This window comes from Trachypithecus francoisi, unplaced genomic scaffold (genome assembly GCF_009764315.1).
Source record: "Trachypithecus francoisi isolate TF-2019V2 unplaced genomic scaffold, Tfra_2.0 Lachesis_group10, whole genome shotgun sequence".
Classification (NCBI taxonomy): Eukaryota; Metazoa; Chordata; class Mammalia; order Primates; family Cercopithecidae; genus Trachypithecus; species Trachypithecus francoisi.
In genome coordinates this window covers 129336079-129443467 of record NW_022681455.1, presented here as the reverse complement: position 1 = coordinate 129443467, position 107389 = coordinate 129336079, and the positions used below count along the sequence as shown (strand labels likewise).

Here is a 107389-nt window from a genome sequence, read left to right as displayed (position 1 = left end):
CCGGCTCTCCAACCACAACCCGGGCCCGCCCCCAGCAGACCACGTCCCCGGACCCTGGTGGGAAACAAGGACCCTGGTGGGGAACGAGGACCCTGGCGCGGAACCAGGGGTCTCAGACAAACGCAGAGCCGGGCGGGTCAGAGGCAGCGCGGGGTCGTCCCCCAGACGCAAGGACGGACAGACCCACAGCCAGGACCCCTTTGGCGCCCTGAGCGGGCCTGCGGGAGGAGGGGTGAGGCAGGGAGGGCACTGGGCAGGGTGGAAGGAGACCCTCTCTGCAGGGTCTCCCCCACATCAAGGCGCAGGTGCACAGCGGGTCACGCGCAGCCAGCCGCCCACAACACAGGTGTGTCCAGCCGGGTGGGCAGGGCGGGGGCACTGCTGCCGGGGTGCAGAATCGTCATGAGACGTTGGCTGGGACAGCAGAGGGCCCCTCCCTGAGGTGCCACCACCCCACAGCCCCCATGGGTTTTCCCCGGCAGGAGTGGTCTCGTGTGTCTCGGCCTTTTCCCCTTCTGTGGATCCCTCTAGGGCCACCGCCTCCAAGCAGGGTCTACATCCGCCTGCCCACCCAAAGCCCAGTCAAACGGGTGGGTAGGAGCGTGGCTGTGGGGGAGGGGCTGCAGGCCGAGGGCAGAGGCCCTGGGAGGGGCTGGCAGGCGGGTGCCACTGCCAGAACCCCACACAGGCTTTCTAGTCACTGCACGGGGAGCAAGGAGGACGTGCGCGCTAACCGCCCGGAGCAGGACGTCCCTGGAGGGCGTGGACACCCGTGGATGCCCGTCACACAGCAAGGCCACCCTTCCCAGCTGCCTAACATCCTCTCCCCTCGACCACATGGGGGCAGTCACCCTCCTCGGACAGGCCCCTCTGCACCGATGTCTGAGAGCCACAGGGATGGGTAGCCACACCTGGAGTCCACTGCCACCTGGTGTGAGTTCAAACCCAGCTCCAGACTGCGGTGCTCAGGGCTGTGGCTGGGGGCTGATCAGCTGCAGAGGGGGCCACGCCTGGTCCCAGTCCACATGTGAGCTGCGGTGGGCTCACCTGCCCGCTCCTGGCCGGAAAGAGACAGTCACTGCAGGCGCCAGTTTGAGGTGCCCCACACTGGAGGCACAGAGCACCATTTCCCGGCCTCCAGCCTCATGGTACAGCCCACAAATGACAGGCTGCAGGCTGGCACCCAGAGTGGCCTGGACTCCAGCTCTGTGGCATTGAAGGCCACCCTTTCCAGAGAATGGGAATTTCCTTTGCACTTGGCTTTGACCTGATGGCAAATCTGATAAGCCTCAAAAAATGGTGGCCGGGCCCCGCGGCTGACGCCTGTCATCCCAGCACTTTGCGAGGCTGAGGTGGGCGGATCACGAGGTCAGGAGATCGAGACCATCCTGGCTAACACAATGAAACCCCGTCTCGACTCAAAATACAAAAAACTAGCCGGGTGCGGTGGCGGCGCCTGTAGTCCCAGCTACTCAGGAGGCTGAGGCAGGAGAATGGCGTAAACCCGGGAGGCAGAGGTTGCAGTGAGCCGAGGTCGTGCCATTGCACTCCAGTCTGGGCGACAGAGTGAGACTCTCTCAAAAAAAAAAAAACCGGCCGGGCGCGGTAGCTCAAGCCTGTAATCCCAGCACTTTGGGAGGCCGAGACGGGCGGATCACGAGGTCAGGAGATCAAGACCATCCTGGCTAACACGGTGAAACCCCGTCTCTACTAAAAAATACAAAAAACTAGCCGGGCAAGGTGGTGGGCGCCTGTAGTCCCAGCCACTTGGGAGGCTGAGGCAGGAGAATGGCATGAACCCGGGAGGCAGAGCTTGCAGTGAGCGGAGATCCGGCCACGGCACTCCAGCCTGGGCGACAGAGCCAGACTCTGTCTCAAAAAAAAACAACAAAAAAAAAACCCATTGCTGAGACACATGATCCAGCCACTGCGACACAACATGAACTGTGTGGCCTGCGCTATGGGAGGGACGTGGACATAAAATGGGAAACAGTTCCCTCAGCAGTGCACAGGTGGTCCAGCTGCAGTGCTCACTCACGTCCAGCTCCTCTGCCCACACTCTAAGTGTCATTTAATCCAGAAGAGTGGCACGGACGCAGGTCATGCTGGGAGCAGAAGTGCGGGTTGCTGCCTCCCTGGGGCTCCGCTCGCAGCCCTGGGGGAGGGAGCTCTCTCTTGGGGGTCTCATCCCAAACCTCGTGTCAGGCAGCAGATGAGGGACACGGGTGGGCCACAGGCGTGGGCACCACACTGCGGCTACTTGCATCTGATTAAAGGAGGCACTGGAGGCCCTGGAGCGTGTACCTGGGAGGCCTCTGCCCAGGTGCAGGCCTGTGGCTTTCAAGGTGGAGAGCAGGGAGCAGCAGTGGGGGCTCCTGGGGGGCTCTGCCGGTGGCCCCTGCTGTGGAACGTGGCATCACACACGGGGCCTGGCTCAGCAGGTCTGGGGCCTGCACATGGAGCCGGTGGTGGTCACTGCAGAGGTGGCAGCTGGGCTCAGGGCTGGGAGTCAGCCCTGGACCTCTTCCCCTCCAGCAGCTCCATGGCCCCTGCAGGGAAGGTACCTCCACCTCATGAACCAAGGAACGCCCAACCCAGCCCCACAAATGGAGAAACTGAGGTGCAGTGCTTCCCTGGGCTGGGGTCTGAAGGCAGGAGCTGCTCCATGGCCGGTCCTCCCAAGGGGAGTGAGGGGTGGCCACACCCTCGCCCCCCAGCAGCTCCCGAGTGCTGGGCCAAGTGCAGTGCACGACACAGAGGCAGACCCGGCCGCACGTGGGCAGAGGGCGCACACACCACAAGGGCAAGAACAGCTGCTTATCAAAATATTTTATTTTAGGAGACCCCTCAAAAAAGACCCTCCACATTAGACAGACGCCCCAACAATACTCTTGGCCTTTTTTTGGTCTTTTCTGTATTTTTTCCTGTTTAAATCAACTAAAACAATTTGATGCTTAAAATAAAAGACAGGAAATATTTCCTGATGAGACTTTAGTCGAGAATATAGATATATTTCTGATCCGGGGGCGGGGGAGGAGAAGGAGGTGCCACCAGTGGTTCGCGAGGTTTCATTTCTCAGCTCAGGAGGGAGCCTGGCTGCCTGGACCTGGGCTAAGGACGAAGAGCTGGGGCTCCACAGGCCCAGGCCTGACCAGGGCCAGGGAAGAAGACGGTGGAGGAGGAAGAGAAGGCGGGGCTGGCGGCTGGGGCTTGTAATTTACATGAGAACTGTGCTGGTCACTAGCGCTGTCTGTGTCTGTCCTGCGGGACTTCTGCTCTGGGGAGGGAGGCTGGGACTCAGCGTCGTCGTCATCTCCTGTGTGGCTTCTTTTCCAGCAGAGAAACTTTTTTTTCTTTTTTACTTTTTAAAAAGAATCACAGCCAAAATAAGACATTAACTGCAAAATCCAAAATGGCTGCGCTTACCCTATGTATAAAAATGCGTCCAGTCCGGTCAGGGGCACGGCCTATGCTTTCCCAGGGATCTTGGCCCGCTTGCGCGCAATAGCGTCCTCCACAGCCTTCAGCTGTTTCAGCAGCTCCTCCCGCCGCGACAGCGTGCTGGCCTTCCCTGATTTGGTGCTGGCGGCGCCGGGATCCGAGGCTTTGCCGGGCACGCTCGTGACCTTGCTGGAGCTCTTGGACTGTGGTGACAGCTGGCGCTTCCTACAAGGGGGTGGGGAAGACCTTGAGCCCCCAGAAGCCACGTCTGAGGTGTAAGCAGCAGCGCGGGTGCCCTCCCTGGAGGGGAACTTCCACAGAGTGCTCAGCGGCCACCAGCACAGGCAAGGGGCTCCCGGGATGGCCAGGCTCCCATTGCCACAAGCAGGCCTGGTCCTAGCCACTGGCTCCCGGGCTTTGTGGAGCAGAGACTGGGAGGGTCCTGGGCTGGCCCCGCACAACCTCCTGCTCTTCTTCCCACCTCCGTGCCCAGAGCTCTTTGCCCAAGGACATGGGCAGCAGAGGGCAGCCTCCAGCCTCGACCACGGCAGGAGTGTGTGTGCGGGGGTGGGGTTGCCCTTCCTTGTCCCTGTCCCTCACCACATCAGCCCAGCAGGAGCTGCAGGAGCTGGAGCACCTCCAACCTGGCCCAGTGCTAGCCCTGCTGCTGCTGGCCTCCCTGGGAAAGAGGCTCAGGCTAGCCACCCTCGGTGTGCCCAGGGCACATGCTGGGTCCACTCACCTGTCAGCCGGGGCTGCAGGGGCTTTGGAGTTCTGGCCTCTCTGTCGCTCTGGCTTCGGGGAGCCCAGTCTCCCACCTGACTTCCGGTCCCGAGAACCTGGGTGATAGGTACAGAGTGAGACCACCCTCCTGGTTTATAGGGGATGGCAGTGTGGGTGGCCTCACCAATGCCAGGGACTCACTTCTAAAGTCTGAGGCTGCTTAGTTCACCTCCTTCATTTTTATAAAGAAATAAAAAGGGAAGAGCCAAGGAGAAGAGAAGAGAGATGTGGACACCAAGGCATCCAGAAATGAGGCTGAGGCCAAACCTGGGCTCCAGGTTCCACCAAGCAGCCAGTATCTTGTGCAGAAAGACAAAACTCCTTCCTAGCTTTGAAGACATTTATCACATGGGGCTTCAAATATGGAACAACAAAAAAGACATGGCAGTAAAGACATACAAGCAAAGCCGAGAGACCAGGAATGTTTCACTCTGGCAATGTTAGGAAGGAGGCGAGGCAGCCTAGACAGGGTCCACTGCCCAGCGCAGGCCCAAGGCTCATGTGTGAACAAAGGTCTGTGGGACCCCAGTGGCCCTGGCTCCAACCCCAGGCAAGGACAACAAGGCTGTTCCAGACCAGCCACACAGGACACAGCCCTGGGCTTAGGGACAAAGGTGAGCAGCTTCCTCTTCCTGTGCCCGACAAACGCAGAGAACTACTTGGGAAGGGGTCTGAAGCCCCCTGCCTGTTCTCTGTGTCTGGGAGTGGCTGTGCGGGTGGCCAGGCCCCCTTGTCCTCTGTTTGGTTTAAGCTCCACCCATCAAAGCCAGCCAGGACAACCTCCCTGTCTTTCCATCCGGGCCCCAGCTCTTGGGGTGTGGTCAGGACGGCTGGGGGTCCCCGAGGCCCTTTCAGGTCTATGTGGCTCAGCAGTAACACAGACACTGTCTGCCCTGTCACTCAGTTCACAGGAGCCCAGGAGGGTCTCCAGAGAGCACGAGGCATGTGGGTCCAGCTGTCTTCTGTCAGTCAGACTGAAGAGATTTGCAAAAACGGAAAAACCAATGCCATTCCTGCTCATTTGTTTTGGAAAATATAATTATATTTTGCAAAAATGACACGTGTAAGAAAAATACAGTTGCTCTTGTTGCCCAAGCTGGAGCGCAATGGCGCAATCTCAGCTCACTACAACCTCCACCTCCCGGGTTCAAGCGATTCTCCTGCCTCAGCCTCCTGAGTAGCTGGGACTACGGATGCGTGCCACTATGCCCAACTAATTTTTTGTAGTTTTAGTAGAAACGGGGTTTCACCATGTTAGCCAGGCTGGTCTCGAACTCCTGACCTCAGATGATCTGCCCACCTTGGCCTTCTAAAGTGCTGAGATTACAGGTGTGAGCCACCATGCCCGGCCTATTAATGTTATTTTTATTTATTTATTTTTGAGACAGAGTCTTGCTCTGTGGCCAGACTTGAGTGCAGTGGTGTGATCTTAGCTCACTGCAACCTCCGCCTTCCAGTTCAAGTGATTCTCCTGCCTCAGCCTCCTGAGTAGCTGGGATAACAGGTGCCCGCCACCATGCTTGGCTATTTTTTTTTTTTTTTTTTGAGATGGAGTCTTGCTCTGTAGCCCAAACTGGAGTGCAGTGGCTGGATCTCAGCTCACTGCAAGCTCCGCCTCCCGGGTTTACACCATTCTCCTGCCTCAGCCTCCCGAGTAGCTGGGACTATAGGCGCCCGCCACCTCCCCAGCTAGTTTTTTGTATTTTTTAGTAGAGACGGGGTTTCACCGGGTTAGCCAGGATGGTCTCGATCTCCTGACCTCGTGATCCGCCGTCTCGGCCTCCCAAAGTGCTGGGATCACAGGCTTTAGCCACCGCGCCCGGCTTTTTTTTTTTTTTTTTTTTGGGATGACAGTCTCCCTCACCCAGACTGGAGTGCAGTGGCGCGATTTCGGCTCACTGCAAGCTCCGCCTCCCGGGTTTACGCCATTCTCCTGCCTCAGCCTCCCGAGTAGCTGGGACTACAGGCCTCCGCTACCACACCCGGCTAACTTTTTATATTTTTAGTAGAGATGGGGTTTCACCTTGTTAGCCAGGATGGTCTCAATCTCCTGACCTCGTGAGCCGCCCGCCCCGGCCTCCCAAAGTGCTGGGATTACAGGCGTGAGCCACCGCGCCTGGTCCTGTTATTTTTAAACAAACATTTAGAAACTTTTCTTAGTTTTAGTTTTCAATACTGTAATACTGACGGGCATAATCTGCAAGTCAGATGTTTTCTGGGCCCTCCTGCTTGTTAAGAGCGATGGGGTCTGAGTCCAGCTGCTCCGCACCCCCAGGCTCCCACCCCCTGCCCTGCCCCCGGTTGGGAGGCTCACCTCGGTCTGGGGATGTGTTGGCCCGCTTGGCTGGAGGAGGGCTCTGCCTGTCCTTGTCTGATGGTTCATAGCGCTTCCTGCTTCCTTTATCAGCCGCCTGGGACAACCGAGAGGCTGGTGAGGATGGCAGGGCCAGGAGACAGCAGCTGTGTCCTCACCCCAGACAACATGGGTTCCTCGCCAGAGGAAAGTGCTCCCAAAGGTCCCACCACATGCCCATGAAACCCTGTAGCCCCAAGTGAGGCCTCCATGACCCGGACCAAGAGCACCTCCACTGTGCACTTGGGGCCCTTCATGTTCCATGGGAAGCAACCCTGAAGGCCTTCCTGCTCCCCATGGGGGCCACTCTAGGAGGACCTGGGACCCCTGAAACCAGGCCTCTTAACCTTCCAGCAGAGGACAGGGCCCGAGGCTTCCTGTATTGTGTTGAGACTGACTGGCAGGGAATGGCGGCCACAGGCACAGAGAGAACACCCTCTCTGTTCAGAGAGACGCTGGCAGCACCCGAACCTCCCCAGATGCTCACACTTCCTGGCCCAGGCCGGGAAGATGGAGTCTCGCTCTGTCGCCCAGGCTCTGCCGACACCTGCAAGGCCCCACTGGCCCTCACTCAGGTTCTGTCCCCCAGGAGGAAGCTGTCTCAGGAAGCAAATGGACCCAGGCCCAGACGCTGGGGTAGCCACCAGCAGGGCCCTTGCCCTCACCTTATTCAACAGTGTCAACTTGATCTCCTTGTGGGCCACAAACGTGCCCTGCTGGGGCTGCCCGGGGGGTGCTTGCTGGGGGGTTGAGGGCTGCTGGGAGGACTTCCCCCCTGCTGGAGGTTTTGCAGATTTGGGTGGTTGCGTGGACGAATCCCTTTTCCGCTTTTCCTCTTTAACACCATCTTCTTTCTTAGATTTTCCTACCAATGATAAATCTGCAGTCATGGGGGTGCTGGTGATTTTCCCGTGGCCACACCAACAGCCAGGCAAAGTCTGTGCTGATGCCACCCTCCTCCCCCTGGAGCTACTCCTTAAAGGTACCAGGGCTCCCAAGTACCTTTCTCCTTCCTGGTCTGGGCTGGGGCTGGGGACCGAGAGCTGGCTGAGGACACGGGGCTAGCCAGGTCTGCGTACATGTCCTCCGAGTCCACGCTGTGTGCAGAGCTGCTGCTCGACGTAGCACTGGACACCGAGGAGACACTGCTCACGCTCAGGGACCTGGACACATGAGAACATCTCACCACAGTCCAACCACAGACTGGAGGGAGGGGCCGGCGGGGGGTGCTCCATGGTCCATGTTTATCCAGTGTCCATTTATGGATCATGTACCCATGGAATGTGTAATTTTGGGGGGACACTGGGCAGTTCCAGGGTTACACAGTAAGGGACATCTCCATGGCTGGGCCAAGGCCCCATTTCACTAACGAATGTCAGGTTGCAGCTGGGCGCGGTGGCTCGCACCTGTCATCCCAGCACTCTGGGAGACTGAGATGGGCAGATCACCTAAGGTCAGGAGTTCGGGACCAGCCTGGCCAACATGGTGAAACCCCGTTTCTACTAAAAATGCAGAAATTAGCCGGGCATGGTCACGGGCGCCAGTAATCCCAGCTACTGGAGAGGCTGAGGCAAAATAATTGCTTGAACCCGGGAGGTGGAGGTTGCAGTGAGCCAAGACAGTGCCACTGCACTCTAGCCTGGGCAACAAGAGTGAAACTCCGTCTCAAAACAAACACAAATGAAACGAATGTCAGGTTGCTTGTTGGGAAGGGAAACAGGACTGAGCCGGAGCCAACAGTGGCAAGGACGGAATTTAAGCAGAGTCCCTGGCTTAGATACCCGTGACAAAAGGGCGATAGCCTCAGCCCACAGGGAAATTAAAAACACAACGAGCTGTTCCACACAGTCTCGGGGAATGCCTGAGGAACACGCAGCAGACAGACTGGAAACAGCAGGTCTGCAGCTCCACTGGCTTGCACTCAACACGGACACAGAGCACAGGACTGGCATCTGAGTCCGCCTCGCCCATATCCTGCTCGGGAGAACACCAATCACATCCCTCAGGCACGTTGGGTACCGGAGCAGGGAACGGGGACAGGTAAGAGAACCATTTTTTTTTTCAGAAGTCAGGTCTTCTAAAACATTTTAGACCTATCAAGAAACATTTTAGGCCAGGTGCGGTGGCTCACGCCTATAATCCCAGGAGTTTGGGAGACCATGGTGGGAGGATCACTTGAGCCCAGGAGTTTTGAGACCAGCCTGGGCAACATAGCAAGACCATGTCTCTCCAGAAACAAAACAAACAACAGAAAAAAAAGTTTGACAAACATATAAACCACCTGCTGCCTGTAAATCAAAGGGTTCTGTGTGAGGAATCTAAGGACTGATTTAATACTTTCTTTCAAAACAACTAAACAGCAGAAATCTTTTTTTTGAGACAGGATCTCTGTTGTCCAGGCTGGAATGCAGTGGCGTGATCACAGCTCATTCAACCTTGACCTCCCAAGTAGCTGGGACCACAGGCACACACCACTATACCCAGCTAATTAAAACAAATTTCTGGGCTGGGCATGGTGGCTCATACGTGTAATCCTAGCACTTTGGGAGGCCAAGATGGATGGATCACCTGAGGTCAGTTCAAGATCAGCCTAACATGGTGAAACCCAGTCTCTACTAAAAATACAAAATTAGGCTGGGTGCAGTGGCTCACGCCTGTAATCCCAGCACTTTGGGAGGCTGAGGCGGGTGGATGGCCTGAGCTCAGGAGTTTTGAGACCACCTGGGCAACATGGTGAAACCCTGTCTCTACTAAAATACAGAAAATTAGCTGGGTGTGACAGCATGTGCCTGTAGTCCCAGCTACCTGGGAGGCGGGGGTTGCGAGACTGCGCCATTGCACTCCAACCTGGGCAACAAGAACAAAACTGTCTCAAAAAAAATATATATATATATATATTACTTTTTCTGTGGAGACGGGGTCTATGTTGCTCAGGCTGGTCTCAAGTCCTGGGTTCAAGCAATCCTCCTGCCTTGGCCTCCCACAGTGCTGGGATCACAGGTGTGAGCCCCCGCGCCTGGCCCACAAAGCTTTTCCATGTATTCTCTTCTGAGGTGTTTTTATCGGCTTCCCCACCCCTCCGGCTGGCTCCCTTGATAGCTGTGACAGGCCGTGCAGGCCCGGCCCTGTGGCTCCTCCCCAGGTGCAGGTGCTCTCCCAGGTGCTGCGGCATCAGGTCAGCAGGGCAGAGGCACCTCCTCCTGGCCCGAGTGCCCTCGAGTTGGTGAAGCTGTTTTTGTGGGGGAAGGGAGGGGTCTCCCTATCACAGGAGTCCTGGCCCATTTTCTCAAAGTTTTCAAAGTTTCGACCACAGCCTTCCATGGCCCCAAGGTGACTCAGACACAGAAGGACCCCAAGCCTGCATGTGGGAGACAGCCCAACCCACAAGCTGGCTTCTTCGGGGGACTTCCTGGCCCCAAAGGGGAGGGAGAAACAGAGGCACAGGGTGATGGGGACGACCTGGATCGGGAGCTGGAACCACTATAGCTGCTGCCACTGCCGCTGCCGCTGCCGCTGAGCGTCCGCCTGTAATACAAGCAACAGCTCGGCTCAGGGGGTGTGGCCTCCGCAGCGCCTCACGGCCTCCCCTCCCCACCAGCAGCCCAGCAGCCCTGTGAGGTGAGGCTCCAGACTGGCCTTGCCACTGCCTTGGAACAGGGCCTGGGCCTGTCTTCCTTTAGGCACAGTGTTTTGTCAGGATAAAAAGTGCAGTCTCTCAGGGGAAGCACCTCCCAGTGTAGACAGGGGCGGTGAGGGGAAGGCCTGTGCTCCCTGCCAAGCTGTCCTTTCCCCTTCATGCTCCAGAAACACAGACTCAGGGAGGGGACAGGACAGGTTCCTGGGTAAGGGCTCACTGGGTGCTGCTGCTCGGCTGGAGGGTGCCTCCCACCACCTGGCTCTCGACGTGGCACTCTGGATTTCCAGCAGTGCCAGCATCACAGGGCACCAAGAACATGGAAAGCCCGAAGGCCCATGGACACTGAAACGCTCACCTCCTTGGGGGGGTCCTGGCTGGCCGCTCCTTCCTCCTGGCTTCCCGAGGGTCTCCTGGCTTGGTGGGCTCGGGGACAGGAGCAGTAGTTTTGGTGGCCTGTGGTGGGGCTTGAGGCAGGGCCGGCTTCTTCACTGACTTCTCTCTGTGAGACAGGGAGGCTCGAGCAGGGCAGGGCTGGTGGATGAGGCCCCGCTGGCCTACGTCCTCTTTAAATGTACCCACACCTTGGGGAGCGACACTGCATGCTTGTGACGCTAAGTGAGCACGCTCATGCCTGGACACGGTTCCCACCTGTCAGCGTCAGAGCGCCTGGGAATGGCTTCGAAGGCCCCAGCGGCCCTTCCGGGCTCCCCTCTAACAGGCAAGAGCTACAGACACCGCCAGACAGTAGGGAGAGCAGGCTAATACGAAGACCCCTTGAGAACAGCCGGCTGCTGCCATGTCCCCAGGGCTGTGCTCCGTCCCCAGGGCTCCCGGGGGAGCGCTGCAGTATAAGGGCGGCCCGGGAGAACAGGGGCTGTGCCCAGTGCCCCCCAGCCCAGTCACCCTCTGGGAACAGGCCCCCCCCCCCCCCGAGACATCCTCACCTCTTTGGTCCCAAACACAAATGAGAGATAGAGACCGAGGGAGGAGGCTGCAGCCTCTGGAGGCCTGGCCGGCCAGGACTTGCCCACAGGCTGGGCACTCACCCTGCTTTCCCGGGCGGCGGGGCCGGCTCCCCCTTGGTTCTGATGGAAGGTCGATGCGGGGAAGGTGTTGGGGACGGGGACGGGGACGAAGAGAAGGACCGGGACCTGGGGGAGTGAACAAAGCTGTGAGAAGGGGTCTGGGGGTTTCTTCACCAGCCCAAGCCCACTGAGGACTGACCCACCCAGACCCACGGAGAAGGCCACGAATTTCCATTTATGTGCCCCAGGTTTAACTTCAGTTCTGGACTGTTCTGGCATCTGCTAAACACACAGGCCCAGAGTAGACCGTGGAGCGTGGAAGGTGTCAGCAGCCCCTGGTGGGCCCTCCGGGAGGCAGGTGCCACGTTCACGTGTGTGCAGGACGGGAGGGGACAGGTTCCTTGGCAGTGGGGCAGCAGAACAGCTCCCACAGAAACACCGCAGGACAGGGCTGGGTCTGGCCCCTTCCCGGAGGACTGGAGTGCCTCAACTCGAGGATCTCAGGCTGTGGCCCTCAGTGACAGCACACATCTACACAAGGACGAGGGCCCGCAAGGCTGGTGTTTGGCGGGGGACACAGGACATGACCCCCTGGCCATCCTAGTTCAGCTGCCAGCAGGGACTTTCAATACCCCAAGGGGCTACTGGTACCACAACTAAAGCCACATTCACAGGTGCCCATGCTCCCTGCACCTGCCGAGGGCCCTGCATGGGTCCCGGGGACGTACCTGGACCGGCTTCCTGAGAACGAGCTGTGTCTGGAAGAGCGGCTGGAGTAGGAGCTGTAGGATGAAGACCGCGATCGTGACCGGGAGGAGCCGGAGCCGGAGTAGGACGATGACCGCGAAGATGACCTGGGGTGGGCGGGAGGGAGAGTGGCGAGAAGTGAGAAGGGCCCTCCCTGCCCCGCACACCCTCTGCTGACCTGCTGTTCTTTGGCACAGACCTGAACGCACAGCTACACACACGTGCACAGATGCACACATGCGCACAGATGTACACATGCGCAGCTACACACCCACAGATGCACAGCTACATATGCACACAGACGCACACATGCACACAGACGTATACATGCACAGCTACACACCCACAGATGCACACATGCACAGACGCACAGCTATACATGTGCAAGTTGCACACGTGCACACACAGCTACACAGGCGCAGATGCACAGCTACACACATGTGCACAGCTGCACACGCGCAGACACACAGACGCACAGCTACACACGTGCACAGACGCACAGCCATACACGTGCAGACACACAGCTACCCACATGCGCACAGACGCATACAGCCTCCCCCAGACACTCCCACCCCTCCTCAGTGGAGAACAGCATTTAGAAATCAAGACGTGGGCCTGGGGTGTGCCTGCTGTTGCTGGGCGTCGCTGCCTGAGTGGACAGAGCCAGGATGTGTGCGCTGACCCAGCTCACGTGCGTCTGTGTGTGTCTATCTGTCCCTCTGCACCCACTGTGAAGCCTGGCCTCACACCCACACCTCCTGTTCCTGCCGAGCCCCGTGGGGTCCACCCCAGCCCCTGCTTCCTGTCATCCCTGCCTCAGGAGCCAGGCTCCTTCCTGTGTGCTGAGACCAGCACTGTACGCGGAGGGGCACAGCTTCCAGTCCAGGCTGGAGGAACAGATGGACTCACTGGGCCCCAGGTCTGTGCATCCTCCCGCATCCAGATGCCCCTCCCTCCAGTGTGGCCTGGGACTCCCTGGGAGCAGTCGGGCTCAGTTGCCGGTGTCTGTGCCCCATTTGGGGTCACTGCATCAGTCCTGCTTGGCACTGATGCTCTTTGCTGAATGTATAAACGCTGGGTTAGTCCCACTGACTGGCCTTCAGGCAATGATCCCACAGCAAACAGTGGGCTGTGGTGTTCCCCACCTGACCCAGTGAGGTACATGGTGTTCAGCTGACGGCTCTGAGGTGCTGACACCCCAGCCATCCCAGAAGCCCTCCTTACCTGGAGGAATTAGAGGCAGAGGCCGACGAGGCTGATGTTTTCCGACGCCTTCGAGCCCGGCTCGGGGAGACCGACACTCCGAGTTTCTTCTTGGGAGACTTGGATCGGCGCCAAGGGTCCTTCCACTCATCTGCTCGCTTCACCTGCGGCCCCGCAGTGGCGGCCTCCTTCTTTGGTGGCTCAGCTTGGCGGCTGAAATCACAGAGAGATTAGCAACTCTCGGGCCACCTTCCGCTTCACAGCAATGCCGTGTGGGTGACAGCAGTGGGGGAGATACTGATCTCGTACCTGGCTCAGGATCACCCGAGAAACAAAGGGTCCTACAGGGAAACCGGATCACTCACAAAACCCATATCACAGGGACAAGACGAGCAGCGCTCTCTCCACAAACAGTCTTGGCGCCAGTGTCTGTTACTCAGGGACACCCAGGTTTCTCCTGAGCCAGAATGGCAGTTACTTTTTGTGGGTGTCATTACTTACTTAATTTCCATCTTCCCAACTACGCTGTCAGCTCTGGGAGGGACAGGGATGGTGTCTAATACTATCTGTAGTGCTGACATACTAGTAGGTTCATAATAAATATTTATGAAATAAGCCCGGGCACGGTGGCTTACGCCTGCAATCCCAGCACTTTGTGAGGCCGAGGCAGGCGGAGAAGTTGAGGTCGGGAGTTCCAGACCAGCCTGGCCAACAAGGTGAAACCCCGTCTCTATTAAAAACACAAAAATTAGACTGGGCACAATGGCTCATGCCTATAATCTCAGCACTTTGGGAGGCTGAGGTGGGCGGATCATGAGGTCAGGGGTTCGAGACCAGCCTGGCCAACACGGTGAAACTCCATGTCTACTAAAAATACAAAAATTAGGCTGGTATGGTGGCTTACGCCTGTAATCCCAGCACTGTGGGAGGCCGAATCATGAGGTCAAGAGATCCAGACTATTCTGGCTAACATAGTGAAACCCCATCTCTACTAAAAATATAAAAAGTTAGCCAGGTGTGGTGGCAGGTGCTTGTAGTCAAAGCTACTTGGGAGGCTGAGGCAGGAGAATGGTGTGAACCCGGGAGGTGGAGCTTGAGTGAGCCGAGATCACGTCACTGCACTCCAGCCTGGGCCACAGAGTGAGACTCCATCTCAAAAAAAAAAAAAAAATTAGTTGGGCGTGGTGGCGGGCACCCATAATCCCAGCTACTTGGGAAGCTGAGGCAGGAGAATTGCTTGAACCTGGGAGGCAGAGGTTGTTGTGAGCTGAGATTGTGCCACTGCACTCCAATCTGGGTGACAGAGCCAGACTCCGTCTCAAAAAAACAAAACAAAACAAAACAAAAATTAACTGGGCGTGGAATACGTGCCTACAATCCCAGCTACTCGGGAGCCTGAAGCAGGAAAATTGTTTGAACCCAGGAGGCACAGGTTGCAGTGAGCTGAGACTGCACTACTGCACTCCAGTCTGGGCAACAGAGTGAGACTCCATCTCAGAAAACAAATAAAAAACCCAACACAAATGATATTAAAGTGACCCCTTATATATAAATCTTTATCTGACTTCTTAAAGGGCAAACTCCTGAGAAATGGAATTAATGGGTCAAAGGAGATATATATTTTATAGGTTCTTGGTAGGTTATCAAATATTTTTTCCTCATTTAGCCAGCAGTGTGCGGTGCCAAACCTGAGCTTGCTGTCACCACTAACAACCACAACCACCACCTAGACACAAACCAACCCAAAATCCTGGCAATTGTATAAGCAGAACATGGTTTTTTTTTTTTTTTTAAGAGACAGGGTCTTGCTCTGTTGCCCACACTGGAATGTGGTGGCATGATCACGGCAGCCTTGAGCTTCCAGGCTGAAGGGATCCTCCCACCTCAGCCTCTTTGAGTAGCCAGGACTGCTGGTGTGCACCACCACACCCAAGTCATCAAACACTGCTTTAAGGTCTCCCTATGTTGCCCAGGCTGGTCTCGAATTCCAGGCCTCAAGTGATCCTCCCACCCTGGCCTCCGCAAGTGCTGGGGTTATAAGCTTGAGCCGTCATGCCTGGCCTGCAAACACATTTTAAAAGGCTGTTTTAGCTCCTGTGTTACTGTGAGTGGATTCTCTGCCCTATGTCCTGCTCACCTCCGGCTCTGCTGTGGTAGCATCTGCTTACGTCACATGACGACACATGAAACCATCAAAACCATCAGTGTTTATGTTTTCAGAGCTTGTTTAATCAACCAACTGGCCGGCAAACATGCCTGCTATCTGCTGAGAACGCAGGATGGGGGCAGCTCCCCACTTAACACTGACCTAAGGACACGGACACACGACATCACAGCTTCAGCTCCTGTGTATCAGCCCAAAACCCCAAGAGCTATTGCCACATCTGGGAGTCTCCTGGAAAAGTAATCCAGGAAGAAGTCAACGCCTGTCTGATGATCCTCCTTGTCACAAGCTACTGGAGAGCTACTTTCACCTTTATACTTCCTGTATACTCTCATCCCAAAAACCCAAGAGGAAACGGAGCACTGGTGAGCCACAGGGACGGTGGCCCTTCCAACACAGGGAGAGGGAACGGCAGAAGTCAAGGCATGGTCGAGACCACCTCCTCTTTGGGTGAAGCTGTAACAGCATGTGGAGTCCTTGCTGTGGTGAGGGGGAAGGAAAACAGCACCTGCTTGTCCCCTGCCATGGCATGGAAACAAAACCAGCTGAGGTCCAGAGAGGCGGGCGGTGCAGACTCCACAATCTCAGGGCAGCTGGTGCCTGCCCCCCAGGAAGAACTGCTCATTCCCTCCGGGGACAATGACACCGAATTTCCAAATGAGGATGGCCAGAGGCAGGCCCTGCAGGGGTCAGTGAGGTCTCTCCTTCTCTGGGCCAGGGCTGTGGGTGGGCCTGCACCGTCTCATCACTGCACAGTGTGCCCTCCGCTGCCACTGGCCGCACCACCTTCCTTCTGAAGTAGCTGCTTCCAGGCCCATGAAACAAGGAGATCCTATCCAGCAAGTCCATGTTCCCGTGTGTGGGGCATGGTGGTACTGATTTTAACCAGGATGCAGATAACCAGCTTTTTTCTTTCTTCTCTCTGTGTTTTTTTTTTTAGATGGAGTCTTGCTCTGTTGCCCAGGCTGGAGTGCAGTGGCGTGATCTCGGCTCACTACAAGCTCCGCCTCCCAGGTTCACGCCATTCTCCTGCCTCAGCCTCTCGAGTAGCTAGGACTACCGGTACCCACCACCACACCTGGCTAATTTTTGTATTTTTAGTAGAGACTGGGTTTCACTGTGTTAGCCAGCATGATCTCGAACTCCTGACCTCGTGATCTGCCCGCCTTGGCCTCCCAAAGTGCTGGGATTACAGGTATGAGCCACCGTGCCTGGCCCATTTTTGTTTTTGTTTTTGAGACAGTCTTGCTCTGTCACCCAGGCTAGAGTGCAGTGGCGCAATCTCAGCTCACTGCAACCTCCGCCTCCCAGGTTCAAGTGATTCTTCCACCTCAGCCTCCTGAGTAGCTGAGAGTACAGGCACCCGCCACCATGATCAGCTAGTTTTTGTATTTTTCATAGAGAGGAGGTTTTACCAAGTTGGCCAGGCTGGTCTCAAACTCCTGACCTCAAGTGATCCACCCACCTCAGCCCAGATAACCATTTTTACTTTTGACTTTATTACTACAGTAATAATGACATGATTTGGGATCAGCTTTACAGTAACGATGCAAAATTTCCTTTTAAGAGGTGTTTTAGTTTAAAAAGTGGACCACATGCACTGGCTCATGCCTGTAATCCCAGCACTGTGACAGGCTGAGGTGGGAGGGTCGCTTGAGGCCAGGTTTTTGAGACCAGCCTGGGCAACACGGCAAAACCCTGTCTCTACGAAAAATACAAGAATTATCCAGGCACAGCGTTGTGCACCCGTGGTCAGTCGGGGCTGAGGCAGGAGAATCACTTCACCCTGGGAGGTCAAGACTGTAGTGAGCCGTGATTGTGCCCCTGTACTCCAGCCTAGGCGAAAGGGCAAGAAGACCCTGTCTCCAAAAGAAAAAAAAAAAACAGTAAAAGTATTTAAAATATGCAAATACATAACAAGCAGTATCTGGATACAGAAAATTATGTAAGTGGGGGGGGCTGGGCACGGTGGCTCATGCCCGTGATCCCAACACTTTGGGAGGCCGAGGCAGGCAGATCACTCGAGGCCAGGAGTTTGAGACCAACCTGGACAACATGGTGAAACCCTGTCTCTACTAAAAATACAAAAATTAGCCAGGCCTGGTGCTGCGTGCCTGTAATTCCAGCTGCTCGAGAGGCTGAGGCATAAGAACTGCTTCAACTTTGAGGCCAGGTGCGGTGGCTCACCCCTATAATCCCAGCACTTTGGGAGGCCGAGGCAGACGGATCACGAGGTCAGGAGATCAAGACCATCCTGGCTTACACGGTGAAATCCTGTCTCTACTAAGTATATTAAAAAAAAAAACTAGCCGGGTGAGGTGGCAGGTGCCTGTAGTCCCAGCCACTCGGGAGGCTGAGGCAGGAGAATGGCGTGAACCTGGGAGGTGGAGCTTGCAGTGAGCCCAAGATCGCACCATTGCACTCCAGCCTGGGCAACAGAGAGAGACTCCGTCTCAAAAAAAAAAAAAAAAAAAAAAAGAAAGAAAAGAAAAGAACAAGTATGCAAGTGGCACAAGAATTGGGTGAGTCTGGGAATTGATCTGTGTTGTGAAGTCACATCCATGGATTCCGAGAACCAAATATAAATGAACTGTGCTCCAGCTAGTGTCTTTCCTCAGACCTGGGGTGGGGCCCAAACCATGAAGATGGCTTCGGGCGGGTGTGCACAGCTCCGGTGGTCAGCTCCAGCGGCAGGTGTCTTGGGAGGCTGAGCCACTGCTCATCAAGAAAGCACCACGTGCGAAATGGTCCCGTGACGCTGCGGGGGAGGCAGGGCCAGGCCTGGCCAGTCCCAGGCACAGAGCCAGTGCCAGGAAGCTGCTCCAGCCGGGCCATCTTCCTCATGCTCCCTCCACTGCTTACAGTTTCCCAAACTTGACAAAATCATTGTGTCTCACATTTATTTATTACAGAAAACATCTCAAATGTTATTTAAGGATTTTTCTATTTCTGTAAAGAAAACCATTTAATGTTGTTAACTCCTACATGCTCTCAGGAATCTTCTAACAGTTTTTTTTTGTTTTTCTTTGAGACAGAGTCTTGCTGTCACCCAGGCTGGAGCACAGTGTCAGCTCCCTGCAACCTCCGCCTCCTAGGTTCAAATGATTCTCCTGCTTCAGCCTCCTGAGTAGCTGGGACGACAGGCACATGCCACCACGCTCAGCTAAGTTTTGTATTTTAAGTAGAGACTAGGTTTCACTGTGTCGGCCAGGCTGGTCTTGAACTCCCAACCTCAGGTGATCCACCCACCTCAGCCTACCAAAGTGCTGGGATGACAGGCATGAGCTACAGCGCCCAGTCTTGTAATTGTTTTTATGGTACATTCTCATCTCCTAGGAAAGGCCTGGCTGATCCCAGGTTGGAGGGAAGAGCTTGTGGTGTCAAGACCCAGCTGGGAGGTGCAAGGAACAGCCCTGTGTGCACCAGGAAGCCACAGGACACGGCTGGGATGGTGGGCTGGGATGGGAACCAGGACGAGAGAGCTGGGCTCAGGCCATGGTGCCCTGGAGTCCTACTGCAGGCCAGTGCCTCTGACCACTGTGCTTGTAACCTTGGTCCTATGGTGGCTAACAGGTTGTACCTGGGGCAATGGGGCTGGGACCACTGGGCATTGTCTCCACTGTGCTTTGATTGTGAGTCTCCAGGCCCCAAGGCTGCGGCAGAAAGCAAGGCTGAGCACTGGGACCGAGGCATGTGCCCTTCTCTCAGCAAAGGATGTCACTCCAGGGGACATCCTGATTAGACTTGGAAAAACCAAGCAGATACAAAACAAACAAAAGCAAAACACACAACATGGGTGCCCCAGGAGAGCCCACCACGAGCGGCTCAGCTCCTTCACAAGTAGGGGCCTGCTGGGAGGGAGCCAGTGTCGGCTGAGAACGCTTGCAAGGGATGGCCCAGTCAGGAAGGTCCGCCTCCAAGCTGGGCCAGGACAGATCTGGAATTTGCATGAACACTTCCCACCGGAGGGAAAAACCCTCCAGACGACCTCTGACTGAGGAAGCGGCCATTCCCGCAGCACAGGGCCTGTGCTGTCATCTGGCCCCCACTCCCCGTTCAAGGCCACAGAAGACTCTCTAAGGGGCAACGGTCAGCTCTACCACCAATGCAAACATGCCAGAGACAAAACCAAGGGCCCGAGGCTGGCACACTCACAGCTCATGCCTCACCGACACCAGCGGGAACGTGAGGCAACATCGACGCAAGGCTGCTACAGGCCCCATGTGTCCAGAAACTCCAACCCAAGCAGCTGCCAAGTTTGGGGTCAAAGGTAAAAAAGGATAAAAACGCATGAAGGTTCTTTCCTCAATCAAAAGAGCTAAGCATCTGAATCAACACGGGAAAAGGGAGATGGGAGCCTACAGGCCTCCCCCAGCTGAGCCAGCTCAGAGGCAGCTCCGGGAGCACCTCCACAGTGAAGCTTCTCTCCCGGCTCGTTCCTGTGTCTGCTCTGTGGAGCATTCAGCTACAGGCCACATGCTCTGCCCACTTCCCTTAAAACGTAACAGAAAAAGCCCAAAGCAGATCTGCAGTGCCAGCCCCATGTCTTTACTTTTTGCAAACAACAACAACAACAACAAAAAAAAGTGGAGTCCAACGGACAGGCCAGAACAGGCCTGAGTGGCTGTCACCTTCTCTGTAACTTGCGTAGAAGGCCACGCGGCCTCATGCACACCTGCGAGAGCCAGTCTCAGAACAGGCCTGAGTGGCTGTCACCTTCTCTGTAACTTGCGTAGAAGGCCACGCGGCCTCATGCACACCTGCGAGAGCCAGTCTCAGCGCAGAGCAGATACAAACACCAGCAACTGCGCCTTCTGTGCGTTAAACTGCACATGAAAATCCCTGACCCCACCAGTCCCTTACCCAGAAGGTTGGTCTAAAACAGGGTTTCTTAACCTTTTTGGGGAAGTCACAAATCCCTCTGAAGAAGACTGTGTAGACTGGTCCACTCCCAGCAGAGATCTTGAGACTCCTGGGGTGCCTTAAACTGGCAGATGAGAGGGCTCAGCCCAAATAACTCAGGATGAAGCGGCGGCCCGGGAAGTAGGCGCTCACCGGATGGGCCACAAAAGGAGTGCGGACACTGTGGTGTCCGGAACTTACCAGGGAAGTGTGAGAATGAAGAGCCCCGGGTGAGTAGGTGCTGGGGGGCAAGTGCTTCCCATCTCAGGGGTCCACCCCACAATCCCACTGCAGGAGCCTGCCTAGCTCAAGCCCTGAAGGGGCACCAAAAGCCACAAAGGTAAACCTGGAAGTTGAACAGCTTGGAGACAGCAGCAGCCCAGACAGCTCCCGCTGGAAGGTCCCCAATCAGTGTTTACATTTCTTTTTTTTTTTTTTTTGAGGCGGAGTCTCGCTCTGTCTCCCGGACTGGAGTGCAGTGGCCGGATCTCAGCTCACTGCAAGCTCCGCCTCCTGGGTTTACGCCATTCTCCTGCCTCAGCCTCCCGAGTAGCTGGGACTACAGGCGCCCGCCACCTCGCCCAGCTAGTTTTTGTATTTTTAGTAGAGACGGGGTTTCACCGTGTTAGCCAGGATGGTCTCGATCTCCTGACCTCGTGATCCGCCCGTCTCGGCCTCCCAAAGTGCTGGGATTACAGGCTTGAGCCACCGCGCCCGGCCAGTGTTTACATTTCTAATGACAATGACTGGTCAAAGAGCATCCTAATGACATAACGACCTAATGAGGTGCCTCGGCTGTGAGCACACCCACTGGCCTAGCTATAAAGATTAGAAGTAGGTGTCACAAAAGGGATCGCCCCCCCTTCCCCACCCCCCCACCCCCGCTAGCTCTACAGATGCATTTGATAGAATTGATCTAAAGGTTCTGCTCTAATCATTTTAAAATAGCCCAGATGGAGGAGCGGGTAAGCCTCAAAAGGCAAACCAGGTGGAAGACAACGGCACAACTCCGCCTCCAGCCGCAGGTCCAGGGGGAGCTGGTCAGGAACTCCTGCCAGAGATCCCAATGGGGATGAGATCCCGATGGGGACAAGCTAGCCAGTCCCAGAGTCAAACAGCTTAGGCAGTAAGAGAGAACCTCAGGAAAGAGGAGTATTAGGCTAGAGATAAGGAAAAGAGCTCCCCCATGGACAGCCTCAGACGGCTCAGGGCAGCGTTTCCTATCGGGGCTCAGCATTCTCCTTCCTGGGGGAGGCCCTCAACTCTACTCAGGACACCCACGGCACCCGACGGTGGCCAACTCTTGTTCCTCCTGCTGCACGCCCGCGCCCCTTGTGAAGCTTGGGGTGGTGAAGTGTCTGCTATAATGAGCTTGGGCTGCGCTGGAGACGAAACAAAAAGTGACTGCGCTTCATTAGGATGTAGCCCCCTGAAGGCCTATTCCCAGGGCAGACGTGCCGCACACTGCAGAGCCCCTCATTCGTGTTCTGCTTGGCAGCTGAAGGCAGAATCTTCCCAAATGGATTTCCCTGGGCAAAATCGTGTCATTTTCCTCCAGTTTAGGTAAGAAAAATTCTTTCTATTCATCTGATGATTAAAAATTCCCAACCTGCCAAAGGCCCACCCATTCAATATGTGTCTCACTGCAAGGGGAATTCGGCTGCTCCTGAAAAGGCAGCCAGGCTAGTTCTGGCTGATAAGTGAGAAGGAAGCAGGAGCACTGGCTGGAAATTCTGCGCTGGGGAAACCCTTGTCCTCCAGGCAGGTAGCGGGCCTGGCAGGGTTCCCGCGAAGGTGAGTGAAGCCAAGACTGGGGACTCCCCAGCACCCGGAAGCTGGCTGAATCCAGACAAGCGACGCAGAGAACGTCAGCCCTGCTGCTGGCAGCTTGGGGAAGGGGCTGAGGGCAGCCCCAGGAGCACAAGCAAGTGATTCAGGAAGGAAAGAAACGGACGTGAGCCTCACAGAAGGGAAATAAACCAGCTCAGAAACAGGTGGGAAAAGCGGCTCGGCCCAGTTTGGTGAGAGAAGCCGTTTCCGATTTTAAGAAAAACTCATTTAGTACAGAATTTCCTGAACCCTAGCTGTGAGCCCAGATCAGGCTAGAGAACGTCTGAGCACCTCCCAGTCCCTTCCCAAACGTGAGACTCCGTGAAGCTGAGGGCTCGGGGGCTGGCAATGGCAACCTGCTGCCTGGTGGCCATGCTGGCAGTTACCCTCTCCAAGCTTCCTGGGATCCGCCACCTGCTTTCCTCTGGGGAGGCTGAGCACACTGGACAGAGGGGCTCAGCAGGTGGGAATCTACCCTCCCATCCCACGAGTCACTAACTTGCGAGGGCCACAGCAGAGGAACACTGAGACCTTAGGCACGACCGCCCTCTAACACATACCCCAAAAGTACACTCTTGTACACAGAAAACATCCTGAGTTGGAAGCACAGACTCCTGACTGGGAAGAGCCCCCGGCCTCTCGGAAACAGGCAGAATCCATGACTAGGGGCTGGGGAAGGGTCTGTACAGGCCAGGAATGTGTGCCCACAAGCCACCGAAGTGGACACGCTGACGGACTCACAAACCCAGAACCACACAGCACAGTGACCTTCCACGTGGATATCATTGCCTTTCTATGTCTCTGCTTCTAAAACCAAGGATCTGGGCTGCGTGAAAACCCCCATTTTATGAATCTAGAAAGCAGACTGAGCTGGTTCTGTTTGTAGAAATCAATCTGCAATTTTGTCAACTTGTAACAATCAATTATGACATGCAGGTAAAAATGCAGGCTGCTACCAAATCTAAAACTCATTGACAGCACCCCCAAATATGAGTGAGTACCCCCAAATGTGGATGAACACCAACCTGTGTGGGACTCTGGGAGACGCAAGGAGGCTGCAGCGGGGAGCAGGGCAGACGGTGATGCCCCAGGACCACCTGCTGCGAGGGCTCCAGATGGGCACTGAGGGCCATGAGGAACAAGAAAGCAGGCTGGCAAGCAAGAGAGGATGGGGAGAACTCCCTGTGCAGGGGAATCTGAGCAAAACCCTGGAGGAGGTGGAGGCAGCCCGTCCATCCAGGCAGAGGGAACAGAGGAAGTGGGGGCAGCCCCTCCAGGCAGAGGGAACGGAGGAGGTGGGGGCAGTCCGTCAAAGGCAAGAGTGAGCGGCTGGGGGTGGGTGCATGGGGTGCTGGATCTCACCTTTGCAGTGGGGTTCCAGTGGAGAACGCAGCCTTAGGCTGAGTCCACACTGAAAATGCTGTGTGCTGTAGGGAAAGGGCTTCTATCCAAAAAGGACTTGAAAGGCTGAAGAAGACAGCACAATATCAAGGTCAATGCTAGTTTCCCCGTTTGGATGACCATATAAACTTCAAAATAACTATAACATAAAAGGATTAAAAACAGCTGAAGTATGTCACTTATTCTGAATGTTCTTTTTTTTTTTTTTGAGACGGAGTCTTGCTCTGTCGCCCAGGCTGGAGTGCAGTGGCCAGATCTCAGCTCACTGCAAGCTCCGTCTCCCGGGTTCAAGCGATTCTCCTGCCTCAGCCTCCCGAGTAGCTGGGACTATAAGCGCCCGCCACCTCGCCTGGCTAATTTTTTGTATTTTTAGTAGAGACGGGGTTTCACCGTGTTAACCAGGATGGTCTCAATCTCCTGACCTTGTGATCTGCCCGCGTCGGCCTCCCAAAGTGCTGGGATTAAAGGCGTGAGCCACTGCGCCCGGCCCTCAATGTTCTTTAAAAAGATGACTTTGCCTAATGTTAGGAGAGTATGATAAAATACAGCACATTTAGGGAAGTCCACTCATTGTGAGCTGGAGAATGAAAACAGTCAAAACTAGGCCACCCGCTAAGCAGCAGCAACAGCCATGAGTGACCCTGAAACAAAGGCCTGCGAAGTCCTGCCTGAAAGCTGACTTTCAGAAAAGAGTAGACGACTTGTGTTCCACTGTACACAAGAACGGGTGTCGTCCAGCCACACGGACAAGATGATGTGGACGAGGGGCTTGTTTCTGTCCCGTGGGGGAATGCAAATGCTTCCAGAGCCACAGTCACAGGTCCTGATGGCTGCCAGGTCTCTGAGGGGAGCGTGAGAACTGTAGCCCCTCCAAGTGCGGCCACTGTGTGGCTCCAGCCATGAAGCTGCCCACGCCTGCAGGTCTGGCAGAGTCCTGCGTTATTGGAAGGTGTAGGTTAGGTCCAAATGTGGATTTTATGAGACCAAGTCAAACAACATCCCGAGTTGGAAGCACAGACTCCTGACTGGGAAGTCTTGCAGCCCATGACCCTGGAAGAGTCTTGGGCTGTTTCCCAACAAGGAAATGCCTCGATCCCTCCTTGCATTTCACTGCCACGGAGACGCTGACACAAACCACCCCTGAGGCGGAGCAATGTTCATGGTCTCACACAAACCACCCCTGAGACGGAGCAATGTTCATGGTCTCACCGAACCCCCTTTTTGAGACAGGGTCTCTCTCTGTCACCCAGGCTGGATCAAACAGACCTATGTGTAAGAGCGAAAACCATGGAACTCTTAGAAGAGAACATGGCAGTAAATCTTTATGACCCTGTATTAGACAACAGTATCCTACATGACACCAAAACCATAAGCAACAAAAAGAAAACATTAATTGGAATTGCACATCCTATACCTGATAAGGGACTTGTATCTGGAATACATAAAGGACTATTACCACTCAACAATAAAAACAAACGAAAAAACGAGCAAAGGAGCGGAATAAGCATTTCTCCAAAGAAGATCCACAAACGGTCGACGAGCACAGAAAAAGACGCTCTCGTTATCATCTGCCATCAGAGAAATACAAATCTCAACAGCAGGGAGACGTCACACCCACCAAGACAGCTGTCATCAACAAGACGGACAACAGCAAGTGCAGACAAGGATGTGGAGAGATGGCGCCCTCCTACGCGGCCAGCGGGAATGTAAAAGGTGCAGCTGCTGTGCACAACAGTCTGGGGGTTTCTCAAATAGCTAAACATAGAGTGACCACGTGATCTAGCAATTCCACACTGAGGTATATGCCCAAGAAAAATGAAAACCTAGGTCCACACAAAAACCTGCACACAAATTCATGTTCACAACAGCCAAGACGTGGAAACAACCCAATGTCCATCAACAGACGAAGGGAGGGACGCGACGCGGCGTATCCATGGAGGAGTAAAGCACTGACCCACGCTACAGCGCGGACACATGTGAAAAACGCTCGAAGTGAAAGAGGCCAGTTACAAAAGGCCATGTATATCGCACACTTGTTTCTACAAAATGTTCTGAACGGGCAGATCCCTAGAGACACAAAGCTGCTAAGAGACTGGGAAGTGGCCGGGTGCGGTGGCTCAAGCCTGTAATCTCAGCACTTTGGGAGGCCGAGACGGGTGGATCACGAGGTCAGGAGATCGAGACCATCCTGGCTAACACGGTGAAACCCCGTCTCTACTAAAAATACAAAAAACTAGCCGGGCGAGGTGGCGGGCGCCTGTAGTCCCAGCTACTTGGGAGGCTGAGGCAGGAGAATGGCATGAACCCGGGAGGCGGAGCTTGCTGTGAGCTGAGATCCGGCCACTGCACTCCAGCCCGGGCAACAGAGCAAGACTCCGTCTCAAAAAAAAAAAAAAAAAAAAAGAGACTGGGAAGTGTGGGCAAAGTGGAGAGTGACTGCTAATGGGTACAAGGTTTCTTCTTTTTTTTTTTTTGACAGTCTTACTCTGTCACCCAGGCTAGAGTGCCATGGCACAATCTTGGCTCACTGCAACCTCAACTCAACCTTCTGGGCTTAAGCAATCCTCCTGTATTAGCCTCCTGAGTAGCTGGGACCACAGTGGTGCACTACCACGCCCTAATGTTTTGTATTTTTTTGTAGAGACGGGATTTTGCCATGTTGCCCAGGCTGATCTCCAACTCCTGAGCTCAAGCAATCTGTCCACCTTGGCTGCCCAAAGTGTTGGGATTACAAACGTGAGCCACCGTGCCCAGCCTAGATTTTTTTAAAACAAATTTTTTTTTTTTTTTTTTTAAGACACAGGGTCTCGCTCTGTCACCCAGGCTGGAGTACAGCCATGCGAGGGTAGCTCATGGCAGCCTCCAACACCTGGGTGATCCTGTAATCCTCCTGCCTTGGCCTCCTGAGTAGCTGGGACCACAGGCTCATGCCACCTCGCCCGGCTAATTTTAATTTTTTTTTTTTTTAATAGAGATGGGGTCTTGCTTTGCTACCCAGGCTGATCTCAAACTCCCGGCTTCAAGCAATCCACTTGCCTCAACCTCCTAAAGTGCAGGGATACAAGTGTGAGCCACCGCAAGGTTTCACTTTGGGAGATAAAAGTGTTCTCATATTGATTGTGATGATGGCTGCACAACTCTGAGTATTCTAGAAACCAATGAATTGTACACTTTAAATGGGTATGTTGCATGGTACATGAATTATATTTCAATAAAGTTGTAAGAAACACCCACAAAAAACATCATCCAGTACTCTAATATCCACTGAGGCCCATCCATTCTGCTCTAATAGTCAAGTATACTTGAAGGAAAAAAACGGCTGTCCTGAGCCCCAGCGCCTGCCTGTCTCATGGGTCTTGGCTGTTCCCCCAGCAGCTGGCAGTAAGGATCATTCTGCACCCAAGGCACCCACTCCACAAAGGAAGTGGCAAGCAGGAAACGGCAGCCCCCCAGCCCTCCCCTGCATGCCGGCTGCTGGAGTGCCTCACCCTGGCCAGCAACACGGACAGCCCACAGCACCTGAGCCCAGTCCCAAGGCTCTGGGGCCAGGCGTGCTTTGGAATTCAGAACTCTCCTGAGAACAGTAACATGGTGCCCAGGGTGTGAGTTACACACCATGTGTGGTACACAAGGGCAGTGTCTGTTAAAGCACACTGATGTTTGCATTTGGACTGTAAGCACTTTCACATCAGTGAGATCCCCTAGAACAAGAACAGCCTCCCAGGAGCTCAGGGCAGATGTCACCACCTTGGGAGTTTTACAGAAAGGCCCAGCGTCGGAGAGCTTTGGGTTTGGAACTATGGGTTCCGGCCGTGGGCCTGCACTCGTTCCGTGGGCTCCAGAGCTGTGGGCAGCAGAGTGGAAGCGGAGGTCGAGGGGCCAGGGACAGAGCTGCATGCCGGACCTCCCCCACACCCCTGGGCTTCAGGAACCAGGGTCTACCTTGGTGGCTGCGGGGAGCGGGGCTTGGGTTTCCCCTTCTCCTTCTCCCGCTCCTTCTCCCGGTCGCGGTCACGGTGCTGCCGGTCCTTCTCGTCCCGCTTGGCTCGCTCACGCTCCCACTCCTCCTTCCTCCGCTGCCGCTCCTTGTCGCGCTCACGCTCCCGCTCTCGCTCACGCTCCCTCTGCCGGCGCTCCCGCTCTCGGTCCCGCTCCCGCTCCCGCTCGCGCTCGCGCTGTCTGTTCTCTCTCTCTCGCTCCCGCTCCCTTTCCTTTGTTAAAAAGCCAAACACATGGGGATACAGTGCGTTATTTGGGTGACTGAGGCACTGAAAGCCCTGGCTCCAACACCACGCAATCTGTGTCACAAAATCACACCTAAACCCCACAAACCTACACACAAAACGCCAAGTGCACACGACTATGACTGAACTCTGCGGTGGAGTAACAGAGGAGATGGCAAGAGAGAGGCAGGATCAGGGAGCACCCTCCAGGGGAGATCTAATTCCCAACTCTCTCAGTAAAACACAACGTTTAAAAACCGGGTCAGATGCCAAATTAGAGCGAACACGAACTAGGAGTGAAATCAGCCCAACCGCCAATTCTAGACTAACTCAAGGCAGCAGTTCTGCAGTCACAGCCCAATGCTGCTGGGACAGATGGCCTTCTGCCGTGTGGCCTGGGCAAATCCATTCGTCCATCCAGAGACGGGAGTTCCAGGCTTGTCCCAGGTGGGTGCAGCCACGGCAGTGCACATGCCCTGCCTCTGGAGCAGAGTGGGCATCCAAAAGGCTGCTCCTGTTCTTCTACTATAATCCTCAGATGCCCTTTCCAACTGTCTCTCTGCTCTTACTCATTCATTTGCTCTCATATTCAATGTTAAAACTGAATAAAGTCCAATTACAGTGCACCTGACGGGTTTCAGGCTGGAGGCCTCTGCTGGGGAGATGTGGGGTGTACCCCCAGCCTCCCTGCTGCCCCTCCCTCGGACACAGCAGAGAGGAACGCAGTGGAAAGGGATTCCTGGGGCTTTCTCCCACGTTCCAGGGTACCCCGCCCAGGGGTAGGGAGCAGGACCCTGCAGCCCCCCTGCAATGAGGAAGCTGCTCTATGGAGAGACGGGGCACGACAGGATGGAGCAGGGGGACTTCTCCGGCACAACAGGGCCCTTTCCTCTCGGTGAGCTCACCCTGATGGGCTCCTGAGGAGACAGCTGCACCTGGTCCTCAAAGCTCATGACTGTCCCCGCAGTCACAGAGCAGGAACTACACGGCAGCTTCTAACTGACCCTTCCCTAGAGCACTTCGTCCAATCACCCTAACAGCTAAGATGAGGAACTCACAGTCTGAAGCACTTAATTCATCAATACGCTAAACTGAGGCTCAGACCAGGGAGATTTCCAGGGAGGAAATCTCAGTATAGACCAGTCTTCCATGAGAGCAGTGAGGTGCAGCAGGCCCGCAGGAACACACTTAACAAGCTGGCTGAAGTAGATGAGAACAGGCGCCACATCCTAAACGGGATCACTGAGGGGCAGGGAAGAGTGACACACCCGATCAGGGGGACACAGGCACCCCTGGACACAAGCATCATTAAGTATACTGGCAAATCTCATTTTCAAAACCAGGCCGAGCTGGGTTCCGGGGCTCACACCTGTAATCCCAGCACTTTGGGAGGCCAAGGCAGGCAGATCACCTGAGGTAGGGAGTTTGAGACCAGCCTGACCAACATGGCAAAACCCCATCTCTATTAAAAATACAAAAAATTAGCCAGGTGTGATGGTGGGCACCTGTAATCCCAGCAACTCAGGAGGCTGAGGCAGGAGAATCACTTGAACCTGGGAGGCGGAGGTTGCAGTGAGCTGAGATCATGCCACTGGACTCCAGCCTGGGCAACAGAGTTAACTCCATCTCCAAAAAAAAAAAAAAAAAAAAGAAAGAAAAAGAAAAAACCAGGACAGGCACAGTGGCTCATATCTGTAATCCCAGCACTCTGGGAGGTCGAGACAAGTGGATTGCTTGAGCTCAGGAGTTCAAAACCATCCTGGGAAACATGGTAAAACCCCGTCTTTACAAAAAAATACAACAAATTAGCTGGGCATGGTGGTGCATGCGTGTGGTTCCAGCTACTCGGGAGGCTGAGGCAGGAGAATCGCTTGAACCCAGAAGGTAGAGGCTGCAGTGAGCCACGACTGCGTCAGTGCACTCCAGCCTGGGTGACAGAGTGAGATCCCATCTCAAAAAACAAAAAACAAAAACCAAAAAAAAAACCCCAAAACTATAGCAAGAACCAGTTTTCAGGCAAGTCCTTGTTCAAATGACCATTGATTTAATCGCTGGCTCTGAATTAGTTCTCCATAACAATCAATTTGGTTTTGAAACTGGTACACTGTGCTGACTCTATAAGCTCATATAAAGCCCTACATTTTTTACTATAAATAAAAAGGGATGACTTTAATGAACAGATCATGAAGTTCATATCTGGATATTTAAGTCATACTTACTCGGTAATTATGGTACGGCTCTGTTTCTGTATACTGCACCCTGAAATTCTCATACTGTCCGCCACGCCAAAACCGCTCAATTTCATAGTCATAATAAGGGTCCGCATAAGGCTCGAGTCTGAAAAGGGCCAATGAAAAAGAACTCTCATCACTTAGGAACACTGGTATCAAAAGACCACATTAACATTAGGGACAGAAAGGAACAGGCCGTGGCGCAGCGGGGTTTACTCCAGGAGTGCTGGGTTAGCTCAAGGTCAGGAAATCCATCCACAAACCACACGGAAGAGCAGGCCAAAAGCCAAAGGGTTCTTTTCGCAGATGACAAAACGTCTGACAAAATTCAATAGCCTTTGTGACAAAAATACTCAAGAAAACAGGAAGTGAGGGCCGGGCGCGGTGGCTCATGCCTGTCATCCCAGCACTTTGGGAGGCCAAGGCGGGCGGATCACCCGAGGTCGGGAGTTTGAGACCAGCCCGACCAGCACGGAGAAACCCCGTTTCTACTGAAAATACAAAATTAGCCGGGTGTGGTGGCTCATGCCTGTCATCCCAGCTACTCACGGGGCTGAGGCTGGAGAATCACTGGAACCCGGGAGGCGGAGGTTGCTGTGAGCTGAGATCGTGCCATTGCACTCCGGCCTGGGCATCAAGAGTGAAATTCCATCTCAAAAATTAAACAAACAAACGAACAAACAAGGAAGTGATACTTTAGCATGATAAAAATATACTGACACACTTTGGAACTAAAGCCAGCACCTTACTCACTGGAGAACAGGAGGAGCTCCCCCAGGAGTCTCCGCAACCACCTGTCCCTGTGTGGAGGCACCACCTGACTGGACAAGGGGAGCCCACTAGAGGCACAAGAACACAAAAACAAGGAGCAAAACGAGCTCAGATTTGCAAAATGATATGATACTACACATGAAAACCCAGAGACTTGATGGCCAATTCAAATAAACAAAAAAGAAACTTGGAAAGGCAGAGGATTAAAAAAATTAACATAGAAATCAGTGTCTTCATAGACACAGATTATAACCAGTTAGCAGGCAGAGTGGAGAAAATCACATTTACAATAGCAACAAAGAAAAAAAAATACTGAGGAATAAAATATTAACATATTTCACCAGAAATGTGCAGAGCTCATTCCTGAGAGATACGACGCGTGCGTGAATAAATGGGGAGACACCTGAGAGACACGAAGAGTGTGTGAATAAGTGGAGAGACACCTTTGTGAATAAATGGAGACACCTGACATGAAGTATGTGTGAATAAATGGGGAGACACCTCTGACACGAAGTGTGTGTGAATAAATGGGGAGACGCCTCTTGCACTGGGACAGGACAGCTCGGAATCGCCCACAAGTCAGTCCTTCCTATGCTGACTTATAAATGTGACACAATCCCAGCAAAAACACCAATGAGCTTCTTTCCGGAGCCAGACAAGCTGACACCCAAGTTCACGTGAAACATCAGACCCCAAGACCAGCCAAGAAAACCCTGGAAATGAAGACATGCCAGACACGACCTCTGAGACATTAAACATCCTAAAAAGCCTGTATAATTAAGCCAGTCCCATTGCAGCACATGAAAACCGGCGGCCAGAAGCAGCAGGCAGGAGGTCCAGACACAGACCCAGGCACGCCCAGAGAGGTGGCGTCTCAGGGACAGAGGGGATTCTTCCTCGAACAGGGAGGGTCAACTGTCCAGTTGCTGGGAAGGTCAGGCTGTCTTCCCCACTGCGCACAGGGTGGTGGGGTCTGCTCTAAACTCCTGGCGGGGCCCACAACTCTGCACCTCCTTTCCTGCAGAGCAGAGGAAACAAAGTGTACACTAGCAACAGGAGGTCTCTGGACACCCCTCCAGGGTATGCCTCAGCCCCAGGTCAACCCTCTGCTTTGGGTAGACTGGGTGGGAACCTGAGGCATCATGGCTTGCGGTGGCTCCAGCTATGGGTGGCCACTAACACCCTCGAGGTCATCTCCTCAACTCTCCACATGGCCTAGGACTGGCTCTCCCAAAGGACACAGCTTCAGTTCGTTCCAATCAGTCCGACATCATTCAATCGAATGTGCAACTACTCAAATCACACTGAATTACGATACTCAGTAAACATCTGTAGAGACCTGTGGTGACATGACATCATGCTACACAAAAAAGAAGAGGAAGCCTGGACAGCATGCGAGGTACAGCATGGAGAGACAGCTCGTCTCTACAAAAATACACAATTAGCTAGGTCTGGAGACGCACGGCTGTGGCCCCCAACTACTTGGCGGGCTGAGGCAGGAGGACCGCACGAGCCCAGGAGGGCAGAAAAGACTTTCCCAAAATGAGTGTGAGGGTGTGTGTTCTCTGACAAGAGGGCTGTGCTGGCAAATCTGTTTTTGGGAAACTGCACTTAAGCAAAACGAAAAGGCCTCTTTCCTGCAGGCTTTCTGGAAGTCGTGGGTGAGTGGATAGGAATGAGGCACACAGCATTTCCTCAGCGGGGCTGCCTCAGAACCATCTGCTCCGCAGCACGCGCTCCAGAGAACGCGTGAACACAAACACCACCAAGAACCACAACCGCGTTCTAGACAGTGTGCCACCACAGCACGCCGCCGGGAACCGCAACCGCGTTCTAGAGAGCGTGCCACCACAGCACGCCGCCGGGAAGCGCAACCGCGTTCTAGAGAGCGTGCCACCACAGCACGCCGCCGGGAACCGCAACCGCGTTCTAGAGAGCGTGCCACCACAGCACGCCACCGGGAACCACAACCGCGTTCTAGAGAGCGTGCCACCACAGCACGCCACCGGGAACCACAACCGCGTTCTAGAGAGCGTGCCACCACAGCACGCCACCGGGAACCACAACCGCGTTCTAGAGAGCGTGCCACCACAGCACGCCACCGGGAAGTGCAACCGCGTTCTAGAGAGCGTGCCACCACAGCACGCCACCGGGAAGTGCAACCGCGTTCTAGAGAGCGTGCCACCACAGCACGCCACCGGGAACCGCAACCGTGTTCTAGAGAGCGTGCCACCACAGCACGCCACCGGGAATTGCAACCATGCCAACAACGGACTCCTCAGTACCATCGTGAAAAATTCTGAAACACTCTTGAAATGAATTTGGAAGGGTATTTAATTCAACTTAAAAATAAATGCTACTGGGCAGTATCATGGTCTGCACAAACACTTCCCAGACTGTTTTAGGGAATCCAAAATGTGAATGGGCCTTTTGAGAAAAGGGTTCTGTGATCAAGCAAGGTTGGGCAAAGCTGGCTCGCAGCAAATGGGAGGCTCGCGCCTCATTCTGCAGTCAGCACTTAACCAGCCAGCACCAACAGTGTCCTGTGCACACACATGCATTCTGCACTCCAGAGACCCCGCGTCCCCAGAGGTCTGGGCAGTGTCAGACTCAGCACTGGCACGTGGAGTGGACTACTCCTCGCTGGAGGGGAGAACCCGAGGTCCTGGTCAAGAGGAACCACTGGACACGCCCACCAGAGGCAGGTGGTTTCTGCCCACAGCCCTGCCCAGGGAGAGGCATGGCAGGTGAAAAGTTGAGCGATTAGAGAACGTGTAACCATCAGACGTTTGGAGCTTGGAGATCACTTTGTTTAACCGTTTCATTTCAATGACAAGGAAACTGGAGCTCAAAAAGTACTAGAAAAAGTTCCACAATGTCGAACATGACCCACTGTTAATCTAAGGGTTATGCAATATTACACAATGAAACACAGCTTGCATTTGCACAATTCAGGTTGAAATTGTGATGACCTCAACCCAGGTGGAGGGAGGCTGTGCTCTGCAAAGGGTGGGAGTCAGGTGCTCACATGCCCCTGCCTGCTGCAGAGACCCAAGGTGAAAAGGAGGGTCCCAGGCAGTTCACAAAGGGAGCAGTGATGCAGCCCCCTGCTGCCTCTTGTCCCTCACCCCACCCAGCACGGTCTGGGTGGTGCCCACCTGCCTGTTGCCCACCTTCCTGTTACAATGCTGGCTACTGAAAGCGAAGGCAGGGGATGAGGTCCCCAAAGGCATGAAGAGGCCACAGGCAATGCCTGGGCACCCATACACCCATCTGCCCTCAGAGTCTGTGGGCCTGTGGGCTTGCCCATGTGGAGCAAGCCTGTCTCACTCTCCAGGTAGCCCAACCCTCCCTCCCTGCTCACTCAGGGGCTTCCCTACAGAGCACCAGCAAATCCCAGGTAAATCCACTTGTACTCTCTCAGGTAAGCATCTGGGACAAAGGAGGTGCTCGACCAGCATCTGGTAGACCTGTTACCTGAGGAAAGGGAGTGTGCTTTTTGAAAATTACTGTTCTGGTTTCTCTGTATCCCACCAGCCTGACATCCTACTCCAAAGAACAGCAGCCTGCACTCCCATCTCTAATACACTGGCACCGCACCACTTCCTGTGCTGGGGGCGTATGGGAAGTTGGCAGGGCCCAGTCCGTAGCCCTGGCCATGGCCTGACAGCCTGACGCTGATTTAACCAGAAACTCTGTTCACGGTGGGGCTACTACTGATGACCGCATTTCTCACAGGTGACATCCTGTGCACACTAGAGGCCCCTCATGTCTTTGGGTGACATGTCCCTATTGGACTTGTAGAACATTCTGGGTACAGCATCCCCAGCAGCCCTATGAAAAGATGACATTTCTCCTTTTTTTTTTAAGACAGAGTCTCACTCAGTTGCCCAGACTGGAGTGCAGTGGCACGATCTTGGCTCACTGCAAGTTCTGCCTCCCGGGTTCACGCCATTCTCATGCCTCAGTCTCTCGAGTAGCTGGGACTACAGGCGCCTGCCACCATGCCCGGCTAATTTTTTTGTATTTTTTTTTAGTAGAGATGGGGTTTCACGGTGTTAGCCAGGATGGTCTCAATCTCCTGACCTTGTGATCTGCCCGCCTCAGCCTCCCAAAGTGCTGGGATTACAGATGTGAGCCACTGCGCCTGGCTGTCATTTCTTAGTCTTACATATGTGAGAGTTTTTTGCTTTGTTTTTTGAGTCTCACTCTGTCGCCCAGGCTGGAGTGCAGTGGCACCATCTCAGTTGCTGCAACCTCCACCTCTCGGGTTCAAGAGATTCTCCCACCTCAGCCTCTTGAGTAGCTGGGATTACAGGCGCACATTGCCACGTCTCAAAAAAAATAAATAAATAAAAAAAATAAAAAAGACACAGAGTCTCACTCTGTTGCCCAGGCTGGAGTGCAGCGGCACAATCTTGGCTCACTGCAACCTCTGCCTCCCAGGTTCAAGCAATTCTCCTGCCTCAGCCTCCCGAGTAACTGGGATTACAGGAGCATACTACCATGCCCTGCTAATTTCTTCTGTATTTTAGTAGAGACAGAGTTTTATCATGTTGTTCAGGCTGGTCTCGAACTCCTGAGCTCAGGCAATACGCCCGCCTCGGCCTCCCCAAGTGCTGGGATTACAGCGTGAGCCACCGCACCCGGCTGCAAAGTATTATTTTTACTAAGTGATCCTGCTAGGTGAATTTTTAATTCCAAAAGAGATACAAAGAAAAAACAGGCCGGGCGCGGTGGCTCACGCCTGTAATCCAGCACTTTGGGAGGCTGAGGTGGGCGGATCACGAGGTCAGGAGATCGAGACCATCCTGGCTAACACGGTGAAACCCTATCTCTACTAAAAAAAAAATACAAAAAATTAGCTGGGTGTGGTGGCGGGTGCCTGTAGTCCCAGCTACTCGGGAGACTGGGGCAGGAGAATGGCGTGAACCCGGGAGCCTACAGTGAGCCAAGATGGCGCCACTGCACTCCAGCCTGGGTGACAGAGCGAGACTCTGTCTCAAACAAACAAACAAACAAAAAACAAAAGGAAAACAACAACAACAACAAAAGGAAAAACAATTTTCTTGTCCTTTATACAGTACCAGACTATTTCCTGAAGACTTCTCGAACAGGCATCATAGTCCACTGGTTCTACAATGACGTGCCTAGAGCTCCATCCTGTAGTAAGCAAAGCCTGCCTGCATGAAGGTGCTTCTATGTGACAATTAGTTGCAAAACTCAACATCAGATGGCTAACGTCTATATTCCCAGCAACTCAGAAGGCTCAGGCACGAGGACTGCTTGAGTCCAGGAGTTGGAGACCAGCCTGAGCAACATAGCAAGACCTCATCTCAAAACGCCAACAGAAAACCCTCAACATTAGGGAATAAAATGACTTGGTATCTTTAGAGGGTTTATGTCCCTGGAATTACTTAAAATCAATGATTCTCAGACTTTAATATGCATCAGAATTACCTGGAGGGTTTGTTTTTAACAAACCACTGGCTGGGCTCTCCCTGGAGTTTCAGACTCAGTCTGTCTGGGGTGGGGCTGAGAACCTGACCTCTCACATACTGCCGGGACAGACGTGGCTGAGGTTGAGGCACCACGCCAGGAGGCCACAGCTATCAATCCAGCTGCATTCTCCTCACCTGTGCAGCAGGGACATGGCCCTGACCTCGGCCTGCTGTGACCCAAAACAGGCCAGGGGCACCGGATGCAAAGCCTGTCATGCAGCCGGATTCCAGCATGTGAGTGCTGCTGGCTTGGCCTCTTCTGTGCCATTAAGGCCCTGGAGCCTGACGGCCACTGGGCTGCCAGCCACCCTCCTGCACACCCTACAAGCTGTGGCCTGCTTTGCCAGCTGTTCCAGGTGAGGCCCAGCCTGCAGCAGGCACGGGTAGGACTGAGAAGGCTGGGTGACAAGGGAGCCACTCCTGCCAACAGCACGCACCAGGACGCCTGAGCTTGCAGCGCAGCTCCCTCCCTCCCTCTGGGTCTCAGCAGCCCAGCCACACTGGCTCCCTCCACTCACTGTTTTCCTCTGCAGCCATCGGGTGGACCCAACTTTCCCTTAGGTGCTCTTTGTGACAATCATAGGGTGGTCTCCACCCTCCTGGCAGGACGTTGACTGACAGTTCTTCCCACTGTGTCTATCAGAAACAGCCAGGGCACCTCGTCACTGTGACACATGCACCCTGACCCTGTTCCCAGAGGTCCTGACTCACCAGGTCTCAGGGGAGGCCTGGCACAAAAGGCCGCAGGTTAACTGTAACATGCAGAGGCCGCACTATAAAAACAAACAAAATACAAACATACGGAAAAACCTGGCTCTCAGACACCAATGAAAACCCTTCAGCCCTGACTGCCGAGGCTTTAGCATTTGGGGGTCCTGCAGTGTAGACACCGGCTCCTGGGAGAGAAGCTAGGGAGCCAGGAGCCAGCTTCTGTCACCTGGTGCCAGGACGGGAGACACCTGTTTCTGTAACCAACACTGATAAACAAAACACACACAGAGGGCACTCCAAAAAACCTCAGAGACCTGCCGACCCGCTTCCAAGCAGGCAGTTTTCAGGTCCCTGCTCCAGTCAGGGAAACTGGAAATAGAGGGTCAAGGATCACACCCAGGTTCTAAAATCCATCATCCCATCACTCCCCACACATATGTATAGAGTCCTCCGTGCGCACGAGCTCTGGGGCAGGAAACACGATAGGTACATCTAACAAAAAAAACCAAAACAAAACACAAAGGCCTCCAGGGCTTCAGGAGACACCCCCGGGGATCCTGCAGAGTTCTGACTCGAATGCATCTTTCTGTGATCTGACATTCCACACGAAATTTAATTAGAAAATGTACACGTTTTAACCAAGTCTTTAAATACCTATCCCTTCAACCTCTAAGCTGTCACCTTCTGGGGCAGGTGTGGGCCACTGGGGCTTCCTTCCCCAACTCCCGCAGGCAGAAAGCCCAGGGGAGCCTGCTCGCAGCAAGAAGGCCTTGAGAAGGGCCTTGCAGGGCCAAGTCAACAGGACCGAATCCTGGAGTGCACGCACTGCACGCCTTCCTTTTCTGTGCGCCGTTTATTATCACTCCAAACAGAAATCATAGTGATTATGATTCCCTAATAGCTACCAGAAATGTACAGGGCTGCTAAAGCCTCAGCATAATGGAGTGCCAATTCAGATCTGAGCGAATTATAATCCACTTCCTCGCCCTGAACCTCACTGTGCCACCCACAGGCAGAGTTTTGTAAACAGCACTTTGCATGCCACGCAATCCTCCCAAGGTCTGACTTCCACCCTTCAACCTAGGCACTTCTTCTGTAAGACAGGATTTTTAAACATCAGGCATACATGGGCCAGGCGCAATGGTTCACACCTATAATCCCAGCAGTCTGGGAGGCCGAGGTGGGCGGATCACTTGAGGTCAGGAGTTCGAGAACATCCTGGCCAACATGGCGAAATCCCATCTCTACTAAAAATACAAAAATGAGCTGGGTGTGGTGGTGCACACCTGTAGTCCCAGCTACTTGGGAGGCTGAAGCAGGAGAACTGCTTGAACCCACAGAGGCGAAGGTTGCAGTGAGCCGAGATTGCACCACTGCACTCCAGCCTGGGCGACAGAGTGAGAATCCGTCCCAGAAAAAAAAAAAAAAAAAAAAAAAAGACCAGCCATCAATGCCCTGAAGGAGCCAAGCAGTGAAGACAAAACAGCACTGACAGCGAAGAGGCTGCAGTTGTTATGCTCCTGGCTCACATTTCCTGGCTCCTGGGTAATGTGGGAAGGGGTAAGGAGCCAGAAACACAGACTCGTGAGGCTCTAGAGGCCTCAAGGACAGTTGCGAAAACTCTCAGAGCTCAGGAACCACAATGGTGTGAGTGCTGCCAGTCAAGGCCCACAGCACAGAGCCGTAACGCTTCCTTCCTAGAAGCAAAAAGCTGAGATGAGCTGTGAGGACCATGCCTGAATGCTCTCAGGCATGTCACTGCGACTCCAGCAAGTGGGGCTGGGCCCCAGCCGAGGGCACCCTGGGGCCCCGGACATGGCCGCAGGCAGGGAGGAAACGGAGGGGCAGGCGGGGCCATTCCTTACACTGTGTCTCTGACATCTCTCGGGATCCGAGAATTCCAATCTCGAAAAGCTTCATTTTCTTTGTCAAATTCCCGTTCGTCTTCGCCAATGGTCACCGTAAACCTTTTCTCTTCAAAATCAGGCTCCTGTTCTTTTCGGATAGTTGCTTTTTTTAAAACCTACCGTTGTGAGAAGAAAGAAGTCAACACGGAGGGAATGCTGGGCGTCGCTGTTAGGAAACACAAAAGGGCCGCCCCACCCGACTGCAGCAGCCCCCCCGGAGCAGGAGCCGCAGGCTGCAAGTGCTCGAGGGTGAGGGGCGGACACAGCACAGGCATCTTTCTGGGGAGGGCAGTCTGTGCCCGTCTCTGCATGAACAGCTGCCCCCAGCCTCCGTGTGCCCACGTGAGGCATTCATCACTTCCTTCAACTACCCTTGGAACTGAACCCACGGTTCAGTTATTCAGTGACAAGCAGCACGTGGAGTGGCTGGAGTCTCAGAGGGAAGGAGGTGACATGCCGAGGGAGAGAGGAGGAACATCTTGTCCATCATTTCCCAGCAGAGAGGCTGACCAGGAAAATGAGGAAGCGGGGCTGGGTGCCAGCAGGGTGGTTCCCAGAGCTTAAGTTCATACACTGGGGCCAACATGGGCCTAGAGGGAGGGAGTGTGCAGTGACGGGGCCAGAAAGCCCCAAGCTCTCTCCAGAGGAGCAGCACCGAGTCTCAGGAACATGAGGCGCAGATCCCGGCGGTGCGGTGAGGGCAGCCTCACCAGGCTTTCTGTGAGTGGCTGGAGACGGCACCCTGTGCTCCTGGGCAGCGCCAGTCAGGGGCCCAGTGCTGATCCAGCCCCATGAAGACAGTGGGTGTGCCCTGGACTGAACTTCCTGGCCTACTGGGCTGCTGCCTGAGACAGTTAGATATAATTCTCCATCCTTCTGGGCCTGGTGGCGCATGCCTGTAATCCCAGCTACTTGGGAGGCCGAGGCAGGAGAATCGCATGAACCTGGGACGTGGAGGCCGCAATGAGTCGAGATGGGGCTATTGCACTCCAGCCTGGCAACAAGAGTGAAACACCCATCTCACAAAAAAAAAAAAAAAAAAAAGACACCACAGAAACCGACCCCTAACTTCAGAGCTTTTTTTCTGGGGCTTTCCATGGCTGTCTCTGGACTGAGGAAATCCCAGTTTTGTCAAGAACCATGCCTGTAATAGCACCTTTCTTGTAAGGATTTCTGCCGAATTCTGTTACCTCCTTTGCATGCCGGAGTCCTCGTTCCCAGGCACTCTCTGTTGGGGGCTCTGGAGGGGGTGGAGGCAAAATTTCATCAACTACCGGCCCACCCTGTTGAAAAATGAGAAGGGAGAAGGTGAGAAAGTAAAACTTTCAAGTGTACAGAGAAACCAGACAGTAAAAACATCAAAACAACACAAGCTGGCCGCGTGTGGCCGCTCTCCTTCCACCAAGCCTCACTCCATCCCCAGAAAGCCGAGGCCTGCTTCCACTCGGGACAACAGAAGCAGCTGAAAGGGAGCACTGAGCCTGCACTAAGGCACAGCGACTTGTCTTAAGCTTGAGATTCAGACAGAGCTCAGCTGGCTGATGTGCTAACAATAAAGAAGAGGCATCACGCACCCAAGGGTTGGCGGGCATCAGCGGGTGAGGTCCGAGAGGCGGGGCGCCATTAGGCGGGAAGGGGTCGCCTTTGGTGATTAGGGAGTAGTTCCCCTTGTCGTTCACTCCAGGGTGTATAAACCTACAATTCATTCCCCAGGTACAGTTCCCTACGGAAACAAAAGTGAGATCAGAAAGGGTCCACAAGAGCCTAACTGCACAAGGGCAGCTGCTGGGGTTGGGGGTGGGAGAGGGCAGTGGCCATGTTTACCCAGGCCTGATGGTGAGCCACACAGCAGTGGGGACTGAACGGGGAGATGGGTGGGATAAGCCTGGAGAGGCTGAGCCAGGCAGCTGCACCTGCCCAGGCACAGCAGTTCCCCAGAGGCTGCCAGGAACCCATGGCGCCTTGGTCACAGGAAACAGCCCGTTTCAACGTCACTTTGTGGAGAGTTCATGCATACCAGCTGTCTGAGTACTAATTTTCCCCTTAAACCAGAAAAGCCCCAGAGCTTTGCTTCCAGCCCTGGCCCAGGCTCATCTAGGTACAACTGGATGTGAACTGTATTTGTGCTGAAATAGACATCAATGAGAAGCATTAACAACGACCAGAAGCCTGCAGGTGTGCTCCGGGTGCCCTTGGCCACCTCTGCACATCTGCATTTCTCTTATGAAAATTCTCACAGAGCATTTCAAGATATTTCTGGAATTTAAACAGAGCTTTTACACTTTGCTCATAAATAACAATCACAAACCTTCATCTTCAACAGAACATCAGGGTTAGTAAAGGAAACCTCGACTTTTCAGTGCAGAATGTAAGACATCTAAGTGTTTAATTACTGAATCACTTTTTAAAAATGTACTTTTTTGAATAGATAATATGTATACATTGTTTAAAACCAAATATGGCATATAGTATCTAAGTGATTTTAGAAATTTTTTCAATGGGTTAACATGCAGTTAGACTTTAAATCATTTAAAATTTTAATCTTAAACATCATGAATACTTAAGCTTGCATTAAAACCAACTCAACACAACATAATAACAATACCCAAATTAAACATGAAAGGAAGTAAACTTAAAATTGCTTATCTGGAAATGCAAAAATGACAAAGTAATTTTTAAAATTTCTAAAAGCATTTCAGAGATCACACGTAAGTCAAAAGAGGTTGGGAGGCCAGGCACAGTGGCTCACGCCTGTAATCCCAGCACTTTGGGAGGCCGAGGCGGGAGGATCGCGAGGTCAGGAGATCGAGACCATCCTGGCTAACATGTGAAACCCCGTCTCTACTAAAAAAAAAAAAAAAAATTAGCCTGGCGTGGTGGCAGGCGCCTGTAGTCCCAGCTACTCGGGAGGCTGAGGCAGGAGAATGGCGTAAACCCGGGAGGCGGAGCTTGCAGTGAGCCGAGATCGCGCCACTGCACTCCAGCCCGGGCCACAGAGCGAGACTTCGTCTCAAAAAAAAAAAAAAAAAAAAAAGAAAAAAGAAAATACTCATGCAGTATTCAAAATCATGTGTGTAACTAAACAAGTAACAAAAGCTCATTGTAAAAAATGTCCAAGTACAGAAAAGTGCTGACAACAGAAACCACAGCTTTTCTGTACTCCTTTATCTTGTTTTGCAGATGGAGTCTTGCTCTGTCACCCAGGCTGGAGAGAAATGACACAATCCTGGCTCACTGCAACCTGCACCTCCTGGGTTTCAGCGATTCTCCTGCCTCAGCCTCCTGAGTAGCTGGGATTACAGGTGGACACCACCATGCCTGGCTAATTTTTATATTTTTAGTAGAGACAGGGCTTCACCATGTTGGCCAGGATGGTCTTGAACTCCTGACCTTGTGACGTGCCCGCCTCAGCCTCCCAAAGTGTTGGGATTACAGGCGTGAGCCACTGCACTCGGCCTCTGTACCACTTTTTCATCTAGAATATATATCTGGGTGGTGGCTAAATGTTATTGTTCTTCTATTTACAAAAATTTTTAGGACATCACCTACGAACCTGCTGTCAAAAAAGATCCTTTCTCACTGATATTGGCAGGGGGAGAAAAGGGGAACAAGGCAGAAGAGAACAAAGCAGCAAGCACCGAAGAGCAAGCCGAGAAGGTGAGCGTGGGGCTGCCGCCAGACACCAGACGCTAGTGAGTGACAGTGTTCAGCTCTCGGGGGCCACCTGCCCGGGGGTGCTGAGCACTGCCCTGCCCCTGGCCAGAGTAAAGGGGAAGATGGCTCTGGAAAGCAGCACAGTTGGCCTGCACCTCTAGCTGGAACACACCTAAAGCAGATGTCAGGCAAAAAGAACACTGCTGTCCCATCCACCTTTTTAAAATGTGAACTTTTATCTGTGTAGGAACACACCCAACTGTTGAGAATGTGGGAAGGGGCTTTAGATTTTATTTTCTTGACTTCTGCCAGTCCATATTACTTTATTTCCTTTTTTTTTTTTTTTGAGACAGTCTTGCTCTGTCACCCAGGCTAGAGTGCAGTGGAGCGATCTCGGCTCATTGCAACTTCTGCCTCGTGGGTTCAAGCAGTTCTCCTGCCTCAGCCTCCCGAGTAGCTGGGATCACAGGTGGACACCCCCACGCCCAGCTAATGTTTGTATTTTTAGTAGAGATGGGGTTTTGCCATACTAGCCAGGCTGGTCTCAAACTCCTGACCTCAGGTGATCTGTCTGCCTCGGCCTCCCAAAGAGCTGGGATTACAGGTGTCAGCCACCATCCCCAGCCTTACTTTCATAATTTAAAAAGCAATTTGTTTAAAAAAAAAAAATTATCCGAAAATGGAAGCAAAAATAAAGATCTTCTGGTATACAAACTGTATACTCTTCTGTTTCTAACTGGGACTTCAAACCCAAATGTATGTGGATTGTGATTCTAACAGTATAAAGACAGTCCCGCAGATACTGCGTACAAAGACATGGCCTCAGGCCAGAGAGGACAAGGAGAGACAGAGGCCGCGGGAGCGGGGAGGAGGCAGGCAGCTCCTTCACTGCTGAAATGTCTAATACTATTTCTGGCTTCGAGGCAGGATGCTGGTCTTTTTCTTAACTGGAATGTCAGCACAGTAGCAACTGTTTGTTTTTGTTTTTTTTTTTGAGACGGAGTTTTGTTCTTGTTGCCCAGGCTGGAGTGCAATGGCACGATCTCAGCTCACTGCAACCTCCACCTCCCAGGTTCAAGTGATTCTCCTGCCTCAGCCTCCCGAGTAGCTGGAATTACAGGCATGCACCACCACGTCTGGCTAATTTTGCATTTTTAGTAGAGATGAGGTTTCTCCATGTTGGTCAGGCTGGTGTTGAGCTTGCGACCTCAGGTGATCCGCCTACCTTGGCCTCCCAAAGTGCTGGGATTACAGGCGTGAGTCACCGCGCCCGGCCAACTATTTTATTATCTTATTAATCTTCATGCCTGTGTAAATATTGTGTTATTTTACATACATGAAGTATTTCATAATAAAAGGAAATACTTGTAAATAAAAAATATCCACCCACTCTAAAAGGTACACTGTGAAGTCGACCTCCTACCCCATGGCCATTGCCAGAGGCAGTTATGAATCTACTGGGGCTCCATCCATCAATCACTCCCCCTTTTACCTGAGAATATATATCATGCTCTGTGTTGAACCTCGCTTTTTTTCACTGAACAATGTAACTACAGAAAGGGAACCTGCATGCTCAGCAGCAACAAACCCAAACTGGATCAGGGAAACAGACAGGAAACGTGCAAAATCCAGAAACTAAACAGAGACGGCAGGAAGTGAGGCTCAGCTCATGCTCCAGCACAGCCCACATGAAAAATCTTTAAATGTCTCTTCTGATTTTGAATACAGTAAATATCCATTCACTGTTTCCTTGGTTCACATGGGTCATTTCTATTGACACGTATAATGGTAATAGAAATTGAGAAAGGCTTTTTTTTTTTTTTTTTTTTGAGACGGAGTCTCGCTCTGTCGCCCAGGCTGGAGTGCAGTGGCCGGATCTCAGCTCACTGCAAGCTCCGCCTCCCGGGTTTACGCCATTCTCCTGCCTCAGCCTCGCGAGTAGCTGGGACTACAGACGCTCGTCACCTCGCCTGGCTAGCTTTTTGTATTTTTTAGTAGAGACGGGGTTTCACCGTGTTAGCCAGGATGGTCTCGATCTCCTGACCTCGTGATCCACCCATCTCGGCCTCCCAAAGTGCTGGGATTACATGCTTGAGCCACCACGCCCGGCCCCGAGAAAGGCCTTTAAAGATAACTCATTATTGAGTAACAACAAGGTATCTGATAGATAGTAACCAGTATTTATGAAACTAGTTTAAAACACTTGGTGAGAGGAGCGGCATTCTTTGCCTTTTTGCGAATCCCTTGAATGCTGACCCTGGAAAACCCCTGGCCTCCCATCTGTGTGCAAGCGGCCATGAAGGGCTGCTGTGGCTGAAGCAGGAGAGGACATTACAGACCTACTTAGAGACTCAGCTAGAAAGGGAGGGGCATCTAAAAGCCTTTTCAGATGTGCTGAGAGCTTCTTCCTGACACCGCACTCAGCACGGGAAAGCTCCTTACACTGAGCTGCAATCGAATCCTATCATCAGCCTTTCCCAGCTTGGCTTCTCTCAAATCCGTGAGTCTATCTTGAACTTTGAATGGGTCTTTTACAAAGGCATGATTCTGTGACATCCAGCAATGGTCACCTGAGAAAGTCCTGACACACGGAGAAGGTGGTGAGCACACAAACCAATTTTCAACTGAAAGCTTCAATTTTAATAATACTAACACTGTCCGTTGTTCCCCTTGAAGCCACGGGCTTACTTTGTTCCTGCCAGGACCCGGACCTGCATGCCCTGGCATGTCTGCCAGTCTGTCATGAATGTGTGCTCCACGGAGAGTGCACAGGGTCAGCCGCAGCTCAAGCCTTGCACGTGCTGCCCTTTGAGGCCGCTGGACTTGAGTGCTGGCAGGGGCTCTACTCGCCCTGCCACTCTGCCATGCTGAGTACTAAGAGACATGCACAGTAGGACCCCTCCTCTGCTTTCTAGCTTTCCACAATTTCAGTTACCTGTGGTCTGAAAATATTAAATAAACAATTCTAAAAATAATTCCTAAGTTTTAAATGATGTTCTGTGTTGAGCAGCATGAAGAAATCTTGTGTCGACCTCCTCTGTCCCACCTGGGACACGAATCATCCCTTTGTCCAGCAGATCCACGCTGTCCACGACGCTAATTGCCCACTAGTCATCTAGCAGCCCTCTTGGCCACCAACAACCGTTGGGAGCACGGCGGTGCTGTGCTCACTGTGGCTGTGACCCAGGGGGCAGATGACCTTCCTCTTGATGCATCAGCAGGAGGTCACGAGGGGCCCAATGCCACGTGGCAGGGCCTCCGTGTCATCACGCGAGCATTTCATCTCACGTCATCAGATGGCTGAGTGCAGTAAAGTGAGCTCTTTTGAGAGACCACATTCACATTTTTATTATAATTGCTCTATTTTATGATTGGCTATTGCTGTTAATCTCTTACTGTGCCTAATTTATAAATTAAATTTTATCATAGGGATGTACTTATAAAATCATGGAACTGTATGCTTAAAATGGGTCAATTTCATGGTACATAAATATGACTTTAATAAAGTTTTTTTAAAAGATCTTACAGGGGCCGGGCGCGGTGGCTCAAGCCTGTAATCCCAGCACTTTGGGAGGCCGAGACGGGCGGATCACGAGGTCAGGAGATCGAGACCATCCTGGCTAATACGGTGAAACCCCGTCTCTACTAAAAATACAAAAAACTAGCCGGGCGACGAGGCGGGCGCCTGTAGTCCCAGCTACTCGGGAGGCTGAGACAGGAGAATGGCGTGAACCCGGGAGGCGGAGCTTGCAGTGAGCTGAGAGCGGCCACTGCACTCCAGCCTGGGTGGCAGAGCAAGACTCCGTCTCAAAAAAAAAAAAAAAAAAAAAAAAAGATCTTACAGGCCGGGCGCGGTGGCTCAAGCCTGTAATCCCAGCACTTTGGGAGCCCTAGACGGGCGGATCACGAGGTCAGGAGATCGAGACCATCCTGGCTAACATGGTGAAACCCCATCTCTACTAAAAATACAAAAAACTAGCCGGGCGAGGTGGCGGGCGCCTGTAGACCCAGCTACTCGGGAGGCTGAGGCAGGAGAATGGCATGAACCCGGGAGGCGGAGCTTGCAGTGAGCCGAGACTGCGCCACTGCACTCCAGCCTGGGCGACAGAGCGAGACTCCATCTCAAAAAAAAAAAAAAAAAAATCTTATAAATAATAATAAATAAAACATCTGTACTCAAGTGTAAGATTTAATTAAATTACAATTCTTACTACTACAGGACAGACATGAAGTAAAGTGGCATGGGAGGCCAAGGTGGGCGGATCATCTGAGGTCAGAGTTCGAGATCTGCCTGACCAACTGAAACACAAAATTTAGTCACTACTAAATTACAAAAATTAGCCAGGCATGGTGGCCTGTGCCTATAATCTCAGCTACTCAGGAGGTTGAGGCAGGAGAATCGCTTGAACTCGGGAGGCGGAGGTTGCAGTGAGCTGAGATCATACCACTGCACTCCAGCCTGGGCAACAGAGGGAGACTGTCTCAAAAAAGTAAAATAAAATAAAAAAAAATTAAATAAATATAGTTGTGACCTCAGGGTCCCCTGAAAGGGTCTCAAGGACTCCCAGGGGTTCACAGACAACACTCAGACTTGCCGCTTTAAACGCAGTTTTGCAAGGATTCAAAACTGAGCAAAAGACATTTCTTCAAGGCAGACCCAGGACAAGTGAGCTCCTGAGCACATGAAAAAAGACAGCCCGGCACGAACCTTCAGGGAAGGCAGATCAAAAGCCAGGAAGATGCTACCTCCCACCCACTGGAATGGCTACTACCAAAAAAACAGAACAGAGTACTGGTGAGGACGTGGCGACACCGGAAGCCTCCATGCTGCTGGTGGGAAAGTCAAACGGCAGAGCCACTGTGGAAAACAGCCTGGCGGCTCCTTGAAAGATGAAACACAGAACCACCACGTTGTCAGCAACTCCACTGCCAGGCTACTTGCGAACGAACTGAAAGCGGGGTCTGGAGAGAGACTTTTACGCCCCTGTTCACAGCAGCTCTTTTCACAACTGCCTGGCGGTGGAAGCCACCCAAGTGTCCTTCCACAGATGAGGGATACACCCAACGCGGCCACTCCACACTGAGAAAGAGCAGTCAGTTTTTTTTTTTTTTTTTTGTGAAACCAAGTCTCGTACCGACACCCAGGCTGGAGTGCAGTGGTGTGATCTCAGCTCACTACAACCTCCGCCTCCTGGGCTCAAGCGATTCTCCTGCCTTGGCCTCCCGAGCAGCTGGAATTATAGGCGTGCTCTACCACGTCCAGCTAATTTTGTATTTTTAGTAGAGATAGGGTTTCACCATGTTGAGCAGGCTGGTCTCCAACTCCTCGAGTGATCCAACTGCCTCGGCCTCCCAATGTGCTGTGATTACAGGCATCAGCCACCGTACTTATTATTCAATCTTAAAAAGGAAGAAGGCCAGGCATGGTGGCTCACACCTCTAATCCCAGCACTTTGGGAGGCAGGGGCAGAAGGATTCCTTAAGCCCAGGAGTTTAAGATCAGCTTGGATAACACAGTGGGACCCTGTCTCTACAAATAATAAAGTTAGCTGGGCAAAGTGGCATGCCTGTAGTCCCAGTCACGTGGAAAGCTGAGGCAGGAGGACAGCTTGAGCCCAGGAAGTCAAGGCTGCAGTGAGCCATGATCATGTCACTGTACTCCAGCCTGGGTGACAGTGAGATCCTGTCCAAAAAAAGAAAAAAAATCCTGATGACAGATGAACCTTGAGGACATTATGCTAAGTAAAATAAACCAGTCACAAAAGGACAAATACTGTATGATTCCACTTATATGTGGTGCTTAGTGAGCATTCAGAGACAACAGCACGGCAGGTGCTGGGAGGCTGGTGGGAGGAACGAGAAGTCGTTTCACAGGTACAGAGCTTGAGTTCTGTAAGCTGAAAAAGTCCTGGAGATGGATGGTGGTGATGGTTATGACACAGCAACATGAATGTGTTAACACTGAACTGTACACTTAAAAAATGGTATTCCAGCCAGGCGGGGTGGCTCACGCCTGTAATCCCAGCACTTTGGGAGGCTGAGGCAGGTGGATCACAAGGTCAGAAGATTGAGATCATCCTGGCTAACATGGTGAAACCCCATCTTCATCAAAACTACAAAAAAATTAGCTGGGCGTGGTGGCAGGTGCCTGTAGTCCCAACTACGCAGGAGGCTGAGGCAGGAGAATCACTTGAACCCTGGAGGTGGAGGTTACAGTGAGCCGAGATGGAGCCACTGCACTCCAGCCTGGGCGACAGAGCGAGATTCCGTCTCAAAAACAAAAAAACAAAAAAAGGTATTCCACCACAATTTAAAAAAACTGGGAGGAGCAGAGCCAAGGAGATCAGACCCAAAAAATGGACTGGGATGCTTGTTCACTGAGGGATAAATCAGAAACCCAAAGTAGGGGCTGGGTGCGGTGGCTCACACCTGCAATCCCAGCACTTTCGGAGGCTGAGGCGAGGGGATCACCTGAGGTCAGGGTTGAAGTTCAAGACCAGCCTGGCCCAACATGATGAAACCCCATGTCTGCTAAAAATACAAAAATTGGTTGGGGGTGGTGGCAGATGCCTGTGATCGCAGCTATTTGGCAGAGGCTGAGGCGAGAGAATCGTCTGAACCCTGGAGGTGGAGGTTCCAATGAGCCGAGATCCCACCATCGCACTCCAGCGCCAGCCTGGGTGACAGAGTGAGACTCCGTCTCAAAAAAAAAAAAAAAAAAGAAAGAAAGAAAGAAAGAAACCTAAAGTGGGACACAGTTTAAAGAAGGTGCTACTTACTCCTCTGTGGACACAACTTTGTGTCCAATGATCCAACCCAGGCCCATGAGAGGTAAAAACAGCCCATGAAGAAGTACAGCTCCAGTTGTTGTGTACGTGCCGTGGAGCTGGGCAGGTGCAAACAAAGCCCTGATCTCTAAAATGTGAGCAAGTTGTGTTCCCAGTGCATTCTGTTGCCAATTGGTCACAAATCTCAACGTGCCCACTAAGCGATTATATCACAACGTGTCACAGAGATAAAGCTAAGAGAGGCCGGGGTAGTGGCTCATGCCTGTCGTCCCCATACCTGGGGAGGCTGAGGTGGAAGGACTGCTTGAGCCTAGTATTTGAGACCAGCCTGAGCAATATACCGAGACCCCGTCTTTACAAATAATTTAAAAAAGAAAGATGGGCTCTTGTTATGTTGCCCAGGCTGGTCTCGAACTCCTGGGCTCAAGTGATCTTCCCAACTCAGCTTCCCAAAGTGCTAGGATTACAGGTATGAGCTATCACACCCAGCCACCAACTTTTTTCTAAGAAAAGAATTTTCTAATTTTGGTACAATTCATATAACATAAAATACTCCCAGTTAACATGTACGATTCACTGGTTTGCTGTATATTCACAAAGTTGTGTAAGCATCACCACTAGCTAGTTCTAGAACATTCCATCACCCTAAAGAGGAAATCTTGTACTCACTAGCTATTACTCTCCACACCTAGCCCAGGCAATGATGAATCAATCTACTTTCTGTCTCTGTGGATCTGTTGGCTCCTATGCTCCCTTCTGTCACTCAGCATATGTCTTCAAAGCTTGTCCACACTGTGGCGTGAGTCACAATCTGCTTTCTGTCTCTGTGGACCTGTGGCCTTCTGTGCTTCCTTTTGTCACTCAGCACGTCTTCAAGGTTTGTCCACATTGTGGCGTGAGCCAGTGCTTCATTCCCTTTATGGCCAAGCAGCATTCCACTGCATGGACAGGCCACACTTGTTCATCCATTCCTCAGCTGTCGGGTACCTGCGTTGTTTCTTTTTGGTTACTGCATGTCATGCTGCTGTGAACATTTGCGCACAAGCTTTCACATAAATGCACGTGTCCGTTTCTCTTGGATGCATACCTGGAGTTGAACTGCTGGGTTGGCACACAGTGAGTAGCCAGCAGCTTCTGAGGAACTATCTTCTGAAGCAGCTGCACCATTTTACCCTCTCACCCGCAGTGAATGAGGGCTCCAACATCTCCATATCCTTGCCAACACCACAAACTTCATTTTGTTTTTAAAATAACTTGTTCTTATTGGAGGGATCATAAACTGATGAATTTCAATTTCATAAAAACTGCAGGTAGGCAGAAACATTTAAGTCCAAATTTCTCACAACAAAGAAACAGCAGGAGACATGATCTAGAAAACGATAAGAATCAGCCACTTCCTCTGTATCGTATCACCTCGCTCTACAGAACAAAAATACTTCTGAAATGAGTTATTGATAATGCTTGATTAAGCCGCAAAAATGTTGCCTTATCTAGCTTCTGCTTTCTTCTTTATTTTTAAGAGACAGTCTCACTGTTGCCCAGCCTGGAGAACAGTGGCACGATCATGGCGCAACTGCAGCCTCAACCTCCCAGGCTCAAGTGACCTGCCCCCCTCAGCACCCACCTGCCACTCCCCACGCAGCTGGGACTACACGTGTGTGCCACCAGGCCCTGCTAATTTTTCGTTTTTTTGTAGAGACACGGTCTCACTATGGTCTCACTATGAGACCACGCAGGGTGGTCTCAAACTGATTTCTTGACTGTAGAAACCTTCCACATGGTCTCACTCACTGAAACCCAAACTCAGTACTTAGTCTAACTCTGGGGGCACCACCTTCCAATTCTGACCAACCCACGTGATGTGCAGGGAGACAGGATCCTGTCTGTGTCCATCCAGGCATCTCCCCGTGAAGGGAATGAAGAGTCCCAGTAACGATCTTTCTTCATCTGTTTTGTGCTTCTGTTGTTAAATTCTGGAACTAGCTCAGCAGTGAGCCCTGAGCTCCTGGTCCAGAGTCTCCATGCCCTGGTGGATGCTGCAGTCTCCTGCTGTCGGAACCGTAAGGCCGATGCCGACTGGCTGGCCAAGCTTCTGAGTCACACTGCCACCCAGAGACCAGAGCACTGCACTGTGATGGGTGCTGATTCAAAATGACTACAAACGTGTACCCATACACGTGTACAGACTTTTCTCCATCACTTTCATACAGAAATTTGCGACACTGATGTCATTAATTCCCACACTATTATAAAAAAGAGGTCGTCTGCTTCAATTTAAATTTTCTGAAATACCGACACTGCAAATACCAAAGCTTTTAAAAAATTGTAAGTTTACTTTCCAAAATGTACTGCACATTTCTCTGTATTCTTAGCAGTGTCTGTGACAATCTATGGCTCTAAGTCTACTGACCACACAGGCTCTCCCCAGTGGGGGCCCCTCACGTGCACGTGTGACTTGGGCAAGTCAACTGTTTTTGCTTGGCAAAACCAAGCAAGCCCACACCCACAGGAGCGAGCCTGACCCGGGGTTCCCACGAGCCCCACATCATCAGGTCATCTCTCGGACAGGGGCGTTCACGGCTGCTCTAAGAGCACAGCCTGCCTCTGAATGATGGGACTCTGCCACACCTCAAGGGTGTGCCCTGTCTGTCCCTGATGCTCGATTGGCTCACGTGCCTCTAAGGAGGTTGCGAACAGCTCTCTGCCCCTCAAAGACCCCCTTTCCTTCTGGCTTCACAGCTGTGTTCTGGATCCAGGAGAAGGAAGTCTGGCCTCTGGAGTAGGGGGACTTTAAGGTACTGAAGAGAGTGAATATAGCGTATTTTGTACCTTTAACCTGGCCTCTGAATGGTATGGAATTGGATATTGGTGGAAGAAGAGTGGATAATGGTGTCACAACATCTGGAAAAGAAGTACAGGAAGCTCTTGTGAGCTTTAGACGGCACACACAGGCTGGCAGTGACAAAGTCATCTACGGGCTTACAGCAAAATTGAGAGAGAGAACATCTTCCCACCTCTCCAAGGGGAACGCTCAGTTACAAGAAACACCTGAACTACTGCTGCACATCAGATACCCTTAAAGCTGGAAATTCTCACTTCCATTTCCAAATCCCCCAAGACATTACGCAGCGAAACAAAAAGCCCTAACATCATCAGGCTAAAGAGTTCCGCCACATTTTAACATGGGTTAGCCCAGATTTTTCTGACAAGATTTTCTTACTGCCCCCTGCTGCAGCTCCTGAACTCACACCATTACTTCTACAGGAGAGAGCCCTGCTGCCTTCAGCAGCCATCTCTGGCCATTTCGAAATCCATTCCACACGAACAAACGCTTCTGACACATCTTACAGGAAAAGGGGCCATCTCTACAGAGGTGGGGAGAATGCTAATTCTGGTGTCTAGAACATTCGGCCTTATGAAAAGGACCACTTTGAAAAATGACTGATGCCATCTGCATTATAGTTACGGGTCTGCTGCGATCGGAAGGGTCTGGGGCCACCAGTGTGAGAATGAGAATGACCAGGCTGCTCCCACCAAGGCAGTCATTAAAGTGATGAAAGCATCAATACAAGGGCCTATTGTTTACCATCAATATTGCCACTGCCACCACCACCACCACCACCTAGCCAGTCTTGCCCAGAGAACTGCCTTGAGCAGCGCAGGGCCTGCCAAGGTGAGCCAGCACCACAGCCCCAGAAGCTGGGGCCCCAGCTGACTGCGAGAAGGCCCCACACGCAGACAGTTACCTTTCATGAAGAACCGGCAGGTGGGACGAGGTCTCACCTTCCTGTCACTGGGGTCCTTCACTTCACCTTCTTCCAGGTCATCATCCTGAAACAGAGAATACCATCTGAGCATGGGGGAGGCATCGATCACTCAGCACTGCTTTCTCCAAACCAGAAGGGGCAGGAAGCCGGGTGTGGGACCTGGATATTGTGACAGGAATTGAAATCACGTCAATTTTCCAAATCTTAGGTCCCAGATCTGCATAGCAGGGATGATCAGAGCGTGCCCAGCAGCTCCAAGCGTCCTGCTGCAACGCCAGGGAGAAACACTGTGCAGCACACAGGGCACTTTACAGAGTGCGCTCTATGACATTTCTCTTAGCTATCAACTCTGGGCAGGAAATAGTAACACTTTGGGGTTTTACAACTTTTAACATTTAAATAAAATTTGGAGAACAAAATATTTTATGTCCCTTAAACACAAACTTCCTCTTACAATTCTTGGGGAGGGGAGGAGTTGGGTGCCTCGGGACAGTGATGCCGGCAGCCAGGAGTGGCCCGCCTGGAGGCTCATCCTCAGCCAGCTCCTCAACCTGGCTGTCAAGTCTTAGAACACCCCAGGAGCTCTAAGCTGGGCCTCACCCGCAGGGACTCGGATGCACAGCCAAACCTGACCCTTGCTTGGTGCTCTCCCCAAGCCACCTACTGTCCCAGGGCCTGTTTCCCACAGACGTGCAGTTGAGACCCCTCCTGACACCACCCCAGCCCACGTGGACACCAGCTGCCCACCTGACATCCCTGACACAGGACCATCCAGGATGGAAGTACTCATCACCCCGAGCCGGGCCTCTTTCGCCAGCCCTGGCGTAACCAATCCCCCTGGTCCCATGTGGCGCCCCTTGATCCCCTCCCCGTCTCCTGCACTCTGCACCCCTGCCCATCGCACCCAGCCTGGTAAAAACCACTTCCTAACGGGCTTCTCTCATTCTCTCCTCAACTCCTCCAGTCTCGCTTCACAGTGCGAAGCACCCTTTTCCAATTCCAGGTCTGACCGTGTTCTTCCCTCTCCTTTTCCTGATTATTTAACTCACTTTCAGGCGGAAGCTTGAGCCCCCTTCCTTGGGGTGGTCTTCCCTGAGCTCCCCCCAGGACAGGTCCTCACAGCCCCAGGCCCTGCAGGTGTTGCAGCCACACCTGAGCATCCTTTTGTTGACGACACCACCACTCGCCTGGCTGAACCCTGTGCCCTACCAGGGCAGGCCCATGTCTGACAGGGCAGGCCCACCACCAAGTTGCTGGGTCCAGGCAGCATCTGGCTCACAGTAAACAGCCCATAATTATCTGTTGAATGAAAAAATGCTGAAACCAAGCCCTGGATTTATGATAACTCAAACTTTTACAGCTAAAATATTTGCAACACTTTTTGGCTCAAAGATACTTGGTTATTAAAAAGTATTTTATAAGGAAAAGAACAGATTCCTGAGGGTTATATCCCTTAAGTGATCCAGGAGAATCATTTTTTAAAGAAATGATCAAATATAACCAATTTAAAAAAAGAAATGATCAGAGAAGGCATGTTTAATTTATGCCAAGTGTCAGGATGTCTCTCTTCTGCAGTCTTTTGGTTTGTGTCTTTTTTTTTTTTTTTTTTTTTTTTGAGACAGAGTCTCGCTCTGTCACCCAGGCTGGAGTGTGCAGTGGCCGAATCTCGGCTCACTGCAAGCTCCGCCTCCCGGGTTTACGCCATTCTCCTGCCTCAGCCTCCCGAGTAGCTGGGACTACAGGCGCCCGCCACCTCGCCCGGCTAGTTTTTGTATATTTTAGTAGAGACGGGGTTTCACTGTGTTAGCCAGGATGGTCTCGATCTCCTGACCTCGTGATCCGCCCGTCTCGGCCTCCCAAAGTGCTGGGATTACAGGCGTGAGCCACCGCGCCCGGCCTGTGTCTTCTTTTTACTACTATTCTTTTTTTTTTTTTTTTTTTTTTGAGACGGAGTCTCGCTCTGCTGCCGGGGCTGGAGTGCTGTGGCCGGATCTCAGCTAACTGCAAGCTCCGCCTCCCGGGTTCACACCATTCTCCTGCCTCAGCCTCCCGAGTAGCTGGGACTACAGGCGACTGCCATCTCGCCCGGCTAATTTTTTGTATTTTTTAGTAGAGACGGGGTTTAGTAGAGACGGGGTTTCACCGTTTTAGCCAGGATGGTCTCGATCTCCTGACCTCGTGATCCGCCCGTCTCGGCCTCCCAAAGTGCTGGGATTACAGGCTTGAGCCACCGCGCCCGGCCTTTTTACTACTATTCTTACAGTAATGAGCACTGCCTTGAAATCTTAACGTGGTATTCTACATAAGATCAAATCTAAGTTTAGAACACATTCTTTGTTCTCATGAGAAAAACAAAACTCGTTTGGAAAGTTCAAATCCATTCTAATCTTCCTGTCTCACTTGGAAGTGAGTGTGTAGGAGTCAAGAGGCGGTGAGAAGGGCTTTCCTCCATCAGGATGAATAGCAAACAAACTAGACCAGATGTGTTTCTGCAAAGATGTAACCATTAACATTCACAGAAGCAAAAAAGGAGAACAATGTAACCATGTTAAGATTGGAGGAAGGACCCTGTAGCTACTACAAGTGATCAGGGAACAGACTACAGTTGCATAGTGAAGGCACAAGACATCATTTCAACCCAAGGAACACAGACTAGCGTCTACACACTGACCCCAGTCATCCAGCCTCTACACCTGCAAGAACCAGGGGCTGTACATACTGGTGTGCTGGGCTTATGGCCCCTCTTTTATTTAAACAAACAAAAATAATCCATCAATCACTCAGCAATATAATAATTGTGAATTTTCAACTAACCACCATTAACACAATGGTCTTTTAAATAATGGATGATTACCATGCCTTTTTTTTTTTTTTTTTTGGAGACAGAGTCCTGCTCTGTCACCCAGGCTGGAGTGCAGTGCGGTGGCATGATCTCGGCTCTCACTGCAACATCTATCTCCCAGGTTCAAGCGATTCTCCTGCCTCAGCCTCCTGAGTAGCTGGGATTACAGGTGCCCGACATCACGCCTGGCTATTTTTGTTATTTTTAGTAGAGACTGGGTTTTGCCACGTTGGCCAGGCTGGTCTTGAACTCCTGACGTCAGGTGATCTGCCCACCTTGGCCTCCCAAAGTGCTGGGATTAAAGGTGTGAGCCAACACATCTGGCCTCCGTGCCCAATTTTTATTCTTACTCTACATGTGTAAATAACAAAATACTCAACCTCCCAAAATAAAGAAAGAAATCACTAAATAATGGATAATTAAAACAAGTTATAAGTATCATGCAAAGAAAACTCAAGACAGGGACCCAGAGCTTAAGTGATCTGCGACTGTCACACCGAGTGTGTGGCATGCAGGCCCTCAGCCTCATGCTGATGGCCTTCTGCTTATGTGACTCGAGCCACTGAAAGTAGGAAGCAGAGGACAAGGAGGGGCCCGAGTGGACCAGCTAGCTGCAAACTGGCTTAAAAATGGATGGTGCCCATGGGGCGCTCAGCACATACCACCTGGGACAGGCCAAGCTGACGTGGATGCTGAGGGTGAGAGTAAGGAGGCACACAGGCCTTAGCGCACCCATCTGAGGTTGGGTCTCCATCCTGGCACACTCCTGCTGGTGCTTCCTCACCGCAGGGGAAATACACATGTGGATAAAGGACACCAGGCTGAGTGTATCATCCACTCCAATTTTAAAAGCCTTTATAAAATTCCCATGCAGTGGGGGAGAAGGCCCAGATTCAAATCCTAGGTCCAGGCTGTCGTGACTGTGAGTGTGGACAGGTCACCTGATCTGCAAAGCTCGCATTCCCCTCCACACAATGGGGCAGGTGCCCCAGAGCAGGCTGCTGTGGGCTGAAGGAGAATGCTGCACCGAGAGGCCACGCGCACCGTGCTGAAAGCAGGAGCAGCAAGCGCTCTGCAAGTGCGCATGAGTCCTCCATTTCAAAGGAAACACCTCACTGGTAATGTGCTCAACAGGATTAACTTGGAGCAATGACACAGGTGATTTTTGCTTTCTTCTTTGTGCAGCCTTTTATTTTCCTTTCTTAGATAGAAAGAAAAGAACCCTGTGAACATGTATTACTTACACAACAAGGAAACAGTTATTTCACACTGGAGCTTCTGTACAAAGGCAGATAAGGAAAGGGGGCCACTGCGTGGAGCTGCTGTGCCAGAGGAAGCCGAGCAGCGGGCCCTGGGCACAACCTGGCACGGCCACTCAGGCCAACTATAACCTCCTGAATCCTGGGCGTCTTGTCTGTAGGATGGGGGTGAAAATACAGGTCTATCATTCCTTATCTGAAACCTGTGGGGTCAGGTGTCTTCCGAGAATTCAGAAATACTCTGGCTAATATTTCTGGATCTAAAACGGTAGACTGGGAGGTACACAGCAATTCCGTGCCGAAGTCTCGGGACCCCTCCCACAAGAGGGGAGGCACGAAGCTATGAGCAGCCTCACGTCAGCTTGGGTCAGGTCTGCTACCAGGTGAGGAAAAGGTTTCAGTTCTCAGAGTTCCTGAGGCCTCAGCGCTGTAAGAACGGTGGCCTGCGCGTTTTCACGTTTCTATGCAGAACACTAACCACACTAAGAGGCACAGAAGGCCTCTGAGCCTACTGCTGATGCTACAGGGCCTTGTCCCAAGTGTGGTACAGGCCGCTGCTTCCTGGGCTTTGGCAATAGAATGGGTGCGCTTGGCACCTTATCAGTGACACAGAAGAGAACCCCACTTGGAGTGGAAACCCACAGCCATGAGGCTCGCTGGAGCAGCTCTTCTGCAGAAGAGCTCATGGATCCAGACATAAAAGGCAGGTGGATCACAAGGTCAGGAGGTCAAGACCAGCCTGGCCAAGACAGTGAAACCCTGTCTCTACTAAAAATACAAAAATCAGCTGGGCGCGGTGGCAGGTGCCTGTGATCCCAGCTACTTGGGAGGTTGAGGCAGGTGAATTGCTTGAACCCACGAGGCGGAGGTTGCAGTGAGCCAAGATTGCACCACTGCACTCCAACCTGGGCAACAGAGCAAGACTCTGTCTCGGAAAAAAAAAAAAAAAAGAAAAAAAAAAGGAAAGGTGGATTATTTGAACAGGATAAAATACTAAAGACCATGTGCACAGAAAATGCTCCAAAAGGTGGACTGAGAGCTACCAATGATGACAGGAGTCATGTGGCCCACCACTCGGGACGTGGTCCACTGTGCTGCTGGCTGGCTGGGAGGCCACCCTACAAATGTAGGGGTCCTCAATAAGAGGAGAATGGAATAAAATGGGCAGCCTACCCTTTCCAAGGGCCAGTGTGCTCCAGGTGACGGAACGTCTCTAACCAAATGATAAGTCAGGTATAAACACAGAGCACGGAGTGAGCACAAGAGCGGGTGGACAGACCCAGGCCAGGCCTCTAAACTGTAACGGCAAATGAGAGCCCCCCAGGCTGGAAGGAGCTTGTCATCTCCCAGCAGGAAAGGTGGTTCTGGGGAGGGACTAGACGTGCAGGAGAAAGAAAAGAGAGGCTGCCACGTGGCACAAGTGTGTCAGGGTGGGCTCCACACACTCTTCAGGGGGATGGCAGGAGCAGAAACACAAGGCCTGCTGCACCCGGCTGTCTTCCATGCCGCTTTCCGAACAGGTAAGAGATCAGTGACTGAAGGTAAGCTGGCGTCAGGGACACCCTCACCCACACCACAAATGAGCCAGGTGCTGCCAACAGCTGGTCCTAGAAACTTTTCTCCCCACGACGTGGGCCAGTGGCACTTCTAGAAGATACTTGTATCCGAGGGTGTTCTGGCAGCACACCAAACACAGATTCAAGGCGTTAGGCACAAGCTATGTGGTTGAGACAATGAATTTCAAGGGCTTATTGTACAAATTGATGTCCCAATCAAGGAAAGTGTACCCCAGAATCAGTTCACCTGTACCAGTGACCCAAAATCTAAAAGGGACATGTGCCAAGAGAGGAGAAAGCGCTTCTGAAAAGGAATGATAAATCAGGCCAGGGCAGTGGCTTGGCACTTTGGGAGGCCCAGGTGGGCGGATCACTTGAGGTCAAGAGTTCAAGACCAGACTGGGCAACACAGTGAGATCCCATCTCTATTTTTTAAATTAAAAGCAATAAAAATTAAGTTACAAAATTAAGAAAAAAAGAAGAGAATGCTGAATCAAATGGCTCTCTAGACGTTGCCACTCAGTTGTTCCTGGCATCCAGTCAACCAGGGTGCCAAGGGGCAGGCCACGAGAGCCTCTGGGCAGAGCAGCCCCCTCCCAACTGGGCTGGTAAGATCCTGCTGGGATCTGGAATGCTATAAGGCCTCCGAAACACCCATTTGCGAACGTACAGACCAAAGAGCACATCTCTTCCACAGAGAAACATCCGGGCAGCTGGCCTGACACCAGGACTCTGCTTGAAGGCAACGAGAAACATGCCTTCTAGAAAGACACTTTCCACCACACACAGAGGCTGCTTTCCAGGGACTGAAAGGAAAGGGGACTTAGCCAAAGGCCTGGTGGGAAGCCGACAGCGCACCCCAGGGCTCCCAGTCCATCAGAGAAACGCAGCCAGAGACAGGGAAGGGAGGAGGACGCGGTGCAGGAATGCAGCAGGGCCTCCGAGAAAGAGAGGCAGGCACAGGAGGTGTGCTTGGTGGAGATGCAAAAGAGATACAAGAGTGGATGACAGGCTTGGAACTGGGCCCAAGAGGGGGAAAAAGCTGGAAGGAGCCGGAGTGGCAGCTCTTCATGCACAGGATGGCGTGGCGCGTACCTCTGCTGGGTCCTTCCCACGGGGGGAGGCTGATGCTGCTCACGTGAACTCCCTTCCATCTGTGACGGGCTCCTGAGAGTGACTTTCCACTCACTGCCACTTCACATGACAAAGGCTCTCACCTTCAATGTGCCCCGGGCAAGTGGGATTCCTCCACTGACTAGCTGCTAACTAAGGCCCCAGGGAGACAGGGGAACTCGCCAGGTAGCCCCCAGTCTTAGGAAACATGTTCTTGGGAGTAGGGGAAGCAGCAGGTAGATAGATACACACACACACACACGCACACACGAACCTGTGCCACGAAGGACAGGCAGGGGCAACAGAGAAACAGCCTACTCAAATGCTGAGGTTGACACACAAAGGATGGAGGAGCCTGAGACACCGCTGGGCGTGGGAACAAGAGGAGGCTACAGGAGCCCCTGGGGCAAGCAACCCAGGGGCCTGCAGCCAAATGTGCTCTCACGGGGCTGAACCAGCGCTCGCAGCACTGCCCATGTTGGTTAGAGGCCTGCTGCCCCCACAGCAGGGGCGCACGCTGCTCTGCCCAGTCACACTCAGCATGTGGCACAGCAAGGTCCACTTGTGCTGGTGTCCAGGAGCACAGACCTGTGGGGAATGCGGGGCCCCGGAGGCAGTCTGTGCTGTGGGAAGAAACCTGCCTCCCCGGTTGCTGAGGGAGCTGTGCTGGGGTTTCCGTAGCAGCACCCCGTTTTCAACTGTGGGTCCCCTCACAAGATGCTGCCAAGCAGGGCAGGCAGGGTCTAGGTGGGCAAAAATGGCAAACGGCGTTTTTCTTCCATGCGCTGTATCTAGGGAAAATCAGCACATCCAGGCCCTTGGCAGCCAGGGCCCTTCTCTAGGCCAGCTGGGCTCAGCCCATCTACCGCACCGTCCGCACACATGGTGCACCATTGAGAAGTCACAGCATGCCCCGCAGACATGGCGTTTCAGGACCACTACGGGGACCCTTGACCTGTCTGATGAATCTCCCCCAAGACTTAAGGGTCCACAGCCAGTCCTCTTAAGAGGAAATGGAGCATGCCAGAGCCCTGGGTGCAGGGCCTGCTGCACTCCCAGTGGTGGTGTGCAGACAGGGCTATTACCCCAGGACACCAAAAACTCAAACTCATGGGCATCCTCAACCCAACCAGTTTACCCAAATTGATGAACTTGAATCTCACTGTGTCTCCTTTTCCTCTGCCAGCCCTAGGGTAGCTCTCCTCTTGAAAAAAAAAAAAAAAAAGCACTAGCTGAGTAGACCACCTTCTACACTTAGTTGTGCAAAAATGAAACATCTAAACTCTAAGCTTGTAGGCACACACGCATCCCATAAAGTTAGATGAGCAATACTTCAAACCCTATACATTACTGAGCACTATCACAGCTATCAGCTATGGCCAAAAAGTCACATCCAAACGTGGACTGAGAGCACGCACACCAACATGCTACTGGAGAAGCATGGCACTTGCCGGGCGCGGTGCCTCACACCTGTGATCCCAGCACTGTGGGAGGCTGGGACAGCCGGATCACCTGAGGTCAGGAGTTTGAAACAAGCCTAGCCAACATGGCGACACCCCATCTCTACTAAAAATACAAAAATTAGCCAGTAGTGGCAGGTGCCTGCAATCCCAGCTACTCAGCAGAGTGAGGCAGGATAATTGCCTGAACCTCGGGGGCAGAGGGTATACTGAGCTGAGATGGCGTCACTGCACTCCAGCCTGGGTTACAGAGTAGACTCTGTCTCAAAAAAAAAAAAAAAAAAAAAAAAAAAAGAAAAGCAGCGTTGCACTCAAGGCAAACTGGTGGTTACACATCTAACTGGCAACCTCTACCTGCCTCAACCCAGACCATGAGATCAGAGAGATACTCTCTGCAGACACCTTTTCACTGTAATGACTCCCAATAAGCAGAACCCCCTTCCCTGGGATCCTTCAAAAACAACAACAACAACAAAACAACACAACCCAATTCAGTTCAACTGCTCTGTCCCTTGCTCAGCTCCTTTGAGTTCAATAGCTCTGGAAAGTATCACTCAGGAGGACTTTGGGCTGCTTCTCCAGAAACACTCATAATTTTTCCAATGGCATCAACTGCCAAGAAAACCCCACCTACCCAGATCTAGGATCACAGATAGTACTACCTTCCCCTCAACCTGAAGGCCACATTAATTTAACATACAAAAAAGTGTGCTGACTTTGTCAGAAGTTGAGGTGCCCACCATGGTCTTTTCAGGGATACCTCCAAAGAGGCCTGGCCCAGCTGGTGCCCTCTCCAGAGGTCAGGCTCTAGGGCCAGCGTAAGAATGCCTAGAAGAACATCCAAAATCAGATGGAAACTTTCCTCATTCTTTTCACACCAAAAACCTGACAAGAGTGGAAACCCACGCAGTTTCTGGTTGAGTGCTAACTCGAGTATCACTTGAAGATGGCGAAGACAAGGGAAGACATTATCCCTTCACTCCTAGAACCTAAAAAAACTGGGTGCTAGGTCTTTTACTACAACCCAAACAATCCCACCAGCTGGCCGGCCGAGGGCCATGGAAACCCTGCTGGCAGCTTCTGGAGCTGCCTATTTTCATTCTTGATTTCCAATTCTTTCTCGATTTTCATTTTTCCTTTCCAATCACTATGGGAGTGACCCCAAAACAAGCCTCTCATTCTCCTGCACCATCCCAAGTAACAAAATCACTAAGTCAGTCCCACACAGTCTCTCTCCTTCCCGGCACTGGCCTGTGTCAGGAATTGAGGAGGACGCCCTGTGACGCTCTGCCCCATCATACTCACGTCTATTTCCCCGTCATCGATCTCTCCATCATCGTCCTCTTTCTTTTTCTCCTTGGCAGCCTCTGGGGATTCCTTTTCTCCCACACTCTGAACACCAGCCTTCCCCTCCTCCCTGGGAGCGCCTTCGCCCTTCTCCTCCTCATCCTCAGCCCCCGCTTTCTCGGCCTCGTCCTCCTGGACGGCGGGAGCTGGCTCCTCGGGGACCTCCTCGTCGTAGTCCAGCTCATGCTCGTCCAGCTCCCTGGTGACTGAGGAGGCCTCGTCCCTAAGGTCGCTGGTCCTGTCTTCCTCCCCGTCGTCCCCCTCCTCCTCGCAGGGGGGGCTGGTCGGGCCCCGGCTCAGCTCATTCACCTCCGAGTCCTGCTCTTGGGATTTAGGCTCACTCGCCCGGTCCTCGTCGGAGTGGTTATCTTCCTCCTCCTGGCTCAGCCCCCTGGCGGCACTCTCCTCATCCTCCAGATCCGAAGCCCTCACCCCCGCCCCGTCCAAATCCTGATCGGACCCGCTGTCCCTCAGAATGTCATCGTCCGAGAACCCCTGTGGCTGCTCTTCATCCTCCGGAGAGCGAGGATCCCGTTCAGGGCTCTCGGCCACATCCATCGGTACCCACGGTTCTGCAAAAGAGAGAATACAGATTGATAGCCTTTAGCAAAATGGAAAACAAACCTTGTCCCCACTTTCCCGGCCTGAAGAAGCAGGACTTCCACCTTGCTTGGCCCCACACGGCTCTGCCCCAAATCCCACACTCCACTCTGCAGAGAAAGACAAGCCATAACTCCACTCCACAAGGCTAGACTCTGCTCAGCTAAGCTGGGCGTTAAGTGCCTCCCGTTTTTAGCAACTGGGCAAAATGAGATGTGGCAGAATAGGACACAGCCCGGCCTAGTCCTTCCCCATTCAAGGGCAGCCCACACAAGTTAACAGAAAGTGAGCAACAAGATACGGACTGCAAAGGACAGCTGTTTCAATTCTTTTTTGTTTTGTTTTGTTTTGTTTTTGAGACGGAGTCTTGCTCTGTCGCCCAGGCTGGAGTGCAGTGGCGTGATCTCAGCTCACTGCAAGCTCCGCCTCCCAGGTTTACGCCATTCTCCTGCCTCAGCCTCCCGAGTAGCTGGGACTACAGGCGCTGCCACCTCGCCTGGCTAGTTTTTTGTATTTTTTAGTAGAGACGGGGTTTGACCGTGTTAGCCAGGATGGTCTCGATCTCCTGACCTCGTGATCCGCCCGTCTCGGCCTCCCAAAGTGCTGGGATGACAGGCTTGAGCCACCGCGCCCGGCCAGCTGTTTCAATTCTTAAGAGTATTAACTTTTGAAATTCAAGGTAAACTGTATCATAGAACGAGGCAGCAAAACTGCAGGCCCAGGTCTCACCATTTTTCTGGAGTCATCCTGAAGCAGGAACCTGGGCCACCCTTTGGCAGTTTCCAAGTCTGGAGCCTTTTCTGTTACTGAACACATTTCTCAAAGGCCGGCCTCTGATGGACTCCCAGAATCCCTTGGCTGCCCTTAGCAATGCAGGCTCAGAGCCCTGCCTGCGTGTTCACTGGCACCCTCCAGCACGTGTTGAGAGGGCTGTGTTCACCTGCTCAGCAACTCACACACCTAAGGTGAGAACCCCTCTTCCCATACGAGTAGCTGTTGTAGAAATGAACTCTGCCAGGAAACTTTACACTTTTACATACTGTGTATATGCAAAAGACGAGGCTGGTCAGGTACGGTGGCTCGCATCTATAATCCCAGCACTTTGGGAGGTTGCAACGGGAAGATCATGTGAGCCCAGGAGTTCGAGACCAGCCTGGGCAACATGGTGAGACCCTGTCTCTATAAAAAACATACTAAAATTTACAGGGTGTGGTGGTACGTGCCTGTATTTCCAGCTACTTGGGAGTCTGACGCAGGAGGATCGCTTAAGCCCAGGAGGTGGAGGCTGCAGTGAGCTAAGACTGTGCCACTGCGCTTCAGCCTGCGCAGCAGAGTGAGACCAATCTCCAAAAAAAACTCAAAAAACAAAAAAAAGGGCCAGGCACGGTGGCTCACGCCTGTAATCCCAGCACTTTGGGAGGCCGAGACGGGTGGACCACGAGGTCAGGAGATCGAAACCATCCTGGCTAACATGGTGAAACCCCGTCTCTACTAAAAATACAAAAAAAATTAGCTGGGCTTGGTGGCAGGCACCTGTAGTCCCAGCTACTCAGGAGGCTGAGGCAGAAGAATGGCGTGAACCCGGGAGGTGGAGCTTGCAGTGAGCCGAGATCACGCCACTGCACTCTAGCCTGGGCAACAGAGCGAGACTCTGTATCAAAAAAAAAAAAAAAAGACAGGGTCACTTCAGATTTCATTCCTATTTTTACTAATCCAGATTTAATTACAAAGTGAGTATTTTCTAGTTTCCCACCTTAAAAACTCGTAGAAAGTACACTGCTACCAATGCTTAAAAGTGGACAGTGTAAGACGGGCAGGAAGGTGTCGAACAGCAACACTAGCCTGGCAAACACTTGCCACACCACCACCCCCAGGGCAGCCGGTCACCACCGAGTGTGTGTGGAGCGGCAGGGACAGTGCCAGGTCAGTGGCCACCCGACTCTTCAGTCTGTGAGGCTGTTAAAATAACGCATGTCACAGTCACACTGCTTGGCATCTCAGCATGGCCTGGAAACAGATTACTCATCTCAAGATAACCACGGAGGCAGCAAGTCATACACATACACATTTATATGTCTTGTGTCTCAAAGAACTGTATACACTAAAGATAAAAATATGCATCTTTTAAATTTTATACTTTTAATACAACCTGTTTAAAGATACACAGTATCAAGAGTCGCTATCTAAACCCACAGTTAAACTTTTTTTTTTTTTTTGCTGTTAGTGGAAATCATTAAGATTAAGTACACATTAGATGCCGGGCGCGGTGGCTCATGCCTATAATTCCAGCACTTTGCAGGGCTGAGGTGGGCACATCACGAGGTCAGGAGACTGAGACCATCCTGGCTAACACAGTGAAACCCCGTCTCTACTAAATATACAAAAATAAAATTAGCCAGGCATGGTGGCGGGTGCCTGTAGTACCAGCTACTTGGGAGGTTGAGGCGGGAGAATAGCGTGAACCCAGGAGACAGAGCTTGCAGTGAGCCGAGATCGTGCCACTGAACTCCAGCCTGGGTGACAGAGCGAGATTCTGCCAAAAAAAAAAAAAAAAAGAGACACATTAGAACAAATTGGCCAGGTGCGGTAGCTCATGCCTGTAATCCCAGCACTTTGGGAAGCTGAGGTGGGCGGATTACTTGAGTCCAGGAGTTCTAGACCAGCTTGGGCAACATAACAAAACCCGGTCTCTACAAAAAATACAAAAATTAGCTGGGCGTGGTAGGGCACCTGTCATCCCAGCTTAACTTAGAAGGCTGAGGAGGGAGGATCACTTGAGCCTAGGAGGCTGAGGCTGCACTTCAGCCTGGGTGACACAAGACCCTGTCTCAAAAACCAAAACGCCAAACAAACCACAAATCTGGCCAGGCGTGGTGGCTCACGCCTGTAATACTAGCACTTTGGGAGGCCAAGGCAGGTGGATCACCTGAGGTCAGGAGTTCAAGACCAGCCTGGCCAACATGGTGAAACTCGGTCTCTACTAAAATATAAAAATTAGCCGGTTATGATGGTAGGTGCCTGTAATTCAAGCTACTTGGGAGGCTGAGACGGCAGAATTGCCTGAACTTGGGAGACAGTGGTTGCAGTGAGCCGAGATCACACCACTGCACTCCAGCCTAGTTGGTGCTAAGCGAGACCCCATCTCAAAAGAAAACCCAAATCATTCATCACTTCATAAAAACTAAATGGGCCAGGGGTGGTGGCTCACGGCTGTAATTCCAGCACTTTGGAAGGCTGAGGCGGGTGGATCACCTGAGGTCAGGAGTTCAGGACAAGCCTGGTCAACATGGTGAAACCTTGTCTCTACTAAAAATACAAAAAAACAGCCAGGCGTGGTGGCGGGCACCTGTAATCCCAGCTACTCAGGAGGCTGAGGCAGAATTGTTTGAACTCTGGGGGCGGAGGCTGCAGTGAGCCGAGATCACGCCATTGCACTCCAGCCTGGGCAACAGAGCAAGACTTCCTCTCAAAAAAACCCTAAATGATTAGCAATAACATAGATTTACAAACGAACCAATCTATTCTAAGTCACTTGAAAGCAGACAGTTCTGAAAATGATTCACTTTTCGGTTTTCTAACTACACTACTCAGTTACTATACACAGGCAGGACAACTGGGAGGAATTATTAAAAAGTCAGTCCTAAGCCAGGAGTGGTGGCAAGTGCCTGTAATCCCAGCTACTTGGGTGGCTGAGGTGGGAGGATCAGTTGAACCCAAGAGTTCGAGTCCAGCCTGGATAACACGGTGAGACCGTCTTTTTTTTTTTTTTTTTGAGACGGAGTCTTGCTCTGTCGCCCTGGCTGGAGTGCAGTGGCCGGATCTCAGCTCACTGCAAGCTCCGCCTCTCGGGTTTACGCCATTCTCCTGCCTCAGCCTCCCAAGTAGCTGGGACTACAGGCGCCCGCTACCTCGCCCGGCTAGTTTTTTGTATTTTTTAGTAGAGACGGGGCTTCACCGTGTTCGCCAGGATGGTCTCGATCTCCTGACCTCGTGATCCACCCGTCTCGGCCTCCCAAAGTGCTGGGATTACAGCCTTGAGCCACCGCGCCCGGCCGAGACCGTCTTTTTTTTAATCAAAGGTAGTCCTAAACTGGTATACACTGCCAAAAACGGAAAAGTCAAGGAGTCGCTCCCCAAACAGTATCACAGGAGCGCTTGCTGCACAGAGCATTTCTGCAGTCCAAGGCAACAAAAGCAAGGATGAAAAGCACCAGGGTCGCTAAGGCCTCTACGTTCTCACTGTTCAAGAATCAGAGTGCATGTGGGGTTGTAGCAGTAAGCCACCAGTGGCAAACTGGCAATTCTCTCTCTTGCCTAGCTAATGACATTAGTAACATCCTATACTATCTTTGTACAATTTTTTTTTTTTGAGACAGAGTCTCGCTCTGTCACCCAGGCTGGAGTGCAGTGGCCGGATCTCAGCTCACTATAAGTTCCACCTCCCAGGTTTACGCCATTCTCCTGCCTCAGCCTCCCGAGTAGCTGGGACTACAGGCACCCACCACCTCGCCCGGCTAGTTTTTTGTGTTTTTTAGTAGAGACAGGCTTTCACCGTGTTAGCCAGGATGGTCTCGATCTTCTGACCTTGTGATCCGCCCGTCTCGGCCTCCTAAAGTGCTGGGATTACAGGCTTGAGCCACCGCGCCCGGCCTCTTTGTACAGTTTTTATGACAATGTATAAACATCTTCCTCATAAGAAGGGCAGGTAGTTTACATCTCCCCAGCTGCCGAAGTGGAGCACCTGGTACCCAGTAGGATGCCCCAAGCTGAACCCAGACCTGAAATGTGACAAATTCTGATTCTCATGTTTTATAGTCTAATGTCAACCTTGCAAACAAAGTGATCTCTTAAATAAATTGACTTTTATGCAAAACTAAACGTCCCCTCAAACTAGTTTTAAAAAATCACACAATTGGCTGGGTGTGGTGGCTCATGCCTGTAATCCCAGCACTTTGGGAGGCTGAGGCGGGTGGATCACGAGGTCGGAAGTTCGAGACCAACTTGGCCAAAACACAGTGAAATCCTGTCTCTACTAAAAATACAAAAATTAGCTGGGCATGGTGGCACGTGCCTGTAGTCCCAGCTACTCAGGAGGCTGAGGCAGCAGAATCACTCAAATCCAGGAGGAGGAGGTTACGGGGAGCCCAGATCGTGCCACTGCACTCCAGCCTGGGCAACAGAGTGAGACTCCCTTTCAAAAAATAATAATAAGGTGCCAGGAAAGGAAACGTAGCCTCGTAAGTGTAGACAATGAAATGAAGAGCATAGACAGGGGTGTCAGCAGACAAGTCTCAACTGACACCTATGTTTGCAATTTGTGCTCAGTTTGGTCTTCTTTTTTTTGAGACGGAGTCTTGCTCTTTCGCCCAGGCTGGAGTGCAGTGGCCGGATCTCTGCTCACTGCAAGCTCCGCCTCCCGGGTTCACGCCATTCTCCTGACTCAGCCTCCCGAGTAGCTGGGACTACAGGCGCCCGCCACCTCGCCCGGCTAGTTTTTTTGTATTTTTTAGTAGAGACGGGGTTTCACTGTGTTAGCCAGGATGGTCTTGATCTCCTGACCTCGTGATCCGCCCGTCTCGGCCTCCCAAAGTGCTGGGATTACAGGCTTGAGCCACCGCGCCCGGCCAGTTTGGTCTTCTTACACTATCACTCTATAACTGAAGATTCTCAGCATGATTTAGAACTAAATCCTTAGTCCTCCGATCTACCAGATGGGTAAGCTTGCCTAAGGAATGAAGTAACAAGTGCCCGTCATCCCAACTCTGTTGCTTTCTGCATTTGACAGATGATACTTGATAAATATTTGTTGAATACGTGACAAAAATCTCATTACTTGAGGAACTACCTGTTGCCTACCAGAAAGGAATTTAAAATAAGTGCCCAGGAGGAGGAGGCTGCAGTGAGCCGAGATTGTGCCACTGCACTCCAGCCTGGGCAACAGAGTGAGACTCCGTCTCAAAAAATAATAGTAATAATAAAGACTAGGTGCTACCTCCCTTCCAAGCAGTCCCTCTGGGAGGATGCATAGACTCCAATGGCACTGCTGAAGTGCAGAGCATTTGGGGACCTTCTCATTTCGAATGACCTTCCAAGCCTGAAGAAGTCTTCTGGTGTTCTCCGTGGTGGCAAATCTTCTTCCTCTCAAGCTAGTCTCTGATAAGTGCTGCAAGTCAGAGTCTCACCTGATAAGGTAAGTTACCAACCACATAAGTCAACTTTTGGTCAAACCTGGAGGGTGACTACTGAATAAAACTGATTTTCCCATATAATTACATTTTTACTACCAAAACAGGAGTTCTAAAGAGGTTTTGGAAAAGCACCACCAATGAAATACAAGCACAACATTTTGGGACAGTTACTTTCAACAGAGCAGTCCCTATTTGAATACCCAAGTTCTGGAACATCTGGTTAAAATTCTGACTCATAACCTCATGGGCTTACAATATCTAAATGAAAGTTATCAATGTTGGTGACAGACCCCACTCGCAAAATGACCAAGCTTGACCACTAAACTGCTTGATAAGGAGGTACTCACCTTGAGATGCTCTGTAGCCGTGACAAAATACAAATCTCTTTAAACACGATCTAGGCCACAGGTTAACTTACCTGTTTGCTTTCTGGAGTGACTCCACAAAGCTTTCTTATAACATTTCAGCATGTCCCACCTAAAACGGGAGAGGAGTTTCCGGCTTTGGGACATATTTGACTGGTTCCAGGGCTGGCTGGGCTCCACACTGCCCTTAGATAGTAAAATTATCAGGCAAAGACTCTCCTCCCAAGGCTGGGAAGCGGGATTCAGCCGAGGTCAAGGCTCACCAGGAGAATCTCAACAACTGAATGGGAAAGGACTACTCTACAGACAACAAGCTGGAGGTGAGTCTCACAGGAGAAATGACGAGGGCCTTGCTACACCCCAAACGGTACTTCAGATGCCAAACACTCTCTTCTCCCATTTTCCCAAATGGGTCTGAAGAATGACCTACTCTTGCAAATGAGTTAGTGGAACAAAGCTCATTTAAAACGGCCACTCTAACCGGCAAACTCAGCTGTCATAAAGTAGTCAGGAAAACTTAATTTTTGGCAGGAGTAACGCTGTAAGTTTCGGTTCTTCCAGCATTATAGCTGCAGTTAACTCATATAAAGGACCCAGCACCTCTGATCTCCTGATCCAAGGGGCAAAGAAGTTACATACTCCCAAGAGACCGGCGCGCGTCTTGGGGCAATCACCACGTCCAACCTGTGCACACTTTGAAGCTGCGGAGCAAGTTCCAGGAGGCTCATGAAGGGCTCAAAGTTCTCCGAAGAGCCCAGAAACAGCAAGGGCTGACCTACTCCGGAGGTTAACCTGGGCGCCTCTCACCGCCCCTTAGCGGGCGGCACACATGTGCCACGCGAGTGGCCCGGAAGAGAAATGACAGCTTCAGGAAAATAAACTCCGCCGCGGGGCGCGGAGGCAGCGCGCGAGGAGCTCAGGCGCCGAGGGCGCCCCAGGACCGCGGGGCCGCTTACGGACGGAACGCGGGGTGGTGCCTGTCTCAAGGTCCCCCTCCCTGGGCCCGAGGACCAGTCTTCGGTCGGCGGGTCCGCACGGCCGGAGGCGCGCCAGGGTCCCGGGCCTCACTCCCGCCGCCGCCGCCGCCGCCGCCTCGGCGGCCTCCTCCTCCCGCCGCCGCCGGCCCGGCCTCCCGCCGCCCGCCCGGCCCCCGCTAACCTCAGCGCTAGGACGGAGAGGGGGCCACGGCTCCGCTGAAGTCGGAGCGGCGCGGAGAAGACGTCCCTTGGCCCTTCCGTTCCTCACAGGCTCCGGCTCCAGGCTCGACGCGGGCGGAACAAACGGGCTCCACTACCCGCGGGGGCCGGCCATTGTGCGACGTCATCAGGCCGCGACGGTCGTCCTACGGCCGGCGGGCTTCCCTCCCTCGCCCCGCCCCCTCCAGCTTCCTTCCGGCCTCCGCGCGGCTCCGCCCCCGCGGCGCGCGCCCGGGCGCCCGCGCGCCCGCCGAGACCCCTCTACAGCGCAGGCGCCACGGGGAGTTCTCTCCTCCGGAGCGGGAGTCCGGCTCCGCGCCTGCGCACAGGGCTCCCCGTGGCCGCCGGGTCACGTGATGGGGCTCCGGCTCGGCTGGCTGGTTCTTCATCCCTGGGGGATGATCAAGTTCATCAACGCGGAAAACTTAAAGCGGTTTTCGTCGGGCTGATATCTCCTGCTTTATTGAATGTTGATATTAAATGCTTAGCTCCGGAATTATTTTTTCAGGTATCGACTTTAGATTAAAAGCCTAACAATTCTTACCTTTCCCGTGGGCTGCCTGGCTCCCCGCGCGGTTCAACGCGAGCAGCGCCAGCAAGGGGACCTGTCCCGTGTCTTGCTCAGCGCGGCGTCCCCCGGGCGCGTCCACAGCCCGGGGCGTCCAGGGGCTGCAGCGGTGCGAGCTGCTCTAGAGACGGAGGGCCCAAGACCAGGGGCCCACGGTTTCATCCTGCACTGGCCCCTGCCAACGATGTGGCTGGTCCTGGGGTTCACAGAACTTCGCCCACTCCATCTTCCTCCATATCCCCAGGGTGGAAACAAGGGGGCGAGATGTGCACAAACTGATGAACAGACAAAATGCGGGCTGTCCATGCAGTGGAGTGAGTCAGCCATCAAGAAGAGTGAAGTTCAGACCCATGCCACAGCGTGGGTGAACCTTGGAAACATATTAAGGAAAGCAAGCCAATCACAAAAGGACAAATGCTGTGCGACTCCATGCTGTGGGCCGAGCTCTGTCCGCTAACATTTGTATGTGAAGCCTTAATCCCCAATGTGACTGTGTGTGCAGAAAGGGCCTTTAGAGAATTAGGGTTAAATGAGATTATAAGGGTGGGGTCCTGATCGGATAGGATTAGTGTCCTTGGAAGACGTACCACAGACGTGGCCCTGTGGCTCACGCCTGTAATCCTAGCACTTTGGGAGGCCAAGGTGAGAGTACCACCTCCTCCAGGAGTTTGAGGCCAGCCTGGGCAACAAAGCAAGACCCCTGTCTCTACAAAAAAATGAACAGGGCATGGTGGTACGTGCCTGTGATCCCAACAACTTGTTATGGTTACGTAAGAGGAGTGTGAATTCCACCCTGGTGATTTTGGTCGTGTCAGGAGCAGCCCTGTAACGCGAGTTGGCACCTTCTGTAGGCTTTATGTGTCGATAAGACAGAGTCCCACCCAGCAAGGGCCAGTTGACGAACATAAACCTGCATGGACATTACCGTCCGTGCAAAGGAGCAGCCGACACCGGCTGTGACTGACACACGTCTGGCTGCGATCTGAGTTTCATGAACAGTAAACTCTGTTGATCACAGCCTCTTTGGAAAACAATGTCAGTTTAAAAGAAGAAGTGCCCTGTGACCAGCCGTGCCACCCTCAACAGGGTTCTTCAAGTGGGGCCCGGGCAAGCAGCCTCAGTATCACGAGGGGTTGTTAGGAATGTGCTTTCCTGGGCTCTGCTCCAGAAGGGCTGCACCAGCGACTGGGAGTGGGGCCCTGGGGCCCTGTGGTCCATGAAGAGCTCTCAGGGGATTCTGATGCCCGATGGCACAGGTGGGCCACCGCACTGTCATCTGCCCATAGGCATGAGATATGAAGAAGGACATAGCAAGTCTGTTAGTCATAACTAAAAGAACAAAGGGAAAAACCGGAAAACCACCCAGATGTTGATCAACAGATGATTGTAAGTTTTTTTTTTTTTTTGAGACAGAGTCTCGCTCTGTCGTCCAGGCCGGAGTGCAGTGGCGCGATCTCTGCTCACTGCAAGCTCCGCCTCCCGGGTTCACACCGTTCTCCTGCCTCAGCCTCCCGAGTAGCTGGGACTACAGGCGCCTGCCACCATGCCCGGCTAATTTTTTGTAGGGACGGGGTTTCACCGTGTTAGCCAGGATGGCCTAGATCTCCTGCCCTCGTCATCTGCCCGCCTCGGCCTCCCAAAGTGCTGGGATTACAGGCGTGAGCCACCACTCACCACGCCTGGCGATTGTAATATTGTAATAGTAATCTGGTACAACATTGGCAACATTGTGGTTGTTAAAAATGCTAATACATGAACCTCCAGTGTGTATACACGTATATAAATAAAAGGGTGAAGACCATCTGTGATGTTGAATGATAAAGGCAAGTGCAGAAGCAGATAGGGTGGGCACATTTCTTTTCTTTTCTTTTTTTTATTTTGAGATAGAGTCTTGCTGTGTTGCCCAGGCTGGAGTGCAGTGGCATGATCTCAGCTCACTGCAACCTCCGCCTCCCGGGTTCAAGTGATTCTCCTGCCTCAGCCTCCTGAGAAGCTGGGACTACAGGCGCCCGCCACAAGCCCGGCTAATTTTTTGTATTTTCAGTAGAGACAGAGTTTCACTGTGTTAGCCAGGGTGGTCTGGATCTTCTGACCTCATGATCCTCCTGCCTCGGCCTTCCATAGTGTTGGGATTACAGGCGTGAGCTACTGCGCCTGGCCCACGTTTCTATAAGATTAAAATAATGAGCGGTTTTGTTGAGGGTGTAGGGCACCCAAAGCCTGTGGGCTGTGCTGGGAGTGAAAGTGGTGGTCGCTCCAGAAGCTTGCCATAGCGCTCACCGAACCGTAAGCCTGTGTGTGGCCGGAACTGGGCCGTGCTACTCCTCCGTGACTTCCCGGAAGAGATGAGCTTCAATGTCCAGCAAAAGGCACATCCAAGATCGTTCACCCCAGTGTGACTTGTTACACTCCGGACTAGAAGGAACCCTGAGGTGCTTCAATGATAGAACGATGAACCAGTTGTAGTGTGACCCCCACGCAATGGAATATTGTACAGGAACAAAAAGGACACGCTACCCCTACATGCAACATGGATCTCAGAGGCAGGATGTTGCACAAAAGAAGCCAGACACAAATGCTTCGGCTCATGTTGGTATGACTCCGAATCTCCAGCGATGGGGGTCCCAGGAGCAGTGACCAGGAGGCAGTGCCAGGGAGCCTGCGGTGGGGGCTGATAGTAGCTTGACCTGGTTGGAATGTTCAGTCTTTAAGTTGGAGTCCATTATGTTTGTTTATTTGTTTATCTTGTAGAGGTGGAGGTCTCACTGTGTTGCCCAGGCTGGTCTCAAACTCTGAGCCTCAAGCGATCCTCCCACCTCGGCCTCCCAAAGTGCTGGGATTACAGGCCTGAGCCACTGTATGGGGCCATTATTGTTATTAGTGCTTAAAAATATTTAGTAAACATTTTATTTAGCCTAGAAACACTTCATTTGGAGAACAGAGGCTGGACAGAACATGGCGTGCCGGGCGGTGAGGGAACTGACCGTCCTCTTCCAGAGCAGAAAGTGGATAAATGACTTTTAAGCCTAATTTCCGGGGTGGTAAAACTCTTCTGTATAAAGAAGTACAAATATGTAATGTCCCATAATGGCAGCTATGGGACATTACATATTTGCCAAAATCCACATAACGTACAACGCCAAGAGTGAACTGTAATGTAAACTGTGGACTTCAGTAAATGATCATGTCCCGACATGGGCTGGTTGGTTGTGATGCAGGGCAGGTGAGGCCCAAAGTGGAGCTTAGCCTGTGAGCGTTCTTGGCTTTGCCTGAGAAAGAATTCAAGGACAAGCCGGAGGTAGAAGAGAACAACTTGATTGAAGAGGCAGTGTGACAGCTCCGTGATGGCTCCCGCAGAACTGGGCTCCCCGGAAGGCAGAGAGCAGCCGCTCAGGGCACTTCTGCAGTCCCATGATACCCACTTCTAATTGCATGCAGATTATATGCAGAAATTTCTAGGGAAGGAGTAGTCACTTCTGGGTCACTGAGTCATTGCCATGGAAAGGGGTGGGAGTGTTGCCATAACGACGGTAAACTGACACAGAACACTGGTGGGTGTGTCTTTTTTTTTTTTTTTTTTCCTGAGACGGAGTCTCCCTCTGTCACCCACATTGGAGTGCAGTGGCCTGATCTCGGCTCGCCGCAACCTCTGTCTCCTGGGCTCAAGCAATTCTCCTGCTTCAATCTCCCGAGTAGCTGGGGCTGCAGGCATGGGACATCACGCCCGGCTAATTTTTGTATTTTTAGTAGAGACGCGGTTTCACTACGTTGGCCAGGCTGGTCTCAAACTCCTGACCTCTGGTGATCTGCCCACCTGGGCCTCCCAAAGTGCTGGGATTACAGGCGTGAGCCACGGTGCCCAGCCTGGTGTGTCTTACAAAAAGCTGCTTCTGGCCGGGCGCGGTGGCTCACGCCTGTAATCCCAGCACTTTGGGAGGCCAAGGCAGGCAGATCACAAGGTCAGGAGATCAAGACCATCCTGGCTAACACAGTGAAACCTCATCTCTACTAAAAAAAAATACAAAAAATTAGCTGGGTGTGGTGGCGGTGCCTGTAGTCCCAGCTACCCGGGAGGCTGAGGCAGGAGAATGGTGTGACCCCAGGATGTGGAGCTTGCAGTGAGCGGAGATCGCACCACCGCACTCCAGCCTGGGTGACAAAGCGAGACTCCATCTCAAAACAAAAAAAAAGTTGCTTCTGCTCCTCCCTGCTTTAGCCAGTCCTGTTTAGTCCCAGCTCTAAGCCCCACCTCTGGAGCTGAGTCCTGCCTCCTATCTCAATTATAACAAATATGCTGCACCAGTGCAGGGTGTTAATAAGAGGGGAGATGGGCGGGGGTGCTGGGGGTACAGGGGAACTCTGCTCATTTTTCTTTTCTTTTCTTTCTTTCTTTCTTTTTTTTTTTTTTGAGACAGAGTCTTTCTCTGTCACCCAGGCTGGAGTGCAGTGGTGTGATGTTGGCTCACAGCAAGCTCTGCCTCCTGGGTTCACGCCATGCTCCTGCCTCAGCCTCCCGAGTAGCTGGGACTACAGGCGCCCGCCACCTCGCCCGGCTAATTTTTTTGTATTTTTTAGTGGAGAGGGGGTTTCACTGTGTTAGCCAGGATGGTTTTGATCTCCTGACCTCATGATCCGCCAGCCTTGGCCTCCCAAAGTGCTGGGATTACAGGTGTGAGCCATCGCGCCTGGCCTCCCATTTTTCTTTAAACCTAAAACTGGTCTAAAAAATTAATTTCATATTTTTTTTCACGAGAATGTGGGACAACTGGAACCACATACTCTGCTGCTGGGAGTGTAAATAGTGCCCCTATTAAAAGTCAAGAAACATCGGTATGAATATTACTGGAGATTGGGAAAATGCCGGAAGAGACCATGAAAAGAGTTAAAAATTGTTGCCAATTGGGGGTGGAAATTGGGAGGGAAGAGGCAGGAAGCTAGTTTTAAAAATCAACTTTAGGCCGGGTGTGGTGGCTCACGCCTGTAATCCCAACACTTTGGGAGGCTGAGGCAGGTGGATCATCTGAGGTCAGGAGTTTGAGACCAGCCTAGTCAACATGGTGAAACCTCGTCTCTACTAAAAATACAAAAATTAGCCGGGCATGGTGGTGGGCATCTGTAATCCCAGCTACTCAGGAGGCTGAGGCAGGGGAATCACTTGAACCCGAAGGCAGAGGTTGCCGTGAACCAAGATGGCACCACTGCCCTCCAGCCTGGGCGACAAGAGCAAAACTCTCTCTCAAAACAACAACAAACAACAACAAAACCCAACTTTATTGAGATCTAGTTTACATTTGCCAAAACGAACACTTTTTTTATTTTTTTTGAGACGGAGTCTTGCACTGTCGCCCGGGCTGGAGTGCAGCGGTGCCATCTCGGCTCACTGCAATCTCCGCCTCCTGGGTTCCATTGATTCTCCTGCCTCAGCCTCCCCAGTAACTGGGACTACAAGTGTGCACCACCACGCCCGGCTAATTTTTGTATTTTTTAGTAGAGACGGGGTTTCACCATATCGGCCAGGCTGGTCTCGAACTCCTGACCTCATGATCCGCCTGCCTCGGCCTCCCAAAGTGCTGGGATTACAGGCGTGAGCCACCACGCCCGGCCCAAAATGCACACTTTTTTTTTTTTTTTTTTGAGACGGAGTCTCGCTCTGTCGCCCAGGCTGGAGTGCAGTGGCCGGATCTCAGCTCACCGCAAGCTCCGCCTCCCGGGTTTACGCCATTCTCCTGCCTCAGCCTCCCGAGTAGCTGGGACTACAGGCGCCCGCCACCACGCCTGGCTAGTTTTTTTTTTTGTATTTTTTAGTAGAGACGGGGTTTCACCATGTTAGCCAGGATGGTCTCGATCTCCTGACCTCGAAAAATGCACACTTTTAAGTGTGCAGTTTGATGAGTTTTCACAAAGTGTGCATCCACACAGGCCCATCTCACTAGCAGAACCCTGTGACAGTGACTCAGCCCTTAGGGCACCTGCCGGGAGAGAAGAGTTAGAGGCAGGAACTTGTACAGTTGCCTTATTTGCAGAGGAGGCGGCTGAGGCTCAGAGATCACTCGTCCAGGACCACCCCTGGCTTAGCCAGAGTCCACACTGAAACTCAGCATTCTCAGCTGTTTTCTTGTCATTGTGCAAAGTCACTTACTTGCAAAGAAGGTAGTGACTGCCCCATTGAAGAGCAAGGGGAAGCAGTGCAGGCTTTTGAGCAGGGGAGCAACACGAAGTAACATGTTATCATTTTGAAGGCCTCCTATATCTGAACCACCTCTGATTCTGTTGCTATTAAGTGCTTTTTCTCTTGGTTTTCAGTGATCTAGTCCCTCCATCTTTTTTTTTTTTTTTTTGGAGACCGAGTCTTACTCTATCCCCCAGGCTGGAGTGCAGTGGCACGATCTTGGCTTACTGCACGATCTAGGCTCACTGCAACCTCCACCTCCCGGGTTCAGGCGATTCTCCTGTCACAGCCTCCCGAGTAGCACAGAATACAGGCATGTGCCACCACGCCTGGCTAATTTTTGTATTTTTAGTAAAGACAGGGTTTCATCATGTTGACTAGGCTGGTCTCCAACTCCCATCCTCAGGTGATCCACCAGATTTGGCCTCCGAATGTGTTGCGATTACAGGTGTGAGCCGCCGCGCCCTGCCCTTCCCACATTTTTGAGACGGGGTCTTGCATGTGTTTTCCAGGCTGGAGTGCAGTGGCATGATCATGGTTCACTGCAGCCTCAAACTCTTGGGCTCCAACGCTTCTCCCACCTCGGCCTTCAGAGCAGCTGGGAGTACAGGTGTGCACCGCCATGCCCAGCTATTGTTTACATTCTTTGTAGAGATCGGTTCCCACTGTGTTACCCAAGCTGGTCTCGAACTCTTGCCCTCAAATGATTTTCCCACTCTGGCCTCCTAAAGTGCTGGGATTATGGGCATTAGCCACCATGTCTGGTGATCTGGTCCCTTCTTTTTTTATTTTTATTTTATTCTTTTTTGAGACAAGGTCTCACTTTGTTGCCCAAGCTGGAGTGCAGTGGCATGAGCAGGGTTCACTGCAGCCTCGACCCCCTGAGCTCAAGTGATCCTCCCACCTCAGCCTTCCTCGTACCTGGGACTACAGGCATGCACCAGCACTCCTGGCTTCTGATACCTTTTAAGAGCATGCCTTGGCCGGGCACGGTGGCTCACGCCGGTCATCCCAGCACTTAGGGAGGCCGAGATGGGCGGATCACGAGGTCAAGAGATCGAGACCATTCTGGCCAACATGGTGAAACCCCCGTCTCTACTAAAAAAAAAAAAAAAAAAAAAGGGCCGGGCGCAGTGGCTCAAGCCTGTAATCCCAGCACTTTGGGAGGCTGAGACGGGTGGATCATGAGGTCAGGAGATCGAGACCATCCTGGCTAACACGGTGAAACCCCGTGTCTACTAAAAAATACAAAAAACTAGCCAGGCGAGGTGGCGGGCGCCTGTAGTCCCAGCTACTCGGGAGGCTGAGGCAGGAGAACGGTATGAACCCAGGAAGCGGAGCTTGCAGTGAGCTGAGATCCGGCCACTGCACTTCAGCCCGGGCGACAGAGCAAGACTCCGTCTCAAAAAAAAAGAAAATACAAAAATTAGCTGGGTGTGGTGGCGGGCACCTGTAGTCCCAGCTACTCGGGAGGCTGAGGCAGGAGAATCCGTTGAACATGGGAGGCGGAGCTTGCAGTGAGCCGAGATCACGCCACTGCACTCCAGCCTGGGCGACAGAGCGAGACTCCACTCCCCCCCCCCCAAAAAAAAACAAATAATAGAGCATGCCTTGTGCTATGGTTTGAATGTTTCTCCCAGACTTTATGTGTTGGGAACTTTACCTCCACAATTATATGCTTTTGGAGGTAATTAGGATTGGATGAGGTCATCAGAGTGGGCCCCCATGATGGGACTAGTGGCCTCATAACAAGAGGAACAGGCCAGGCGTGGTGGCTCACGCCTGTAATCCCAGCACTTTGGGAGGCTGAGGTAGGTGGATCATGAGGTCAGGAGTTCGAGACCAGCCTGGCCAATATGACAAACCCTGTCTGTACTAAAAATACAAAAATTAGCTGAGTGTGGTGGCAGGTGCCTGTAATCCCAGCTACTTGGGAGGCTGAAGCAGGAGAATCACTTGAACCCGGGAGGCAGAGGTTGCAGTGACCCGAGATGGCGTCACTGCACTCCAGCCCGGGTGACAGAGCAAGACTCTGTCTCAAAAAAAAAAAAAAAAGAAGAGAAAGAGAGACTTGAGCTGGTGTGCTCTTGCCCTGTCACCATGTGATGCGCTCTGTTGTGTTACGACGCGAGGAGAAGCTCTCCAGATGCCAGCACTATGCTCTTGGACTTCCAGCCTCCAGAACTGTAAGAAACAAACCTCTTTTCTCTATAAATTACCCACTCTTAGATATAGCAACAGAAAACAGACTAAGACACCTTGCAACTTTGTGGGTGTATGTGCTGTGATTACAGGCATGAGCCATCGCGCCCAGGTTGGCCCTTTCCAGACTTGATTTGGGGGTTACAGCCCTTGTTCCCAGGGAGTGGAATGTCCGTGCTCCCAAGGGAAAGCCTGTGAGGGTCACCAGCCCCCGCCCCCCACAGGGTTTGGTCTCCCGCCTGCGGCAGCTGCCGACACCTCTGCTCGGCTCTCCATCCTCCCGGGAGCCTTTTCTGTTGGGTTTCTTGCAGTTTCTTAGGACATGTTCAGCTTAGGGGGTGGCCATGGCCTGAAGGGGATTTGCACTCAGGGCTTTGGGCTCTTTCTCCAAGTTCCCTCAGGCCCCAGCAGGTTTGGAGCCTCAAACTCTAATCCCTGTTTCTCAGCTCGGCAAGGCTGTGCTTTCTGCTTTCAGACCTTGATGCCAATGTGGGAAGATGCTCCACGAGGAAAACCAGGGTGAACGTGGGCTCCCTTTCTTGTTTACGTTCGCTCGAGGGTCATAGCTCCGGGCCCTGCCAGCTCTGGTTACTCCCCACAGGCCCCATTACATGCGTGTATCACAGCCTGTGTGTCCAGCCTGTATCCATGTCTTCAGCAGGAGGGCAAGCGTGGTACCAGCAGTTCTGTCTGAAAGCGTTTTACGGATAGCCCTTGCTATTTCCTCAAAGGGCCACCAGAGGGCACTCCCACTCAGCCCGGCCGCTGTTCCCGGGGGAAGAGGGGATGGAGGGTGTGGGGGTGTGGGGCAGGGGTAGGGGTGGTCCCGGGCCCTGGACGGCAGGTGAAACCTGCAGGAAGCCCTGCCTGTTCTGTGTGGGACCCTCACTTCCATCGTGGCCCCCACCACAGATACAGCGAGTCCACTCCAGTCTCCGTCCCAGCCTCTGGAGGGGTGCCGGCTCTGACCCCTTCTGGCCCCCTGCCTTTCCCTTGATATGTCCATGGGCCCCCAACTCTTTAACGAGGTCTCAGACACCCCAGGGAGGCCGGGGAAAGGATTCCTGGGGCAGCTGAGCCTGAGGCTGGGGGCTTTTCTGTTGTTTCCGCAGCCCCAGGGCCTGACACCGTGGGACTTCTGCAGGCTGGTTGGGGTGAATGAATGATTGATTGATGAACGAATGAATGAATGTCAGTTCAGCTCCTATTTCACCGTCTGGAATTTACTAGGGGCCTGGAATTTCTTTCAACCTCTGTGTGTGTGTGTGTGTGTGTGTATAAATAATATATAAATATATATAAAATATATAAAAATATATAAATATAAATATATATAAATGTATACATAAATATATAAATATATATAAATATATAAATAAATATATATATAAATAAATATATAAATAAATATATATAAATATATATAATATATAAATATATAATTTTTTTTAAAACAGGGTCTCGCTCTGTTGCCCAGGCTGGAGTGCAGTGGTGCAATCTCTGCTCACTGCAGCCTTCAACTCCCAGGCTCAGGTGATCCTCCTGCCTTAGCTTCCTGAGTAGCTGGGCTACAGGTGTGTACCACCATACCTGGCTAATTTTATTTTAAGTTTAATTTTTTGTACAGACAGAGTCTTTGACCTCCCAAAGTGCTCGGATTACAGGCATGAGCCACATGCCCGGTCCCATAGTCACAATTTTTTTTTTTGAGATGTAGTCTTGCTCTGATGCCTAGGCTGGAGTGCAGTGGTACAATCTTGGCTCATTGCAACTTCTGCCTCCCAGGTTCAAGTGATTCTTGTGCCTCTGTCTCCAGAGTAGCTGGGATTACAGGTGTGTGCCACTATGCCCAGCTAATTTTTGTATTTTCAGTACAGACAGGGTTTCACCGTGTTGGCCAGGCTGGTCTCAAACTCCTGACCTCAAGTGACTGCCCGCCTCAGCCTCCCACAGTGCTGGGATTACAGGCATGAACCTGCCCCATGGTCACAATTTAAGTACCCTTCTGTACCCTGAAGCTCTGCCCTGGTCACCCACAGAGCCCACATGGACCAGAGTGCCAAACTGTGGTTCAGCCAGTGGCCTCTCCCGGCTGGCCACTGGCAAAGCCCCTCCTGTAAAACCAGGAAATGGTGGCAGCCCATCCCTGAGCTGGCCCCAGTGAGCCGGCTGGTCGGGATTCACGCCCCTTCAATGGGGGCCGGCCCTGTGATCGCTGGAGGTAACAGAATGCTGGGGGAAATGGAGCCGCACCGTAATGAGGCTTCTGTGTGTTGCTTCTGCTCCTGGGAAGTTCTCTCTGCCATGTGAAAGTCTGGCCACAGTGCTGGAGAGACCAAGGCCTTGAGGTCCTGAGGTTGCATGGAGAGCAAGAGACCCAGGCATCCAGGACCTCATCCCATGGAGAAGAACCATCCAGCTGAGCCCAGCCAGAAACATGAGAGAGGAGAGAACTGCAGCTGTTTTGAGCCACTGTATTTCGAGGGAGTTGGAAATGCAGCAGCAAAACCACAGCAAACAGTGGTGCCTTTGGCCCCAGAGCTCACTCACACCCTGACCCAGCCTCTGCTAATGAGTCACCCCCCGAATGCAGCTCTATGCAAACCAGCCTGTCCCTGCATCTCCACACTGACAACTTCAGACCTCTGCCCCTGTCTTCTTTCAGGAAACTATCGCCTGTGCTTCCAGGAGGACGTCCCATCCCATCTAGCTAGAATTAAGCAGGCAGAGGAACTCGGAAGGACTGGACTGGCTGAGTCTTCCAGACTCCATCTTTCTCCCGTGCTGGGCGCTTCCTGCCCTCAAACATCAGACTCAAAGTGCTTCAGCTTTTGGGTTCTGGGACCTACACCAGTGGTTTCCCAGGGGCTCTAGGGCCTACACCAGTGGTTTCTCAAGGGCTGTTCGGCCACAGACTGAAGGCTGCACTGTTGCTTCCCTATTTTTGAGGTTTTGGGACTCGGACTGGCTTCCAGGCTCCTCAGCTTGCAGACGGCCTATTGTGGGACTTCACCTCATGATCGGTGAGTCAATACTCCCAGTAAACTCCCTTCCATGTATACATCTATCCTATTAGTGCTGTCCCTCTAGAGAACCCTGACTCATACACTGGGGTGATGTCAACGCTGCTGTGACTGTCATTTTCTTGTTCTAGAGAAACAGTGGACCCACTGAGACAAAGGGTGGGGGAGGAAAGGCCCGGGGTGGGGCTAAAGACACAGGTTCCAGGCCCGGCCCTGCTGCTGTCAGATGAGGCTTCTCCTCTGTTGAGCAGGTACAGTCGTAGGCCCTACTCTTGAGCTTGCCGTGTGGGTTGACTGTGGCAGTCCACATGCAAACACTCAGCATGGTGCCTGGCATGCAGACAGGATTCCATAAATCTTGGTCGTCATAGAAGTTTCCATTTCTTACCACCGAGCACTTCATGACCCCTTTGGGCAAATGACTTCCCTCTCTGGACCCCTGTGTCCACTTCCACGTGGTGGCGGGCTCAGGACAGATGGCTTTGTAGCTCCATCCCATGCCATTTCATTAGCTCCACCCGTGCCATTTCATTCCATTCTCTTCTTTAGCTTCTCCGTGCCTTGGCTTCCCTGTTGGGGTGATTTCAGCACCACAGGGAGGACAGCAGTCTGGGAGCTGTCCATGGAGCTGAAGTCACCGGAGGGCACCTGGTGGAGAAGGTGGGGTGGGGCTGAAGGTGGGGGTGCGAGGGAAGCAGCAGGGGATGGCCAGAAATGGAGGGAGCTTGCATCCACTGGGCACAACTGGGTCTTCCATGCCATGAGAGCTCATGGAGTCAGCCTTTTCCGTGCCCCAGTTGGGAACTGAGGTGTGTTGATTGGGGCACTAGGAACAATAGCCTGCCAGCTGTGGCTTGGCCAGCCCCTCTGCCACTGCTTTCCTGCCCATCAGCCCTTTTCCCTAGAGTCCTCCTTCAGCCAGGTCCTGAAAAGTCACACCTTTTGGCCAAGCTGCTGAAAATACCACTCAGCCAGAACTCGTGTGCTCGTGCCAGCCTCATTCATGACACCCCCAAACCAGAAACAGCCCAGGAGCCCATTAACAGATTCATGGGAAAATGTATTGCAGTCTATTCCATCACTTGACTCTTACACAGCAGTGAAGACAGTGTCCCATCACTGGACTCTTACGCAGCAGTGAAGACAGCTATCCCATCACTTGACTCTTACACAGCAGTGAAGACAGGCGAATTGCAGTTATGCATAGCACGGATGCCTCTCTCAAACAATCACATTGAACAGAAGTGGCCAGGCTCGATTCTGTGTGATCCTGTGTGGATCACAAACAGGCAACATAAAGGATGGTGTTTGTGGGTGGATGTTGAGGGAGAGAAGGGGTTCTCTTCATCACAATGGTGGCTGGCCTCCAGGAAGGGAGGGACAGCAGCTGGGAGGCCAGGGACCTCTGGGATGCTGAAAAAGTTCTTCCTCTTCTTTTTTTTTTTGAGACGGAGAATCACTGTGTGGCCCAGGCTGGAGTGCAGTGGTGGGACCTCAGCTCACTGCAACCTCCGCTTCCTGGTTCAAGCAATTCTCCTGCCTCAGCCTCCCGAGTAGCTCAAATTACATGTGCCTGCCACCATGCCTGGCTAATTTTTCGTATTTTTAGTAGAGACAGGGTTTCGCTATGTTGGCCAGGCTGGTCTCGAACTCCTGACCTTAGGTGATCTGCCCACCTTGGCCTCCCAAAGGGCTGGGATTACAGGCATAAGCCACCGCACCCAGCCCAGAATGGTTAATTTTATGTTACATGAATTTCACTCAATAAAAAAAAGACAGGAAGGGGAGAGAAGGAAAGAAAAGGTAGGGAACAGTAGGGGCCCAGGGGAGTCAAGGTGCCTGCCTGTGAGTGTCCCCAGCAGCCCACCTCTCCTCCCCTCTTCCTCTACCTGCAGGCCCTGGAAGCACAGGGTTGTCCCCTGGAGAAGTCTGGAGTGACTTTTAAAACATAGATGTGGGGACCCATCTGATTCCGAGTTTCTGGCCAACAGCACTCTGTGTGGTTCAGAAGTTGCATTGTCTCAGGATAGAAGCAAAGTCCAGCTAACACCTGTCAAGGGCCGGCCTCTTGCCAGGGCCTTGGCCCAACTTTCTCCTTCACTCCTCCCAAAGGCTCTGGGAAGCAGGGTACTTACTGATGGTAAGAAATGAAGCTCAGAGAGTTTCAGCGCCAAACTCAGCATTGCACCACCAGAGCACAGGAGGGCACGGGACTCACAGCACCAAAGCATGAGGGGACAGGGGACTCACAGCACCGGAGCACAGGAGGATGCAGGACTCACACCCCCGGAGCACGGGGGGACATGGGACTCACACCCCTGGAAAATGAGGGGACGTGGGACTCACACCCCCGAAGCATGGCACACAGGGGACTCACAGCACATCTTTAACTCCCAGCTACTTGGGAGGCTGAGGCAGGAGAATCGTTGGAATCCGGGAAGCAGAGGTTGCAGTGAGCTGAGATCGTTCCCCTGCCCTCCAGCCTGGGCGACAGAGCGAGACTCTTCGGTCATTTCCCTTTACTCCACGGCTACTTTGGTTTTACTCTTCTTTTTTTTTTTTTGAGATGGAGGGCTAGAGTGCAGTGGTATGATCTCCGCTCACTTCAACCTCCGCCTCTTTTTGTATTTTTAGTAGAGAGGCCTAGAAGGCTCAGCTGCAGCCACCTGCCCCCACAGGGCATTCCTGGCCCAGAAAGGGTAAAATCAGACTCTCAACTCATTCAGCTGAGTGGCTTGTCCCGGGTCTGCTGTAACAAGCGACCACCAATGGGCGGCTTAAAGCAATAGAAGCTGGCTGGGCCCAGTGGCTGCACCTGCAATCCCGGCACTTGTGAGGCCGAGGCGGGAGGATCGCTTGAAGCCAGGAGTTCAAGTCCTAGCTGGGCAGCATAGTGATACCCCCCCCACCTCTAAAAAAAGATGGTGCACGCCTGTAGTTCCAGCTACTCTGGAGGCTGAGACGGGAGGCTTGCTTCAGTCCAGGAAGGTGAGGCTATAGTGAGCCGTGATTGCGCCACTGCACTCCAACCTGGGCAAGAGAGTGACAGCTTGTCTCAAACAACAATAATGACAACCAAAACACCCAGAAACATACCGCCTCACAGTTCCGTAGGCCAGATGTCTGATAGCAGAGTCACGAAGTGGAAATCAAGGCTTGGGCAGGGCCACAGGCTGCAGGGGAGGCTCCCCACTGCCTCTTCCAGCTTCCCAGGCCCCAGGCATCCATGGCTCCCGTTCCTGAGGCTGCATTGCTCCCGCTCTGCCTCTGCGGTTCCATGCCTCTCCCATCTGTGTCCAATCTCCCTCTGCCTCCCTCTTAGGAGAACTCACGGTCACATCGGGTCTGTCCACATGCTCCCTTTCTCTCCATCTTTAACTCAATCATGTCTGCAAAGACTTTTCACACGCAGTCACATTCACAGGGTTAGGGTTAGGGACGTGGATGTCTTTTAGGGGCCATTTTCAGTGGCCACAGCAAGTGTGAGTGAGGGGACCAGGCCCTGGTTTCTGAGCCCCTGTGGTGTGCTCAGTCCCTATGGGGTTATAGGTGAGGTGAGAAGAGTGGCCCCCATGGCCAGGCGCGGTGGCTCACGCCTGTAATCCCAGCACTTTGGGAGGCCGAGGCGGGCGGATCATGAGATCAGGAGATCGAGACCACAGTGAAACTCTGTCTCTACCAAAAGTACAAAAAATTAGCCGGCGCGGTGGTGGGCGCCTGTAGTCCAAGCTACGCAGGAGGCTGAGGCAGGAGGGCAGGAGAATGGTGTGAACCCGGGAGGTGGAGCTTCCAGTGAGCCGAGATCACGCCACTGCACTCTGGCCTGGGCAACAAAGCAAGACTCTGTCTCAAAAAAAAAAAAAAAAAAAAAAAGAATCGTGGCCCCCAGCGTGGAACCTGTTTCCCTGTCTCTTTTTCTCCCTCTAAGGCAGCACAAGCAGCCCAGCTGTGCCCTCCCAAGCAGGTGAGGCTGGCAGAGCCCTCTGGGTTTCTCCATCCTTGCCTGTAAGTAGGGCTGAAAACAGCTTTCACCCAGGTGCTAGGAAACGAGATGCTGTGTGTAAAGTGACTGGCAGCTGCCTGGCCTGGTGGTAAAGCTCCTGGAAATGGGTGACTGCATGAGTCCAGGCTCACACTGCTCGAAAGAACTACTGGAGAATGGGTCATTTATGAAGAAAGGTTTAATTGGCTCACAGTTCCACAGGCTGTGTAGGAAGCGTGGCTGGGAGTCCTCAGGAAACTCACAATCATGGTAGAAGGGGAAGGTGAAGCAGGTATGTCCTCACACGGCGGCCAGAGAGAAAGAGCAGGAGGCGGGAGGCGCCATGTACTTGAAAACCATCAGATCTCGCGAGAACTCACTGTCGTGAGACCAGCGAGGCGGAAACCGCCCCGAGATCAGTCACCTCCCACCAGGCCCCGCCCCCAACCGTGGGAATGACAGTTCAACATGAGATGGGGCCACCCAGACCCAGACCACATCAGTGGCTTTCAGGAGACGTGAGGAGCAATGCAGGCACGGCCCCCTTGGGAGAAGGTGTCTGCGGGAAGCGCTCTGTGAACTCTGCGGTACTCACCATGGGCTGGGCGCGTTTTCAGCGGGGGCGGCAGGACCTGGGGGATGGGGCCACACTCTGGGGAAGCCTGTGTGGGGGAGTGAGCCCCGCTCTGTCTGGGCAGAGGCAGCCCCAGCACCGCGGAGGACGTTCCTTAGGTCCGGACGGGGGCACAGTCAGGCGTGAATTCTGGGCCCTGAGCTGGGGCCATCATCTCCTTCCCTCTGAGAGCGGGCACAGGGGCCACTGCAGGTGCCGCTGGAGTGCTGTGCTGTGCTGTGCCGCGCTGTGCCGCGCCGCGTGCCCTCAGAGCTTGAGGACCTTCCACTGAGCTGTGTGAGTCTCCGTCCTGGGCTCTGTGGAGACCAGGATGATAATAAGATGAGGATCAGTGGCTTCCAGGAGCCCCAGTCTTAGAGGTGGAGCCGAAGAGCTGTGGAGGGGCCAGGGGTGGGCAGAGGGGGTGGGGATGGGGTAGGAGGCATGGAAGGGGCAGGGGACAGACGAAGGGCCACTGGAGCCAGATTAAGATAGAGGGGAGGTGTTAAGACTCGAAGCCGAAAATACTGGGAATTAAGGTGAAATTCTGCTAAAAGTTTATGGTGACACACTGGCATGCGGGCTGGGTGCAGTGGCTCACGCCTGTAATCCCAGCACTTTGGGAGGCTGAGACAGGAGGATCACTTGAGGTCAGGAGTTCAAGACCAGCCTGGCCAACATGGCAAAACTCAAAAACAAAAAATTAGCCGGGCATGGTGGTGGGCGCCTGTTAATCCCAGCTACTTGGGAGGCTGAGGCAGGAGGATCGCTTGAATCTTGGAGGCAGAGGTTGAAGTAAGCCAAGATTGCCTCACTGCACTGCACTCCAGCCTGGGTGATAAGAGTGAAACTTCATCTTAAAAAAAAAAAAGCCGAAAATGCTGGGAATTAAGGCAAAATTCTGCTAAAAGATTATGGTATCACCTGGGATGGGAAAGGTCAGGTGTGCAGGAGGACGAAGCCCAAGGGAGAGAGATGCCCCTGGAAAGATGACTGGGGGTCCTTGACAAGGCTGGAAGATTGGGGCCGTGGGGAAGGGGGGTGGCCCGTGGCTCAGACAAGAGTTCCCTGGTGGAGGGTTGGAGGCTGGGGGAGGGAGCGGGGAGGCCGGGAGCTGCGGGCCCTCCCTCCAGGCCTTTGGCACCAGCATGGAGGGGCTCGGGCCAGCCCTGGAAGGGGAGTCGTTTGTCTCTCCCTCCCTGGCTCCCAGCTGCCCACTGCCCATCCCTGCTCAAGAGAGGAGGCGGGAAGGCTGAGTCAGGGAGGCCCAGCTGGGCTGGGGGTGGGGCCGAGGCTGCTGCTGCCAGTCTTCAGATGAGGCTGCGGATGCTCCCAGGGGCCTGACTGAGGCGGTGGGACTAGCAGGAGGAGTAGGAAGGAGGGTTGGGGACAGAGACTAGGTTCCGAAGATACAAGGCAAGGGCAGGGGCCTGGTGTGAACTCACCCGTAACCTCCAGGTTCGAGTCTCTCCTCCTGGGTGCTCCAGACCTGACCCTTGTTCTTCCCTTGAGACCCCACTGGCAAAAGGGACTTTGCAGATATGAGTGAGTTAAGGATCAGGAGAGGGGAGATGACACTGGATTATCCGGGTGAGTCCCCCTGAACCACAAGGGTCCTCGTAAGAGGCGGGCAGCAGGTCAGAGAGGAGTGAAGAGGCTGCCCTGCTGGCTCTGAAGACGGAGGAGGGGCTGAGAGCCAAGGAACACAGGTGGCCTCTGGAAGCTGGGAAAGGGGAGGAACAGATTCTCCCCGGAGCCCTTCCAGGAGGAAGCAGCCCTGTCCACATCTCCATTTTAGCCCCGAGAAACCTGTGTCAGCTTTTGGCCTACAGAACCGTGAGAGGATGAAGCTGTGTGGTTTCAAGCCACTAACTCTGGGGTCTTCTGTTCCAGCAGCCACAGGACCCTCATCCAGGGACCAGCACCCCAGCCTGACCGGGGCTCCCTGGTGACCTGCCCGGGCTCCCACCTCTCCGCTAGCTGGGGCTTGTAAACATTTTATACTTGTGACGAGGCCACCAGCAAACACGGAGGCCTTCCTCTGGCGGTGGCCCAGCGATGAGCCTGGGTCGATGTCCCCAGGCAACTGGGGTGTTCACGGAAGCAATAACATCTCTGTCATTTTTTTCCAGACCTCACTGAAGATCCCCTGCCCCAGGCTCAAGTCAGAGAGAGAGGAGGTCACAGTGCTGGAATTCCAGCTGGGCATCCGTCCCAGCTCTGCGCTGAGTGCGTTCAGCCCCGGCTGGAGCTTGTAGACGGCAGCCCTGCAGGAACCCAGCAGGGCTGACTCCTTCCTCCCCAGATCCCACAGAACAACAGTGGATCTCCACTCGGCACGTGTCCCCTCCACGTTCACATGAAGTGTCTTTTAGCGGAAAGTGTATAAATGTGTTAATTTTGGTTACTGCACTGAAGTGAGGGAAGTTCCTGCAGCTTTATTAAATGACCAGTGCTGTCACTCCTGAGTGTGAAATTAACTCACTCTTCATGGCAGGTTTGAGGGAGGCAGAGAAAACTCTTCTCTCACCTGAAACCGTGGCTTTGAGAAAAATAAAGTAGCAACGACCGTGGCTCTGGGGAGCACGATCTGAATGAAGGACTTGGCAAAATGTTTCCTCTTAGTGGCACCTGTGATGCCAGGTCTGTGAAGAGCCCAGGGAGTCCGGCTGGCACCACCTCTGTGGCGTCCTGTGGGCCTCTGGCCACACTGTGTCATGGGAGAAAGGGCCACCGTGCAGCTGGGTCTTGGAGGAGCCTCCCCGCTGCTGTCAGAGGTGCAGTGTGTGTTTAAGCAGAAAAAACCTCAGTGCAAAGCCGTGAGGCCCGGAGCTCGGTTTCTGCCCCTGCTGTCACAAATGACCACCAGCCGGGAGGTGGGAGGCTTAAAACAACAGAAATTTATTCTCTCACAGCTCTGGAGGCCACACATCTGAAACCAAGGGGTCTCAGGGCTGCCCTTCCTGCAGGGCTCAGGGAGGCCCCTTCCTGCCTCTCTAGCTCCTGGCTGATGGCTTCCTTGCTCTCCATTTTCACACAGCCCCTCCTCTGTGTCTCTGTCTCCCTCTCCTTGTAAGGACATAAGCCATAGTGGCCCAGGGCTGTGACCCTTCATCTTACCTTCATCACCTCTGCAAAGACCCTGGTTCCACACTCGCAGGTCCTGGGGCTAGGGACACAGCTCAAGCTGCAACAGCTTCTAAATGAGGGGGTTTCAGAGGAAGACTGCCCCAGCCCCTCTGTCCTGAGCAGGGTTGGGATGTGGAGGAGTATGGGAAGGGCATTGCAGCTGCTTGGAACAGCCCACAGGTGGAGGCATGCGTCAGGAGGAGCAGGGCCCTGTGGACCCAGTGGGCGTGGAAGGTCATGTGTGGGACAGTGTGTCTTCCAGAGGGCTCAGGAGTGTGGGGCTGGGAGCCACAGAGCCTGTGGCAGGCAGGTGTGACCAGGGACAAGCGTGTTGCGGGGGGAGACAGGCCTGGAGGATCAGCGAGGCCAGGCTTCCCAGCGGTGGGGCCCCTGGTCAAGGTTGTGTCCCTGTGGGAGGCAGAGGGCTTTTCCTGCCTTCATTTCAGGAACAACGATACAAAGCTCTGAGAAGGAGGAGCTCAGCCGGGAGCGGAAGGAGCTGGGCTTGAGCCCAGGGTTCAGTTCTACCAAACCCAGTCCAGAGCTGGCACCTGTCAGCAGCCAAGGAGCACATTAAAAAATGTGCCGAGGCCGGGTGGTGGCTCATACCTGTAAACACAGCACTTTGGGAGACTGAGGTGGGAGGATTGCTTGAAGTCAGGAATTCAAGACCAGCCTGGACAACACAGTGAGACACCCATCTCTGCAAAAAATAAAAATAAAAAAAATGAGGCCCAGCATGGTGGCTTATGCCTGTAATCCCAGCAATTTGCGAGGCCAAAGCAGGTGAATTACTTGAGGTTAGAAGTTCAAGATCAGCCTGACCAACATGGTGAAAACTCATTTCAACTAAAAAAAAAAAATTACCCAGGCATGGTGATGCGTGCCTGTAATCCCAGCTACTCAGGAGGCTGAGGCAGGAGAACCTGGGAGGCGGAGGTTGCAGTGAGCCAAGACTGTGCCACTGCACTCCAGCCTGGGTGACAGAGTGATTAGCTGGGTTTGGTGGTGCACACCTGTAGTCCCAGCTACTCAGGAGGTTGAGGCGGGAGGATGGCTTGAGTCCAGGAACTTGAGGTGGCAGTGAGCTGAGATCACACCACTGCACTCCACCCTCACTCCAGGGTGACAGGGTGAGGCCCTGTCTCAAAAAGTAAATAAATAAATAAGTAAATGAAAAATAAAAATGTGGCGAGACCAGGTGTCCACTGATGAGTGAACGGAAAAACGAAATGGGGTCCATCTGTGGCTGGAAAATTCTTCAGCCATAAAGAGGAGCAGAGGCCGGGCGCGGTGGCTCACGTCTGCAATCCCAGCACTTTGGGAGCCGAGGCGGGCGGATCATGAGGTCAGGAGATCAAGACCATCCTGGCTAACACGGTGAAACCCCGTCTCTACTAAAAAATACAAAAAATTAGCCGGGCGAGGTGGCAGGCACCTGTAGTCCCAGCTACTCAGGAGGCTGAGGCAGGAGAATGGCGGGAACCCGGGAGGCAGAGCTTGCAGTGAGCCGAGATCGCACCACTGCACTCCAGCCTGGGCGACAGAGCCAGACTCCATCTCCAAAAAAAAAAAAAAAAAAGGAGCGGAGCCTGACACAGGCTACATAGGGACGAACCTTGAGACGCTTCTGCAGAGGGAAAGAAGCTGGTCACAAGAGGCTACACGTGTGTGCCCCTGTGTCTCCGGAACACCCACAACAGGACAACAGGCAAACCCACAGCAGGGAGGAGGACTGCGGGTGTCTGGGCTGGGGAGGGGGAGAGGCAGGTAGCTGCTAATGGGGCGGGTTTTTTTTTTTTTTGAGACAGAGTCTCACTCTGTCGCCCAAGCTGGAGTGCAGTGGCGCGATCTCAGCTCACGGCAACCTCCACCTCCTGGGTCCAGGCGATTCTCCTGCCTCAGCCTCCCAAGTAGCTGGGATTATAGGCCCGCACTACCACACCCAGCTAATTTTTGTATTTTTAGTAGAGGTGGGGTTTCACCACGTTGGCCAGGCTGGTCTCAAACTCCTGACCTCAGGGGATCCACCTGCCTCGGCCTCCCAAAGTGCTGGAGTTACAGGCCTGAGCCGCTGTGCCTGGCCTAAATGGGCATTTTGAAAGAGTCTGGGCCAGGCAGCGTGGCTCACGCCTGTAATCTCATCTACTTGGGAGGCTGAGGCAGAATTACTTGAACCTGGGAGGTGGAGGTTGTAATAAGCCCAGATTGCACCACTGCACTCCAGCCTGGGTGACAGAGACTCTTAAATAAATAAATAAAAGAGAGTTTCATTTGCATAATTTCAGGCAATGATGAGCAGAGCCCTCTGAAGGTCGTTATCCCCGGGCAGTCTCTCATCTGAGCTGGGCCCGGAGCCCAGACTGTCCTCTCCCGGGAGCTCCTCAGGCTCCGTGTTTTCATGGGCCAAGTTTGCCGTCAGACTGCCTGAGTCCCCGGGGTTCTGAGTCCAGCAGAAAGGAGGAGATGGTGTTCACACCCATTTCCTCTTCTTTCCACCAGGCTCACTGTAGCCTGGCCTTGCTGCCTGGCCACTTCCTCCCGGACACACTGCTCCGGAAAGGAGCCCAAGGCCAACCTTCTGCCTGGGGGCCACTGTGCTGCTCCAGAGGGCGAGGTCCCCGACCTCCCTGGGTCAGTCAGAGCTGGCTGTGCTTTGCCTGTTCGGTGGTAGAGCTGTACCGTGCCGGCGGCAGGGGTGTGCACAGGAGGAGGCTCTTGCTGTTGGAGCAGAGTTGGGGTTGGGGTGGGGGCCACCCTCTCAGGAAGGAGGGAACAGGCATGTGTGACTTCCGGAAGATGGCAGTGAGCACGGAGCAGAAGGAGACCAAAGGCCTGCCTGCACCTCCCGTGTTTTGGGGAGACGTAGGGGCATTGTGCGTGTTCAGGAAGCGTGAGGTTCCTGTCTTCCCTGACAGCAGGGGCTCGGATCAGGAGCCAGGGGTAGGAGCGCAGACCTCAGGGGGAGACAACCAACCTTCACTCCCTCTGTGTTCTGTGGGCCTGTTCCCAGGTCAAAGGGCTGTGCCAGGGAGGCACCCGCACAGTTGGGCTTAGCCACAACTAAGTTTTGATTGAAGGCTCCTCCCAGGCGCTCACCCTCTTAACCCTCTCGAGTGAGCCCTGCTGGGTGCCTGAGCTGCAGGAACCTGCAAAACACCCTTGTCCCTCCCAGGCATCAGACTGACTTCAGCGTTTCTTGTTGTTATTTTGTTTTTGAGATGGAATTTCGCTCTGTCCTCAGGCTGGAATACAGCAGTGCAATCTCAGTTCACTGCAACCTTTGCCTCCCAAGTTTAAGTGATTTTTCTGCCTCGGCCTCCCGCATAGCTGGTATTCTAGGCGTGCATCAGCACGCCCAACTAAGTTCTGTGTTTTTAGTAGAGACGGGGTTTCACCATGTTGGTCAGGATGGTCTTGATCTCTTGACCTCGTGATCTGCCTGCCTCAGCCTCCCAAAGTGTTGGGATTACAGGCATGAGCCACTGCGCCCGGCCTCTTGTTGCTATTTAGAGGAGGATTTGCCTGAGAACTACATCACTTACAGTCTAACACAGATCAGAAGTGACTGCCAGTGTTTCTGGCCGAGACTTAAATAATCAGAGTCGCTCTGATGTTTGTGCTGCAGCTGAAGCAACACCGTTTCCTTTTGTGAAATTAACTCTGAAATGGCCCCACCTTTAAAGAAGTAACTTTATTCTGCTTTGGTATTTCAGTTCATTTTGAAACCCAACCGTGGTCTCCTCTCTTTGCCATGTGAATTGTCCATGGATTCCGGCTGAAAGTGGTGGACCCTGGCTGGCGGGCGCAAGTGCACTACAGTGAGAGCTGGAGGCAGTCCTGCCCCACGCAGCCACTGCCGGCGCTCGGGATTTAACCACTTGGACCCTCTGTTTCCTCCTCAGTAAGACAAAGCTGGCACCAGAAGGGTTAAGATTGGAACAGACTTTCCTCAACTCTGATCCGTGGAACTGTGCGTTGGTGCCAATGTTTTCATTGGTGTGCAGTGAAATGAGGAAAAGGAGTGCCAAGTGGAATAAACCATTTCATGTGGGCTGGGCGCGGTGGCTCACACCTGTGATCCCAGCACTTTGGGAAGCCAAGGCGGGCGGATCGCTTGAGCCCGGGAGTTTGAGACCAGCCTGGGCAACATAGGGAGATCCTGTCTCTATTTAAAAAAAAATACTTTCATGTAAAAGGCTTTTTGTTCAGATATTATGCCATCCTACTGTACTTGGTGCCAAAAAGGTGCTTTGATGAAATGTTGAGACTATTAAGCAATAGTTTAAAAAATTAATGTCAGTATCTGGGAAAAAGTAAGGTTAGAGTCACATGCAAACCCAGAAGTGACTGTTGACAGTTTTCTGGTTTGTGATTTTTCCAAAGTCTGGGGACACCTGTTCTGGGTGGCATTGCCTCATTGGTGCCTTCAGGTGAACCCTGGCCGGGGGCAGGGTCCCTGGGAGGGAGCTGGGCTCAGCTGTGCAGTCCAGACAGAGCAGAGAAGGCAGTCGGTCAACATGCAGGCCCTGCCCCAGACTTGGTCCCAGATAAAGGGATGTCCCAGGGGTTCCTTTGAGACCCTGGAGCCTGTGGCTGGTGTGCATGGGAGGAAGGGAGGTGTGAGTCAGGCGCCCAGCCCATAGGGCTGGTGGGGTGTGGGGGCAGGAAGAGGCCCAGTGCCCGGCCACATAAACCTGACAGGGCTGGGGACCTGGAAGCCCTTTCCCCTGGGAGGGTGACAGGGTCACTGACAGTGACCATCTGGCTGGTACTGACGTGGAGGGTGGGGATTGGAACCACTGGGTTGGGATCCTCTGGCCATCCACTGGGAACCCCACCTTACGGGGGGAAAGGGTGGTGGTGGTCAGGCTGCAGTCAATCCCTACTGCAGTGGGTGGGTGGGGGCTCGGTGCCCTTGAGACCCCCGGTCATCCTTCTGGCCACAGGATGTCCTGCCTCTTCTATGCCTCCTGGGTCTCGGGGGAACCAAGGGTCCTGGAGGGGAACTGTGCAGTCTCACGGCTCAAAAGGGCCAAGGTGGGGTGAGGCCAGGGTGTCTGCAGCCCGAGCACATACATATAAGCTTCATGCTTGGGCAGTCCTCACCCTCCGTCCCCTCACCTTCCTCACCCTCCGTCCCCTCACCTTCCTCACCCTCCGTCCTCACCTTCCTCACCCTCCGTCCCCTCACTTCCTCACCCTCCGTCCCCTCACCTTCCTCACCCTCCGTCCCCTCACCTTCCTCACCCTCCGTCCCCTCACCTTCCTCACCCTCCGTCCCCTCACCTTCCTCACCCTCCGTCCCCTCACCTTCCTCACCCTCCGTCCCCTCACCTTCCTCACCCTCCGTCCCCTCACCTTCCTCACCCTCCGTCCCCTCACCTTCCTCACACTCCGTCCCCTCACCTTCCTCACACTCCGTCCCCTCACCTTCCTCACACTCCGTCCCCTCACGTTCCTCGCCCTCTGTCCCCTCACCTTCCTCGCCCTCCATCCCCTCACCTTCCTCACGCTCTGTCCCGTCATCTTCCTCACCCTCTGTCCCCCACCTTCCTCACGCTCTGTTCCCTCACCTTCCTCGCCCCCGTCCCCTCACCTTCCTCACACTCTGTCCCCTCACCTTCCTCACGCTCTGTCCCCCACCTTCCTCGCCCTTTGTTCCCTCACCTTCCTCACCCTCTGTTTTCTCACCTTCAAAATGAGCAGAACGGTGCAGGGATGGGCAATGGGTCTGGACAGGCGTTTCCCCAAAGACACACGGTGGCCAGTGAGCACGGGGAAGGCTGCATGGCGCTGCCCGTCACTGGAGAATGCAGATCACAGCCCCAGTGAGATGCCCCTCACATGCATTCGGGAGGCTGAAGTCAGACAGTACCCCAGCGTAGGTTGGTGGGATGTGGAGACCTGGCAAGCACTGCTGGTGGGAACAGCAAATACTGTGGCTGGTGTGGAAAGCAGGGTGACAGCGCCTCAAAAGCTAAACCTCAGGCCTGGGTGCAGTGGCTCATGCCTGTAATCCCAGCACTTTGGGAGGTGGGAAGATTGCTTAAGTAGGGAGGTGGAGACCAGATTGGGCAACATAGTGAGATGCTGTCTCTACAAAAAGTAAAAAAAATTAGCTGGGAATGGTGGTGCGCATTCGTGGTCATTGGCGCCTGTGGTCATCGGCACCCAGGAGGCTGAGGTGGGAGGACCCCTTGAGCTCAGGAGGTTGAGGCTGCTGTGCGCCGTGTTGGCACCTGTTCCTTTGATTGGAGAGAGATGATTTCCTCATGCTGGTTGGAGACCGGAGCATCCCATGTTCATGCTTTCTGAACTTTTATCTGACTTTACTTGTATTATTATTATTGCAAGGGTATAAACAAAAATAGATGCAAGATAGTCGGGCACAGGACCCCTCCCCCCAGCTTATGAGGTGCCACTGGGATCTTTTTGCAGCCCTGGGAGGGCCTCTCTGTCCTCTCTGTCCTGTGTCCCACCCTACTCCAAGTCCCTGCTGTCCTGAGTCGGGTGCAGCAGCCTCCAGGAGCCTCCTGTGGCCGCAACGAATCCACAAAGTTTGTGGCTTGCAACAAACACACCGATTCCCTCACGCTCTGAGGGTGGCACTGACGTGGGTCTCGCTGACGCGGGTCTCACTGGCTGAGGTCAAGACGTGAGCAGGGCTGGCCCCAGCTGGGAACTCCCGAGGAGAACCAGCTCCTTGTTCTGGAAGCCTCCCCGTTCCTTGGCTCACGGCCCCTCCCCCATCTTCAAAGCCCATGGAGTCCTCCCATCCCACCTCTCTGCTGTTCTCTCCTGACCCCTCTTCCACTGATAAGAACCTTGTGATTCCACTGTGCCCGCCGGGATGATCCAGGGTGATCTCCGTATCTCGGGTCAGCTGATGAGCAACCCCAACTTACCCTGCAGCCTTAACTCCCCTCTGCTGCATGAGGCTGCAGCCTTCACAGGTTCACCCTGGGGATGAAAACACAGGCATCTTTGGGGCCGTTCTTCTGCCGGCCACCCCTCCCCGGCATCGTTGTCTATGTCTGCTGCCTGGATTTGAAGCCGGTGCATGTGTGCACCTGAGTGGGCCTGCATCTCCTCGCAGCATCCACGCTAAGATTCCTTGTGCTAACTCACAGAGCCAGGCGTGGTAGCGCAGGCCTGTAATCCCAGCTGCTCAGGAGGCTGAAGCTGGAGAATCGCTTGAACCTGGGAGGCAGAGGTTGTAGTGAGCCAAGATTGAGCCACTGCACTCCAGCCTGGCGACAGAACGAGACTCCATCTCAAAAAACAAAACAAAACAAAAAAGAAACCCCCCAAAAACTAAGCAGTTAGACTGTGTGTTATCATGTGCTGATGTTTATTATTTACTGAACTTGGGATTAACTGACTTCTTTGTCAACAAGGTCTAAACCAAGCCACACACCCTCATGGCAGCCTCTTCCAAGTCTGAGGTTTGGTGAGGGAGGGTGAGTGCAGCCCTGAAGTGGGAGCCACTGAAGCACAAAGCATGATGTGAGCAGGAGCACAGCTTCCTCCAGCCACTGCAGACATTGCATCAAAAATTGCCTCAGTGTTGGCCAGGCGCGGTGGCTCATGCCTGTAATCCAAGCACTTTGGAAGGCTGAGGTGGGAGGACAGATTGAGCACAGGAGTTCGCAGGCCAGCCTGGGCACTATAGTGAGTATAGTCTCTTATTTTATTTATTGATTTATTTTTCAGACCGAGTCGGGCTCTGTCGCCCAGGCTGGAGTGCAGTGGCGTGATCTCAGCTCACTGCAAGCTCCGCCTCCTGGGTTCATGCCATTCTCCTGCCTCAGCCTCTGGGACTTTATCAGTAGCTGGGACTACAGGCGCCCGCCACCACGCCTGGCTAATTTTTGTATTTTTAGTAGAGACGGGGTTTCACCGTGTTAGCCAGGATGGTCTCGATCTCCTGATCTCGTGATCCACCTGCCTCAGCCTCCCAAAGTGCTGGGATTACAGGCGTGAACCACTGCTCCCGGCCCCTGTCTCTTATTAATAAAATTTTTATAATAAAGAAATTGCCTTGGTGTGTTCTGTGGTGGTGTCTGTGATTGTGGGAACCAGTTTCCTTTTCCTCGGCTATTTTCAAATTTCACTGGTCCTTTAAAAAAACACACAGTAGAACTTTAAAATAACAACAACTAAAGTCGTACACGGACACCCAACAAACACCACAGCTCCTGATGGTGTGAAAAGTGGCTTTTGACTCACAGGGACTCAGGGCTGCACTGAGCAGTTTGCAAAGCTCAGCTCCAATGATCATGGGGTGTGAACGGACTCGCCAAGGCTACCTGCACGAAGCCACAAGTGCAGCCCACAATGATGAATCTTTGGTAGTGTTTTTTGTTTTTGTTTTGTTTTGTTTTGTTTTTGAGATGGAGTCTGGCTCTGTCGCTCAGACTGGAGTGCAGTGGCGCGATCTCGGCTCACTGCAAGCTCCACCACCCGGGTTCACGCCATTCTCCTGCCTCAGCCTCCTGAGTAGTGGGACTACAAGTGCCCGCCACCACGCCCGGCTAATTTTTTGTGTTTTTAGCAGAGACGGGGTTTCACCATGTTAGCCAGGATGGTCTCGATCTCCCGACCTCGTGATCTGCCCGCCTTGGCCTCCCAAAGTGCTGGGATTATAGGTATGAGCCACCACGCCTGGCCTGTTTTTTGTTTTTTTAGACAGAGTCTCGCTCTGTTGTCCAAGCTGGAGCACAGTGGTGCGATCTTGGCTCACTGCAACCTCCGCCTCCCAGATTCAAGTGACTCTCCCACCTCCGCCTCCCGAGCAGCTGGTACTACAGGCGCCTGCCACCATACCTGGCTGATTTTTGTATTTTTAGTAGAGATGGGGTTTCACCATATTGGCCAGGCTGGTCTCGATCTCCTGACCTTGTGATCTGCCTGCCTCGGTCTCCCAAAATGCTGGGATTACAGGTGTGAGCCACCGTGCCCGGCCTAGCCCATCTTCGAAGAATGAGAAAAGTGAGCCATCAAGCTGGATGGAGTGTCCCATCAACTTCTCATTCAAGAATTATGGCACAATAAAGGCTTTTCAGATAAAACAGGAGTATAGTTTTGCACAGCCAGACCCTCATTAATGGAACATCGACAGAATGCTATTAAGGAAGAAAGAACGTAATGCCAGGAAGTTGTGCTGGGATGGCTTGTGACCCAGCCCCACCATCCGTCGCCAGGCGGCATTTGAGGGGGCTGCACCTGCCTGCCAGGTGCGCTGGAGCTGCCTATCCACCTGCTGCTGGCACCTGGTGCCTCCCATTCCCGCACCACCCATCCAGTAGGTGCGAGCCACATCTCTTCATTTATAATTCGCCCTCCCCTGACAACGTCTTCCCACCAGGCTCCTCCCCATCTCTGGCCTTCTTGTGGGACGTGCAGACACTGGATCCCAAGCCAGGACTCGAAACTTCAAGCCCAGGCTGTGGAGACTTCCTTGCCACCTCCATGTTTGATTCTGGAAAGAAGGAGGGGCCAGCTTTCTGGCCCTTCCCACTAGATGGCAGGAGGGAGACTTGCTGGCTCTGTGCCCCTTCGGAGCCCCCATTTGGCAGGGTCTAACGAGTAGTGCAGCCAGCTGGTTAATGGGGAGAACCTGGGGGGAGGTGACAGCAGCCAGAGTGACAGTTGCCCAACAACCCATGTGCCCAGGCCAGGCAGGCTGGTGGGGGAGATGCGTTGCAGGGGGCATGAGAGCACAGCCCATGGGGAGGGCCCCCAGCCTCTTGAGAGGCCCATGCCTGCTTTCCATAGCCAGAGACCCTGTTAGGGCCAAGGGCGGGCCACCTACACGCAGCCTCCGAGCTGTTCTGAGGTCGGAAACCAGGACTTTTCCGGTCACAACCTTGCTGACCAAAACGTGATCTGGTCCAGAAAGGATAAAGTAAGGAAAGCAGCAGGAACCAGCAGATGGCGAGTAAGGTGATCCCTAGCTGCCTGGTTCTCTGGCATAACACAGTCCCACCAGCACCATGACAGTTTCCAAATACCATGGCAACGGCCTGGAAGTTACCACCGCTCTACATGGCAATGACAGGGAAGTTATTGTCCCTTGCCTAGAAAGTTCTAAGTAACAGCCGGGTGCGGTGCTTGTGCCTGTAATGCCAGCACTGTGGGAGGCCAAGGCAGGTGGATCACCTGAGGTCCGCAGTTCGAGACCAGCCTGACCAACATGGTGAAACCCTGTCTCTACTTAAAATACAAAACTTAGCCGGGCGTGGTGGCAGGCTCCTGTAATCCCAGCTACTTGGGAGGCTGAGGCAGGAGAATCGCTTGAACCCGGGAGGTGGAGGTTGCAGTGAGCCAAGATCATGCCACTGCACTCCAGCCTGGGTGACAGAGGAAGACTCTGTCTCAAAAAAAAAAAAAAAAAAGTCCTAAGTAACCTGCTCCTCAATTTGCATTAACCCATCCTTTAATTGGCATGTAATCGAAAGTGAGTTTAAGTGGTTATAAATACAGTTGCCAGAGTACAGTGGACTCTGGGTGCACTGCCAGGGAGTTAGCCTTGCTCTGCAATGAGTAAAACTGTTCAGTAACAGACTGCTGCCATCTGACACCCCAGCCTGCCCTTGAATTCTTTCCTGGCTAAGCGTCCATTGCGTGGCCCACCTGTCCTGCATCAAGAAGAGAATCGAGGCCACGTGCTGCCGGCTCATGGCAATAACAGGGCATGTGGGGCTTGGGTCTCTGCCTCAGGCTGGTGGCAGATGCCCATGAGAGCATATGAGACCTTCTCTGAGCCATCAGTGGCCTCCTGGGGGGAGCTGGACTCTGCAGGAGGAGCCCAGAATTTCAGACTGGAGTTAGGGTGTGTGCCATGCCTGCTCCAGCTTCTCCCGGCTGCTTGGGGCTTGTGGTTCAACATGGAGGACTAGGATTGGCCAGGACACCAAGGCCCTCTTCACCCTTCCCTGCCCCTTTGCACATCCTGCCTGCATATACCACATTCTCCTAGGCATTCCTTCAGCCTCAGCCTGTGCCCTGCGTTTGAGGGTGGGGCTACTGCCCTCGACACCCTGTTCACCAGGAGCGTCAGAGAAGGGGAGGGCCAAGCATGCACTCTGCGCAGGGCAGGACATGGCCCCTGGGCAGAGATCTGGGTCCGGCTCTCTCCCTGCCCTGTCCCTGCCTCAGCTGACGAAGGCCTGGCGAGCAGGGCTGTGTCTGCTCCTGCTGGTGAGCTAGTGAGGTCGGCGCCCACGGTCTGGGCACCTGCTGTGTGTGCAGTTCTCACACCTGCCAGAGAGCAATCTGCTGGGAGCTGGTTCAATGCAGATTCCCAGGCCCTGGCTGGCAGGGAGGGAAGCAGCCAGACAGAACTACACTTTGGTCAGCGCCGCGGAGGCCGGGGGCTCTGAGGGGACCCTGGGGCCAGATGGGGAGGCCACGCCACGCCACCACGTGCAGGACAGGGCTTGCGCTGTGGGTTTCCCTTGCATCTTGATGGTCACTCCTGTGACCCTGGGCAAGTCGCCGTGCCTGTGAGCCCCCTGCTCCCTGCCCAAGGACAGCATCAGAGGATGTGCCTCCAGGGTCGTGTTGGAAGCAGCCTGGAACAGCCCCGTGAGGTTGGGATTCTGCCGGGTTCGCCACTCTCTCCAGGTCCGGGCCCCCGGCCGTCTGGTGGCCAAGCTCCTCCCGGATGGCCTCCCCTGTCCTTCCCTCACTGTGGAAAAGGATGCTGAGAGGCCTCCTGCTCTGCACCTCCCTCGTCCATGCGTCCTGCCCTAACCCTAACCCCAGCCTGGAGCTCCCGACCCTCCCTGCCCCTGCCTGGCTCACCTTTGAGACACTCCCAGCCCGAGGTCCCGAGGAGAGTTTTGTCCACAGCCACACGGTTTGCTGTTCTCTTCATCTCTCCCAGGTGCCTCCAAGGAGGAGGGGGTTGGGTGTTGAGGGGGTGGGGCTGCCTCCTCCCACCCTTCCTCCCTCCCCCTCTGCAACGCCCCTGCAGATGCCTCCTGGCGTCCTGAGGCTCCACCTGAGACTCCAAAGCTGGGCTCTCCCAGGGGTAGGCTGGGGGAGGAGCAGGTGGGGACGGGTTTTCAGAGCAGACCCATCCGATGGTTGTCGGCTCATGCAGCCCCCCAGCCACAGATGATGTCCTGCTCTGCATGTTGGTGTCCTGGTGTGGGAGACAGGGCCAGCAGCCGGGGCCCTGTCCATTCCCACTCTTCCTCAGGCAGGCTGGGGTGGGCTTCTGCTAGGCCTGAGCTTTCTGTAAGCCAGGGCCTGGCTGGGAGCCAGAACCCAGCGGTATGGCTGGTGGTCGAGAATGCTTGGGTGCTGAAAGCCGGCAGCGGGACGTGCCCCGGCCCAGCTGTGCCCACCAGGTGCCTGGGCAGGAGGCGTGTCCCGATGGAACCTTGGTGCCCTCGTGCACAGTCAGGGCACCCAGCCCATGGTGTGGCTGAGAGGCCAGACGCTGTGCCTAGCAGATAAAGGGGCCTCAGGAGGGCGAGGCTGCCCTGCATTGTCTCGTGGACATTGAGTCCCAAGTGGTGTGAGGGACTCCGGGCAGGCTGGGCTGACCCTGCCTAGGGGTTGCCAGCCTGCATGCGGCTTTGGGCCGTACGCAGCTCAGATAGAAGGAGGCAGGAGCCCTCCCGGAAGGAGGAGGGTGGAGGTGGGAGGCCGATCCTGTGCAGGGCAGGGGAGAGGCACAGCCTGGCTGGGGAGCCCCAAGGGGGAACTTTTAAGCCAGTCTTGAGGGAAGAAGGAGTTTCACAGGTAAAGGTGGGGGGAGGGGGGAGGGGGAGGGGGAAGTGGGGAATGGGGAGGGAGGAGGAGTCAGGGGGGAGGGGGGAGGGAGCAGCTTGGAACGCAGGGGTCCGAGCAGCTCAGGTCACACATGGGACTCAGTGGACAGTGTGACTGGAGAGTGGGCTGTGATGGTGGCTGTGCGCCATGTGCCACGAGTGGACCGTGTGGCTGTGACAGTGGGACTGACTGCTGGGCATGGGGAGGGGTTGGCTGTTTTGTCTGTGGTCCACACACACCCTTGTGACTTCAATGGATGCAGACCCCTCCTCGGTGCCAGCCACTTGTGGGTGCCTGGGAGGCAGAGGTCCAGCAGGCGCAGCCCCAGCTTTCACAGGAGACAGGCCAGTAGGCAACGGGCAAGAGGACAGAGATGCAGAGTGACCGTTCCTACACGGAGTGAGCCGGGGACAGAGATACAGAGTGACCGTTCCCACACGGGGTGAGCCGGGGACAGAGATGCAGTGACCGTTCCTACACGGGAAGTGAGCCGTGGACAGGTCTGAGGGCCAGATAAGCTGAAAGCCGGATGACAAGGGCAGCCTTGGAGGAGGAAAGAGGGCATTAGGAGGCACTGCTGGGAGCGGCCAGCTGCAGCAGGGGGTCCAGAGGGCGGTGGACTTAGCGGGGTCGGGGGCTGCTCTAAGGAGAGGCCACCGTCGGGAGGCTCCTCTCCTCTGTGCTGAGGCAGAGAAGGGGGACTTCTGGATCTTTGAAGGTGGGGCCAGTAACGAAGGGGTTTCACATGTGAAGCACAGGTACCCGGGGTCGGGGCTGGGCCTCAGAGCAGGGGAGAGGGGAGTGGTGGCAGCTGTGTGGGGAGTGGACCCTTGAGATTTGGAAGCGGCTGTTCAGAGAGACCCAAGGGTGAAGTCTCAGGCCTGGGAGTCGGCGATGGTGGATGGGTTTGGGAAGCGGTGGGTTTTGGACAAATCAAGCATTGCTTTGACAATGAAGGGTGAGTAGGCAAGGCTGGTGCTCTTCACCTTGAGGGGCGGGGGCCAGTGAGGACGCCTGTGCAGGTGAGGGGAGGAGATAGTGAGCCAGGGGCATGCTTGCACAGGTAAGGGGAGACAGGTGGCTGAGAGGACACCTGTACAGGTGTGGGGAGACAGGTGGGCTGGTGGGGGGGGAAGCCTGCGCAGGTGTGGGGAGACAGGTGGGCTGGCGGGGGGGGGGGGGGAAGCCTGCGCAGCTGTGGGGAGACAGGTGGGCTGGCGGGGGCGGGGAAGCCTGCGCAGGTGTGGGGAGACAGGTGGGCTGGCGGGGGGCGGGGAGCCTGCACAGGTGTGGGCAGAAGTCACAGGTGTGTGGGGGGTGCAGTCACTCCTGGTACATCAAGGGCCTGGAGGGACACCGGGGCTGTAGGTCTGCAGGTGCAGGGCTGAGAGTCCGGTGGCTGGACTAGAGAGTTAGTGGAGAGAAGACCATGAGCCCACCCCAGGAGTGTGGAGGGAGAACTTCAAGGGGAGACTGGGGCAGACTCAGAGCCTTGAACCTGGCGCAGCAGAGAACCAGCTGCGGCGGGGTGAGGGGGCATCTGCGAGCAGGGCTGGCAGCTTCCTGGGGAAGAGTCGGGAGAAGGCCTGGGCCACCACCGAGTCAGTGGCTGCAGGGGAGGCATAGGGTGGAGGTCCAGGTGGGGGTCTGGTCGGGGGGGACTGGGGTGATGGCTTGAGGGAGTAGGGGTGACTGATGGCGTCTGCCAGGTGTGGGGGCCCCAGGGTCTGTGCAGAAGGCGTGAGCCAGAAGCGAGTCCTGGGTGCAGTGGGGACGGACTCTGGCCGCACGCGAACTACCTGGGATGGGCGAGGGCAGCGGTACCCAGCCCTGCATGGTAGGGGCAGTGGGGGGTCATGCAAGCCAGGAAAGGTGCAGGGCCCTTCATGAGGCTCAGTGTGCTGCCCTAACGCTTTGCGTCCGGGCCATGGTGGGGCTCTCTGGGGTGACTGCAGGTCTGGGTCCCAGTCACAGGGTCCTTGCTTTCCAGTCCAGGCCACGGCGGGGCCCTCTCCGGGGTGACTTCAGGTCTGGGTCCCGGTCACAAGGTCCTTGTTGCCTGAGGTGAGCTCAGAAAGGGCTGCAGGGCCCAGGAACTCCCACTCCTGTGGTGCAGGGTGGGTTTGTGCAGCGCTGCTGGGCTCTGTCTTCCAGCCTCTCCTCTGTGTCTCCCATTACGGGGCCTCACTTGGTCAGGTTTGGGGTGGGGCTCAAGGTGGGTGAGGACGCTGGAGTTTTCTTCCCCTTTGAGCACCTGTCGCTCACCAGACTGTATCCTTCAAGTTTCTAGGCACCTTTAAGAAGTTTACTTTTAAATGAACACACAGTGACATCTCCCACCAAGGTTTCTATTTCTTAGAACATCTTGTACCCTCTGCCTGCACCTGGGGAGGACCTGGGGGCAGAGCCTCCTGAACCCTCCATGCAAATTCATGTAGAACAATGCAAATGTGAGCAGGCTGAGGGGTCCGTGCCTCCCGTCCCCATTATCACCTGGCCTTCAACAAAAGGGGTGTCTGTGAGGAAAAGAAGCTCAGGCCCCTGGGAGGCGGTGGGAGCCCTGTCTGTCTAGTGGCTTTGGCCACAGGCCCCATCTGGCCAGACACCCTAGTGGGCAGGTGGACAAAGGCATCAGAGACCACTGAAAGCATTGCAGACCCAGGCCCAGGAGCTGCGGGCAGGAGAGTGAGCCCTGGACTGGCTGGGAAGTGCCTCGGGCTTCTGAGGCGAGACCACTGCCTCATTTGCTTGCACTCACCAGGGCTGCTGGGCAAAGCTAAAAAAACTGCAGCTAGTTCAAGCAGAGCTGGAAATGGGCTGGGAATGGTGGCTCACGCCTGTAGCCCTAATGCTTTGGGAGGCTGAGGCTGGAGGAGCACTGGCGGTCAGGAGTTTGAGACCATCTTGGGCAAGACCTTGTCTCTATAAAAATTTGTTAAGTTAGCCAGGTGTGGTGGGTCAAGCCTGTAGTCCCAGCTAGTCGGGAGGCTGAGGCAGGAAGATGGTTTCGGCCCAGGAGTTTGAGGCTGCAGGTGACTTATGATCATGCCACTGAACTCCAGCCTGGGGAACAGAGCATGACCTCAGCTCTAAAAAAAAAACAGGGTTGGCCAGCCTGGGCAACATAGCAAGACACCATTTCTACAAAAAACATGAAAATTAGCTGGGGATGGTAGTGTACACCTGGAGCCCCAGCTACTCAGGAGGCTGAGGTGGGAGGATCACTTGAGGCCACGAGGTCAAGGCTGCAGTGAGCTGTGAGTGTGCCACTGCACTCCAGCCTGGCCAAGAGAGTGAGACCCTGTTTCCAAAAATAAAAAAATAAAGTGACGTTGGGAATGGAGAAATGTTCTCGTTCTCCAGTGAGAAAGCACGCTGGAGGCTGCCCACAGCCGCCCAGCTGCAAACGGCAAGGCGATGCCCTGGCTCACTGTGGTCAGCCACGTATTCCCTCAGTGTGGTCAGCCCAGCACGGCAGGGAAGACAGGGTGGGGTGCCCCGGCCCTTGCACCGACTCCGCCACCACACAGCTGTCCCCAGCCCTGGTTCTGAGGGAGAGGGGCACCCTCCAGTGAGCATCAGGACCCCCTCAAGGCCAGGGAACGCTTTGCCCTTGCTTTTCCTCTCCTGTCCACCTACTCGCCCGTTCTACCCCTCCTTGGCGACCACAGGGCTTCATCCTCCCCAGAGCGCCCCCACCCCTGCCATCCCTGGTGGTCTGTGACTGGATGGGGGACATCGGACCCCCAGGACCATGCAGGGTTGGGGGATGGTCAGCCAGGACAGTGCCCTTCCCTTCTGTGTCTGGTGGCCAAGTAGGCCGCAGAGAGGGTCAGCAGTGCGGAGGCTGCCCTCCCTAGGGGTTCATGGACAGGGGTGGGGTTGAGTGGGCCCAGAGCGGCTGGCCCTGCAGTGGTTCAGTGTGTGCTGTGGTCTCCAACCTGAGGCT

At 53.5% G+C, this 107389-nt stretch overlaps 2 protein-coding genes and 1 long non-coding RNA gene across 12 annotated transcripts in view; 1 reads left to right on the top strand and 2 right to left on the bottom strand.

Moving 5' to 3' along the window:
- Positions 1 to 2814: 2814 nt before the first annotated feature.
- Positions 2815 to 71127, bottom strand: ZC3H18 (zinc finger CCCH-type containing 18). 9 transcript variants are annotated; one of them, XM_033219313.1, is made up of 20 exons: positions 70928 to 71116; positions 69823 to 69881; positions 62575 to 63188; positions 53019 to 53103; positions 52102 to 52173; positions 40405 to 40553; positions 40021 to 40113; positions 38789 to 38946; positions 29929 to 30046; positions 27429 to 27697; positions 13211 to 13402; positions 11968 to 12093; positions 11261 to 11365; positions 10570 to 10713; positions 10037 to 10102; positions 7580 to 7740; positions 7243 to 7457; positions 6539 to 6635; positions 4184 to 4280; positions 2815 to 3666 (listed from the first exon to the last, which is right to left on the bottom strand). In XM_033219313.1, exons 2-20 carry the CDS (start codon positions 69872 to 69874, stop codon positions 3468 to 3470), a joined length of 3012 nt encoding a protein of 1003 aa, XP_033075204.1. In that variant the 5' UTR covers positions 69875 to 69881; positions 70928 to 71116; the 3' UTR covers positions 2815 to 3467. The 9 variants fall into 9 exon arrangements, with proteins under 9 accessions (XP_033075204.1, XP_033075205.1, XP_033075207.1 ...); XM_033219314.1 differs by having other exon boundaries at positions 7243 to 7442; XM_033219316.1 differs by lacking the exon at positions 69823 to 69881 and having other exon boundaries at positions 70928 to 71127.
- A 16163-nt stretch (positions 71128 to 87290) lies between these two features.
- Positions 87291 to 89983, top strand: LOC117088199. Of its 2 annotated transcripts, none has more exons than XR_004439062.1 (3): positions 87291 to 87496; positions 87642 to 87819; positions 89655 to 89983. It is a non-coding gene; the product is annotated as an uncharacterized LOC117088199 (long non-coding RNA). The 2 variants fall into 2 exon arrangements; XR_004439063.1 differs by having other exon boundaries at positions 87297 to 87496; positions 87715 to 87819.
- A 15740-nt stretch (positions 89984 to 105723) lies between these two features.
- Positions 105724 to 107389, bottom strand: part of ZFPM1 (zinc finger protein, FOG family member 1) — an 80037-nt gene continuing 78371 nt past the window's right edge. Inside the window, exon 10 of the mRNA XM_033219312.1 lies at positions 105724 to 107389. This exon is cut by the window's right edge and continues 2150 nt beyond it. The gene's annotated coding sequence lies outside the window, so the exon portion shown is untranslated.

Coding starts and splice junctions, on each gene's coding strand:
- ZC3H18 (XM_033219313.1), bottom strand. CDS start 69,874: ATGCTGAAATGTTATAAGAAAGCTTTGTGGAGTCACTCCAGAAAGCAA. Junction 52,174..53,018: donor CTGCCGGTTCTTCATGAAAG/GTAACTGTCTGC, acceptor CTTCTTTTCCAG/ATGTTGTGACACCATTATCC. Junction 11,366..11,967: donor TTCTCAGGAAGCCGGTCCAG/GTACGTCCCCGG, acceptor TCACTCCCCCAG/GTCCCGGTCCTTCTCTTCGT.